Here is a 144,179-nt window from a genome sequence, read left to right as displayed (position 1 = left end):
TGACGGATGTTCAAGTTTTGCCATATTTCTCTTTTTTTATTTGTTTGTTGTGTTTTTTTTTCATTTCTGCGTTAATAATTGTAACAAGTAGGCCGGTAGGCCGGGTAACAGGAACCACACTATTTTTTACTAACCTTTGCCGAACCTATCGTTACGATCGCAAGCGCTCTTTACAGTTCTGAGACGGTTTTAACTTTATTTAATATAAGGTTACTTCTGATATTGACTCGTGCACATTTCGCTGGTGTTTAGAGACAGACGGCTACAGAGCTAACTATCGGCCGGGACGTAGTATGCGTATAATGCTGAGTGAAACCGGGTGGACGTTACTGTTGGTTGCGTGAATGCAGTCCTACACAAAGTGTTTTACTCTGAGTACTTACCGCAGGCGCTTATCATTTAAGTTTGAAACAAGTTGAGAACATTCACAACTAAAGTGCCTAATGTATACAACAGAGTTTATGCAACAAAATCTGGTATTAAGACGTTGAGTCGTAAAATTTGGGGTAATCTTCGCTGTAAATTCATGCAAATACGTATTGGGGTTATAAAATAGGAAATCTGTATTTCACTCGATTGTCGATCATAATAATGGCGACATTAAATCTGGAAATTACAGAAACCCTTCTTCAAAGTGTTATTTTTATGTCGTTAAATTTTGTACTTCTCAAAAACAATCTGGAACAGGGAGCTTTGAGAATAAAATATACCCTTGACTAGATGCCATAGGTATTCACGGATTGCAAGTCGGTTGCCAGGAATCACCAATTACCCAATGTAGCAACGGAGGAATTACTTTAGCCTGCAGCAAAGGTAAAAAATCGTTTTCGTAGACCGGCTATACACTTGTAAGTAATTTCAAGTACACTTTTCAACGATACGGCCTTTGAATCTCATTTGTTACTCACTGGGCACTAGGTGGAGGGTGAGGGTTCAAAGGTTAATTGCAGGAAAGAATTTTTCAAACGTCGGTTTGTGTGATTGTAGGGTCTCTTCCTGGACACAGAGTAACATAAACAGAGTGGCAACACTTGCATGCCTTTTGTTCCATGGTCGTCTCGGTAGACTATTGGCTTTTCATATTAAAATGAGCCTAAAAGGTGTTTAACTTTTTGGAGGCTTGGTTTGTGGTTGATAATTACACGAGATTGTGCGAAACATACGACGAGATGGCATCGTACTGCCAGTCGCGTAGCAACCATAGTTACTTGTGAGCTCTCAGGCCAGAAACACTGCCTCACGCCAATCAAAACATAACACGCCAGCAGTTTCATAAACATGTCCTTTCTTGGCGCACGTGTAAAAGACGGTATGACTGACCGTAAACCATTGAGTAAAACCAGACAGTATCGATAACAGACTTTCAAATTTGGTTCAAACACACTCATTATATATTCTTAAAATATGAGAGGAATTTTAAAACGGTAAAACCCACTTTCCTGAAGCTCAAAACACTCCCGTTTTCGCCAGCACATCAATTCCGATCAGCACCACACGACAACAACAACACAAGCTTTGTCGAACATACTTTCGCTTAACAATTGGTGAAAATCCGAAAATTACCGAAGGGTGCATGGTCGGCACTCTTCGGAAAAGAGAGCCAAGAGCTTCGTGAGGCGAGGCAAACATGGATTGCTTACGTAACCGCTTCACGCCTTAAACAATAGCTGTTGCCACTCTGTCTATGATATTACTCTGTGATTGTATTACAAAGAGAATGATCTGTATTTGTAGGTCGCTCAGAAATGCGTGTTGCACTGTAAAAGATTTTACATCCTTCAAACATATAGGGTTTACTCTAGACTAGTATATTGTTATGATGTTTTCTGCCCGCCGAAAATGCTTGCCTTGAGCTAAGGATGAATTTCACAACACCAAAAAAAGCATCTCAGAGTATACTTATATGTATACGTAGAATATACGTAGCGTAAAGTTGTGTTGTTAAGTTGTGATGTCCTCTCATCTGCCGTGACTCTTGTATCAAAAAGTAATAAATTGGACTAAGTTGTTTCTCGATGAAGGCCTAATATGAAAGACTCTCTGCAATATTCAAATTATTGTGTACTCACTCCTTCAGGAAAAGGGATTCGTACTTAGACACATACATACATACATACATACATACATACATACATACATACATACATACATACATACATACATACATACATACATATACATACATACATACATACATACATACATACATACATACATACATACATACATACATACATACATACATACATACATACATACATACATACATTACATACATTACATACATACATACATACATACATACATACATACATACATACATACATACATACATACATACATACATACATACATACATACATACATACATACATACATACATACATACATACATACATACATACATACATACATACATACATACATACATACATACATACATACATACATACATACATACATACATACATATATACATACATACATACATACATACATACATACATACATAGGAGACACCAAGTGAACATTGACATGGTGAATATTTGCAACCGCATGCCAATAGACAGTAACTACTGTGTCTAGACTAAAACATACCGTATCTCATGACATTTCCGAAAGCAAGACATTTGCCTAACTCAGATGAATTTTCTTTTTAACTCGGAATGAAAAATAGACTTTGGAGTCTTACTCCTGATTTCAGAAACCAGCGAAAAGCCGCTTCTCAGAAGCGGGATTGTGAGCCGTGAGTTTGTTGGGGGGGAGCATCTGAAAAAATTTGAGAACTTTTCTTGGATTCCCCCGGACCTCCCCCCTCCAGAGGTATTTGTGAATGCATTCTTATGTATATTATTAACATAACATACCAACAACATAGTAAAATCTTCGTGATTGCACCTTTGACATTGTATGTTACATGTAAGACGTCTTGTATAAACACCTAACCTAGCAAAATGTCTGTCCTTCTGGCTATGTGAAGTCTTAAAGAACTTTTAACCTGTCGACATCACTGCTTAGAAATGTATTTAAAGGTAAGATTGTAAGAAAATGTTAACACGTGTCACGAAGTACCAAGTTCATGGAAATGTTCTATTCGCAGGTAAAGTTAATGCCATTTTCCTGAAATTTCTCCGAGATTTCACGATCAAACATTTAACTTTGAGCAAATGTAAAGTGATTTTTCCAATCTCCGATGCAGTCTCTGCGGATAAAATTCTTCACTTCTTGGCTTTCCACAACTTTTCTGCCGGCTTTTCTCATACTGTCAACTGAAGTTTCTTCGACTACTTGTCTGATTCTTGATGCAGTCAACGGCCTACAAAGAAAGTCGGCAAGCTTTTCGATAACCTTCGTCAAATCGTGTTTCATTTCTTCGTAATCGATGTGAAGAACATTGTCGTTCTCTCCGAGTTTGCGCCAGGAAATCACGTGGTTGAAGAACGGACCCCCAGGTACGGTTCCCTTAATAAACCGTAGTATCATATCTTCCCATGTAGTATAATGCCATGACCCCGACGCGAGAACCTTCACATAGTGGTAGTATGATACGCATGTGTCTTTTGGATTTCGAGATATATAGATAGCCTTCACCTTTTTGTCCTTAAGTGCCTTCTGCGCGAATATTTCGTATGGCAGGTGGGTTTTGAACACGCGGGCGCTCGGCTCATTCAACGTAAAGCCTTGTGTTTGCTTTAATACCAGTAACGTAGAAGGTGTGAGAACTCGGCAGCCATGGAAGGTCGACAAAATATTTTGTATTCTTAAACCTCCTATAAGTACCTACAGTAGATCGATCGATGCTCTGATGAAACCACAGGCGAACTGGAGGTGAAAAGTCTAAAATTATGATATTATGTTCATAATTATTGGTTGAAGGGCGTCCAATATATAGAAGTGTAAATTTCTGTATATAGATAGATAGATAGATAGATAGATAGATAGATAGATAAGTTTATTTCAGTACTGATGGCCTCCGGCCAAAATGTACAAATCAAAAAGCAAAATTATAAACTGGTCGCTAGAAATGTACAGATGACAGCAAGGCAACGAATAAAAATATTATCTTAATTATTAATAGTGTCATCTCTGAGTTTTGTTGCATAGAAAATAAACCTACTGAGTTTCCTTATTGTAGTTGTATTATGAGATGAAAAGTATCTTAAACTTATGTACAAGAGGTGGATTAAAGTAATATTGTGGAATGTATTTCTGTCTCAGATTGTTATACATTGGACAGACAAGTAAAAAGTGAAACTCGTCTTCAATGTGGTCTCCTTCACATAATTCACATATCCTTAATGCCCTTGGAATATTGTTCTTGCGCCCGGATTCAATTTTCAAATTATGAGCAGTTCTAAATTTACATAGTGCAATTTTGAAAATAGCTTTATCAATACAGGTTAAAGATGGTTCTAAGGGAAGGTCTCTTTTAAAGGTGGCATATGTATCTAATTGTCTTGATGCTTTCATTTTGATTGACCAAAGCTGTGTATCTATGTCTATACATCACTGTTTAAATGTTTTCAAAAAACAATTTCATTCCCCACTCCTTGCTGCTCCCAAAGTTCTCCAAAGCCATAGCTCTGGAGCAAATATTTAACACCATTTGCCCAAAAATTATATTTTTGTACACCAATATTCTTAAGTTGAAAATCGTAACATTTGTAAATGAGTCTATTTTTATCCATATTTACAATTCTTATCCAATATTTGATAATCTTATAAAATCGTGGTACTCTCAACGACATTCGACCTAATTCCCCTCTAATGGCAGCAGCTGAAGTATTTGTGTACAAACTAAGTATATAGCGCAGCATATTATTGCGAACCTTTTAAGTATCTTTAGCAGGATGAAAGCCCCAGATTTCAGAGCCATTCTGTATATCGGATGCCAAGGCCGGCCGCCTATGTCACACAGAACTCGTACATCGGATCGATTACGATATAAACAATTAATAAACGATTCTTACTAGTTGGCAAAATACTTGACCAAGGTTACTGAACACGAGTCTCCGATGATTTAGACACAGATGCACTGCTTCATATGGTTTCAAGCAGATTTCCTCTCCCTGTTTGTTTTTGAATATGTGTACCTGTAGGCCTATGTGTATGGGTGATGTGTATGTTGACCTGGAGTACGACATTATACGGTAGCTCACTTTTTGGAAGTATGTTGTGGCCTAGCTCTGCGTACGATGCTGTGTGTTCCCGGCGTATAGGGCCTCCCACCACAGCCCTGCTGATTGCCATGGAGAAAACCGGCGACATTTGGTCCAAATTTGGACCGCGCAAGAAAAATTACTTTTCTAACTATACTGCTGGCCGAAATCAAGATCGCACCGTCCAGAAATGTCAAAGCCAGAAATTCTCATCCTGACCTATACCAAAGCAATCTTGCACACTAATGATCATTCCACTGTTTCTATTGGGGTTTGTTTGTTTGTTGATTTGCCCCGGTAAGATCTTTTCCATACGATACACATTTCGAAATTTTTCAAGGTAAATTTAGTATATTCCCAGTTTGTAAAAATTCTCATATAGTGTCATCGTTTTATGAGTATTTTATTGAGATTTTTTAATTAGATTCGTTCAATTTCAAGCAGTTTAGGTTTTACAATTTTTAAATTTTTAGTAGTTCAGCTTGACGTGTTATTTTTTATTGTTTTTTTTCACAATATTTTGATTTTTTTTCTTTTCTTGACACCAATTTCCCCAAATTTTGTTAGCTGTAGTTTAGTTTTAGTCTTTTTTCTGCAAATTTTGTGAGCAATTCGTTGTCAGTGGGTTCGTTAGAACAGTTTCATCACAAAGAGAAAATTTTGTTAGAGCTTCCGAAACACCCAAGGCAATCCATGAACGGAATCACCGCCTACCACGAGACGATATAGTAAACGTGGTTCCATTGACTACGCGGCACCAATGGCAGTGGCGAAGGCCGATCTCCAGACGGCATTTGCCAACGTACGAGAACTTCTGGGAAGACGGCACAAATTTTCAAACTATGACTTATTGGTCGAGGTAGCCAACTTCTTTGCGGTGATGAATGGCTCTATAAGTAGATGTGAAACGAAACAACTAACAACACAAGTGGGTGTGAATCACAAAGTGTATAAAAAGTTAGATCTTTCGTGGGTTAAATTTGTCCAGAAAGGTTGAGTTGACGCCGATAGAGTAGGCGTAGGACATTGTTGACTGAGATCGGCTCGGTTTGGGGTCGTTCAGTCCAAAGAAAAAACCTGGAAAGTTTTGAATGATCACCGTTACGCATTTTGCTGTTATAACTCAATTTTTTGGTCAAAGTAATTCAGTAAGAATATACGCCAGATTCCTTGTGTTGTTTTCGTCATCGCCATACGCGTATACGGACGGTTTTCGATTAAAAACGGTCTAAATATTCAGCGCTTGTAAATGCGTGCAAAGTTTCAGTGACTGTTTACGCAGCAGTCGTCAATACAACTAGGATTTGCCATCACGTAACGACTGTAACTCCGCATCAATAGTCCATACGAAAATTGTGTGCTGAATATAAGGAGGTTAAAATTACGGTAGGAAAGGTCGGTCCATTTTCCGTCAAAGTTGTTGATCTGAAAAATCTTCACTATGCACCAACTAGTACATGAGTGGCTGTTATAGTTCTACACGTCCCGCGGACTTTCCATTGTTCCTTGTTACGAACTATGTTCAAAGTGCGTCAAGCTACGACTACATGTAAGAGTTGAAGAGCTGAAACTTTAACGTTGAAAGAAATGAAGTACACCGGGCTCGATACGATGTCGACTTCGAGATCTCACATGAACCTTAAATGTCTATTGTCAACGTTAGAAACGAGTTCTTTATTTCATTCCTTTCAAGTTAAAGTTTCGTTACGTATTAACGTTTTATTTCGAGAGCAAGACCTTTCTGTTGAGAAAACCTACAGATCTTTCTAATAATGAACATCAAACCGGCCGTTTACATGGTCATTCGAGTTACTGTACTTGCAGTAATTAGTTATTCAGTAATGACACACTACAAACTTATTACGTGTAGATATCACGAGTGTTCAGGACGTCATGTTAAACAAGCTCTTGCAAATACCTGTTAAAATAATTTAATAGAATAAACACCTGTTATTAATCTAAATGAAACTGTGTATGTGACCTTCATCCTGCGTTTGTCGACATTGTCTACATTATCTCCTTATCAACTTGTGGAATTAGCTGATGACCATCCGAATGTTTTCTTTAAATAACATATCTCACCCACGATAACATTTTGACAATAAATCGTAATATGTGCTAAATTGTGGTGTTATTTTCTTTTTTTTCCTTTTGCGGGCTTGAGCTTGCGTATAGAAATGGGGCCGTGCCCTGGATGGGTTTGCTTCTGTACATAGTAATGCTGTTCTCGTTGGGCCGGCTACTTCTCAACACAGCAGTTCAGGTTGAGGCTGGCTCCTCTGCTGATAGTGATACAGTTGTCGGGGTTGGAGGCGCTGCGGGTACACACAGCCCTGTCTCGAGGGACGTTCACCGTGGAAGTACCACTGGCCCCACACTTGAAGGCACAATCATGTACCTTTCACCTTACAGGGCTACTTTACGCTTAGATCCTCACTTAACTTGGTCTGTACTGTCACAGACAAACATGCACAGATTCGCAACGGGTTTTGTTTAAGGCGTGAAGCGGTTACGTAACCCATCCATGTTCGCCTCGCCTCAGGTTGCTCTCGCCTCTCTTTTCCGAAGAGTGCCGACCATGCATCCTTCGGTAATTTTCGGACTTTCGCCAATTGTTAAGCGAAAGTATGTTCGGCAAAGTTTGTGTTTTTGTTGTCGTGTGGTGCTGAGCGGAATTGGCGTGCTGGCGAAAACAGGAGTGTTTTGAGCTTCAGGAAAGTGAGTCTTATCATTTTAAAAATTCCTCTCATATTTTTATGAATATATAATGAGTGTGTTTGAACCAAATTTGAAAGTTTTTTATCGATACTGTCTGGTTTTACTCAATGGTTTACGGTCAGTCATACCGTCTTTTACACGTGCGTCAAGGAAGGACATGTTTATGAAACTGCTGGCGTGTTAAGTTTTGATTGGCGTGAAGCAGTGTTTCTGGCCTGAGAGCTCACAAAGTAACTATGGTTGCTACGCGACTGGCATTACGATGCCATCTCGTCGTATTTTTCGCATAATCTCGTGTAATTATCAACCACAAACAAAGCCTCCAAAAAGTTTAACACCTTTGAAGCTCATTTTAATATGAAAAGCAAATAGTCTACCGAGACGACCATGGAACAAAAGGCATGCAGCGTTTCCAGTCTGTCTATACTATTTGTCTGTGGTACTGTATGTGTTGACTACGGCTTTCAATGGGGTCCGACAGGTGACGTCATGCCACATGATTAATACTCCGCGAATATGAACTCAGATTTTTCTGGGCATGGTGGATTTTTCAGCACTTTAAGAGTGAAATACAATAAACATACATAAATCGATGCCCCTACTGTATCATGGATTTTTGGAAATAATGAGTTACTACTGTTTTATTAAGTTCAGACATACAAAAATTACGTAGGATTACTCTTTAAGCTTTATCAAGATATAGAGCATTTTATCAATCTCACCAGTGACCCCTGCGATTTAATGGTTAATTTCTTATTGGTTTGTGATTTATAGGCGTTGGGTGACTGAATTTGTGTCACATGGGAGCTCGAAACCATGCCCCTCACAGGATTATTCTTTTCAGTTGGTAGGTTGACTGATGGAGTAATTCTTTCATTTTCCAATTTGTTGAGACCCATTTTATTGGTTTTGCCTTGTAATTGTTTCAACTCCAGTTCTTAAACAGTTAACTAAATAACTCTGCAGGTTTAGATATTTACCAGTAAATACCGAGTAACGTCAAGAGTTTATCACCGAAACTATTTACGTCATTTTAAAACTATGTAGTAACTTGACGTAAACATACAATCGAGTGGGGGCAAGCTTTTCCACATTAGGGACTGTCCCTCCAACACCAATCTTGCAGTCGCATACAGTCACTGCAAAACAGAAACCTTTTACTCGTCTGTGAATGAAGGAAACATCGTTAGATATGTGACCATGAACGAAAATGCGAATAGTTAACCGCCATGGGATTACGATTTCCGGTAGAGTGTAGGTAAGTTGGCCTCATCGATCAAACTATGAAGTTAAAAGCTCCATGATCAAACTCATGATAAACACGCAGGGCTCGAAGGACTGGAGAACCAATAAGAGTTGATCATCAGCAGCTTAACTGTCCAAAATATCTACCGAGATACGAAGTACGTGTCAGCAAACACTGCATGATAGTTATTCTGACGTAACTTGACGTATACACTAACAATTCAAACGGCATTAGGGTTATAATAAATATGCCAAATCTCCGAGGCTGTATGTTTCAATACAATCTACGCTGTTTACGTGCACATACCTGAGAATCGAGACAGTGGCGTAATCCTTATTAACAAGTGTTATATCTGCATAGCATGGGCTGATGCGAAAGACTAACCTGTCTTATCCTTATTAAAACACCTTTATCTAACGGACAAGTCAATGTGTGTACAGTATGTATGTATGTATGTATGTATGTATGTATGTATGTATGTATGTATGTATGTATGTATGTATGTATGTATGTATGTATGTATGTATGTATGTATGTATGTATGTATGTATGTATGTATACATGTATGTATCTCTATCTATCTATCTATCTATCTATCTATCTATCTATCTATCTATCTATCTTTCTATCTTTCTATCTTTCTGTGTTTGTATGTATATGCATGCATGAATGTATGCATGCATGTATGTGAGTACATATGTATGCATGTAATTACAATGTATGAATGTACATGTATGTGTATATGTATGTACGTATTTGTAAAGATAATTTCCTTTATGAAAAATGAAGAATGTCAGGACCTATAACTAAATCTTTCTATGCCTGACTTTCTTGCCAGCAGCTATTGAGTATAACCTCTCACTGTCTCAAAAATGCCTCCAAGAACGACCATGGATTCATTTTATACTTCCTTGTTGTTGCTGTTCCTATTATCGAATCAAATTTCGGCAGTATTGTGCATACGTCAAAACTACCCAACTTTCCTGGAGGAAAATAACCAAGGGAAAAGAGAATAGCATTACAAATAATATTTGTAGACAGTATTGGGTCTCTGTACGTTGCGCCCATAAACAGGTTGTACAAGCTTTCCGGTGAGTTAGATGTCGAACAGAAAGTGTCAACGGGACCAAAGGATGATAACTCAAAGCCTGCCTGTATCCCACCTGATTTCAATGATGCTGGCTGTGATGAATTGTTTGCAATGTACAATGTGAATAAAATGCTTGTTTTGGATAAAACACAAGATTGGTTGATCACATGTGGGAGTGTGTACAAAGGAACATGTCAAACTAGAAATAAGCAAACACTTGATCTTGAAAAGGAATACTTTGCAAGGCAGGTAGCGTCAGCAAGTCCTAGTGCTTCCACAATTGTTATTATTTCCCCTGGACCAGGTAATGATGATGATGATGATGATGATGATGATGATGATGATGATGATTGTTGTTGTTGTTGTGGTGGTAGTGGTGGTGGTGGCTTGACGATGTTATTGTTGTTGTTATCATCAGTATTACTAATACTTCGACTACCTTGCTTTTCAGATCAAACTTATTCAACACCACGTTATTTAAAAGATGACAGTATTTGTTGCCTTTCGCCAACTACTACCACTGATTTATCTTCTAGACTGTGTGCTCTATGGTATTTGTCAAAAGTACCATACGTTTAGGGAGATAAATGCTATAGGAAACAAAGAAATAACATTACAAAGAATGGTTGTGGACAGTTCTGGGTCTCTGTTCGTGGGATCTGTCAACTGGTTGTACAAGCTTTCCAGTGAGTTAGATGTCGAACAGAAAGTGTCAACGGGACCAAAGGATGATAACTCAAAGCCTGCCTGTATCCCACCTGATTTCAATGATGCTGGCTGTGATGAATTGTTTGCAATGAACAATGTGAATAAAATCCTTGTCTTGGATACAACACAAGATTGGTTAATCACATGTGGGAGTGTTTACAAAGGAACATGTCAAACTAGAAATAAGCAAACACTTGGTATTGAAAAGGAATACTTTGCAAGGCAGGTAGCGTCAGCAAGTCCTAGTGCTTCCACAGTTGGTGTCATTGCCCCTGGACCACACAGTGATGTCTTGTATGTTGCAAGGAGCGATGTTTCCGCTACCCGTACCCGATGGGAAGCTCTTACAAGTCGTGTTCTCCCCGTACGTGATGCAAATGATGACGAAGTCTTTGAAATTTTGTCATCAAAAATATTACAGAATACAGCAGTCATTAGAGCAAATGATGATTATTTGAACAAACACCCAGACTTTAACATAGAATATGTGTATGGATTTTCGAGCAATGGTTTCATGTATTATGTGGCAGTACAGCCAGTTGGGGACAGTGGGTCATTTGTCACAAGAATTGTCCAAATCTGTCAAACATGTGCACTGTACAAAGAAACCTACATTGACCTTCCACTAATGTGTAGAAGCAATAGTGGAACTGAATATAACTTGGCACAGTCAGCATACGTAACCCAGGCTGGTATTGATCTTGCCCATGACTTGGGAATGAGCAATCAAGATGATAAGACAATATTAATGGTGACATTTGCAAAGTCAGATGGGATTTCAAGCACCCCTACAGATGAATCTGCAGTTTGTATTTATCCTGTCACTACAATTCGTGAAAAGTATTTGGAATGGATCAATGACTGTTCTAACAATGCTGACAAACAACCCGGATGTGATTGGTCTGCTCAGCAGATTGGTATAGACTGTGGAACTGGCACTTTGGTAAGAGATAAAGCTATACACTGAATGACAATAACAATGAAGCATTTATCATGATATGCACACTGCTCATGCGTAATGCCGCATTATTACTGTGTAATGTAACAGCGCAACATCGTATTAACAGATATGCAGAACATCGGTACAGCCATCATCCCCTTACTAATTACTTATCCGAAATACCTGGATTCTGTCGTCGTCTTCTGTGTTTTGTCTCATGTTACAGTATTGATCGAATTATCTGAGTAAAGGACAATTGCCAGAATAAGGTGCTTACTTTAAGATGACACACTTTATCGTTTTAAAGAGAGATTGTTTGTCTTCCTTTTAGGATGACATTATTGGTGACAATATGTGTGATTGCCGTTCCTTTGGTAAGATGACTTGTGGTTCACTAGACATTGTCCGGACTGCGGCCTTCATAACCACTGGGTCGAGGTTGACAGCAGTTACAGGTACGACGCATCTAACACACACTGCTATGTTCACAGGGGATAGCAACGGACAATTGAAGAAGGTAAGTTTACATTGCATTATCATTTAACCAATTTTAGCTGTCGTGGGATATCAATTATTGGTTGAGCAAATAATTTCAGATTTGCCATGATGGTCACAAGTGTTGCTCATTTTACCTCGGGCAATTGAAGAAGGTGGGTCACACTTACCCTTTGTTACACATGGCCTAATGCAAATAAAAGAGAGTGGAATCAAATATGATGGCTTGTTAGATTTAGATGCTGAATAATCATGAGCTTTTAGTTGTGCTTGGACTGTCATTTATTTACAAAAGCTGTAAATAGCTGTATAAAATCGGGTTTATGGTTATACACACCAACGTGATTCCCCCCTCATCCACAGCTGAAAGTTACAAATGGTAAATCAGCTACAGAGTATGAAGCCATCGTTGTTGTCAAAGACAACCCTGAGATTGTACAGAATGGATTAGTGTTTGATACTCTGAAAAACTTTATTTACGTCATGAGTAAAAGACAGGTGAGCAAAAACGATTCGTTGTGAATTCCCTTTAAACGGGGTTTCTAAACAAATGTTAATGGATTTTTAAGTTTAAGATAGGAAGTTTTGCTGGTCGATGTCAATCCTTATAATGAAGCAAATGAGGTTTCTGCAACTCATGTAATTCCTTCTCCGACGACTCTAAGTGATAGCATGTATGGCTAAGACTGAGCAGGTATAAGAAGCAATCAAATAGTCGAATTACGAAATGTCGCAAACCCTGTTTCAATTTAGAGGCGAGAGTTTGGACAGTTGTTAAAAGTCACGGAAAACAATGTTGCTTGTGTTTCATTTTTAATTAGATCACAAGGATACCAGTTGAAAACTGTGGACAGTACACAGACTGTGAGGAATGTACATCTGCCAATGGTGTTGGAGACCCTTACTGTGGATGGTGTTCACTTGAAAACAAGTAAGCAATTTATCTGCAGAGGAGTCTCATGGGTATTCAACACTCTGTTTCTTTTGGGAATCTGGAAAGTATCTATTTCATGACATGATAGAGTACCTTAACAGTGGTCAGTGATGTCATTATATGCTCTGGAAATAGTAACAACCAAAGCAATATGCACAAATAACTGCAATATATGCCAAGTAAAGGGTATAGTATTGTGAGCATTTTGCTATGATTAGGGCAATAAATGTTCTCATCGAAGCTTTTGAGTGTCGTGGCGCCCTAACAGGTTGATTAATAAGTACAACTATGTATTTATAGGTGCAGCAGGAAAGCAAAATGTGCAGGTTCCCACGATGATAATTCCAATAGGTGGATTGGTAATTTAGGTACTTGCCCAAGTATGGTTGTGGAACCAACTAGTGCTGAAAGAGGACAGATAGAAACAGTAAGTAAACTTTCAAATGGGAAGTACTGAATCACAATTATTTGTTCTTTGAATTATTATTCAAGTAGTAAGATGAAGGGATTAAACAACACCTTGTATATATCTTATTGTTTCAGTTGACCCTCACCGTCACCAGTCTTCCAGAAACCAGTGGTAGATTCAGCTGTGTGTTTGCTAACCTTGGAAGCACAGAGGCCGCTAAAAAAGAACAAAACGGCGGTCAGCTGACATGTTCAACACCATTGCCGACAAATATACCAGCACCTGGAGATAGAGGTAAGACATTTGATAAACCTTCAAACCTTAAAACAATTTCTATGCGTTACCAGTCTTATTGACATACTCATTGAAGCGGCTACACTATGCAGTGATGAACGATAAAGTTCAGACTTTACAGTCTGTTGTGACTAGCAGACCTTTTCCCTCAGTTATGTTTGTAGTGGAACCTTTCCATTATCAGTTATTACATTCAACAGGCTAGTTACTTCCAATACAATAAAATTCAACATTGGTCACATGAGTCTAATGGCCTCTTTTGTAGAAAATTATTGTATTGGAACTGAGTGTTTGATAATAATACTACTTTAAATTGCGATACTTTCTGCTATCAACAGTTGCAAGCACTCCCTGTATGCCTTTTATATTGTTGTGGTTACATGGCACCCTCAGTTGGCAGCCTTGAGGTATCGGTGTCGTTTGTACCTCTTCAGTACTATTCCATTCACTATCTGTCAAAGCATCATCTATGACATAGAAATGTTGTTAACGTGATTTGATCTTAGCTACATTATTTTTTATATCTTCAAGGGTTTATTCGGGTGAAATTATCACTTCTGGCAGATGAAACCAATGTCCACTGTGTCAGTGTGTATTTTGATTTCTATGAATGCGAGTCCTTTAAGACCTGTATTGCTTGCACCGACAATAGCTATGGCTGTGATTGGTGCATTTTTGAAAATAAATGTTCCAAGGACACCACGACGTGTAGGAATGATGGCGCTGTGCAAGGAAATGCTGTAAGTATTTCTGCGAGATTAAGAGAACAGAACTTAAACATTAAAGGCCATTCTCCAAAAAATCATTAGATGATACTTGCGGCAGCCTTACCCAGTGATTATATATAAAAACAATTTGCAACAATTTGTTAACATGTTGGTCATATCAATCATTGACACCAATAGGGCTGAAGAGATGTCATTAGGTGTATAGATACTTTAGACAGGAATTTAGTAGAGTACCATTTTCAGATCGTGTGTCAGCATGTTTTGAAGAATGTGTGTAACTGAAAGAGTAAATTCATCTTGTCTGTATGAGAGAGTCGTTTATATTTCATTGGCTCGTATACACATCACGTTTCAATAATTTGTCTTTCCAGCGTGCTGAAGGCAGTTCAAACAGGTGTCCTCAGATCGTGGCTGGGGATGAAATTTTAATTCCTGTTGATGTGGACAAGGAATACCAAGTAAAGGTGAAGAACTTACCAACCGCAATGGTGAGTTGATAGATGCTATTAATGATTGTAATACGTGATTTAATGCGACAGCCGCACCTGACGTTTTTCTGCAAACGTTTCATCGATGTATGGAGCAGCGTTTGAAGTTTAATTAGTTTATTTCATGTAAAACCTCTGAGTTATGATGAGAATAGTGTAAACCGCACTAGAACACTATCATTTCCTGCAATTTATTGCCAACAGGCCATAACACAGTTCAAACAGAATAATTCACGGTTTACCTGCAGGGACACTGGTAAGCAGACCTTACCACGTTGCCAGACCAGATGGAGTTCTCAATGTTGATGTCCGATACACAGGAAGAGTGGGCGTTTCTCTTTTAGCCTTCTGAATTAGAAGCATATCAACGTTAAATACATTCAAAAATGTAATACCCAGGATAAGTGTGTTTCATGACCTAGTCTAACTATGTCTTGTGAAATCGGTGTTGCTTTGAACAGAGTGATCAGAGTGGTTATCAATGTGTGCTCATCATTGAAGGAGTTGAAATTGTTGTTGAAGGACAGAGAGTTGATCAACATACTGTAAATTGTCAAAGTTTGAGGGTAAGTGATATCATTTTCGTACTTCTTTCTAATTCACTTTCTTTAGCTACTCCCAAAAGTATGTTGAGGTGCCTGGTGTTCAATTTTGTACACATAGTTGGCATGTATGGTTATGTTTAATATTGTTGGTGGCAATTTTATTTTATGTCCAGCCAGAATTCAGTAATCAGTGATTAACAGGTTCGGCAAAATTTTGTGAATAACAGACATCGAATACGAAAATGGACATTTAAAGTAGTAAGTAATTTATTGTCACTGAGGAGAGCTGCAGAACAAAACCAAAGAGTTCAAATGATGCTGCGCACAGGAAGATATTACATGTTAGCATAAATTATAGATTTAACAAACACGGGGCATCCATAAAACTATCTAATTTACCAAAGTCTTGTTGTTCTCTGAATATGGTCACCTGACAAGCAGCGTTTACACAATCCCCATGAGTAACGGTACATACCATCGCTAATCAACTTTATAGTCAAAACGGACGGCTTAATAACACAACCTTATTTTTCAGTACGCGTATTCTGAAAAAGTCAGCAATAAGTTAGTGCCTCTAAAGCTGCGATGGAATAATGGTTTTTATGTAGACAATCCGGATCAAGTACAAGGTAAAGTATTAAAGCCTAACTATAAAGTTATGAAAACTGTGACGCGCCAAATCACCTTTATACTCTTCCTTTCTTACAAAGTTACAATCGATACAAAACTCCGTGAATTCCAGTCTAAAATTCTCCATAACATTCTACCTACCAATAGTGTTCTGTTTAAAATGACACCACCAAGGGTTCCATCAAATAAATGTACTTTTGTAAAATGAAAGTTGAAACATTATCACATACTTTCTATGACTATGAATTTACAATGGCGTTCTGGGATGATTTTCTCATATTATGGGGCAGTAAAGTTGGTCTTAATGTATTTCCTAGTGTAAGATAAACACTAATTGGAAATAAGAACCTCTCCACATTGGTGAATTTTCTAATTTTGATTGCCAAACGTCATATATATCAGGCAAAGCTTGAAAATTAGAAACCAAATCATCTGATTTTAAAAAGATTACTACAAAAGATACAGAAAGAAGAATATCGTACAGCAGTCAAAAAGAACAAATTGACTTTACACAACAAGAAAAGGGGTGGTATTCTAACAACTCTTATTCCTAGAACTGCAATACAGTGAACTTATTACATGTAGTTGGAAAATCTCATATGCACATAGTCTCTTAGACTTCTTGACTGACATTTATTGATATCATTGCATTGTAGTTTTGTAATAGACATGTATGTATATACCCTCCCACTATTGAGATTGTAAACTATTTTGATGACCTCAATAAAATATTTGTTTAAAAGTATGTAGGAAAAGCTTTGAATCTTAACAGTGCTGGCGTACGTGTATTAAATCCTTAAGTACAACGATTGCAATTTCATAAAACAGACTTTTAATTGTTCAATGAAATACATGAAATACATAATTGAAAACATAATTGATAAAGGCTTTAAAGCTTACTTCAAGATTGTACTGTTGTTGTAAAAGATTAAATTGCTGCCACAGGTCATATTTAAAATCTCTATTCATTTCTCTATCATTATTTTAGTAAATCTATACAAGTGTGGTGTCGAAGGATCCAATTGCGGAGTTTGTCATCAAAGAAATCTCAAGTATAAGTGTGGTTGGTGTGAAAGTGGTAATGAGGCACAGAAATGCACTGTTGTTGGTACATGTAGTCAAGTCACTCATTGGTTAACCAGGGACAAAATATGTCCAGACCCAACCATCACAGGGGTAAGTTGGTGTTGCTTTCTGCGAATAGATAGCTTAGAATGATTTTCTTTGAAAATTGACAAGCTGCACCCATGGAAATGAAATTGCAGAAGAATGACATACCTATAACTTTGAAGTGTACCACTGCCGCCAGATTCACCTTCTTGATAGTATGATCATCTTGTTGTAAAAGGTTTCAGTTTGAAGACATGTGACACGTGATGAATTTGCTTTAACCAAATCCAGCCAAGCAGCAGTAAGACATCAACAATCAATTGGTCACATTGAATGAATGAAGTCTGTTCAAGCAAGTAGATATTATAAGATTATTACGAAAATACCGCAAAGGATGCACGAGGATATTGGTGCAGCGTATCGCGGAGGGCAATGCGCGGCGCCAATGTCCGAGTGCATCCTTTGCGGTATTTTCGTGATAACCTTATTACTATACATCTTACATTCGTGACCTGGTCATCAAATTGTCAGAGTAGTGACCGTTTTCGTGCAATGTCAACAATCTTTCTTCTGATTTTTTCGCACCAGTGTGGAACGCCTATGTCGGACGCGCTTCTGCTAGTTTTGGAGTGTGTGCACTACACACGTACGTACAGAGCGCGCGAGAGACATGTTCTGGCACTCGTCCAACATGGGTCCCTTGAAACCGTTCTATAGTGAACGCGCAGATACAGCTGCAGAGGATGGCGTGCCTGGAAACCATTCGTGTTACGGAACGGGCGTTCCGTACGGCTTTTTAAGCGCACGCAAAATTCTATTGTTCTCGATGGTAGATGTATAATAATGTATGATACCGAGAGACAAAGACATGATATGCGTCGTATGTATTAAGTGAACATAAGTATACTGCCTCAAGATTAAATGTGACATAAGGGTTAGAACATCATGTCTTGTATACATATAGTTTATGAATGAATGAACGAGGAAATTAACTAAAATCTAAAACGGAATGTTTTCCAAGGATGGTCAGGAAACTGACTACCATTATGCATATTTTGGTCAAGGTGAAACCAGTAGCTGGACCAATAGAGGGGAGGTACAACTCTGACAATCAGGGGCTATAACCTCGGCAAGAATGCATCTAATGTGAAAGAAGTCACTGTTGCTGGTTTTCCATGTGTTCTAATACCTAGTGGATACGAAATAGCTGAGCAGTAAGTTATTTTGAATGAAATTTTTTCATAACATTATTATATGTCAAAGGTTTCAATTAGAACACTTCCAGAATATTAAAATCAAATCCACAGCATCTCACGGAATATTTGAACAGTTCGAGATTTTGTTGCCTATTTTTGTTTCAAGAATTCAGTGTGATACCAGTCCCAGTGGTTCGGTAAAGTCTGGGAATGTCCAGATTACAATTGGAGATACAGAAAACCAAGTTGCCTATACTGGTACATCATTGGAAGATTTCAGCTATGTAGTAAGTTATCACTAAAAATATATAAAGCGCCCTCTGAAGATGAATTTGTCAAAACATTAGTGAAACAAAGGAGTTCATGTGGTGAAAGTGCATGCATTTAAGTGTCTTGATTTTATGTCCTATATTATAATTTAATGAAATAATAACATGAAATAAGCTTATGTGCTGACAAAAAAATTTGTTTCCCATATTTTGTTGATCACGATCAAGTCACTTGACGCATCAGCCAAGAATTGAATTTGCCATATCCCAGTGATCATTTTGAGCAGGTAATTCTCGGTCAGTATCATGCAATATCTTTAGGCTTCACAGATATAACCTGAGATTAATGAATGAATTCTGCAATCGTGAGATTGAAATCAACTACAGAGGAAATCTTTTTCAATGACGGTAACTTACACTAGCACTAACATATGCTGACCTGTTTTTGCAGCAAGAATATTTCCAACTATGTTCATTCCTGCTGTTTTACAGGTGTCTAAAATTGATGGCCTCACTCCCCAGAAAGGTCCACAGTCTGGGGGGACCGTAGTGACGATATCTGGAGAAAATCTGAATGCTGGAAGTGTCATTACAGCAACTGTGGCAGGATTTAAATGCCATATAACAGAGTGAGTGGAAACATAGGCGGTAGATGCGTCTCGCTTCTGCTGTCAGTGTTGGAAGAAGTGTCAGCGAAGCTATCTGTAAAGTGCGGCAGTTTGTAAACATACTTGTTGGAAGAAATTTGACGAAAGTAATATACCCCAGTCTTGACCTATCTAAAATTTGAGACGTATGGAATTTCATATTGTTCTGTGCATTCTGTTTGAAGATACATGACATTCGACACGGGCACTATTTGATATCACCAGAGAGAGTTGTTACTTTGCATAGTAAGTGACAACCTGACATCAAACAATGGTTGACGAAAACAAACAGTTGACGTGAAACAACGTACAAAACGTAAAGTGTATCAAACAGTATCTTTGAAACAGGTACAATTGACTATAAGTAGTTGGCACAATGCTTCTCTATAACTATCCTTGTGGAAATCAAAAAAGCAATGATGTAAGATATACAAGGTGGGCAAATCGCTGTGCTCCTTTCTGCGATTTACACATCAGTATTACTTTTGACAGGTTGTCTTATGATGCAATTACATGTGTCACCTCGGCATCAGATTCAAGCTTTCCAAGCGGAGGAGTTACAGTAACTTTTGATGGCATTGCAAAAGATAACACTGGTGCCATCTATCGGTACATGGCAGACCCTGTAATAGAACAGTTGTCAAGATATGAAGCTTTTGTTAGGTAAAGAAGTTGAAAAGGCTTTATCAATAACACTTTTCATTGCTAATGACTCTCTTGCTAGTATTAAAATCTAGTATGCTCTCGATCGCATTGAAACTCACAACGTAAGGCACCAGTCACCTTGCGAAGACACTGCTGTCACAACCACTCGGCTAAATCCACACCTTTAAAATGACCGAAACTAGCTAATTATTTAAATGGGTAGATAATCCACACGTCATTTTCTCTATTACTGTATTTCAATTTGTATGCGATACTCTACAAAGTATGCCTTACACAGGTTTCAAGAATTCAAGAATACTGTACGTGTCCTAGCCTAAGGATCCTGTCACTCTGTGCCTGTATGTGAAGATTTGCTCCTTCTCAGAGTAATTCCCTGGTTTATTCCTGGTTTCTTCTGCCTTTTCCCGACCAACTGTCGGCTGGCAAAATAAGTCTAGAAGAATGGTGGACATATAGTGGTGATTGTCGGTAAAACTTCATCGTGATATTTGTTTTCATGTTCTTGTCATTTCAGTGGTGGTAGTAAGATTAACGTCACCGGAGGAAACCTTGACATCGTACATACAATAGTCCTGAGGGTGTTCATCAAAGACAAATATTATGATGGAGTTAGTATCTATGTAATGATTAATTTATTTAAGCAGTACTTTAAGTTATCTTTGAAGGCATGCCGACAGGCAAATACATCACCGAGTTGACATTCTTTCACAATTTTGACACACAAAACACTCTAAGACAGACTATGATTATGACAATACTCATCGCAACAAACGTAAAGAAGATTACTGTGTGATGCTGATGCTTTTGTTGATACTAGTGGTAAACTGGGCTATTGCGATTTCGTTGTGCAAAAGATCCAGTTTCAGAGGGTACCTTACCACTTTGCCATGCCCGTCACCGGGTCACGCCTAATGAGCCAACAGTTAGACCAAAAACTTCAAGAGTTTGTAAAAAAGTATTATTGAAACGTCTACAGCACATTTTGTTACCCTATTGGTTTGAGTTATAAAGCAAGACAATAATTGACGAGTTTGTAGTGACTTTCGCTATTTGAACCAAATATCTGTACCCCGATTCTCCACCATATATTACAGTTCACCTCTCTAATCGGGGAACAGCCTGCAAGAATTCATCAGCATGCAAAAGCACAGTAATGGCTCTAAATCTTCGAAAATAGCGCAAAATTTTTTCATAAAATAAGAAATAACATACTTCATCCCTTCTCTAGTTTTCCCTTCTATTCGTAAACGTACATCATTGTATGCAATAAATGCGAAATTATCATATCATCCCCAGTATATCTTATAATCATGCGTGATCAGACCGTCTCATTCTGTTACGTCAATGTCATCATCATTTTGAGGCCATATTTACAACTGGTGCTGAATAGGCAAAAAGGCGGGGCAACACGCAAATGACCTTTTACAATGCCCTATTCAACTTTAAACTAAAACTGAATAAAGAGTTGTTACTTAGAAAGAAGTCGTACTATTCTCAGTAGGTATGGTTGGCATAAATATTGTTAATTTTAATTATTACTGATTTGAGATATTGATAAACATGTTGATAATGACAGACCTGAATTTTAACTTATGCTGTTGAAAACATTAGGATAAATCACCAGTGGTTCAGGTTTACCCTATCGTTCTTGCTATTTTTTTATTTCTTGGGCCCGGAAAAGTATTGATTTACCTGAAATGTTACTGATTATTCGACCTGTTTTAATTTTATTTTACCATATAGTACAGCTTAACCAAACGTAAATGTGGCCAACAAAATGAAAAACAGCAAAAAACCCCCAAAATATAAGAGCCATTGAACTTACTTGTCAAAGCTGATTGACATTTTGTGAACATATTCAAAGTGATGTCTTAAGGTAGATTTCCTAACGAAAGTAAAATATTTGCTTAATAAATATGTAAATATTTAAAATTAGTTCTTCTAGCTTTAAAATTTTGTCAGCACCTTACAAGGCTAACCGTTTATTAGGGTATCTAAATAACCATTAATTTTCGTAATCCATTTTTTGCAGAAATAAATTTCAGGTCAGAAAGTCTTCTCTGAAATTGCTTATCCGGCAGCTTTGAATTCTTCGCGTAGTTGCATTCTGTGCAAATGGTAATGGTAATGTAATTTGCAGATGTAAACGTTTAGAGTAATTGTGTTTGTTTGTTTGTTTGTTTGTTTGTTTATTTGTTTAGTTATTTATTTGTTTGTTTGTTCGTTTGTTTGAGTTATTTTGGTATCCTGGCCCAGACATCTTCTTGCATGAAATAGGTGATGCTACTGCTTTTATATAAATTTCTGCTGTGGTCTGCCTTCCTGCTGGGGATTCATACTTTAGTTTTTGTCTGTACACTTGCAGTCTTTGACAAACCGTTGCACAAATTGCATAGATACATTCTGCCTGGTAAATGCAAGTTAAACTAGAAGCGTTTATCACCCTCTCCAAAGAGACTTTCAACTTTCAACTTCTTGTATCTGCGGATGTTTATCTTCTTATAATTTTTCCAATGATTGAATGTTCTGTTCAACGTTTCAGCTATGTACAGTGACCTCTCCTACATCAATGGAATGCCGTGCCCCGGATATATCTACCAGTGGCATCAAACCAACTGCTAAGGGACCGTACTACTGTGATTTTGGCTTCATCATGGACAATGTTAATAGTACCAATCACCTTGGGGATGATTTAGTACCTTTTACTTATTACCCGGATCCAGAATACAGAAAATTTGAAAATTGGGTTAAAATCTATAACCTTGTTGATGAAGAACATCTATTAGTTACGGTGAGTATAATTAGAGAAAAATATGGCACCGAAGTTTTAAATTTGACAGAGAAATTTTTTCACTGTGAAAATGGGTCCTCTTTTTCTCATTAATTAAATATGTCCTTTTAATTTCATTTCAGGGGGAGAACTTGAATCTCGCATCAGATAAGGATGATGTTATCGTAAAAATTGGAGACCACTTATGTGCGATGATGTCGTTGAACAGTGATCATTTGACATGCCTACCGCAAGGGAGTCTTCAACAAGGAAGTCAGATAGGGAACACACTTAAGGTTACAGTAAGTCTTTAAGTATCAATATATTACAATATTACCTCAAACATAGTTTTTGCAAACCCCCTCCCCCGAAACTCCGGTTCCTTTAAATACCCTCTCTACAGGACAGGCATTTTTTGTAAAATACTTATTATTACATAAAGTTACTCAACATTTGAGGTATGTGTCCCCATTTTGACAAGTTGTGGAGTAAGCGAGAGACAAAAAGTATGGGCATCTCACCATAATACAAATCAGTACAGACCAACCTTTGTTGGTGGGCCTCCTGTCATACATACATATCTTCCTAAAACAACCGTTATTCTTCGGCAAACTCGACGCTAAACGCTATCGTTGCAAAGCAGCGTATCTTTTTACCCTGTTCACCATTTCATCCATATAAAGAAAACTTTAATACTTCTGCAAGGTGCATGCTTCTCATTCTGTGTTAATACCATACCATGCCACTCATGAGTTTCTTACCCTCTCTACAAGTGATCGAGCTGTCCATCAAACAACACCTAATTGACCAAACTGTGACGCCTTAGCCGAATAAGCTGATAAAGTCAACACCTGCTGAGTAATTATTTTTATCACTCATTTGATTACGAAGCGTTGATTTTATCAATGATAAAAAAGCGACGCTGTCGTATCTAGGTGGCTGACTGATGGCAATGATAAATTTGATTTTTCAACATTCTTTATGAGATGACTCGCTCTCATCAGAGCAATCGGCGGTTAGGAATTCTACCATGATGCAATGTCGAACATACTATTATAAAAGTACACGATATGCAAAATATCATGGCAACGCACTTGGACACAACATTCGCAAAGTTGCAGTTTATTTGCCTCTTTGAGTAGAAACGTTGTATCAATTAGTAAAGTTGCCAAAAACTGACAGTAAAATGAAACTGTCCTACTGATTTGGAGAATAATATACAGACATTACATGTATTATAATTATCAAAACATTTCTCTCTCTTCACCTTCCAGTCACGTGAATATTTTTCTGTTCCCCAATTTCAATTGTTGTCGACTCTTGGCAGGTAATAATGACTAGACATAGTCTAAATCGAGTTGTTGCCAACACTGTCGGGTGCAATTAACAGCTAAGCGGTAACATGAGTCGATCATACACGAATGAACTCTTCAAAAGTTGAAACATTGTCTAGCAGACGGTCAGACGTAGTCTAAACAACACCCACACATATGTCCGAGCACTGTCCAAGTCTTATCACTTGCTTTCAGGTGTAGTTGTTTTGACTACATCTAACCTGCTGTAAGACAATGTTTCAACTTTGGCACAATTGATTTCTCAGTGGTTGACTGGGATTACTGCTCAGCTCATAATTACACCTGACAGTGTTGGCAACACCTTAATTTGACTTCTAGGGTCAATTGACTGGGCAATTCGTTTCATCCTCTGAATGATCAACCACGTATCTTTATGCGATAAATTGTAAAAAAAAACCGTGTCAGATAGAGTTTCAATAATTAATTTAATAATGCTGTGTATTGAGTGCGGAGTTGTGTTTTCGTTATCGAACTGTTACTTATATGTTTGTGTAGATTACCCATGGGAACATAAAAGTTTCAGTTGGCATGTTGAAGATTACTGCATCTCCACCTGTTCATGTGTACCTTGGCTTTCTTATTGGCATGGTGGTCTTAGGAGTCATTATAGTCATTGCTTTGTCGATAGCAATTGCAGCCTTGGTGAAGTCTAAGAGGAAAGCTGCAAGAAGTCAATACCAAATGGTAAAACTTGAAACACGAATTCAAACTCTGCAGAATGAACTTGAAAACGCCTATGCAGAGGGTAAGTAAATAATACACAACCTTGTGTGTGAATAGGACAACTTTTATCAAACGGAGAAGTTGGTAGATGTTGCCATGCGAGTTTCCGTCTCTTGAATGTATTCCGTGAGGTCAGACAGCTTAGGTGAAGTTCTTGCAGATATACTGGGAAAGAAACAATATTTAATATACATCCCTTTTCGTTTCTCATCTTGTGACATTTTAGCACAGACGTGGAGAGAGAATTCCTATGAAACCTTACCAGATGGTACTGATGGACAGTATGAACCACTTCGGGATTTCTGTCCTGGTAATTATAACAGTATTGAAGAAGATGAAGTCATCAACATGGAAGATCAAAGTGATAAGAATACAGAAAGCGACAATGGTAATAATGATTTTGAAATAAAAGACCTAGCCACAAATGGACCAGAGACAGGCATAAACGTTGCAAACGTCGCAATTCATGACGAACATCTACGTGATCAACACGATATTTCGTCACAAGATCAACATGGCTATGAAAACACGAAAAATAGCGATTTGGGGGGAAACGGAGAATCAGAAGAAAATGAGAATTGCGTGCCTATCACGAGTTGTGATAGATACAAAAATATAGAAAGGCGAGACCATCTGACTTCGGTTGAGTTACATGGATATGAAAACATAAAATCAAATGATGACGCACACAATACTTTCGATTCACTTGATTCCTTAGAAGGGGAAGCGTGCAGTGGAAGTTTCAGAGTATATAAAAATATCGGTATTGAGAATGGCATTAAGTCAATAGATCTACACTGGTTTGAAAACGCAAACCATGACATTGACTTTTACGCCGACGGCGACTCAGTCAGAGACGATATGAGCTTGTGTATACCTATTACAACATGTTTAGAACGCAGAAATAATCTAAAAGACGACAATGATGAGTCAGCAGATCCTCATGAACACGAAACCACAAAATGTGATGACAAAGCAGCCAATGATGAGTCAACAGAACCACACGAGTATGAAAACACAAAATGTGATGACAAAGCGGAAAATGATGTCGATTCAGAAGGAAAGGACGGGTGCAGGCAAACTGACAGTTCTCACGGGTACAAAAATATCGGAAATGAGAAAGGCGCCATGTTCTCTAATCTACATGGATTGGTAAACACAAGAAAAAGCAATGTTGTAAACAAGATTGCTAGTACTCTGGAGAACGATGCTTGCAAAGGCACCATCCAGACTGATGATGAAGTCAAGAGTGTGAGAAACGACGACGAAATTATGCAAACTGATCTTACTGAAAATGACAACACAATATGTATTAGTAATGTCGACATCGGAGCTGAGATAACGGAAAACGAAGCGTGCATGCATAGTAGCAGTTCGGTTCCAAACGAAAATATTGTAAGTGGGGGCGACATTGCATCATCAATTCCACGTGGATACGAGAACACCAAAGGTAATAATTATTCGGGAAATGACGTCAATGAAAAGAATGACCCAAGCAAATGCTTACATTTGGCAGCCTGTGATTGTCAAATAGATGTCACAATTGATGACGATACGATGTCGAGAGATGGGCATGTTAGTGAGAACACAAAGTAAGATAACTATGCGGACAATAATATCGATTCACGACAGAACACTTTTGCACGCTGAGCCAGAGTTCTGATGTTGACAAAGATACCAGAAATGATGACGACCGTTGGCCAACAGACGCAACCTGACTTGAAAACACGATGAGAAACAATGATGCGAACGTGAAAATTGCTTCGTTTAAAAAAGATGCGCACATACATATCAAAACCTTTGTGACGCCCAAAAACGCTAGAAATGACAACGATATGACGTCATCAGACTTATGTGAAATAGCTGTGCAGAGAGCGACAAAAATGCGGACTCTGTTGAGAATAAAGCGTCCATGCGCAGTTTGGATTCTGAAGGATACAGTCTTACTGAACATGTAGCCAATCTTTCATCTTCAGATCTTCATGACAACAGATAAAGCAATAAAACCGGCAGTATTTTGAATTCGGTCAACAACGAGGCGCGCGTCACCTATTGTGATCATAACACTCATTCTGGATATACGGATAATGTTCCATCGCAATACCAAAAGGAATGTGAAAAACGAAAAAACAATAATAGTGTCGACAATTCTACGAATCCAGTTGAGAATGGGAAGTGTCTGCACATAATCACATGTGATGATGACAAAAATGCTAAAGGCGGCCGTGATCTTAAAGCATCATATCTTCATGGATATAGAAACGCAAAAACTAGAAATAAGCCTACTACTGACTATAATGTTGATTCAGTTGAGAGCTATTCACGCATGTGCATCGAAAGGTGTGATAAAAATGAAAATTTGTGAAAAGAGAGATACAGCAGATGTCCATCTATCCGAAAATTTAAACATTTGTATTGTTAATGCGGAATAACATCGACTGAGAGGAGAGGCCTAAATTCATAACACGAGTCTGCATGTGCCTTTGTCCAGCATCCTGTTATACTCATAAATTTAAAATGTTCGGGACGAATACATATGAAACTTGTCTCTTGTATGTTCATGGATAGATGTAGGTCTGATTGGTTTCTGGCGGCTGTAACTTGCACATCTAAGACAAATTGACGAAATTCATGATTTGTTCCCATAGCGATTAATGAAGACTGAATAAGAGGATTAAATTTGATGTGATTTTGAAATCATATTAATATCGTCATAGTAATATCAGAGTTAGATTTTTGTGGGCGTGCCTTACTGATCATTATCTAATTTTGACAAATAATAATTTATAAACTTTTGTAATCAATTTGGCCACACATCAAAAGATGAAGGCATTGCATTTGATCGGACTTTCGACATATCACATTATATATAATTATCTGAAAACCTTATGACTATGATGTACTAATTATTCACTGATTTGCAGATTTAGTGAATTTCTCAGATTAGGCAATATCAAAAGATGAATCCATTGAAATGTATCTGACTTCTATTGTACAGTACATTGTCATAGCCATGCTGAAATGTCTTAGGGCGTAGCACAGTGAATGGTTATTTAGTGTATTTGCAGATTAATTCAGTATTTGTTTTTTTAATTAGGCTGTAAATCAGCATGGTATTTAAGAATGTATTGTATAGATTATAGTGGTGAGAAGTTACATCGCTCTCAAAAAGTGTAACAATACAGTTCTCGGTAATGAGTTTTCGTTTCGTGGAATGTTTAAACAAATCACCCTAGCGACGGGTATACCACAGATACCACTACGTATATATGCACGAGCGATAGCAAGTGCATATATGGGGTGAACAGGTCAAAATCTCGTGGAATACCCGTTGCTTTCTTCGTTTTTGGTTTTGTTGTTTTTGTTTTTGTTTTGCTATTATTATACCATAACATTATATTGAAATTCTGGCGCCAAACGTCTCGCACGCGTTCCAACTGCGCTATATCGCTAATATAGCACGGTCAATTTCACGTCTTGACCAATCGGATGGCTGTATTTGCGCCATCAATTCGCAAAAGTTAGTGTCTAGTTCAGTTGTAGTTTTATGTTACTATACAGCAATTCCGTGTTATATGAGATAGTTGTGTTTACTCGTAGCAAATGCAAAGAACATGACGGTTTAATATTTGCTTCTTTTAAATTCCATTATACTAAACAAATCGTTTTGTCATAGGTATAAGATGGCTATAAACAACTGGAGCACTAGTGTCTCCAAAAATACATAATAAAACCTGGATCTCAGCCTTCAAGTAAGCGTCACATCCCGTTTCAATGAGTATGAACCTTTCGCACTTATACGTAAAAGGGGGAAAATGTACAAAGAAAAAGTTAATCAAATCAAAGATTATTTACTGGAACATTATAAATGTGTTTTCGCAAATACCGTGTACCATATATTTCATTGTTTTTTGCTCTTTATATTTCTTTATCGTCGTCTGATCCGAATTTTATGAGAGGGCGTGCATCGACATGATGCACGACAATTTATCTGCTAAAATCACAATGCTGTCGGTATGACATCATATACTGCAGACCTGCAAATTTGTAAATAGCCTTTCAATGCCATAACGTAATAATGAAATTCCGTCATCTTAATGAGAGGCATAGATAACTCATATCTATGCTTGATGTAACCGTGAACAGTTCTTTCTCCTGAGTGTTTTCATTTAATTAAATTTTGACTTTGAGGACTCGTTTAAAGCTGGATGAGTTAAACCTAAAACAGCTGACGAGTTTTAACATAACATCTATGAAGAATCATTTAAGCCGTATTTTCTCCTTTACGGATCTTTAGAGCGTGATATGTGACAAATCCGTGACGTTTTTCTACTGATGTAGTTCCTGTTTAACTTTGAAAATAATAGGTTTGTCGAGTCATTTCCTGTCGTTAATCATGGTGACAAAAAGTGACAAACAATGAGCAGAGATCAACAGCAGAGGATAAAGTGGTGTTATATATATATATATATATATATATATTATATATATATATATATATATATATATATATATATATATATATATATATATATATATATATATATATATATATATATATATATATAAGTCTTGTCCTTCTAGTCCTGACGTCGTAGCTGGCTTAGAGTATCCGCGGGGATACCTTATGTGATTTAGTGCGTGCTTTATGTTAGGCCAAAGTAATTAAATTCTTTGCTTTGGGTCCCCACCCGCTTAGGTTTTTAAGGTTTCTCATGAAAAACACACACAGTGTATTTGAATAGGAAATTTGAGGACATAACCGCTTAGCGTTTCTGAACTAAAAATTTTGTTACAATTTTTTATTTGCTGCAATCAAATTACATTGTGTTAATTTTCTTGTGTGTTTTTCAGCCGCTTAATTATTTTGGTCTTATGTAGTCTTTCCATTTAGCAGTCTTGTCGTTATGTTGTGTCATCTTTCTATCATGTGGTGTCGTCTTTTCATTATCAGCATTATGTTTTGTAGTCTTTCCTTACGTGATTTAGTCTTATCATTATGTGTACAAACGATTACAGCATTTTGATCTTAACTGACCTATAGTGCACCAGCCAGAATTTTTCATGCCAACTGAAAAATTTCAAATTGTATTCTGATTATTTGATATGTTGATTCTGCCACTGTTAATAAATGTCCTAGGGTTTACTCAACACCAGTGTTAGATCGATGCTTGTTGACAACTTGACAACAAGACAAGACAAATTCTCTCTCTCTCTCTCTCTCTCTCTCTCTCTCTCTCTCTCTCTCTCTCTCTCTCTCTCTCTCTCTCTCTCACACACACACACACACACATCACACACATACATACATAAAACAATATTACTTCTTTCGGCAATCGTTTTATGTGAAACAAGTTTTGCAATAATTTAATAATTCGCATATGAGTGTACTGACTGAATACACGCAAAGTGGAAGCGAAACATGAGTAATTTGCGGGGTTTTTTAAAAACTTTTGTTGACTTTGTCAGAGCCCATGCAGTTAAAACTGATTAGTGTACGCAATTGTCGCTCCTAACAGTAGCTTCACTGTCCAATTGTAAGGATAGTTGCAACTCATTTGGGTTACCTTCGGCCTACTGATACATGCAATGAAATATCTTTACTCAACTGAAACGGAAAGAGATGACATATTTTACGCCCGGCTCTGAAGTCAGCTTCTTCGTGTTCAGAGTGTCAGAAGAGCGCATGCTCGATTTATATTCATTAACAGTGATTTACATCCCTCAAAGCACCCGGATTTCCAATGACGAAATAATGGGGACAACCAAACCAACGAACTGTTTCGGACAAGACATTGAACCTCGATGCTGCTGGGATGACGAAAACTCGTGAGCGAGAACAAGAATGCATATCACCCCAAGCGGGATGATTGATGTCCGATAGTTTTGGCCAACTATTAACCAGGTATGACACATCCATCCGTAACTCTACAATTGCATTTTCTCTAACAGGTAGCAATGCAACGAAGCAATTTGAACTTTTTCTCTATCATGTTGCAAATAACGTCAACAAATAGCATTAACAGAAGGCAAATAGGAAAATATTTGCCAGCGCAAAGACCAGAGAATAACTAGGTCAGCTTAGAATACGCTAGCATACATCGTAGAAGCACTACTAAATGAAGGAAGACCTAAAAGTCTTCTCCATACATTATTATACATAACGTTTAACTTATTTATAACTTTAACTCTATAAGTTACCCAAAGATGGCAACAGTATTATTTCCACAGTAAGCTGCAAATAAAGTCTTTTTCACTTCTGGACTACAACATTTAAATTGCCTCAATAACATGTTCGCTCTAATACAAAATGCCCGTCTCTGTCTTTCAATATCGTCATCGTCATACATACCTCTACAAATGACATGACCAAGGTAGGTATGCGTGGATACAAAAACTCAGTGTTTTATCATGAGTGTCAGTCTAGGAATTCTTGGGACTTTTACTTTTGTCCATTAAAAATCATGCACACAGTTTTACATGGATTGAAAGTGATGTCAAACTCTTTGGCGTAAATTTCACATATTCTAAGGAGATACTGTAAGCCTTTGTCACTAGGGCTGAGTAAAGTCATGTCATCAGCATAAGCTAAATTATTTGCACAGACGCCACTAATGTGACAACCTACATTACAATCAGAAAGCTGATTTATCAAATCATCAACGTACACATTAAAGAGATATGGGGAAAGAACACCCCCTTGTCTCACACCATTAGAAACATGAAACCAGTCTGACAAAGAATCCAGCCATTTTACACAGAATAACTGATTTCTATACCAATAATAAAGTAATCTGACAATGTACACAGGCCATGGACCTTCGTTTAAGCAAAGTCACTTCCTTAAAAAAATATTTCAAACCTTTTTACTACTGAATCCCGACCGAAACTCTACTTTGCAGTGGGTACTCTTGTGATTTCTTTGTTTACAGCTCCGAGTACAGAATACTGCATAGTAGACGAACAGTTGGCCATTTCATTGTTAAAATGGAATGACCTCTGTAACCCGAAGTGAAACAATTTAATTTCTATGTGACTAAACGTCACCATTTTGTATTGAAACTACATTTTCGTTTAATTATACTCGTCAAATGGACGCCTTACATTACTCTGTCATTTATTGTCGTGTTTTCGTGCGTTGGTTGTGATGGTGCTTCCCTTTACCTTGCGAATGCTGCACTCTTGTTGGAAATTTTTTAATGGAAATTAGTTTATCGCTGGAAGGATAAGTATTTGATTGCTATAGGGGAACTGTAGGCTTTTTTGAGAAAAAAAACTATTACTAAACCAAAACAAATATTATCCAACCTACCCGTGTTACCTTACATGTCTTAACCCTTAGGGAAATGCACCTTACCCAAATTTTAAATACAAATTGAATTCGACTCTCCAGAGCGACAATTACTAATCTTGATGTGTGTTCCCTTTGCACGCTACGAAAACAGTGAAGTCGATGAAGCACTATGTTTAAGGTACTCTTGTTGTCTAATACAAGTTTGATCGACAGTAAACAACTTTCAGATACCCCGTCTCCCAGATCCTTTCGCTTTATGGTTGATTGCATTCAATTCGATAAAACAAAAACGGTAAATGTTCGAGACATAGTAGTCCTGAACCTCAGTATGAGGGTACAAAAAAGTAATCATGGTGAAGGTATTCATTGAATCCCTCTGGACCTAGCACAAACTGACATCGTGTATTTTAAAATACATTCAACGGCAACTCTGGTCCAATTCCGATAATCTTACATTTTATTCCTGTTACAAGAAATTAACATTTTCATAATTTGATGGAGGGCAATATTCTGCCCTCTGTGATAGCTGTTATTTTTCTCGGAAAGTATGTCAGAACGTTTGATAGAGACAAAGATTAATATCTCCTCGAATTTGCCACCGTACCCTCTTATGATCACTGGATGCTTCATTTTGCCGTACCCCTCTGTTCATTTCTCCTTTACATCTTTTACGTCTTCGGAGCTCTCATGCAGGTCCCCCTCTCAAAACGATTCATTGTATAGTTGAGGTTATGCTTGAAATTGACGTAGTTTACAAACCAACGCTTCGACAAACCGGAAATGTTTTTAGCAACTCGTTCAGGGATAACGAAGACGTTGTTACCGAGATGAGAAAAGTCCAGCCATGAAGACATGTTTTGTAGTTCAGTGCAATTTTCTTGAAGCTGTAACGGGCAAATGGGTAGACAATAAGTAGTACAGTGCAGGAAATAAGATTACAGTTATTTAAACTACTAACAATGCCAAATGGCTTTTAGATTATCATGAATAAACCAACAGTCAAGGGTTTTACAGCATGGTCCAAAGTACGTTATATTGAGCCATATTTTTAAGTATATTTTATTAGGATTGAGTCGAAACTAATACACTTTGTGCTGTTTACCTGAACATAATGGAGTATCAAAGTAATATTTCTACAAAGCTAAAAAACATTCAATTTAAGCATAAAGAATGTAATATCGCAATAACACTGCTGATACGATAAAATGACATGCCCTTTCCAATTTACAAAAAACTACTTCATCGGATGAACAAGTCTATTTATGTATGTATGTAGGTAGGTAGTTAGGTAGGTAGGTAGGTAGGCATACATGCATGCATGCATCTATCTATCTATCTATCTATCTATCTATCTATCTATCTATCTATCTATCTATCTATCTATCTATCTATCTATCTATCTATGTGTGTATGTATCTATGTACGTATCTATGAAGTATATCAGCGTCTATACTCTTGGGCGTAATCTGTCACGGACCACTTCCTACCTCTCCAATCTAACTTTAGATAAACTTGATATTTGATGGATAATGCGCAAAAAAAACACGAAATTGTACTTTAAAATCGAATTTATACCACATTTTGCTGAAAAGTTGGTTTTATCAGGACGTGCACGGCATGAGTGGCCGCAACAGAACATCGCAACGATAGAAACGTTGCTGTTAAATTTCCTTACGGTTTAATCTAATACTATCGTTTCACTTTTCAGTGACACGTGATAAGAGGACTACGTATATTTATTTTTCAGCTGTAAGGCATTGCTGAACACTATTGGTTAGAAATTAAAAAGATAAATTCCATGTTTGAAGTGAGTTGATGCTATATTTTCACACACGAATATGGCGTCCAATGAAACAGTTCTACAATATCTATTGCCAAAAATCCCTTGCTCATTTCATCCACGGTGAATGGTTGTATTTGGTTATTAACTAACATCTTGACTTCTTTGACACACACTTACTGTTCCATTGCTGTATTTTATTTTTTTTGCTTTTTCGATTCATATAAAATTTATTTTCAGAATTTGTTTTGATATTTTTTATTTTCAGAATTTACTTTGGAATAGGTTTCAAGAAATTTGCTTTTAAACGTCTTCATCTTTTGTAGAACATTCTTTAATTTATCTTACATATTTTTAATTCCTCAATAAGCCGTGGACCAAAAAATGTATTACGCATTGCGAAAGTTTAGAGTCCGCATATCCGTCCCTGAGCGCATCACATTCTGCCTTAAAGGTAACTTTCCGCCGATATTTACTGACTGTAGTCAATGGAAGGATTTTTTCCAACAGACAGCGATGTGGAGAACTAATTATGTGTTGTTCTTCTTGACTATTGCTACTGAGGGATGCTATTTCACTCTACACATTATCTATTTAATTTTCGATGTCACATGATAAATTAGCGAGGTGTATTTTGTTTTCGGGTGTGAATCGAGACAAGGAAATGCAAGGAGGGAGTGGGGTATGTGTTTATAACATCTGTCACACGAGTCAGGCGTTGATATAAACATCATTCTAATAATAGCTGGGGTTTTTTCATCCTCATTCAATGGTTATATTGCGGTACATGCTTTCGGCCAGCACACCCTGACCATGTGTCACGAACAAGGAACGAAACCTGATGGTGTGGAAAGGAAGCAAAAGAAAGAACTCCCGTCCGTGAAAGATGAGGAATACGTCTCTCATGTACGCTAAATTCGACGTAACAAGATATCTCTACTTCCTTGAGACGTTTACATCAAACTCTTAATTGCAAAGCAATTTCAAACTACGGGTGAGAGACTGGTTTTTCAAACTCGACGACGACTGCCTACACATAAGTCTAGGTATCCTTCGTTTGGGAAGCACCAGGGTTGGCTTGAAAGGTCTCTTTGAGAATTGAAATCAGAAGCGAGGAAGCATATATACAAACAGAGGTCTGGTAAGTTTACTCCAAGTAAACGCCTTTTTTATCGATGGCTGCGGGTAGAGATAATTAAATTTGTCACTACATACATGTGCTGTCCTTACAGGCGCCAAATGCAAAATGCGAAATTGAATATTGGCACATGTAAGTATCCAAAATGGGACCACTTCACATATTTTCACATTGGTAATGATTAGAGGCCAATTTGTGCTTGCTGAGAAAACTTGATTCCTGTACAGGGTTGTAAAGAAGGTCACTTTAGAAGTGTAACAAGTAGCAAACCCACGTCTGTTTTTGATCATTGATCATTTTTGCATTATTGGCATATGCATCGCATATCTGGGTTCACTGCCTTTCAGATAATAAAAGTGATACCCAACCGACAATATGCCCATGTCTTGCATTGTCATGGAGATAAAGAAAGGATGTGTGTTGGTATCCCTATGTGTCCGTCAGTCAGGTGAGCGTAGTGCGAACCATAACCCATCACATTCTGTTTGAATGTCAGATTTAATTATGCCATGTCTTACTTTCATGCGGTAACTGAGTATAAAGTATAGTCGACCGGCATGGGAGCCGTGTATACGTAGTTGAGTAGCAGCGTATCATTCAAAGCACGTTTGAAGCTTCGTCGAAGAATACTGAGTCTATTGGACATGCTTCATCTAGACATGCTTACTCTGCATGTTTACTGACATGTTAACAGTTTACACATTTCGTTGTCAGTTACAGATATGAAAAGTATTAAGTATGATGGGTGCGCATGCCCGTGTCGTTACTGCAGCTGTACGCCAACCGACTAATATATTCAGAAAGTGTTGACTCATTCAAAAATGCAGCTAGTAAACCCTCCGTTAAATGAACAAGGATACCGTCAGTGCTGTACAGTCGATCAATCTCCATGGCCCTCAGCTTTTGTGATATGTTGCTCTGGACTGTGAAGGCCACAAAATGGGCGATTTTTGCGTAATAAACTTATCTAAACGAGCAATCCAACACGTGTCGCCCGTTAAGATTCAAACTGAATCATTTAATTTCATATGCAACATCATCTTCTTTATTACCGGAAAGAAGTTTTTTGTAAAGATGTTCCTTGATGGCATTCAGTTCCATCCAAGTTCCCATTGGCTCCTCCGATTTGATAGACCGTTTTATTTACACTTTTACTTAAGCAGTCGTCCGTTCTAGCCATCAGTGTTAATTCATAAAGTAAAGAATACTCCAAGGGCACAGGGTCAATTTTTTACAATATTCTTTCAACCTACCACCTGTCGGCGCTCATATTTTGAAGCTTATAGAGTAAATAAAGTTTTCACAGGCTTAATATTGTGAAAATCGAGAACTTTATTTTCCTCGTATACATAACAGTAAAAATATAAAAATATAAAAATATCGGTAAATATTATGTACGTTGTTTCTCTTGTACGAAAATTTGTGCAAAGACTCCCTCCCCAAGATATTTTTCGATTTGTATTCATAATTTTGAAATAGAATGGTTGAAAGTTTGCTTGAGGAAAGTTTGAGCGAAAGTTTAAAATCATTTTTGCGGCATAAACAACCTTGAAAGGGGTCTCTTTGTGCTCAGTTCATGCAAAATATTACTTTTCGGCAGTGAGAGCAAAACACATGATAATTTATCACATATTACCATTAATATCCTTGAAAGGCATAGCCAGTTTGTCTCCAAGAAAGTTGAAGATTGCACACCGTTTAGGCCAGATAACCAGAAAAAAACATCAAACTTTGGATTTTCTTTGCAAATCAACACAGGTGGCGAACAAATTTTTTTTTTTTCATATCATACCCAATAATTTGATGGCAATGAAAACTGAGTGAATGTATATCGTCTGAAAGAGACAAGCGATAAAGATTGTTTTCAACAGAATTGTTCTGTTTGTAAAAAAACGGAATACAATAAATTCTATTTGGCAAAGATAGAAGCAAAGATTCAGAGGAACAATTTATTTTGTCTGACTTTAGTGTCAATCTGAGTGCAATGTAGGGTGCAATTACCGAGAGTGGATTTTCTTCCTGCGTAATTTATCAAGCAGAAAAGAATGGGTCTTTTTGTAGTCAACAAATTTTAATTTTATAGAATTCAATTAAAGAAAAATTATTTCAGCGAAATTTGAAAAAATTGCATTAAAAAGGTCTGTGGACAAAATGGCCGGATTTGTTATTTTATTAATATGTGACACTTTTGTGTCTGCAGTGTTTTCGGAACAAAAGAGAGAGATGCATTTTTTATCTACAGTTTTCGCTCAAATTGAAGTTGAATGCATAAATATTTACTTTTATTTCTCACAAGTATATTCATGGAGTAAATTAGTTTATTAACCATATATCTCTATAGTCGTTTTTTTATTATTACATGGTAATTTTATAGTCAAACCAATGCATTTGTCTGGTGATGGTGACGATGATGATGATGATGGTAATGATGATGGTAATGATGATGATGATGATGATGATGATGATGATGATGGTGGTGGTGGTGTGGTGGTGGTGATGTGATGATTACTGTTGTTGTTGTTCTTGTTGTTGTAGTTGTTGTTGTTGTGGTTTGATGATGTTGTGTGTTGTTATCATCAGTAGTACTAATACTTCTACTACCTTGCTTTTCAGATCAAACTTATTGAACACCAGGTTATTTAAAAGATGACACCGTTTGTTGCCTTTCGCCGATTACTGCCACTGATTTATCTTCTAAACTGTGTGCTCCATGGTAATTGTCAAAAGTATCATACGTTTAGGGAGATAAATGACATAGGAAACAAAGAAATAACATTACAAAGAATGATCGTAGAGAGCACTGGATCTCTGTACGTTGCGTCCATAAACAGGTTGTACAAGCTCTCCAGTGAGTTAGATGTTGAAGAAGAAGTGTCAACGGGACCAAAGGATGATAACTCAAAGCCTGCCTGTATCCCACCTGAGTTTAATGATCCTGCCTGTGATGGGTTGTTTCCCACAAACAATGTGAATAAAATCCTTGTCTTGGATACAACAAAAGATTGGTTGATCACATGTGGGAGTGTGTACAAAGGAACATGTCAAACTAGAACTAAGCACACACTTAAAATTGAAAAGGGATTCTATACAAAGCAGGTAGCGTCAGCAAGTCCTAGTGCTTCCACAGTTGGTGTTATTGCCCCTGGCCCAGACAGTGATGTCTTGTATGTTGCAAGGAGCGATGTTTCTGATACACTTATCCGCCACCGATGGGAAGCTCTTGCAAGTCGTGCCCTCCCCGTACGTGATGCAAATGATGATGAAGCCTTTGAAATTTTGTCATCAGGAATCCTACAGAGAACAGCAGTCATCAGAGGAGATAATGATTATTTAAATGACCACAAAGACTTTAACATAGATTATGTGTATGGATTTTCGAGCAATGGTTTCATGTATTATGTGGCAGTACAGCCAGTTGGGGAGAGTGGACCATTTGTCACAAGAATTGTCCAAATCTGTCAAGGTTGTTCCATCTACAAAGAAACCTACATTGACCTTCCACTGGTGTGTAGAAGCAATAGTGGAACTGAATATAACTTGGCACAGTCAGCATATGCAATTCAGGCTGGTATTGATCTTGCCCAGGACTTGGGATTGAACAATCAAAATGATACGACATTGTTAATGGTGACATTTGCAAAGTCAGAAGGAACTTCAAGTACCCCAACAGATGAATCTGCAGTTTGTATTTATCCTGTCACGACAATTCGTAAAAAGTATTTGGAATGGATCAATAACTGTTCTGACGATGGTGATAAACTAACTGGATGTTATTGGTCTGCACAACAGAGCGGTGTACTCTGTGGGACTGGAACTCTGGTAAGGGAAAAATTCCATGCAAATTAACGTGTTTGATTAATGAAGATTCAACTGCAAATAATGTATATATCGGGCAAATAAATCGAAATTCTATGCTTATCAAAATGAAAAAGAATGGATCAATGACTATTATGACAATGTGATTGGTCTGTAAAGCAGAGTAATTACTGCAACTTTTGTAAGGGGTTGTTGGTTTGTGTCTTTGAACATAAAAAACAATGATTTCGTTCAGAAATTCAATCGTGTAGATCGCATCATCAATACTGTAATACATTTGGCGCATACTTACTAAAGTTGTGAATACATTTACTGTCGTATCATTTACGCAACACAATGAATAGGGGATAAGGTCACTGTGTTTTCAGTGTCTTTCTGCTGTTTGAAATGTATAAAGAAATCAACAATTAACTCATGAAAAATTGATCAGGATATGCCTGATTTCCAAGCACGATATGAATATTACATGGAGCATCCCTGTACCGTATATAAAACGCTCAGTATCAGTATAGAGTTAGCCCGTCAGCATTCATTTTTATCACGAACTTTGTCGTCTTGTCTTCCAGTATTTGTTAAAGTCGCAATCAATATACTATACAGCAAAAAAACAGGATTGCTGGACGCATACAAGTTTTGTAGATAACATCGTAGATAAAAAGAACCGACTCATTTAAGTGTCCGAATAGAACACACAAGGGAAGTGCTAAATTACTTATCGAGTTGACTGTAGAGACCGAAGTTAATCAGGACAGCGCTTTGGTTAAACAAATCATAATACAAGTATACGTACTGATGCCAATTTGTTTTTTATAGATACACAAGGAAAAGCAGTGGAGTGACGTGTCACTTGATAAGTATTTCGGCACCTCCGTTGTGTGATCTATCCAAACACTCTAATGAGTCGGTTCTTTTTATCTACAATGTTATCTACAGAACTTGTGTGTGACGTACAAAAAAGTAAACGTAATATATATGAAACTGTCCAGCCATCCTGTTTTATGTTTTATGTTGTATCGACCTTTCTAAATTATAGATTGTTGACAGAAAAGGTGCTTGCTTTAAAATATCGCGCTATATCGTCTGTCCTTGATTGACTGGTACCTATCTAAGAAATGTTGTTTTGCCTTCCTTTTAGGATGATATCACTGGTGAAAATATGTGTGATTGTCGGGTGTATGGTAAAATGACTTGTGGTACATTAGACATAGTCCAGACTGCCGCCTTTACAAGCACAGGGTCAAGGGTGACAGCTATTGCAGCTACAACACATCTAACACACACAGTTATGTTCACTGGGGATAGCAACGGACAATTAAAGAAGGTGGGGCAAAGGTGTTCTGTTATATACCGCTTTGAGTTGTGTCATACATGTGTACACAAATAATGCATTCCAATGTGGTGGTACAGACATTTATAAATAGTATCGAAATTATAAAGAACTGATACTTTTGTTGGAACAAAAAATTTTCTTATCTCAAATTTAAATGGTTGTATAAATACCCATAAAGTAGGAAGACTGCATTTAGTCTGGCTCTGAAGGTCATGTTAATCACACGTGTCGCTTATTTTCCCTCATCCGTAGCTGAAAGTCATAAATGGTACATCAGCTACAGAGTATGAAGCCATCGTTGTTGTCAGAGACAACCCTGAGATTGTACAGAATGGATTAGTGTTTGATAATCAGAAGAAGTTTATCTACGTCATGAGTAAGAGACAGGTGAGAAAGCAGTTTGTTGCGAAGTGCTTCCCATGGGATGTTTCGTAACAATGATGTCACGGGGATTACAGTATCAATATGAACTTTTGTCCGTCTACATCTTATCTTGTTTACCTAGCAAATGAGTTTTAAACACCATACGAAAACTTTTTTCCATCTCGGACAATACTAATTGACAGTATGCATGGCGAAACTTAGCATGTGACCGAAACAGTGATATCAGGGAAATGAATACATGGAGACAAAGAGTTAAAAAAGTGCTAAAGAGTTGAATGACGAAAACGTGGCAGAGACTGAATTAAGAGAGACCGAGCATTTTCGAACTTTCGTATCTCAATTCAACTTTACCATGCAATCCCATCATGTTCTCATCCACCCCTCACAAGCGAGATTGGCTCGTACCGGTAACACCATCTGTTGCTCTACTAAATGTATATCTACTTCCTCAATTAAAATAAAAACAGAAAACTTCGAACACTTAATACTGGAGTGCAGCAACTACATTGACTCTGTCAATGTAGTTAATACAGTCGTTTCAAATGCCCTTCGAGGGGAGTTCTTTTTTATTATCCGTCGCATCAAAACTGGCGAATTGAACAAATTCAAAGAAAACAGGTCGCATGTGTTATTTTAATTAGATCACAAAGATACCAGTTGAAAACTGTAAACAGTATGCAAACTGTAAGGAATGTACATCTGCCAATGGTGTTGGAGACCCGTACTGTGGATGGTGTTCACTGGAAAACAGGTAAGCAAAGCAATTTGTCAACGAAAGATAACATCATAGGTCAGCTTGCATTTTCTTGCAGTGTCTTGGAGGACTAGTCCAGAAAGTCTTTTAGGAGCACGTGACATCATTAAGCACTATTACAGGTTTCATTGATGCCCCTGTCCGCCTTGTCGATGGTATAAACCTGTACAGTGTGCATACGCAACTGGAATGAACCTTTGAAGTTTACAGACCTTGATAATCTCCTTATGCCATTGCCAAATAATATTCCTTTTAACATTGGGTGTCCTGGCCTCTTGTTGATGGATTACTTTACTTTATTTTTACAGGTGCAGCGAGAAAGCAGAGTGCGCAGGTTCCAATGATGATAATTCCAATAGGTGGATTGGTAATCTAGGTGTTTGCCCAAGTATGGTTGTGTCACCAGGTAGTGTTGAAAGAGGACAGCTAGAAACAGTAAGAAAACTTTCAAATGGGAAGTACTGAATCAGAAGTATTTGTTCTTTGAATTACCATTTAAGTAGTTCGATAAAAGGATTAAACAACATCTTGTCTCAATTTTATTGTTACAGTTGACCCTCGCTGTCACCAGTCTTCCAGAAACCAGTGGTGGATTCAGCTGTATATTTGCTAACCTTGGAAGCACAGAGGCCGCTAAAAAAGAACAAAACGACAGTCAGCTGACATGTTCAACACCAAAGCCGACAAATGTACCTGCACCTGGAGACAAAGGTTACAATTAACAAAATTGTTAAATAAATTCTTTCTTACACACTGTGTTTGTATTAGAAAGTGATTTCTCCCTAACCAAAACCCACTATCAGTTATCATGTTCAACAACTACCACCGACAGATGTACCAGAACCTGGAGATATGGGGGAATGTCCTTAATATTTGAATAGATTACGTATGTAGCAGCTTCATCGTAAACCATCTGTTCAAAAGAACTGTCAGCAAACGTTGCAAGTGATGAGAAGATTGGGGTCCTTTTATGTCAATTTAGATGTGTTACTCTAGCTATATTGCAGCATGGTTGAACCACTCGTGGCTTACTGTAACATGTGTTATCATTCATTGCTTTCTGTCACAAATTGTAATAAACAGTTGAAAATCTGCTGCACTGGCGCCACAGTTGTAAATAAACCAACTCCATCTCTTCCATACCTTACTGCGCAAAGCACTGAAAGCACGAACAATGACCTCTCATGCAAGTCATCCTCTGTACTCCTATTTAAAAATGTTACCGTCTGGGCGTAGATATCGCCGTCTCAGATGCCCTAAGGTACGACACACCAAGGGCTTCGTACCACTAGCCATCAAGAGATTAAATCTCTGAAATTGCACTCTATTCATATTGATTTGTACTGGTACACCGTTTTATCAGGTTTTGAAATTTCATAGCTGTGTTGGTGGGTTCTCTGTTGTATCATTGGTTAGCACAAGCTGTACGGTGATAATCCTTCAGAACAATAAACTTTCACTAACTTTATATGTACTTTTAAATCTTCGTCAATGTATTGCTGTAATGGCAAAAAAGCATTTTTCCAAACCAGATGACGAACCATGTGTTCAAAGCTCTCAAAGCCTGTCGTTAATTTATCGACTTCCCCTTTTTATTGAATTCTATTCTGAATCAACAGCTTTTCGGATATCAGCTACGTAATTTTCTGAATTTTTTCAAATACTTTGAGGTACAAAATTGCACTCCTTGTCAGACACTTAGATAGGAGTACGAATGGTCGATATATTATCTTTTTTTACGGAGAGACTACCAAATATCAATCTTTGGAAGATGGCGTCGCATATCCTATAAAATCTCTCGACTTTATTTCATCTGACTCTTACTTTCGATGGTTATGGAGTACCCTCAGTTGACAACCCCCTGGTATTCATCAGTAAGCAATTGGCATAAATAATAAGATTCATAACTTTTGGCTTCTGTTGTCACCATGACACTAACGGCCTGGAAAATGGTGAATAGCATAGCACGCATTCTGCATATCTTACTGTAGGCTTTGAAAGGACAGGATATGAGTACAACCGCGGCAGTTCAATCACTTATTGATGCAATGTCATGATTAAAACTTTCCAAATGCACATAGGTGCAGTGATTCACAATCTATGTCAATGCAGCTATAGCAGTTCACGACCTTTCTGTTCATAAAACTACAACAGTTTTGAAACGAATAGGAAGAACACAATCGTACTGTATATATATATATTTCGTTATGACACTTTGCCGTCGATTAATCAGTCAATTCGAACGTGTCATTTTCAATGTCAATTTTTTGTGATGTCAGCTTTCCATAGTGGCTCTCTCTGTGAAAGTGGGTGTCCATGCCTGCTCCAAAATCATGGTAAGGCATGGTTTTTGTTCATCATCACTGTCCATAAACAAAGTGGGAAACTTTTACTAAAAATTTGTCTCGTAAAATACATTTGGATACAAACTAACCAAAAAAAACACTTTTGAATCTTCTATTTGCAGAACGGTTTCACATCGTGGGGAGGAGGGTGTTTGAACTTCGAAAATGTAGCCTCGTGTCTCACACTTGAATATTTCCCCATCTGATCACACAGTCGCCTTTGTGTATTGGAAAGTCAAAACGCACCAGAAATGTTGTAATAAATGACTGTTAAAATGCAAAGACCTCTTTGAAACCTAATAAAACAATATTTAAGATTCATAACCATGCCATTACTAAGATCATTTCAAATAATGACATCATCACGAACCCCTTGTTTTCAAACGTTATCAACTTGCACCACACTGTCATTGAGGGATGCTCGTAAAGATATCAATTATACAACACTGATCAGGTCATATTGAAACCACCTCATTACTCTATTCAGCATTGACAAAGCTGTTATTGTAATGCAATATTATCTCGCCCCCTCCTTTTTGTAAATCAGCGGCTTGTTGTCTATTTTCCAAAATGGGTGTCCTTTATGTTAAAAAGTCCCACTAAGCATATCTTCAGTTTGCAGAGTATGCATGAATGGCGGGCCATCCTGGAAGTGCCATTGCCAGATGTCAACTGAAACTTTTCTACTGATTAGTAAGCTGTTCACAACCTGTATGAACGCCTGCTGGTCAATTAACTTCCACCGATACAAAGATGCAACTTATTCAGTCTCAGATGAAGTGAAAGCATTGACATTGTTTTAACAAAACTACAGCGGTACAGGGTATAGTATACTACTATCTGTAGAATGGCATTTAACCATTAAAGGTTTGATAAATGGTCTCTAAAAATTTACTTTACAGTAATCTGGTGTAAAATACACTATTCAATTTATCTTCTAGGGTTCGTTAGGGTGAAATTGTCACTTCTGGCAGATGAAACCGATGTCAACTTTGTCAGTAAGGATTTTGATTTCTATAAATGCGAGTCCTTCAAGACCTGTATGGCTTGCACCAACAATAGCTATGGCTGTGATTGGTGCATTTTTGAAAATAAATGTTCCAAGGACACAACGACTTGTAGAGAGGAAGGTGTTGTCCAAGGAGATGCTGTAAGTACCGCTACAAGAGTAGGGTGATTCTCGATGCATTATCACAGAACTACAACGGTTAGGGAGTTTTATTACACCTTTGTCCACTGATTTAATCAGTATACAAGTGTATTTACGATTTTATGGCCCCATTTCAGAAAACATTTGCTTGTGAAAGGTTGTTAGGACCTTTGTGAATGTTAAAGATGGACACCATTGGATGGTGCGGAGTATTGAATAAGATGCCAAGGCAGAGTTTAAATATGGTAACCTTTGTCAGATTCTGTATGGTACGAAATGCTTGGAAAAGGATTATTAATCTAGCTTATGTGTGTTAGATTTGTCTGTACCTTTATTCATTTTTATCTTTCCAGAATGCTGAAGGCAGTTCAGATAAATGTCCCCAGATCATTGCAGGAGATGAAATTCTGATTCCCGTAGATGTGGACAAGGCATACCAAATAAAGGGGAAGAATTTTCCAATAGCCGCGGTAAGATTATGACTAATGTATGGTTTGCATGGTCTTAATAACATCCATACTTGACGTTTTGCTGCAAATTTTCTGCTTTCAAAGTGCACATTACCATTTACAATGTAAATGTAAAAGTTTTAATTTATTATAAGAATAGAGTAAATCCCCTATAGTTCACTGTCATTTAACGGACTAACAGGATATAAACTCAGTTCAAACACGCTAAATTATTCAACGTTTGTACGGTCGCTGTAAATGGACCTGACCACACTGCCAGCCAAGACGTAGTTGTTGGCTTCCTCACAAGATATTGAGTTTTCAGTTGGCCTTGTGACTTACAGGCGTATCAATATGATCAAAGTAAAAACGTTATATGGATGATTAGTACCGTTTATGATTGAGTCTAAACTATAGCTTGTGCATGTATTGATATAAACAGAGTGGTCAGAACTTCTATCAGTGTGTGCTCATCGTTGAAGGAGTTGAGGTTGTTGTGGATGGGCAGAGAGTTGATCAATGGACTGTCAAATGTCAAAGTTCCAGGGTAAGCAACAATTATCTTTTTGTATTTCTTTTTATGAGATTTCGGAATGACTTGATTGGGAATAAATAACCTCACGGGTAAGGTTGGGGATACAAAGGTTGAAGAACAAAATAAATCGCAAACCGAAAAAATTATTAAAAGACACAAACACAATTACAGTTGAACCATGTTGCCAATTTAATTTAACCGAGCCTGCTGTCTTCGATGGTAAGGCTTTACCTCTATTGAGGATATTAGGGTAAAGAGTTAAAGCGGTATTAGCTGTAACATTTGGTTTACTTTCAAGTATATTTTTATCTGTTTGCAAAACAACAAGTTCTTGCTCTATTCCCAACAGTGTGTCGAAATGCCAGGGGTTGAACTTGTTAAAATACCCTGTATGTGTCTATCTGGCTAACTTCACCGAGAAAATTTAATAATCTGTGCCTGTTAGCAGTAGGGATAAACTTGGCAAGGAACGTTAACTACAATTACACTATCTCCACGAGTAATCGTCATACCATTGCTGACAAGCCTAAAAGTCAACACGGTTTAGTAACATCACCTTATCTTTCAGTATGTATATTCCCAGGAGGTCGGTAATAAGTTAGTGCCTCTCAAGCTGAGATGGAATCGTGGTTTTGATATAGACAACCCAGATAATGTTCGAGGTAAGGTCCTGATGCCTCTTTTAAGCTATATGAAATCTGTGACTCGGTTAAACTCGTACTATGCAGAATGCATCGCGTAAAGAATTTGGAAGTACCTACATGTAAATTTTCAGAAATCTTGGTTGCAAATGACTGTACGCACTTACACGATAAAATGCTACTTTCAGTACGCCTCCTTATAGGAGAGACTGTTGTATGCAAAGCATTTAATCTCAAACAAGAGTGGCGTATATGTAATAAGTGTGAGTTTACAAAATTGCAATTTCATAGAACAGAATGTCAAAAACTTCATCTGTAGCTTTTCACATTTAAATATATCATATCAAACTTGCTTCCAGACTGCAGTACACAATACTAGTGTGGTGTAAGATTTGATTGCTGCTTATTGTAAAATCCCTGTTCATCCATCTTTGTGCTGTTTTAGTGAATCTATACAAGTGCGATGGCGGGAGATCTAACTGTGGATTTTGCCATCAAGCAAATCCCAAGTACCATTGTGGTTGGTGCGAAAGTGGAGATGAAGAACACAAATGTACAATTGTCAGTAAATGTAGTCAAGTCACTCATTGGTTAACCAGGGACAAGATATGTCCGGATCCAACAATCACACAGGTAAGATGATGTTGCTTTCTGCAGATAAATAGTCAAGATTAGAATGATGTTCTTTGCGAAATCATCAGTTGCACATAAAGAAGTAATATTTCATAAAGATAACTGTTATGTGTATCAGGTATACAATCACCACGTATACGTTCTTGAGTGTCTGAACGTAATTTTTTAATGTTATAGTTTTAGAAATGTGGCATCATGTGATGACTTTGCTATAATTAAGTCCAGTCAAGGAACAGCCAGACATAGAAAAGTGTATCGAAGTATGCCAATATTATACACTAAGAAGGACAACTTTGTATGTGTCGTACAGATAAGTGGACATAACTATCAATAACGTGTTACGATTAAATGCAAAGTAAGGTTTGGACATCATCTTTCTTGTACATATAATATTTGAATAAGGAGTTCATGAGCTTCAATCGAAAATGTAATGTTTTGCAAAATAATCGCAATCATACAAATCAATCCAATAACACTAGGTAATAATCAGGTAACTGACTACCGATATGCTTACTATGGTCAAGGTGAAACCAGTGGCTGGACCAATAGAGGGAGGTACCACTCTGACAATCAGGGGCTATAGCCTTGGCAAGAACGAATCGAATGTGAAACAAGTCTCTGTTGCTGGTATTCCATGTGTTCCAATATCTAGTGGATACAAAGAAGCTGAGCAGTAAGTTGAAATTCGGAGGTCATACTATTACCGAAATTTATAAGATTCAAGTTCTGGAACCCTTTTAATGCTTTGGAAAATTATAAAACATGCGCTTTCATGCATCTCACACATGACGTTATTCCTTTGTAAACGTGTTTCGTGTTTAACGTTGTTTGGCATTTCATATCATTTTGAATGTAATCCTCCTGTATTGCACAATTATATTTGTCAATAGATTTCCATTTGAACACTTTCAGAACATTGCAAATAAATCTGTGTCATTTCAAAGAAGATAAGAAACGGTTTGCTAACTCTGCTAACTATTTTTCTTTTTCCAGGATTCAGTGTGTGACAAGTCCTAGTGGTTCGATAGTTTCTGGTAAAGTCCAGATTACAATTGGAGACTCAGGAGATCAAGTTAGTTACACTGGAATATCCATAGAAGACTTCAGCTATGTGGTAGGTTTTCACTAGAAAAGATACAAGTTGTCCTATGTAGTTGTCAAACATTACATCCTTGTCAATGTTAGAGACACCAATATATGCTGACCTGATTAACGACTGTGTCCACACCTGCTGGTTTACAGGTGTCCAAAATTGATGGTCTTACTCCCCAGAAAGGCCCCCAGTCTGGGGGAACCACAGTGACAATATCTGGAGAAAATCTGTATGCTGGAAGTGTTATTACAGCAACTGTGGCAGGATATCCATGCCGTATAACAGAGTAAGTGGAAGAAGAGGCAGCTAAGCTATCTGTAGAGTGCACCTGCATGTATATTTCCGTGTGAGATGTAATTTGCTACCAGCCACAAACTTCAATTCGTCTCCCAATGCAACTAAAATCTGAGGTGTACGATTTCACTCTGCGGGTGGTGCATTCAATTTCAATGTGACTTTTGATCGCTTTGCGTCATGTTCGGTTCATTAAAACAAAGGGGTGTTATCTTATGTAGGCCTATATGTAATACGTGAAAAAAGTCACAGTTGACATGAAAAAAGCTTAAATGCATGAAGCTTGAAGAGACAGTCTTCAATCCCAGGTTCTCGCAATTTTTTGACCTTGACTCCTTACATCGTGTTAGTCCTTTGATCTACCTCATCGAAAATTGTGGGCTTATGTGCAGCGTCTCAGAAGCTGATATCCAATTGGATGGCTGAACCTTACCGTTATAATAAAACAATACATAAACACTCCCTAAGTTGATGTTAATAGTGACAATCGACCAATGAGATATAACCTTCTGAGCACGCTGCACATCAGCAGAAAATTGTGTCCTGTAAATCAGTTTGTTAGAGATGAATCTGATATACAACGTGTCCCTTAAATATGTCCAAAATCGATGGACTATAGGCAGGCACAGAATACTTGAACAATAACATTTTGTTTTCTAGGTCTTCCTACGATGCCATAACATGCCTTACATCAGCATCAGATTCAAGTTTCGCAAGTGGTGGAGTTACATTGACTTTCGACGATGTGACCAAAACTAACACTGATGCAATCTATCGGTATATGGAAGACCCAGTGATACAACAATTGTCAAGATATAAAGCTTTTGTCAGGTAAAATAGTCGTCTGCAAAGCACATTTAAATGGGTTTCAAAATGGATGAAACTCTTTGTACACCTCAGGAATAGTACAACTATATAAAGTACTGGCTGGTACAATACCAAAGTAGCTTTCATGTTTATGAATAACTGTTTTGACTGCTGATGAGGCACTTTGCTAGAAAATACGTTTATACTAATGTCTCTAGAGAAGTTCCCTGGTTACCTCCATCGTAGCTTTCATCGAATCTGCACCTGAAGTTGTCCATTCTTAATCCTTTCACCACCATGGTTTGTCCCAAATCCATCGTTTTTATGGTAAAGTTGGACCTGTATACAGGGAACTGGGGGTGAAAGGGTTAAAGTGCTGCTCACTTTGCACCTGTATATGAAGATCTACTCCTAAATGCAATACCCTCTGTGCGAATGATGTTTAACTATTCTAATTTCAATTGCACTTTTACTGACAGAAAAATCAAGTGACAAAACAACAATTAGAATGGTAGACATAAACCTTGTATTTTAATTCTCATTTCCTTGTCATTGCAGTGGTGGTAACAAGATTGAGGTCACCGGAAGAAGCCTTGACATTGTACACACAAGAATTATGAGAGTGTACATTGCAGGCAAACATTACGATGAAGTAAGTATATCAAACAGTTAATGGAGTTTTTCAATCGATATTACATGAAAATGTACCTAAAAGTATGACCATGCCCAAATAGATCACAGAGTTTACAAACTTTGACAAATTGAATCTGTGGAAAACTTTTAAACAGACTATGCTATGGTAGTCTCTAAGTATTATTGCCGGTATAGCCTTGGTGATGATAAGTTTATCATCTGGGTACTCGTAGCAATATATCTTACAGATATTTGCAATATTATTAGCAGCTTTGTAAACAAGGACTTAAACATTTGTTATGAAAGTTATGCAGATTGAACTCTTTGCAGTAGATACACTGGTATGAACTTGCAAGACAGCCTCAATAGTATTTTCTTAACCAATGGAGCATATTCAATTCACACCTGCTTCATACTGGTAGTGCTTCATATACCGTGCACATCTCAGCGAGAGGCGGAGTTCAGGCACCGATATCTGCATTTAAAGCTTGACGCGCTTAAATTGGAATAACCAGAAAAAAAACCTCTCCCTGACACAATTGACCATGAAATTTTTGGTGAACGTAATTTTCTTGAAAAAAAATTTGATTTTTTTTCAATCTGTTTCCTACTTGCGTATTTTATCATTTCTACTTCTGACAATAGTCATTTCATCGTCTGAGCGGGGGTGAATGAGTGGAAAATTCATGTTTGTTTAGATATAGTATCGCTGTCATTTTAAAAGTTGACCCGTTTAACATTCATACCCCTTTATAGCATATACACCAGCACACTTCGAACCTACCACTTTACGTAATCGCATAGCTCCTTTGTGTGTTAGTGGCCAACAGAAGAGATACATTTCGGCAACCGTAAGTTAAACTTGCAGCACTGATCGTCTTTTCCAAGGAGACAGTTTGTGTTCTCTGCTTCCTGATTTAGCTATGAAAGAGATTTATATCATTTTATGCCTCTTTTCAATGATAGAATATTCTGTTCAACGTTTCAGGGATGTACATTAAACTCTCCTACATCAATGGTATGTCGCGCCCCAGATGTGTCTGCCAGTGGCATCCAGCCAACCGCAGAATGGCCGTACGAGAGTGATTTTGGTTTCATCATGGACAATGTTGCTAATACCACTCACCTCAGGCACGATTTAGCACCGTTTACTTATTACCCGGATCCAACATATAGAAAGTTTGAAGATGGGATCGAAAGTTATAACCCTGCTGATAAGGAACGTCTGATCGTTGCCGTAAGTATATTTACAAAGCTATTGCACAGAAATAATAAAATGGACGGGAGAAAATTTTCCGTCGTGCAAATAGTCGTGTTTTTCTCATTCATCAAATATGTTCAATGATTTTCATTTTAGGGTGAGAACTTGGATCTAGCATCGGACGAGGAGGATATCGTTGTCAAAATTGGAGACTCTGTTTGTGCGATGATGTCGTTGGACAGTGATCATTTGACATGCCTTCCACAAGAAGATCTTCAACATGAAAGTCTGATAGGGACTGAACTTGAAGTTACAGTAAGTATTATAAACACCTACCAACAGTATTACCTACAGACTGCTCCGCAAAGCTCAAAAAGTACAAATGTATGGGACCCAAATCTATTTCCCAGTACATAAGAGATTTGAAAACAGCCAGAGCATTGCAAATCGCAAACTTGTAACGGTATTAAAGTAATAGACAGGGATGGGTAACAAGATTTTGACAAAGGGTATTCCTAGTGTTATGTCTTTTTTATGTTCAACACGATTAGAACTAATTTGGGATAATTGGATTTTGAAGTAATGTCTATTTGATCTGCAAATGTAAGCTCATCTGCTTTTCTTTTTAAGTTACACATTTGTTTTTATGAGTAATTTGTAATATTGCAACATTCAGCTATAGGGCACCTAACATTTTTGAGAAATTTGAAAAATATGAAAATCCAATTATCCCAAATTAGTTCCAATCGTATTGTTCTTAGATTGTTGTTAGTAAGCAGAGCATGCTTATGTTGTACAACATGTGTAATTACACAAAGTTTAGTCGATGGTATGAAACCATTTTGTGTGATGTGCCATCATTTTGACAAGTTCGGACGCAGAGCGTCAAAGTGCGGACACCCCTCTGTAATTTGATGAATTGTCAAGAATTGTCGTGGTGTAATTTTTTGTCAACATCTTGGAGATGTAATGCTTCACACCCACATCATAAATTTGTTTGACCGTCATTCATATCAATTTTGCGAAAAGGTTGCGCGATATTAACTGCTAGGGTCCACTGACTGGCCAATTTTCTTCATCCTCTCACCGTTCAACCGCTTAAAAGACCGACTGTAAAATAACTAGAAGTGGATCATCATATCTTTCAACAATACATGCCGTTCCTGTGTTCATGCGCCAAATTTTTGAGAAGACTCTGCTCTATTCTCAACAATTAACTTAATAATGTTGTGTATTACCAAAACTGTGAGATTTGTTTCCATCATCGAGATCATATTTTGCTTCGTTTTTTGTAGATTCTTCATGGGAACATCCATGTTTCGATTGGTATGTTGAGGATCACTGCATCTCCACCTGTTCATGTGTATCTTGGCTTCCTTATCGGTATGGTGGTTTTAGGAGTCATTATATCCGTTGCTTTTGCAATCGCGATTGCAGCCTTGGTGAAGTCCAAGAAGAAGGCTGCAAAAAGTCAATACCAAATGGTAAAACTTGAAACGCGGGTGCAAATCTTGCAGTGTGAACTTGAAAACGTCTATGATGAAGGTGAGAAAATTAAAATGAATATACGGCATTGCGTATACATTCCGAGCAAGTGGCCATGAATACTTTAGGATGTACGATTGGCAAACGAAACTTATGGTGTAAAGGGAAAAGGGTTTATTTCTGTTTGCCATGCTCACTTTCGCACTAACACTTTGAGGCTAATGTGCAGCGTCTCGCAGCAGAAACGTTTGACCTCATGCGCACTCGGGTCAGCCAGTAGTCAGAAACCTCTAAACAGATACAGTGTAGAATTCCGGCATATAGGCAATAATTTATGGTGTTCCGGGGTAGGGAGATTCAGGTCATGATTTCGTCCAATCGGATTTTGGTACTTCCAAATTTTCCGAAAGAGGAAGAAAGAGGAAGTTTGAGATCGAATGCTGTGAGCTCAGTTTGCTTTGCGCTTGTTGGAAGAGGAAAGTAGGCAGATATCGATGTGAGCGTGCAACGGTGCTTTTCTTGAATGTATTTCTTAAGCTCAGACAACAAAGCTGAAGTTCTTGCCAGTTAGACCAAAACATACAACCTTTTTTCGTTTCTTCCCTTGTGATATTTTAGCAGAGACAGGGAGCGGGAATTCATATGAAACCTTAGATTTCTGCCCTGGTAATGACGACAGTATTGGAAAAACTGGAGTCATCGATATGGAAGATCATAGTGGCAAGAATGCGGCGGAAAGCGTTGACGATGACAACGATGCGTCTTCGACAAAGGCTCTAGCTCAAGATGGCCAAGAGATGTGCACAAACGTCGCATGCCAAAACGAATATCTGCGTCATCGACATGATATTTCATCACCAGGTCGACTTGGATATGCAGACACGAAAAATAACGGTGGTGGGGACGTTGCGGAATCAGAAGTAAACGGAGAGTGCATAAATATAGAAAGGCGAGACCATCTGACGTCAGTCCAGTTAAATGAATATGAAAACACAAAGTCGGATGACAACACGCTCGATACTTTCGTTTCACATGATTCACTAGCGGGGGAGGCGTGCAATGTAAGTCTCGACGGATATAAAAGTATGGGAATTAAGAGGCACGAGTTCGAAAACGCAAACCATAACACCGACATTGTCAATGGCACTGGATCATCCGAAGAATACTACACGTACATGCGCAGCATGACAACATTTGTTGGACACAAAAATGATTCACAGTGCGACGATACTCAGTCATTGGAACCACACGAATATGAAAACACAAAATGTAATGACAAAGCGGACAATAATATCGAATCAGGATGTAAGGAAGAGTGCGTGCGAAATCACACTTCTTATTGGTACAAAGGTATCGGAAGTGAGAAAGACACCACGTCTTCTGAGCTGCATGGAGTTGAGAACACAAGAAATAACAGTCCTGAAAACAATAATGTCAATGCCTTTGCTAACGCTGTCAACAGACGTACTATGGCGATTGATGACGAACTCAAAGCTGCGAGAAACGAGGACGAAATTACCCCGATTGCTTTACATGAAATTGAAAACAAAAAATGTACGGACAATGCCGACATTGATGTCAAGTCAGAGGAAGACGAAGCGTGCATGCACAATGGAAGTTCTTGTGCTCCTAAAAATATTGGCGATGGGGTCATCGGGGTCATCAACATTACGTCATCAAATCTGCATGGGAGTGAAAACGCTAACAGTAACGATGAAGGTAATGCTCTTCAGAACGATCCGAGTAAACTTATGTAGATGACAACTTTCGCCAAACAGATAAATGTTACTAATGATGACGATGCGACGTCGATAGAGTACATGTAACATGTCCGTAAAAACATATGAAGCTTGGTGATATTGTGGACAGTGGTATCGATACCGGTGAGAACACATCGAGCATGCGCAATCAGAGTTCCAGTGGTCAGAAAGGTGCAAGAAATGAAAAAGACTTTATACCGACAGATGCAGCCGGACTTGAAAACACGATGAGAAACAATTGTGCAGAGAAGATGTCCTTTCGCTGGAAAACGATGCGCGCAATAGCAACCTCACTTACACCCACAATTGCCTACCACAACATATTAAATGCCTACGAAAACATATTGAAAGCCTAGCACATAACAAGCTTTATCTGTACATTTATATATTTAAATAATGTATTTAAATGTACTTTGCTTGAAGTGGGAAGTAAAATGTGCATGTGTGTACAAGAAATTGGATTATTCGATTTCATTGAAAATGTTGATTTACTATACATGGTAGTCTGTGAGGAAACTATGAATAATTTTTCCGATACAAAACTCAGTAAATCTGTGTATTTTTGTATGCTTAATTATGGATAATACTGTATTTGATTGGACTAGGGAAATGGGTGCAAGAAATTGGGTTTTTAATTTCAAAGAAATGTTGAATTCACTGTACATGGTAGTCTATGAGGAAACTGTGAATAATTTTGTTTCTAATACAAAACTCGGTTAATCTGTGTAGTTATGTACGCTTGATTATTGATATTAATGAATTCGATTGGACTAGGGTGGTTGCAAGTGGATGTGTGTGCAATAAACTGGATTTTTGTAATTTCAACGAAATGTTGAATTCACTATACATAGTAGTCTATGAGGAAACTATGAATATTTTTTTCTAGTACAAAGCCCGGTAAATCTGTGTATTTTTGTATGTTTGATTACTGATAATAATGTATTTGATTGGACTAGGGCGGTAACAAGTGGATATGTGTCTAGAAATTGTATTTTGGAATTTCAACGAAATGTTGAATTCACTATACATGGTAGTCTATGATTTTTTTCCGATACAAAACTCGGTTAATCTGTGGATTTATGGACTCTTGATTATTGATAATAATGTACTTGTTTAGACTAGGATGGTTACAAATGGATGTGTGTGCAATAAATTGGATTTTTGAATTTCAACGAAATGTTGAATTCACTATACATGGTACTCTATGAGAGAATTATGATCAATTTTTTGTCAATGTAAAACACAAAACTAATGTCTGTGCATTTCTAGACATTTGATGATTGATATACACTTTGCCATCTGTCTCACATGTTTTTGTATCACATGCTTTCATCTGTTTTAACTGTTCAAGGTGTTTAATGTTGGGTACCACTGCATATTCTTTGCTTGTCAAGCTTGTCGATAATATGTATGTATTTAAAAAAATTAATGTATTTCGTCGGTGTACATGTAACGGAGAGTTTTAACCTCTTGAGTTTTTTGCCTTCGCCACACACCATTTAGAGACTAAAACAATGTAAACCATAAAGGTCCTCTATACCAAGCCGTGACAATTGCAAAACTGTATTGAGTTTATCGCTTGGTACTTGCATGTTCAAAACTTAGTATCATTTTTATCATGATATGGTTATCATGAGTTAGAGGATGTCTGACTCTGTGGAAATTCCCCTTAGAAGTAAAACGGCGATTGCATGGCGCTTCAGTGAAACACCTGCATTCGTCCCCGGGCCCCACAAGACTACAGCGCACCGGCTAGCGGCTAGACATCGTTTTGTTGGGACAGAGCTCCATGCTTGGGGAGAGGCGACCCTATACTCTACAGCGAGGGGGTCGCTGGCCGCCTGCGCACCAACACGAGTGTGCATCGAGGCACGCCATGAGTGAGGGGGCCGCCGACGAACCACCACGAGTGTTTTGTCCACTTGATTTTACATGTTGATTTGGGCTTTTTCTGGGGGTGTTCCACTCTGTTTTCTTTTCTCGCACGACACGGGCCTCTCCTTTTTCCATACACATTTTCTTCTTCTTTTTTAGTTTTTTTTTGTGAGTCACGGTCACATGTTTCATAGATGATGCCCAGTGGAACTTTTATCTAGCACCATCACGGTCGACTTTTCAATTCCGACTTTCTCTCTTTTTCACAGCGAACCCGGCCGTGGTTTTACATTTGAATTGTTTTCGACATATTTTTCGAGTGGTAATAGTGTCTTTTAATGATGTTTTATAGTGTTTTTGCGTACGTCGTGTTGTTTTTTAAAGATTATTTACCCTTTTATAAAATCAGCAGTCATTGAATTTTTGTGCAAATTATTACGTATTTTAAAATCAATATGTGTATGATTTTTCCAAGTCGTTGCAAACTTAGGCTTAATTCTGTTATGTCTTTCTATTTATTTCCTTAGTCGCCTTAAAGAATGACTTACATTGCACTACCATTTTCTGTATTTTAATTAGATATTTATTTTTTGCACGCAATCTTTGTCTGTACCAATATATAATTAAACTTCCCGTATATTTCAAGATAAATTCTATTTTTATGAAAAGTTACATAAATAAAATGCGATCTTATGGACAATATATATTTCTTGTAATATTCATACGCAGTTAAAAATTTATTTTGAAAGAAAATTGCCAGTTTATATTTATACTGTCAATGCTATCAGCACATACCTAATGAATGCAAATGGTCAGTCCACCCCTCACTGTGGACATGGAAGTTCGCAAAACGTGCGTAAAACCCGCATCAGGGCCGTAAAGGTTTTATCATATACCTTATGGAATGGTAGTATGTTGTTAAAAATATTTTGCAAAGATTTGAAGATAGAACTACATGCGATATCAAACATTTATCGCCATTTTTGTATTTTTTTCCGAAAAGCGATGGCCGCATCCCGTTTTTTTTTTTGTATTTATAAAACTTTTTATTCGAGTCACAACATGAAAAAATTACCAATGTGTTACATATTACTGTCAGCTGCTTTTAAAAATACAATATGGTCAATGAATCAGTGAAAATAAGTCATGGATATGGACCAGTCAGTTGTAAATACTTTCCCCATTTCTTTATGTGGTTATCAACTTTGTTTTTTCTGTTGGCAATGTAGTATTCTGTCCTCTGTATCTGCTGAACATAGTTCATAAAGTTGGTAAAGTTAAGCTCCCCCTTATTACATCTTACAATGTAAATATATCTCTTTGCGACTAATAGAAGGAAATTGACAATCATTGGAATCTCTGAATCTCCAAGCAAAACTCTCTCTGGATTAAGCGGGGTCCGGAGACCGAGCCTCTTCCAAATGTATCTGTAAAAGACCTCCAAAATCGGTTGACATGATTGCAGTGAAAAAACAGATGAAGAAGCGTTTCCTCATTTTCTGAACAAAAAGTGCATGCACTTGAGGGAACTCTTGGGGGCGTCATTTTATAAAGCATAACATTTGTTACCAGAATATTATGTGTCAGTTTCCACTGGAATTCACGCAGTTTAGTATCTAAAGTTAACTGAAGAGGGGACAGATAAATATATTCCCACTCATGAATAAGACTGTTAAGAGTATTTATGAAAAATATTTCTGACCGAGGAGATATAAGTATTGCTTGACGATGCCAGCTACAAAGGCCGCATCCCGTTGCGTATTGATATACATATGACGTCATTTTTTTACCTGTAGAGCTTTGTCCCTTAAAGCAACGTACGTATGAGGGGTCTATCCTATATCGAGATGTAAGAAGAACAGTGTGATGTAAATTATCGTATTACCGGAATTCGAATGGACCACGGTACGAACAAACCCATGTGTGCAAACGCGCAAAGAAATACGTGTCTTTCTGTACGCACTTGTACACATGTGTTTGTTTATCAGTCATATGATATTTTGGGCGTACAGAGTAAAATACATCGCGTCCTTTTTATTCCAGAGTAGAACTATTAGGGGTTATTACACGAAGTTTGGGCGATACCGCGTCGTATTCGAGTGATGTGTCCGTATTTTAACGAGTTGCGCAGCAACGACTCAAAATACGGACACATCACGAGAATACGACGTGGTATCGCCCTAACTTCGTGTAATAACCCCTTTATCATACATGCATGCTTTGGTTATGACTGTTTTCCTACAGACGCTCCGAAATTAGCAACGAAATCAACTTGAAATCGACCTTGCTTCCTCCAGGCTGTACTTATAAAAAGTTGGTTGCTAAGGAGTGATGACAACCGTATCACTTCTTGATATTATTCCGCTATTGGGCCATTCCACTGCAAAGGAGGATTTATGGAGCACTTTTACAGCAAACAATTTAAATATTACGATGTCGACACAGGTTTTCACAATTTGAAGAAGATTTATTTTTAGTTTAAAATGACGGTGGATGTAAAACATAGGCGGGAGTCCACAAAATGGGTGTGTTTTTGTGTTTTAATACATAACCTCATCCCTGCGTGAAAGTTATGAAGCCGCCAAAATCGGGTCAAAATACTCGCGCCACGCTCAAACTCTTATCGTGTATGAACAGCTGAGAGCACAGAGCAAGCAGCTCTGCGACATCTATGAATGCATATACAGTGGATATAAAACCCGTACCAGTCAGTTTATCTCGAAGAATTATACATGTTCCCAGACGTCAAATATGCCGAATTTACCATCTCAGTAAGCGGATTAGTGAAAACATGAAGTGAGTACACTGTAAGCTGTAGTGTCGTAACTCGTTCGTGATTTTGTTGCTGTACGAATAAAAGTACATTTCAAAGGTATTTCCGTCGTCTGCTCGTATATTTTCCTTCCTGGCTTGCCTAAATAGAACTAAACTTCCTTTGACAACCGAAGCGAAAGTTTGACTTCTCCTAAATGGCACATTGTATCTGAAACCCGCACCGCATCGGTGCCACCAGACACGATCATGACCTGTGAACTGACAGGTACAAATCGGAAATATCATGTGCACCTTCAACTTTGTCTGTCGCGAGTATTTTCAGTGCGGTTGGATTTTCGTGGTTCATTTACGACTGTAAACGATGTAATTCACCGCCCAGATACATCAACAGGAAACTTGTCTTAAACCGATTCTATCATGATGCTCTGTCAACCGATATCTTTACGTGTAATGATACTTCCATGGTGTAAATATTCAGCAGCGTAGACGACACGAAAACACTGCACCGTGCACCGCCACGGGACCGGCCGTGAATTGACAGGTGTCGGCAAATTATACAAATTTTCAATACGTTGTTTGTATGTTTTTGGTACAACTGTACTTGTGCCTAAGGGCATGCCCATGAAGTGACTGCAAACAACAGAATTTTGACCATAATCATAATGACGTTTCGGATTGTCATTTGTCCTATTCGCTCAGCTGTTTATATGTACATATACCAACGAAGGTCATGCATACAGCGAAGGTCACGCGTCCGCGTCACTGTAAGTAGTTCGGTTACAGTGAAAATATAATTCGTATTTTCACTAGTTAAAATATGGGCTCATATCCGTACCGTCTGAACAATAGAAGAATGGCAATACAGGCATAGCATGTATGATAATTACAAGTACTAAATGCGTTAAGAACACAGTAATACTAGTCGCGTTATTTATTCTCGAGATATTTGATATCTGTTTGGAAAAATTAATTCAAACCCTGAAAACTGCGTTTGTCTTGTGTGAAAACGTAGGAGCATAGGTCAATGCCATTTATAGGGTTCACTTGCAAACAAGATCGTGGGTCTGCTGCATACCAGAAACGATGTGTGAAGTGAAATATCGGAATTTCAATCAGTAGAAAGGAATCTGTTTTTCAACTAAGGCTTAGCTGTCTATCTCTGCATATCATGTAAAGTGGCTGCCACTGATGACGTCAGTGAAGTGTTTACATATTTAAGATGGTAGTGCACGCCTCGAAAATGAAAGTTTTAAACTTTTGCTCAAACTTTCGTCAACGAAACTTTACAACATTCTCTCTGATGATCGAGACTAAAACCCAGCAGTCACCTCGCAAAAATTGGGATTAGCAAAACTAAATAGTACACAGAGTTAAACGATATTTTATTTCATGTAGAACGTGCCTCGGGGACAGATAGTTTGACTCAAATTTTTAGATCTACCACTTGTGGGGCGCTGATTTTAAAGCTCTTGGTGTAAAAATTTTCACTGTCTTAGTTTTTCAAAATTAGAAAATTTTCTTTTTTCTCCATAGAGTTAACACAGGGATGGCGGCCACTTTGAATTTCAAATATCGGTAAATCGTGGATAATTTGTTTCTTCAGTATCAAAATTTGCCCGGTTACCCCGAATTTTCATTCCTGATTTTGAAAGAGAATGGTTGAAAGATTCCCCGAAGAAAGTTTGAGCAAAAGTATAAGTCTTTTAATTTCGAGGCGCATAATACCTTAAGAATGACCGTCGTGCTGATGAAATTTTCGATTTTCCAAAACAAGGCGGTGAAAACTTCAGTTACGCCTAAGCCTTCAAAACGAGTCCGTATAAGCTGCAGACAATAGGCCTACATGCAAGTAGTGTAAACATTTGAGCGCCCCTATGTCAGTATGTGCAATATATCCTAAACCAAAACTGTCATATTAAAATTTCCTCACAAGGTAAATGGTACAATGAAATGGCATCCTGCGAGAACGGCATACCGTTAAGGACTGGGGAGATACGTGACCTAACCACCGTGCCCATCGCTTAGCAACAATTCTTTACTGACAATCACTGTGGCAATGTAACTATGGTGGAAGCATTTACCAGAACAGAAATCAATGCTCCAGTAGTCACAGCACTTGTTGACAGCTAACACTGCATACAGGTCTTCATGTTTCTGGTTGTATAGCGGTATACAATTTGCTGGAAATCCTTCGCTTCCAACCTCTCGCATGCAAATGCCCTGCCCTAGGAAATTACATTAATTTCTCGCGGTATCTTTTTTTCCCCTTCGCTTTCAGCGAGCAGATGACCATGTCATAATGAGTTTCATTGAAGCAACAGAAAACGGTACTGTGCATGACTGGTAATGATAGAGCCACATACACACAGCAATCACATATATGTCAGAAACGTCACTTCATAACACTGGCTGTTAGTGTAACAGAAAAATTACAATACTCACACTTTACCACCAGGGTAACAACTTCTACACATTAGGTTGACTGACCATTGACAGAAGGCAGAAGGACGAGATTTGACGAGATTATTGTCTTTTGCACTTTGTTTAACGAAAGATCATCCGCTGATCATGACAGAATCACAATTCTGTGAGGGACATATCATCAACGAGTTTTCTTTGCCCAGAAAAGGGGGTGGGTGGGTCAGGTTTTACAACATGCCAAAGTTTCCCGGCCCACCCACTCCTGACTGAAGCCTTCCATTTTGCTCCTGACATCGTTACACTGAATATATACTGAGCACCTTTTGCAGCCCTCCGCACCATGTGCTCCGTAAAATAGCAGTGACAGAGAAGGTCAATCAACCAGCAGAAATATTCCAAACGAAGTTTTAGTCATGCTTTTAAACGGAAAAGACGGTGAAGACAGGACATTTTTATTCAACTCCAAACGCATTACATTACAAAACTGCACTGATGAGCAATATCTTAAATTGTTTCTCCTATTTTAATTGTACTGTAGCAAATTTTAAAATTCAACGTGAAGTGCGTGCATCACCGAGTTCTGTACTATTGCAGCATACTAGTGAGTACTGTAGCCGATTTATCATTTTTGCGACCTGCAACTTTTTTTGCATATCCTCATATTAACGTATCTCTCATTCGAATCCAGTACAATTGTTACGAAGCCATCAAAATTCATCCTAGCGAAATGTTTGCATACGCCAGGTTAGGAATAGTTTTTCTTCTAAAATCTTTTGCGTATCCCTAAATTATCGTTATAATTACAGTAAAAAAAGGGTGTAAACATTGATAAAAATGTTACCAAAATCAATCGTTTGAGGTCACAGCAGAAAGCCAAATACATGACAGTTGAGAACATCGAGTAGCTACTGTCAGCAGGAGTGCAAATAATGCCTGGATTATATAAAAAAGTAAAGTTCGCTGTTATTTCTCAGTGTTTATTCCACTATCACTCATTATTAAGGCGGTGAAAATCTGTGAGACTAATCATCAGAATTATTCGTTCTTGAAAATTCAATTGTTGCATTATATGAAAAGTACTTGAGACGAGAAAAGGGTGAATATATCAAGTAAAATGAAGTGCAATTAAAGTTTACATTAAAATCTGGATTAGGGAATACTTTTAAACCGCCGACAACATGAGGGCGCTAAAACTTAGTAGGGCGTAGGATATTTCCAATGCTACAGCAGCCGACTCGTCTTTGACATCAGACCCATCGTCGGTACCGTCGGCTGTCTGTTCATCGCCTTTGCTTGTAGCGCTGTCTTCGTTCCGAGTCGTATCGTTGCCGCTTCTTTCCGTCGTGACGGCCGGTCCACCTTCAGCATTGCCTCCGGTGCTCGTTTCAGTCTCGTCCAAGCCTCCACAGAAGAAATTCATCTTCCTCCGTATGAAAATGTCGTCATCCAGGTAACTCTCTTCCAAATTACTGCAAAATTCTTGAGCCTTTTCAGTTTGGCAGTCGACAACTTCATCGAATTCGCTGCAAGGAACACAAGAATCACCATAGCAATAGCACATGTAACAACATTTTACACCGCAGACGCAATTCTCATTATCTTTGTGCAATATATCCGTATATATTAAAATTGAATTGAGTCAGTATTGTATTTTGCAAATTCTCAAAACACATTCGAAGAAATAACTTCGGTAGTGTATGACACATCAATCAGACTCCATCTTCAACTAGCAAAAGTTCAAAGACCGTATAATTCCAAGTCACACCCCCAAAGGTGAAGTGTTTTCGACAAGGTGAATTATTCAGTGTTTACTGTCCTATGATGTGGAACCAATGGCACTGACTGCTCGGCGAAAATGTACACTGCCTGCATGCCTTACTCGCACATTACTCTGAACTCAAAGCTGCTGATCATCGTGCACTTGGCGACTTAGTCTCTTCAGTTAATGATAGCTACCGATATTAATCCACATAAAGACATTGGCTGTCTCAATTGCCGACAAAAGTTGACGTAAGCGCGAGCAACGTAAATTCTGAAAGATCTTGTGTTCCCTCTCCGCGGTGTCATTACAGTTGGAATATGCCATTTATCATGTGATACACAGATGTTTAGGATGTTGGCGGTTCTGAAGCATTCTTGACGGCGTTAAGAAACCTCGCAACCACATGTAATGGTAAGGAGCCCCGACTTTGAAGCCCGGTGGTGTCACTGTCGGGGGAAATGGGTATCGATGCGTGTTCCTAAAATCAAGGGGAAGGGAGTGTTTTTTATTCCCTATCACGGGTCCGTGAAATCGAGGAAAAGGGATACTTTTCCAAAATCCTGGCCTAAGAAAGGTTTGAAATATCCCAGGAAATACCTATATCAGACACTCAAACTTCACCAATCATTGTGCGTTTCCCATGCTTTGATCGGGTTTAAAACTGTGATTCGAAATCTAATGAATTTTATGAGTTTGACACTCCTGTTCCAAAGTTAACAGTTTCTTTCAGATTCTGATATGTTAATGTATGTGAAAACAATATCATAATTCAGCATTGACCTGACTCTAATATTACGTCTCCCTCTCCTGGATTTTGTAAGTAAGGGGTTATTTTTTGTCGTATTTTCTCGTATATTTCTAAAAAGAAGGGGATCTTTTTTGTTGAAAAATCCCAGATTAGGGGTATCTTGAAATTTTGTTGAAAGAGCATGGATGCCAGTGCTCTCTGAGAGTGTCACCACCGGGTTTTGAAGCGGAGCCGTAGATTGTGCGCAATGCTTCATTCCGATACTTGTCTCTATCTTTCTTTTACCCGTCATTCATGAAACGAAACTTTTGGGTAGGTATAGTCCACACAGGAAGCGTACGGTGACACTAACTGAAAATACTCGTTTTGAATTCCATCGATTGTCTTGCCTGAAGGTCATATCAAATATCGGAGAACGGATGAACCAATGCTAGTGGAGCTGAACAAGAATATCCAACTGAAAGATCACATATAATTATGGGTTTTGATTGACAGGCAGATTAAATGTGACATATTTGGCTCACTGTAAAATGTGTTTTGTTATTATGACACTGGCTTGTATCCCTCTTGCGATTATTGACGAAAGTTTCGGCCGTCAGTGTCTGTTTGTCGGCCTAACAGACACATCAATTGCTTGCTTCTAAAAAGGTTTGATCAACTTTATTTCTTAGTGAGCGATTTACCCACCATTCGCTGATTGATCGACATGGCGCATGAAGTATAGGAAGATGGCACACTGAGATATTGCACTCACCCGCAAAGCTGTGGATTGAACGGGTTCTCGCGGAAGTGTTCATCGAACGTGGTGGAACAGGTTTGGCTTGAAGGAAGCAGTTCCGCACTGCACTGCTGTTCTTCACCGTATTGGAGCGTTGGTGCTATTTCTGGTGTGCTGGAGAAGTCCTCATCGCAGAATATCAGTTTCATCTGAGGAAGGGTGGCACTGAAAGGAACCATTGACTGCTGTAGCATCTGCTCGAGAATGTCGTCCGTGTTCGTCGCTAAACATTTCTCCGTTTCAGTGTTCAAACACTCGCTAACACTGTTCACTTTATCGCTGTGTGAGTCAGAGAGAGAGAGAGAGAGAGAGAGAGAGAGAGAGAGAGAGAGAGAGAGAGAGAGATCTTCTTCATTGGAGTGAAGTTATTAATGAAAACTAACACTTTTCTGGCATTTGACATGATATCTCGATTCCCTGCTTTCACTTTGTTTCTTTAAAGGGCCAGTAGCTGTAAACTAGTTTTGATGATTTTCCCCATTTTTGTTTTGTTTTGAAGCACAATTTCTTGTTCTACTCTCCAAAGCATGTAAAAAGCTTAGAGCATGTTGAGATACACAGAATATCTGTTGTCAACTTTGAAGCCTGTACATGTGTAAAATGCATCGTTATTGTTGACAAGTGAGTAATAGTCTGGACTCGAATTCGAAAGTAGACAATAACTGTGCATTTTAAACACTTTGTTGACAGGCTAAATAGTATGTGTTTCAAAATGCTTATGGGAGTAGAACAAGAACTCGCAATTGACACACAAAGCAAAAACAGTAAGGCAGTCATCAACGGTTACAGCCACTGGTCGTTTAAGGAAGGACGCGCCTCAGGGACAGACATTCGGACTCTCAAACTTTTACAATTCTTTTCTAATATACCTCTTGTGGGGGTTCATTTTAAAGCTCTTGGTGTAAGAAGAGTTTTCACTGTCTTAGTTTTTCGAAAATCGAAAATTTATTTATTTTTTTCTCTGCAAAGTTAATACAGGGGTGACGGCCATTTTGAATTTTAAATATCGGTAAATCTCGGGTTATTTGTTTCTCCAGTACCAAAATTTGCACCGTAACCCCTCACTTTTATTCTTGATTTTGAAAGAGAATGTTTGAACAATTCCTTAAAAAAAGTTTGAGCAAAAGTTTAAATCTTTCACTTTCGAGGCGCATACTATAATCACCTGCAGTCTGTCTTGTCTTGACGTATTGAGGTCAACATTTGCGTGTAACATAGTCCGACAGAAGACGCTATCCAGCGACGAAGTTTACTGAACTCGGTTACAGATTGAGGGCATTCTGAAGCATTGCAGTAAGTCAACACCAGCGCTGGAAAATAGAAACAGATTAATGTCCTACTATTCTCAAAACATCGTATACTCGACGACCATTCAAGGGAGCTACAGGACGTACATCACATGGCGTGGACATACACATTAAAGTAAACCTCCTTTCTATTGAAGCAATGCGTGGTAGCATTATAACGGTACCTTTAAGAAGTCATAGTACGCGCCACTCACATTAAAAGTAAAAGTAGCATTATATTCCAATAAATACCTGCTAAAACGGCGAAAGTGAGGAAACCTTTGAAATCCATGGTGCTGTTTTTCCCAGGGTTTGTGTAGTACTGGATTCTGCAAAAGAGTTATTTGAAAATTGTGAGCGTAGAGATACAGTTTCATCATGTAAATATATGTACCCACTGACCTTGTATTAGTCAATGAACCACATCAAGTGAGTGAAACATTCATGTCATAGATTAGGCAAATATTCAAAATAGCGCTATTTTTCAATCCGTAAACGATAAAATTAATTTCCATCACATTCCAATGGATGACATTTAATCTTTATTTGTTCCAGACTTTTCCTTCCATCGATTCTTGCCGAAATACAGAACTTTCCGCAACGAACTTTCTTATAGATTGAGAATGAAATTATTGCGAGTAATTCACGAGAATTTCATTAATAATGTACCAATAAAACATCTTGCAGAGCAGTTTACAAGGGTAGACGATTTTAAGTAAAAAGACATATATTTTGTCTATCTCAGCTGTTGTTTTAATCATGAATTGCAGTATCATTGGAGATATGTCTGTCTGTTGAAAATGTTGTTTCAGCGAATTGCAGTGAATCGCTGGACTGTTTGTTAAAGGACTAGTAGCTGTAAACTTTGATAATTTTCATTACTTTTTTTAGAAAGAAACATTTTCTCCTTTTCCCTGAAGTTTTTTGAAATATACATTTGAAATGTGCTTGTCGACTCGTTGCAAACTGTGTAAATTATGTTCAAATTGTAAATATTGTGTTATTGTTAATGTTATTGCAGACAAATCAATTCATGTCAGGAGCAAAATTCCATTGTCAATAATAACATCGAAACAACTTTTACAAATACTATGTTGACAAGTAACACTCAAGGGATTCCGTCATAATCTTGGGATTGAGACCAAAACAAATTCTCTGCAAAATAACGTATTAATGTATATCTAGGTAAATGGAGCTCTAACACAGTATTTCAAAAATCCTTAGCAAAGCTACTCATAAACTTAAGTTGCTCTGACATTTGTGCGATGACGTTTCTAATGTGCAATATCTCTTTTGATCTGACATGAGTACTTTGGCCTTCGTTCGCTGGCCGGCCTGACAGCGGGAGTCATGCCGTAGTTTCTCACCAGCCTGACAGCGGGTGCCATTCCGCGGTTTCAAATTTACGAAATAAGGCCGTGGAATGAGAAAGGGAGATACTCACTATTAACAAGTGCTCTATAAAAACAAAATTGTCTAAACACAAAGCTAAAATAACAAATGAAAATGTTCCGCTGGCGTGCCGGGTTGGTCGCATTCGGGACGCAATAAGAGATATGCACAATTACAACTTAGGGCGAGGACTACACTTTTCAGAATATCAATATGAATTAGAACATGAAGTTTTGCGTTTTTCAATTTATTTGAAAAATTTGTTTTTTTCGCATTGTTCATGGTATGCATATTCTTACCGAAATTTTACACACGTCGGCTGAATATTTTTTTGCGAAATTTGCAAGACTGCGAGCAACTTTAGAAACTTTTGCTTGGCACATTTCTTGTTTTTAATTCTTGGTCACCGTGACCCCTTCCCAATGCCTGATGGTCGATCCCGAAGAAGCATTTTTTTCGAAAGTAAGGTCGTTTTTTAACTAGTTTCGCATTAATGTGTTGCCATGTCAATTTTACTGCAGTTACAAACCCATGTTATCATGGTAATTTGCATATTGGACAATTTTTATTTCTGACCTCCAACATTTGCATTTACCGTAAAATGTCGGCCACCCTGTCCCGTATACGGAGCTCAAACTAACAAGAAACTCGACGTCAGATATTTTCCGTAAGGTCAGGCTTTCTAAAATTGTATGACCCACACTGTTTACAAAGCGATCAGACCTCCTTCTCTTCTGCAATGGAGAAGTGACGATGCGACCTTCTATGTCTCAAATTTCTATACGATGCTCTGCTGGTGGGAACATTTCACTTTTGCCAACTCCAGAACTCTTCTGAAAATGGCTCATAAGGTTAAACCAGTTAAACACAGTTTCTCCGTCGTATCTTATCAATATTTTTTTCTGGTTGTGAAATAACGTTTCTACTTCAAAAATCATCCCCAATTGTGCTTGTTGCTCAGCCTATCGGATCTAGCCCTTCGTATAAGTCTCCCATGTCCATATTTTGTCTAAAATTTAATTCTAGTCCTTGCTAGAATTCATCAGTCAAAAGTAATGTTAACACCCGCTCATCATGTATTTCGAGGTTCGCTCATTTAGTTTTTGCTGAGTCATTTAACTTTAAAAGTTGATTAAAAATAGAAAAATAATGTAAAATAACGTTTCAACGGCATATTTGCCTGACTTATTGGTAGGTGTACCGGCGCTGCAATATATCTTTATTCCTTTCCACTAATAATCGAATTTTGAATGTGATGATTCAGCAAAACCTAAAAGAGCGAAACCCACAATACTAGAGCGAGTGTTTATTGCATGTTGCACGATTTTGTTTACGTTTTAGATGTACTGTAAGGAAAAAAAGATCGTGCATGTGTTTGATATAATAAAAAAATGAAAGCGTTGCCATAAGTTACAATAATCTCAATGATCTGATCTGTTTATATCCATAATATTCCGGGGGCGTTTTCGATGCGATGAGAGATGATGACATTCACAGACTCATTTCAGCTACCTTTGGGAAATCAGAATACAAACTGATGACGTCGGCAGCGTTTTGTCAGTATCTTACGGAGTGAGCACAATTAACGGCGGGGGGGGGGGGCGGAAGAGAAAATGGGGGGGCCACGAAAAAAAATGAGTGTTCTTGGGGTGGGCCATGAAAATTCCAGGAAGGTAAGGGGTGGGCCACCAAAATTTTTTACACCATGACAGACAGAGAATATTTTTCAGCATTTTTGTTCCTTGTTGAGGTTGGAGTTCCTTGTTAAACTTCTTGTAGCGTGATGAAATACCAAGTCTTGAACCTCACAATGCAGTTGTTCTGTGTAAAATCAGCAATATTATGATTAAATAGCACAACACAATACTGACAAGTATATTCCCTTACAAAACTGAACTGCCTATTAGCCAGTCCACATAACTGTGTGGAACAGGTGGCATGGCTATTTGAGGGAAAATAGGCAGTCCATAGCAGCCCAACCTGCCACATGCCAGTATTGGAAATACGACATGTTAAAATTTGAACATTCATCACAAGCTATGCATGTGAAATCAGGCTCAGCCATGTGAAGTAACCATTCATTAGCAGTCCTATTGAATTCATGACAGAAGGGAAGATTGTCAATGGATTGAATGGTAGCTTACACATGTGGCAGTAAAAATTTAGACATGCATTAATAAACTCCAAGGACTGACTTGTTTGTCAATTCTCATGTTTTCATATCCCTATTGTCTATTTAATTTAAAATAAATTAGGCAGCACTCATGTGTAGAGTTGTTTTTACTTGAGTTAAGTTTTTCAGGTGAAATTACTCATGTTTGCACAATAGAAATGTCACATGGGTCACATGCACTGGTTACCAGTTAAATTGTTCTCAGACTTAAATATTTAGTGGATACAGAAGCAACGGTTTGCCATTTTAAAGTGACAGTGTAAAGCTGTAAGTTTTGATTTTGTTAATATTTTTGTTATGTATTACTTTATTGGTTCACAAATTTAAGTTGAATTAGCTCGTTGATATTATCAATACAACCAACATACACTTTGTGTGCATGTATATTATAAAAGTCCACGTGTTATTGTGTTCAATTAAAGTTTAGTCCAGACCAAAATGTGTTTACCAACAATAACAATGCTGACTTTACATAATACAGGTTGTGAACACTGGACATTTGAACGTGTTTTAGAAAATAGAATAACATTTGCAATACTGGCTAACATGATTTTGAAAAGAGAGAAAAACCTGTAGTCGATGTACGAAGAACAAAATTTCTGCCAAAATTATGAAGTTACAGACTATCCCTTAAATATAGTTAGAATTAATTTAATTCATCTCCATTCAAAAAAAAAGAGACCAGGATTTTCAGCATAAACCAATGAATATGACAAGAGGGAAGTAATGCAGATGGCTGCGAACGTCTGTGAGTAGTAAATTAAATCAGATAAATCAGCACAGATCAAATTTTAAACATCGTTTATTTTTATTTTCAAAATGTGAAATAATTAACACATGTTCACCGCTAAATATTCAATATGATCGGAACCTGCATTCTATTGAAAGGTACTCACATGGTTGGATCTGTCAATAAATTTTGTCAGATCATCACACAACGACGAACACACTTGCGACGGTTCTGCATCTGCCATTGTAAAACTTTCGCGATCACAACTTACATAAAAACTTAATGGAAACGCAGTACAGGTACTGTTCATCCCCAAACCGTTCAAAAATCGAGCCGGATCGACTAACGGTTCTGACGATGTATGATGTCGTGACTTTGGAAAGAGTTGCGTTTCCGAGAGTGGACGGCACGCAACAGGGTATGAACGTAAGGGTCCCGTAAATGAGTATACTGGAATTTACAAGGCTGATCAGTATTGCAACGGGGTTCACTTAGTGTGCTGGCTTAGTGTGCTGGACTTCCGTATTTTAACTGATCTCTTCATATAAAGTCATTTTTTGCTTATTAGAAAAATCTAAAAGAACAGTTTACGCGTACTTGAAATGTCAAAATTTTGCGACGGTCACGACCCTTGACCTTTCGAATTTGACCAATGCTTTGTGTTCCCACGCGATCGTTATCGGACACATTATGCGTTGCATCTCTCAAATGAGATAACGCATAGTTTTTTCAAGTATTAACGGCTGTTCAAATCTCCAGCTGAATCTTACGAATTATGGCTGATTTCTCAGTCATTTCTTCCCCCAGTGACGACACATTTTTAGTCAAAACAGCAAGTGAGTTAGGTCTATGTATGTTTCGGTGGACATTTCCCCGCGACATTGTTGGATGCAGTGACCGAGATAGCAAGTCGCCGTGGACGATAATTTTCCATTGATCCGGTAAGTATTTGAAATGCATATTTATAAAGGGCAATTACGAAATTAGTATGCCTTATAGAGAGGCTTTTCTCTGCACATCGATGTTTCCCTGGGAAGCTTGGCTTTGTATATGGCCCGACATTTTTAACCTAAGCTTGAGGGCCAGTGGCAACAACTAGTCAAGTCAATACAACTTACACAAGCCCAATACATTTCTAGATATGTTACACTTTTAATGTGTTAATTTTGCACTCGCAAAGATGCATGTAAAAAATTCCTCTATGTGTATGTAACAAATCACACACATGTTCTGAAACTGTATTGTAAATTTGTTGTCTTAATAAATGTTGCTAAGTTCATTCTCTTCTTTCTGTTTCATTTCAGTGTGCATATCAGCCAAGGCCCAAGAAAAATTCGGCAAGAATAATCATGACCTACCTAAAGAAGTCTTCAATATCAAATTTCAAAACAAAATAGGACATGAAAGACGAGACTTGGCCAGAGCTAAATGAACTCTTTTAAAAACTAATCTTTGACTAAATCACTTTTCACTGTGTCTATGAAATTTGTTGAAGCCAAAAATTTATTAAATTGGTCATCAGACTTACAGATATAGGCCTATTTTGTGCTTTTTATTTTGAACGTTTGGAAAGGTGAGTCTGCTTGTGTTTGCTGTGATCAGGTGAGTCTGAGTTGCTTTTAACTCTGTTTGGCCTGTCTTAGTTTTAGGCCAAATATGGTTAAATTACATCTCTAACCAATTGTATCATATAATACATGTACACTAAAAGAGCCTGTGTAAAAAGTACTTGATTTCACTGGAATTTGATTTCACTTATTTGATATTTGCTTACACCTTGCAAACATGCAAATGTAACAATGTTTACCAAATTCGTAACAGCAACATCAATAAAAGTAAAATCTGGTGTCAAATCAGTACTTTTCATGGTGCTCTTTTTCTGCCAGGATGACCCTGTCATTCATATGTGCATTCAAAATAACCGTTCGTTCACATACATGTGAACAGTTCAAAATAACCATTCGTTATTCAAAATAACCATTCGTTCACATTTATGTGAATGGCTAGCTGAAATGAATGTGTACTGCCTAACTGCCTATTCCCTATGCACATACAGTTAGCCATGCCAACTAGCCATGTGAATGCTAATTTCACATGGTACTGACAGGCATTCCTGTTCTATAAGCTAGCTGTAGGTGTTACAAGTAGTAAAGCTTGAACATATGTTATTTGTTTATTATTTATATATTTATTTGTTTATTATTTATTTCAAGAATGCAAGAATGTTGTTTTCACTAAAGCATATATTAAAAGTTATAAGGATTATATATATGTGTACAACTTTGTACCCATGTAATCTTTCTTTTTTTTCGGGGGGGGGCCACAAAAATTTTGTTGCCGGTGATGGGGGGGCCACTAAAATTTTTGCTGGTGTTAGGGGGGGGGCCTGTAAAAAATTTTTGCACCACATATTTTCTCTTCCAGCCCCCCCCCCCGCCGTTAATTGTGCTCGTTCCCTTACGTAGAGTGTGTAAAAAATGAACTCAACGCTACTTTTTTCAAGTGAGACGACACTCCCAAAGACAGCTGTCGTGTTGTGTTATTCCACCCGGAGGGTTTTCCCAATCTTGGTCAACCGTTTATAATGAAAAGGTGAAATTTCATTTTATGGGATGAGGATAGTTCATTGTACAAAGGATTCATTTTTCAATTGTAACTCATGTTGACCAGTGATCTCGATGTTTTGCGATTCATCCGAAAACATGAAAATTTACAAATATGCGAATGAAAGCTTTCTCGTTGTGAGGTTTGCCTCCTGTGAGCCCGCCTTCCCTTCGTTGTCGAAAGTATACGCTGATATTTAGACAAGGATTAACTTTCTTCAAGTGAAATAGGTTTCATCTCTGCGCTAATACCGGGTCATGGTCATCTTTCTGCATAACCTACAAGAGCTATAATCTCCACAGTGCATCTTTCAATTCTTTTCATGTCATTTTGATCCACCAGGGCAGGAATGACGGAAACGATTTGGTAGACGGAATTCTATTAAATAGGGTGCGGCTTTGCAAATCTTCAATTCGCTACCTATGTGTACTTCAGTGATGTGTTCTTCAAATGTAACATCGTAGGAGACTAGTTGCATGATGATTTGAAGAATAGACAAAAAATTGGTGAACTCAATCGATCTCGCGAACTCGTGATAGTCTCTCCGGAATGGCTGTTATTCCCTCGCCTGTCACATCGAAGCATGTTTTGGGGCCCTCTTTCGATGTGAAGCCTTCTTGTGGACGTGGGCCTCCCTTTTTCAAAAGTAGGCCTATATGTGCCTTTCCTCTATATAGGTCAGATTATTTCTGAGTCAGTCAGTCAGTACGCCTGGCATCGACGATTGGACTATATTTTTAGCGCATTCTATACAAGCATCTCATCCCTCACGTTGAAAATTCCTGAAGATAAACACGAAATGCGTATGTTCACACGATTTATTCTCAGTTGTCGCACATGGCAATGATTGCCCGACCTCGCCTTGGGTACTCTTACAACATCAATCAAACCATGGGTACATTTCTTTTTGTGGACCAATTTAACGCATGGATGTCGGAGGCTGTAATTATTGCTAGAGAACACCTATCGGCAGATGCACAGAAACGTAAGCTGGAAACACATTACTCATGACTGTAGTATTTAAATTGAAAGAACCAGCGATTTATACACCGTGCTCAGTGACACCATGTTAAATCATAGTCATACTCTGAAACGTGTGAAATTTGAAGGATTCAAAACAAAAACGGGGTCTCTACTCGGAGTCCCCTGAAATACGGATCAATGGAAACACTTCTTTTTATAGTTATGCTGTAAATGCATACATACACCATCCTTTGGTTATTACATATAACTGTAACCACTGTAAAACACATGGGTGTGAATATCTGGATAAACGATACCATTTGAACGAGACACTGAGAAAATTAGGTCACGCGTGACATGTTGTTTGAACAGCTTACATTTGCTCTTACTTATTCTGAACGACGAATGCATCTGATTCATCTTGGCAGCTATGGTGATGAGTTACTGAAAGGGTCATGGCTCGTTGGACTTGGAAGTCCGCTCTCTCAAAAGAATATGAGACGGCTTTACATGTCGACATCGTTGTATCAATACATTCAAAATGAAATTCATCATTATACATCCAGTCCTTAATTTAGCTAAATTAAATGTAAATGAACGGCGACATGTCCCTGCGAAGGGGCAACCATACACTGTGTGAACTTTGCCCACGTTGAACACACTTTCATTAAAAACAGAACATGACTGTGCTCTTAACTTTCCGCGGTATCCTAAACCGCGCGCTCTTCAGTTATCGCAGCCCGGCTTTATAATTTGCGGCAATAAATTCGATAAACGATGAAATTCTCTCGACAGCTTGTACTGGAACATGTATACGATTATGCATGCAAACCATATCTTACTCTGGAGTAATTAGGACGAGCAGAACTCTAAGATGTAATTGAATTTTTCCTTTAAAAATTTACCTCCTTAAATCTGTCTTGCGTTGTTCTTACTTTGTTTCATCGGAAAAAATAGTTCGAATGATATCTTTTCCTTGACTTACCCTTTTCACAGATGTCATGTAAGGCCGATTGAGTTGACGGAACAACGTCGTTACAACCTCAGACAACTAATGAGCTCCAACAACCGGGGCTTTCAGGGTTTTATTGCGATTCATTCTCACTCGGTTAGCAATGAGCGCATGCGCATCGAGCGACTTGTATGGAAGCTATCACTCAATCGATGCGTCATTCATAAAGGCTGGAAAAGAAGAGGTGATTCAGCGGATTGTGTTATTCATTAATAATTTGAACAAACTATAGGCAGGCGCAGATGAATGGCTTTTTTGGGGCTTTGATGGTTTTGTGGGTTCACGCATTTTGCACGACATCGAAACGTTTTGTAAAACATTAAATATGATTAAGGTTCGTGCAAGGCAGTCAGATGTTCGCAAAACGTATCGTAAACCGACCGTGCGCCTGTACACATCACGATGCGCACGCTTATGCGCATTGAAAAAGAAAGACGCAATGTATGGGCGTTTGTGCCTATAATGTACTATATATCGTAGCCCAAATAAGGGACTGTGTGCTTGAGAGACCGTTTACCAAACGTCCGGGTGGTGGGGTGGGGTGGCATCGGTCTCCTGCCTCGAGGGTATATTGTTTATTAGGCTACAATGTTTTATTATGTAGTTCTCTAACAAAAGTCTGATGAAAAAATAGAACAATTTACATCATCGGACGGCGCATTGATATATTAAAATCATCTTTATGCCATTTATCGATTTTTATACATAATTTTGTCAAACAGAATTTTCTATGTAAAACGTCATTTGATCATTTTTAAATCCCTAAGTCGTGAAGCTGAAAATAGTTCCGGTCCACTTTTAGTCAAATTATGACTATGCGGCCCGCTAATGTCATCAACAAGCTATTCGATATACGAGGCATGAAATAAATGTTTATTTCTAAGGCTAAGACCGATCATCCCATCACATAATAGAATTTTATACATTTACTCAGAGATAGAATTGTCGGTGGGAAAAGGGCAAATAGCTAAAACTCGATGCATTTCGTTCATGGAATTGTCTCATTTATTAAAAGATCTTTGTATGATACAAAGATAATTAATATTCGTGAATGTGTACATATCTTGAGACCCTAAAACAAATTATACACTTTTATTTCTTGCGTTGGAAATTTACGATATTTTTGTGCTATCAATTATTTTCTCTCTGCATCTAATAAATTCGATAATTACATTCATCCTCCACGATTGAAAGAACTGGAGTTTTACAGTGAATCCATTACCTAAGGCGTAGGGGCGCTGTTATTGTACACAGCATGTAGAGTATGTTAATTCAGGCAAACGAAGTCGGGCAGAAAAAATTCCCCTGTCCAGAGGGAACGGTGCTATTATGTGTCATGAAGCTGACGACAATCTATAGCGAGTGTTGCTAGGAAGTTAAAAAAGCAATTCGTAGGTTCAAAAGATTCATGTTTAAGCCTATACAGAACGTAATTCTTGTGTATCTCCGTATGCAGGCTGCTTTCTATTCAAACAGGGATTCACGTACAAAAAAAGCACGAAGCACATTATAACAAAACATACTTTTGCCAGTATGGACCTTTGCCGCACACGACTGATTTAGACATTTTTACGTCAATGTTACGAAAGAACCGCCAGGGTCTTGTTAAGGGTAAAAAGGTTGAAAAAATGTACGTCATTAGTATTGTTACTTTGCCTGGGGTTACTATTTATAAAGCTGATTACAAAGCATGTGAAAATGCGAAGTCACGAAGCTGGGAATCACAATGAAAGCAAAAGTCCTAAATGATAAAAAAAGATCTTTTTTGACAACAAAGAGCCACTTGCTAGCAATGAACAACAAAACAAAACATTTTGATTATTAAGTCGATTGCTGGTTATACGAGCATTCTGAAGTTTCAAATCAGAAAACCATTTGAAGAGCAGGGAGACATTTGTTTCCGTTTACTAAAGAAACCTAAAAATCACTACTGTTTATACAAAGAATGTATGAGCCTGTGTGCCTATAATGTACATGTATTTACGCAATAATGTACCCCATCCCGAACCTTAATGGACGAAAGTTTGCATGAATGAGTCCGTTTTGGACGAGGAGGGGTACGTTATTGCTATCATTTTATAGTTTTGGCAATGCCAGGAAATTTGAAGATGTAGAAAACATTGTGGGCCATAATATTGGACAATCGGATACATAGTCAGTAACAATCTTGGGGATGACGTCACAAAATTCACTGGTTCTGACAAAGCTATAATATAATTTGTTATAATCCAAGCAAGGGACTAATTGCTCGGAGGTAGGTGACCTTTTACCTCGACGTCAGGGGAGGGGGTAGGATGGTCTCCTACCTCTAGGGTGCACAATCCCTTGTTTGGGCTAAAATGTTTTATTATATAGTCTCTTACAAAAATCTGTTGAAAAAACAGAACAATTTTCATTATCGGACGGCGCATTGATATCGATAAATCATTGTTATGCCGTTTATCGATTTGTATGCATAATTAAAAAACTTCCGAATCGCCAGATCCCCGGGCAGGCCATCTCAAGTTACATCTATTGTTCTTCGATGGGAGTAAAAATCGGTTCATATCATCAAAATTATTTTTTGACGACGATTAACAGATGTTCTCTTTAGATTTATAGACATACATCATACTCTCCGTTGTTCACGTGTTTATTCAACACAACTCTCGCAGGTTTACAAGATCATGTTTTTTTCGATCAAAGGGAAAGATTTGTTTTCGAACGGGATTACAGTCGAAACTGAACTCTGGCGCATACATTTGCTCAGACACAATTATGATAACAGGCACATAGCTAACATTGTGCATTAACATTACAACTTTACATAGGACACAAGCAAGGCGCTATGACAATTTATCATCGTGAACCTCTCTAGCCTCTCTTCGACAACACCTTGAAACGTCACCACAAGAGGCTGGACTTTTTGTAGCAGCGGGGCGTCAGTAAAGCTCAATATGATAGTTGAGTATGTGTATGTTTCACAGACCCTGGAACAGAAACAAGCATACTTATTCTTCCCTTCGCTACCAGGATTAGACGAAAAACGTAAGTCATCATCTGCCACTGAAATTAATTTGGCATATCGACATGCTGGGTCTGTGAATAAGGAATGTTAAAGTGATAAACATTTCAATAAAACTGACATAATTATAAATAAAATGTGTTCGACCTTTTGATGTAGTGAAATCTGCTATCCATATTCGCTATTTGCTCTCGGGGTTTATATGAAGAAACTTGCGATTAAAACGCCGTTCACATCCTGAGCAGGTGTCAGGTGAGTCTGCCTCCAAATTCTCTTACCTTGGGAAGTCATATTGATTTCTGTTCCCGGGAGTTGCTAACATTCTTTTGACCGATGGAGGGGATCTTTGATTGTGGCAGAAAAACGATAAGAGCCCGCTTTATCTTTAGCCTTGAATTACAAACTGCCATGTCACTGTTCCATCGAGGGAATATATAATGACATCATTTATGTCATGACAAAATTACTGAATGGAAATTCAGTTATTTCTGGTACAGTCTGACCTCGTATGAAGCTTCAAGTTGTTGTACCTGAAGTTTAAAACACGTTGAATTACAGTATGATTTCCTAGACCGATTCTACATGTAAACTAACATCTTCATAGACGGTGGGCAATACAACCACTGTCGATCCTTTTTTTAGGGTGTGTTAAATCACAGGATGTCAGAGCTATAAGCTTATATAGAGGATTTTATGTGTCAGGAGTGAACATGACCTGGATATTGGCGTTTCGCGGGTAAAAGAAAACCGCTCCTAAACTACCATAGTGAGATTGCTGGTAGTTGGCTTCTGTCGTATGATTTCATATGGTTCCTCATAACTTCTTGCGGAAATTGAAAACCAATGTCCAATAAATAGGTTATGACCCGAGGGAGGGCATTCAGCTCTGAATCGATGTGAGTATACGATGTCGACACTTCAGACTGTCTATAAATTTCTTTAATGCTATAGGAGTCAATAGCCTACATATTTGGCCTAATACTGATGCAAAAACTCTACATTATATTCAAAATGAGGGGGTCATAAGTCGCACAAAAGTCTAAAACGGGAGTCAAAAATCTACGTCGTAAAGTTCCTCATTCTTCCCGACTAGATGGAGTGGAAAAAAATCGACAAGTTAAAAACCGCGGTAAATAATGTATTGCCCTATATCCAATGCGAGTGCTCCAAGAGGTTATGATATACAGTATACGGGTGCCGCAAACTGGCAAATTTCATCATTTTTGCAAAATCATCACAAGACATGTTTTGAAGGCTGATATACCGATTTCAATTATTTTTGACCTTGAACTAAAATTTGGAGGGAAAAGTAGAGCTGTTCGTAACTGCCCTCCGTCTGGCAAATACGGAAATATGCCCCAAATGAATTTTGATGCCCACTGCCCTCTAGTATCTATGGTCTGCCCGCTCCCCACTACCAACAACAATTCAAGCTCCCCACTGCCCCGTCCCCACTACTGAAATTCCCCATTACCCACTAGATGCCCACTAGGCTTGCAACCCAGATCAACGCAAAACCGTGCGAGCAGCATACCTTGGAACGTTTAAGTTAGGTCCTGAAGTTCTATAAACCACGGCATTCCCCTCCCTCTATACGTACTTTCCGGTACCAACTGTCAAAATTCTCTCCCCGCCAACTGAATAAAATGAAATTTGTTCCCCGTCTACAGTAAATATTGATTTTTCTCCCGCCCACTGAAAAACTGAGCACGAACACCTTTTTGCACGAACAGCCTAGTTGATAATACCTGAGTATATTGCTATACAGCAAATCCTTGCGGAAGATGTATCATCGCAACAGGGGCTTCTTATACACAGTTTCTAATCTCAGCCCAGTATGGAGGAAGCTGCCTTTTATGTTAATAACGATCTACAACAAGAACATCATTTAAGGATGTACGAGCGGTACGCGCGCGTGGAATTTGTCACTTCCCATAGGATTACATTGAAATTTGCTGGAAAATCAATTTCTACTATTGTCATTTTCATGAAAATTTGCACAAAGCTCAGTCTAGAGAAATAAATAATAGTGATCAAATAAAATGATATGGTCACCACGCTAACTTTTGAGATAAACAGCATTGAATTATTTCCTCCATATAAAATGCATTGGTGAAAAAATGCCGACTCGGCATTTTTTCTCATAAATGGCAAAATTCATGGTCATGTATCTCAAAAACGAGCGCGGTGACCCCTATATTTTATCACACATTTTGATAATACTTACAAAGGAGAATCCAAAAATCGACAATTTAGAGAAATGACATTACGTTTAATTTTACCGATCGTACATCCTTAAAGATCTTTAGTTATACCTTGTACAAGTCTCTGAATAAAACGCCTTTTGTAAATGCGATGCAGTACAGTTATCGCATCGCAACTGTTTTTTGTGAAAGCGATGTGGCAGAGTTTTAATTGCTGGATTCAAAGATGAAACATATATCACCTTCATCCAACAAAAATGGGCAGATGCCAGGCGTTCACGCAAAGAAGCTTGCCGAAATGACTTTGTTTCTTTAAACACATACTTTTCGTTCACTTTACAAAAACGCACGCATCGCTTCAGGCGACAACTAGATAGGATCCTAAGTATGTCATAGACACTGTACTACCATCTCCAATAAAACGAACTCTAAAATCGGCCTTGACAGAAAAAAGTTGCCATATGAAGATTGTTTCAATTTTTTCTGTAAATTCTCATTGATCATTCAAAAATTATCAAACCTGTGGCCATATACTAGTATTACATCCATGAATTACTACTTGGACTACTTTGAACGGCGCCATCTAGTGGCCAAACTTATATTTCGTTTGATCAATGTGCTGAACCAATTTTCTTGTCCATGAATGGAGGAAACACTTCTTTGGACACCTAAATTCAGTGCCGACGGAATTTTTTCTGCACAAAAAGCAAGTCAATCATTGTAGGTTTACCAAGGATTACGTGGCAGAACAACAAGTTAATCCACTTTCGTTAATTAACCATCACATTTTGAGGCACAGATTAACATTAGCATTTAGGGACCGAGCACAATTAACGGCGGGGGGGGGGGGGGGCGGAAGAGAAAATGGGGGGGCCACGAAAAAAAATGAGTGTTCTTGGGGTGGGCCATGAAAATTCCAAGGAAGGTAAGGGGTGGGCCACCAAAATTTTTTACACCATGACAGACAGAGAATATTTTTCAGCATTTTTGTTCCTTGTTGAGGTTGGAGTTCCTTGTTAAACTTCTTGTAGCGTGATGAAATACCAAGTCTTGAACCTCACAATGCAGTTGTTCTGTGTAAAATCAGCAATATTATGATTAAAATAGCACAACACAATACTGACAAGTATATTCCCTTACAAAAACTGAACTGCCTATTAGCCAGTCCACATAACTGTGTGGAACAGGTGGCATGGCTATTTGAGGGAAAATAGGCAGTCCATAGCAGCCCAACCTGCCACATGCCAGTATTGGAAATACGACATGTTAAAATTTGAACATTCATCACAAGCTATGCATGTGAAATCAGGCTCAGCCATGTGAAGTAACCATTCATTAGCAGTCCTATTGAATTCATGACAGAAGGGAAGATTGTCAATGGATTGAATGGTAGCTTACACATGTGGCAGTAAAAATTTAGACATGCATTAATAAACTCCAAGGACTGACTTGTTTGTCAATTCTCATGTTTTCATATCCCTATTGTCTATTTAATTTAAAATAAATTAGGCAGCACTCATGTGTAGAGTTGTTTTTACTTGAGTTAAGTTTTTCAGGTGAAATTACTCATGTTTGCACAATAGAAATGTCACATGGGTCACATGCACTGGTTACCAGTTAAATTGTTCTCAGACTTAAATATTTAGTGGATACAGAAGCAACGGTTTGCCATTTTAAAGTGACAGTGTAAAGCTGTAAGTTTTTGATTTTGTTAATATTTTTGTTATGTATTACTTTATTGGTTCACAAATTTAAGTTGAATTAGCTCGTTGATATTATCAATACAACCAACATACACTTTGTGTGCATGTATATTATAAAAGTCCACGTGTTATTGTGTTCAATTAAAGTTTAGTCCAGACCAAAATGTGTTTACCAACAATAACAATGCTGACTTTACATAATACAGGTTGTGAACACTGGACATTTGAACGTGTTTTAGAAAATAGAATAACATTTGCAATACTGGCTAACATGATTTTGAAAAGAGAGAAAAACCTGTAGTCGATGTACGAAGAACAAAATTTCTGCCAAAATTATGAAGTTACAGACTATCCCTTAAATATAGTTAGAATTAATTTAATTCATCTCCATTCAAAAAAAAGAGACCAGGATTTTCAGCATAAACCAATGAATATGACAAGAGGGGAGTAATGCAGATGGCTGCGAACGTCTGTGAGTAGTAAATTAAATCAGATAAATCAGCACAGATCAAATTTTAAACATCGTTTATTTTTATTTTCAAAATGTGAAATAATTAACACATGTTCACCGCTAAATATTCAATATGATCGGAACCTGCATTCTATTGAAAGGTACTCACATGGTTGGATCTGTCAATAAATTTTGTCAGATCATCACACAACGACGAACACACTTGCGACGGTTCTGCATCTGCCATTGTAAAACTTTCGCGATCACAACTTACATAAAACTTAATGGAAACGCAGTACAGGTACTGTTCATCCCCAAACCGTTCAAAAATCGAGCCGGATCGACTAACGGTTCTGACGATGTATGATGTCGTGACTTTGGAAAGAGTTGCGTTTCCGAGAGTGGACGGCACGCAACAGGGTATGAACGTAAGGGTCCCGTAAATGAGTATACTGGAATTTAACAAGGCTGATCAGTATTGCAACGGGGTTCACTTAGTGTGCTGGCTTAGTGTGCTGGACTTCCGTATTTTAACTGATCTCTTCATATAAAGTCATTTTTTGCTTATTAGAAAAATCTAAAAGAACAGTTTACGCGTACTTGAAATGTCAAAATTTTGCGACGGTCACGACCCTTGACCTTTCGAATTTGACCAATGCTTTGTGTTCCCACGCGATCGTTATCGGACACATTATGCGTTGCATCTCTCAAATGAGATAACGCATAGTTTTTTCAAGTATTAACGGCTGTTCAAATCTCCAGCTGAATCTTACGAATTATGGCTGATTTCTCAGTCATTTCTTCCCCCAGTGACGACACATTTTTAGTCAAAACAGCAAGTGAGTTAGGTCTATGTATGTTTCGGTGGACATTTCCCCGCGACATTGTTGGATGCAGTGACCGAGATAGCAAGTCGCCGTGGACGATAATTTTCCATTGATCCGGTAAGTATTTGAAATGCATATTTATAAAGGGCAATTACGAAATTAGTATGCCTTATAGAGAGGCTTTTCTCTGCACATCGATGTTTCCCTGGGAAGCTTGGCTTTGTATATGGCCCGACATTTTTAACCTAAGCTTGAGGGCCAGTGGCAACAACTAGTCAAGTCAATACAACTTACACAAGCCCAATACATTTCTAGATATGTTACACTTTTAATGTGTTAATTTTGCACTCGCAAAGATGCATGTAAAAATTCCTCTATGTGTATGTAACAAATCACACACATGTTCTGAAACTGTATTGTAAATTTGTTGTCTTAATAAATGTTGCTAAGTTCATTCTCTTCTTTCTGTTTCATTTCAGTGTGCATATCAGCCAAGGCCCAAGAAAAATTCGGCAAGAATAATCATGACCTACCTAAAGAAGTCTTCAATATCAAATTTCAAAACAAAATAGGACATGAAAGACGAGACTTGGCCAGAGCTAAATGAACTCTTTTAAAAACTAATCTTTGACTAAATCACTTTTCACTGTGTCTATGAAATTTGTTGAAGCCAAAAATTTATTAAATTGGTCATCAGACTTACAGATATAGGCCTATTTTGTGCTTTTATTTTGAACGTTTGGAAAGGTGAGTCTGCTTGTGTTTGCTGTGATCAGGTGAGTCTGAGTTGCTTTTAACTCTGTTTGGCCTGTCTTAGTTTTAGGCCAAATATGGTTAAATTACATCTCTAACCAATTGTATCATATAATACATGTACACTAAAAGAGCCTGTGTAAAAGTACTTGATTTCACTGGAATTTGATTTCACTTATTTGATATTTGCTTACACCTTGCAAACATGCAAATGTAACAATGTTTACCAAATTCGTAACAGCAACATCAATAAAAGTAAAATCTGGTGTCAAATCAGTACTTTTCATGGTGCTCTTTTTCTGCCAGGATGACCCTGTCATTCATATGTGCATTCAAAATAACCGTTCGTTCACATACATGTGAACAGTTCAAAATAACCATTCGTTATTCAAAATAACCATTCGTTCACATTTATGTGAATGGCTAGCTGAAATGAATGTGTACTGCCTAACTGCCTATTCCCTATGCACATACAGTTAGCCATGCCAACTAGCCATGTGAATGCTAATTTCACATGGTACTGACAGGCATTCCTGTTCTATAAGCTAGCTGTAGGTGTTACAAGTAGTAAAGCTTGAACATATGTTATTTTGTTTATTATTTATATATTTATTTGTTTATTATTTATTTCAAGAATGCAAGAATGTTGTTTTCACTAAAGCATATATTAAAAGTTATAAGGATTATATATATGTGTACAACTTTGTACCCATGTAATCTTTCTTTTTTTTCGGGGGGGGGCCACAAAAATTTTGTTGCCGGTGATGGGGGGGCCACTAAAATTTTTGCTGGTGTTAGGGGGGGGGCCCTGTAAAATTTTTGCACACATATTTTCTCTCCAGCCCCCCCCCCCCCCCCCCTCCCCCCCCCACCCCCCCCCCCCCCCCCCCCCCCCCCCCCCCCCCCCCCGCCGTTAATTGTGCTCGTTCCCTTACTGTTGATTCATCTATTGTAGGCAATCCATTCTTTCATGAAAAGGTGATTGTTTTAACGCCAGGCACAAACATCGGAGAGAATGAAGTACTTTTCTCTTAATTCCCCTTCAACTTTTGGATTTTTTGGTGGAAAAAAAGCAAAGTGAGCAGCACATATTTCTATATTGCAAATTTTCTTACTTTCCTCCTTGACTGTGTACTATTTATTACATGCTGAATTCACTTGCCTGAAAAGAAGAAACGTCATGTGGCCCTACATTCAGTGACCAACTGGGTTTTTCAACATTGAATTCTTGGAATTTACTGGTTTAAAAACATAACATGTCACTGACTGCCTCTGTGTGCCTTGCCGCAAACAATTGGAAGAATGGTCACTTTTCACAGTGGCTTTATTGTTGCACATTAAAAAAGTTCATGAGGAACAAATGACGCCCTGTCTGAATTAAAAGGCGGGCAACTCGAGAAAGTGACTTAAGAAACTCGGCTCTCTTTTCAAAGCATGTTTTCTTTTGTCGAGGACTAAATTTCAAATCAATGTAATAGTCCATACGTCATTCAGGAATCAAATTACAATTCAATTTGACACTTTCAATCATGATGGGAACTATTAACCCTTTCACCACCATGGTTTCTCCCAAACCCATTGTTATCGATGGTTAGTGTGGACCTGTTTACAGGGAATTGGGGGTGAACAGGTTAAATGTGGACATTGGCGTATAGCTTCCTTGACAGCATTTCAGTGAAAAAGCAGGGTGTGCAAAAATTGTTTTAAACAGGTGAAACATTGTCTGTGACAGGTGGACGATGAATTTAATGAGTCAAAAGAAGTGTTTCCTCCATTCATGGACAGGAAAATTGATTCAGCAATAACGTACCCCCTCCTTGCCCATAATGGATGAAAGCAAGTGTTGGACGACATAATGTATGACGCAAAGCCAACTACATTATGGAGTGCAAAGTTTGCTAGAGTCCTTTACGTGTGGAAAGTGGGTTCATTGTTGCTGTTATTCTATAGTTTTGATGACGCCAGTGTATTTGTAGATTAATAAGACATCTGGTACCAAAATACTGGAATATCGAAGACATTATCAGTAATAATCTGCGGGGATGACATCACAAAATTCATTGATATTGACAAAACTGTAGTACGATTATTGATAAATTTCAGACCAATATCAGTGAACAACCAGTCAGTTCATTCTGTATGAATGTAAAAGGACACAACGGAGGGGGGCTTAATCTGTATATTTCCATAGGAAGTACAAAGTGAAAACTTGGCAAGATCAGATTAAACAAGAAAATTTTATTTTTTATTCATAAATTGTGTCAATTTTTTCTTTAAAAAAATAGTTCTACTGAAAGAAAGAAATGATTCACATAAGAATAAAGCCTACAGCAATAGCAAGGTTTTGAAATAAGATAGTATACAACCCTTTTCCAAGAAGATAGCATGAAGACACTGATCAGAACAGCTATGGAATCAACAGCTATGCAGCAGAACAGCTATGGAGGTCAACTTGTCTAGATGGATACAATGAATCATAAACATCTGTATTTTTACACTTTGAAAGATCACCATGGCAATACCGATACATATACACTCCAAGTACTCACTGTGTACTGGTACATTTTGTGTAGTTGGTCTTGTGACACACTCTGCCTAAAATAATTCCTGATGAACATCAATTCTATGGCTGTGATGATCAGTGCTTTTGTTCTTTTTGGGTGAAAAAGGTTGTATTTCTCAGTACCCACTAGACATCAGTTACATTTCAGGACTCCTCATGAAAGAAAAACAATTTGTTGAATCTCTTCAGTGTCAGTGTATTTGACAGAGTTTCAAAGTGAACTTATAACAACAAAAGATGCAGATTACAATTATAAGCGAGACTTTGAAAACCCTTAACAGAATATTGCAGAAAATTACAATCTACAAATAAAATAGCAACAAGCAAAGAATATATTTGTGTACTCTGACATACAGCAGATTATTGGTATCCCCCAAAAAGTCTTACAGTAGTTTGTGCTGAACTGTTGGCAATACAGGAACTAGAGTACTGGTCTAAATTCAGGAGTTGCAAACACTACCAGTTGTAATTTTTGTCAAGGCGGTAATATAAGTCAATAACAAAAAATCAACTCTGTGAAAATTGAAACACTGTCTGGAAGGTCATGCATAGTCAAAACAAAACAATAACACACATCTACGCCGCTAAATGTCCAGAGCGTATCATTTAAAAGAGTGGTTCGTGCAGATTTGGTGGTGGTGTTTTCACTATGTCTGACGTCCTTCCAGACAATGTTTCCATTTTCGCAATGTTTATTTCATTTTCAACATGTGAAGTGTCAGTTTAGCAACCATACTGCCCTGACCTAAGAGCCACACACATACAGGGTACCTCACAGCATGTAGAGACGAGTCATTTTGGTATTCAAGTGACCTTTGTACATGTTTTAAATGTATAAAACAAGCAACTTTTCCCTCAGTTGCACATTCATGAAAAACTTGCGACAGTGGAAAAAAAGTAACTTTCAAATAGCCTTGCCTAGTCATTTCAGTGGCGTGTTTACCCGCAGTTTGATGTGCAGGATATAGACTCAACAATGTTCAGTGTGGTGCCATGAAAATGCAGATTGTTTCTGATGCTCATTTGTGGTTAAATGGAAAAATGCAAACATAGATTGCTGCACAATTATTGTACATGAAAATTTGTCACAAAAAATGTCCAGGTTTACATTGCTCTACATATACCATTAGCATTTACACCGTTTGGTGTCTTTTATGGTGACTGACCTGAAGACAGCTCCATGCTACCATTCATTGGAAATGAATCAAATTGCAAAACAAAAATTGCTGCTATAATATCTTAGGGGTATCAAGATAAATCAATACGTTACAATTGCTGAAATAGAGTGGAGCTAGCATTACAAATATGTATGTGAGAGAGAGAGAGAGAGAGAGAGAGAGAGAGAGAGAGATACTGTAGACAGAGAGACAAAGACAGAGAGACAGAGAGAGCCACAGTTGCTAGTTGAAAATGCAATAATTGTGCAGGATGAAGAGAACTTTGTTTTATAATCCTTTTGCAACCAGATTATGGTAAATTCGCTATTGTTTTCAATGATAAGGATGGACCTAAACCCAGGGATGTGGGCTGAAGGGATTACAAAGCAGAATAGGGTGGCACAGCATAAAATGAAATATGTATCATAAAACCACCTATTTCCATGTATTCTTCTGGAGAACAAAAATTTTCTCATCTCTGTTGATTAAGACTCCTTTCTTCTTTTTGTTAAATTTCAGACCAGTGAAGCCCTTGGTGTAAAATAAAATTTTGTGCGTTGAGCTGTACGGCATTAGCTCTGTAGCATTGTCTGCTTTTGCACCGATCATGAGATGTGAGAACTCCATGGTGCTGTCGCTCCCTGGAATGAGGTCTTCGGTCTTGTTGTATCTGTTGGTAGATTCAAAAACTTGCAAATGAGAACTGTTCTATCCCAATCACTGAATCATACAGCCACATCAGGTATTGTTGTATACTGCTCATTCTTTATCTCGTTTTGTTACCGACATTTGTAGGACAGTTTTTCAGAGTGCTGTTGTAGGGACAGCCAGTCCAACCAAAACAGTTGAAGTCAGAGAAGAGCGCAGGAAAATTTCAGATGTATGACAGGAAAGTTGAAATGAAAGTTAGGCAGTTATTCAGAATTGAATTCATCCTCTGTGATAAAAATGTAAATCTGAATCTATGGCAGTTTGACTCACACTGCCCTTTCTTATAAAAGAAACTGTTCTTTTTATAGACTAGGTTCAAATCTAAAAGGTCAGCTTTTGCTGTCACCGAGGAGTTTGTTATAACATTACCATCTCGAAAGATTTTACACTTTGAATAAAAAATCCTGAAAATCCACATTTTGTTATAGTCAAGTAAAAAAAAATCTGGTCGCTAACATTTACTTCATTCTAGTAATGCCCTTGACAACATTCACACCATCATAAAAGTTATTCCTGTGAACTACACTGGGGGACACTGACAATGCATCTTTGAAAGTATTTCAAATGTCTGTGAATAATCTTTGCTTACATCCAGTCTGGGTTGACTTGCATAAATCTTGATATTCCAGTCTGTGCAGACGCCACGTCAATGTGGACATGGACTGGACCTGTTGTAAACAAAATATTGAATCATTAAGGTTAAAAGCACCTCAAAACTTAAAGTGTTAGATTTTGGTCATACTTTGTCAAAGGCAACTTTAGACCATTTTCTTTCACAGGACAAAGTATAAAAATCTGGGGTCACTCTGCAAAGTTTAAGATTACAGAAACAAATTACATGGAATTTCAATGCTGATGTCGGAAATTCCACCATACCCTGTGTTTACTCTACAGGAAAGAAGGATATTTTTGATGTTCACAAGAAAGACCATAAAAACAGCATTTACTCCGGACTTCAAAATGAGTTGACAAACAGTAATCTGGAAAACTATTCTAAAACTTTGACAGTCTGAAAAACTGTCCCCGAGGGACAATCAACCACAATACTTCAGTAACACTGTTAGATGTTCACACTGTAGGAGTATTGGCCTTCATACAATATCTTCAAATCCAGGTTATCTGTCATAAAAATATGTATTGAGAAATTATCGGGATCAGAATTTTAACTTTTTCGTAACATCTGAGCACCTGAAGTTTCTGGAATTGTTTGATGTAGTCTCCACAAGGCATCACCTCCGGGGTAGTTGATGCTGGAAATGTACAGAAATCCTGACGTCATCAGAATGTTCATGGCAAAATGTCCGGCGATACCCACGGCAAGTGCTTTGTAGAAATAGGACTTGGGAAAGTTGTTGAAACTGTAAGAAAGTAAAGGTGACACTCCACTATTATGATTTGCGATACCAGACTCTGTGGTTCACAAGCAGGGCTGGATCATGTCATGTAAGTTTTGTGGAGTGACCGTGGTATGTTGTACACATGAGATGAATCACTGACTCTTTATTGGGTTTTCCCTTTCGAAAAAGGCAATTCACATAAAAAAGCCTTTACTGTGCTTTTGAGTCTTTCTAATGAAATACCTGAAAATTTGGGATCATGCTGGATTCAGTTTGATAGGTAAAATCACCTAGATTTCGACTTTAGCCAGAGTCTACAAGTGCATGCTATGCTATGAGTTTCCGTTTTATGGAAAGATGATAGTATTACAAACGTTACAGCTTGGACAGCACAAAGAAATGCTGCTTTTGTTGTGTTTGGTGACTTTTTTTATCACTATTGATAAATAGGGATCGCTATCAAAGTGTTTTCTTTTATTTACTATAAGATATCAGTATCATTCACTTTGATACATTAATAGAGATCAATGTGAGGATCAATGGACCGCCGTCAATACAATTCTCGCCCACACTGACGAAATATATTTAAACAGATTCATTTCCTGATATCTCATGATTCAGAGGAAAAATAATGAGCATGTCACTTAAGATGACACATACAAAGTTGTCACAGCCCTCGCCGCTGCAGTGTTCAGTATCGGGAAGACGTAGATGATGAACCGCAGCTCCTTGTGTGGCAGGAACGAGTACAGGAATACAAATCCGAGGGCTGGAAAGAGGAGACTTCTCACGCGGACGTCAACAAATGCACCCACTGGAATGAGAAAGATGCTAATACCCAAGGCTTTGGGAATAGCTGAATAGAAGTACCACAGGAAAGGTGATGTCTGGTTGTAGTGGAGTCAAAGAAATACTGTACATCCACAGTAATTCATGTTTCAATCCACGTATAACTTGTGATTCCTGTGTTGAAGTGTACCCGTCTCTGAATTTTTATAGATTAACATATATATTGTAATAGCATTATATTAAGCTTTCTCTCTGCAGTTACCAGGGTTACTTTTTCTGTGGGCAAATCTTCAAAAGTCATTTGAATGTAAAATATTCTTAATACTTTATCTTTGTACATGTTCCAGAAATATATCATAAACATACCTGTGCATTGTATATGCCCTGATAATTGAACACGCTTTGTCCAGTTTTGATGTTGTTACAGTACACGCAGAAGTGCAAATCACGGTGCATTCACATGGGTTCATTGCAAAGACACACAAGACATACATAATGATTACTTTATCATGCTCACAGCAAGTCTATGGTTTGTTGCAGCAATACATAAGACATGCATAATGATGTGACCTTACCATGTCGACAAGCCAGGGGACTGAAAAGCTCTAGTGAAAAGAAAATCCCCTTGTCAGTGACAGACAGAATGACAGCAGTCTTGAAACATTATTATTCTATCATGCGTCATGAATACGCTGATACAAAGCACTCGCAGACAGAACTTTTAAGCCACAGACACATACTACATTAGCAAATACAGAAAGGCATGTGAAATAGAAAAAAAAAGAAAACTGACACACCATGAATGATGGGGATACATAAAATTTTGCTTTACACCATAAGAGCAAAGGATACTCCCCAGTTGGAGCTTTTGTTCAGTATTGTGTTGTACCAGAGAACTTCACCCTCTGGCCACAGCAATCTCTGCCAGAATAGACTGTCCACAGCTATGGTCATACCTGTGAAATATACCAGAAAGCACTGATTCAGGGTAAGAATAGATCAAAGTTGCTCTAGACTGTTGGGTGATTATAAGGAGACAAGTATGATAGCAACATTAACCCTTTGAGTGCCTAAGTCGATTTTTGTTGCCTTTATACAATAAATGCCAACAATTTCTTTCAGATCTAGACAATTTTTTCTGATTTTTACCAAATTTTGATCAAAAAGTCTAGCCCATGAAAATTTACGTCCCTTTTGGTCCAAAATGTTGGAAAAATTACAGAAAAATTCATGGAAATAGGTAAAATGTTGTCCTGATATTTTTTTGGGAAAAATTACAGCGCTCAAAGGGTTAAGGTACCGTGCATCTAAAATCAGATACTTTTGCTCAAACTTTCCAAAACGGAATTTTAACCATTCCCTTGCACAATTAAAAATTAAAATACAGGGTCACTGTGCAAAGTTTTGGATTAGAGAAAAACTTGCGTAAAATTTACCAACATTTGAAATTCAAAATTGTCATATACTCGGAGTCAACTAGCTCACAGGAAAATAAATCAAACTTTTGATTTCCACAAAAACAAGAAGATGAATACTTATTTCCTCTACAGGCTTCAAAATGAGTTGACACAATCAGTAGACAAGAATTGTACTGTAAAAATTTCAGAGTCCAAAAACTGTCCTCAAAACCCTATCTTCAACAAATTTTGGGATTTTGTTTTCTCGGCATGTCTTGCCTTACTATAAGTCAGAGAACCATCAATCTTTGAATGGTATACAACAAACTATAGAATTTGTTTGAAGTTATTTCGGTAAATTTGGTACAAGTTGCTCCTAATACTCCTGTGGAGTTTTACTCACTCACAGAAAGTATCATACATGCTTGTTGATATATTCCAAGGAATTTAAATGTTTGCAGGGCAGGGAAAGGGTAGTGCTCAGGTGGCTGGGATCACAATTCCATTACTGTTGAATCTGTTCATGCTAGCTGGGCTGTATGACTTGGAAGAAAGGTGGGACCACCAGACTTACTCCAGTACTTGCCTTAAAACACAAAACACTAATATATTTGGTCAACCATAATGTGTACAAGTACTGTATCTCAAGGGGGGAGACATTGTCTACCTAGCAATATTAGTATAAGGATTGTTGCCATCAGATATTTACCAAAGGGACATGGTTAGGCATTGGGTATTCAATCCAGGAGGTGATTATCATAGAGCACTACAGAAAACCCTTTCACATTCCTATTATGAATTAACCCTGCAGTTTTCAATAATGGGGATTGAACACTGACAACGGGGTTGAACAAGGTCAATGTTCCTACTAGTACTAGCAAAGGTGCGACATTTTTTTCAACATTTTGCTTGGGCACAGCGTGCCCTAATTCACTCACCTAAACTGACTAATCCAGCGGGAATTCCGTACTTGAACAAGTTGAAGAAACTCAGTCTGCCGGACACCAGCTCCATCAGCAGTGAGAGTCCCATCAGTATGGCCAACTCAGCCCTGAATACAATGATGGCAAACGCTGAGAGCCATACAAAAGAACCATGATCCTGCAATAACCATGCCCTCATAGCCAACAACACTGAAAGGTAATTATATGCTATCAAGTTAGTTGGTATTGACTAATATGTGACTTATGACAGAAAGATAAAGGAAGCACCCGTAACATTTACATATAGTGTATCATTTTTTTTTACAGAATTGCTGTTAAAGGTATACAACACAGAACACCATATGCAGTACAGTAGGTAAAAGCCATATCTCTTGAAGAACAGGCAACCAAGAATTCATGATATTACCTTTAGAAGACAGAATCAAAATGAATTGAAAAACGAATTACCAACTATGGTCTCTAAGTATCAAACTTGTAAACACCTACATGGCAACAGTGTTATTTGGCTGCTTGTGGAATAAATCAGACACTTTCAATGCAACATAATTTCTATCAAATAAACATGTGCCAGGTTTGTCAATGTTACAGAGAAACACAGCCATTGTGTTCTCTTTGTTGTCTCTGTTCTTAATTTTTGTAATAAATTTAAGTATGTTGTTCTTAATTTTTGTAATAAATTTAAGTATGTTAACTCTATGGGGAAAAATAAAGTTTTCGATTTTCAGGAAAAATAATACAATAAAATCTTTCTTACTCCCAGAGCTTTAAAATGAGCTGCCACAAATGGTAGATCAGAAAATTATTGTACAAATTTGAGAGTTTACATATTTGTCCCAGGACGCATTCTACATTAATTAATATGCGCAATAGTTTCATAGACATGGTATTACTCACCTACTCCGAGAGCAAAAATGTTTGGCAGCGGTCGACTCAGATAAAACATGAAATGGAACTGAGTCACTGTCAGCAGAATCAGATACCTGGCAACACTATCCCCTAGAGTCTTTTTCACAGCTTGTTGGAATCTGAGATACGAATAGATGACACAGAGTCCAAGAACTCCACGTACTGGAAAACAAATCAGAGGATGTTGTTCAAACAGTAGAGCAACACACAGCAAAGAGACAGATAATTTGACAGTCATGGGGCTCTATATCAGAATGTCTATGTAGACTTCCATTGTCAAGGGTATGAGTAAAAGACATAGGCTGTAATATTCCAGTACAAAATATGTATGTGCATCTTCAATGTTACTTTGTTTTCTGAAGACATTTAAATTAAAATTGTGCATAAACTTTCAAATTCACTGACCGAGTAAGAGTCCAAAGTGAAATTTTCCCTTTCTCCCATTACATTGTTCTCCTATTGTTTTCACTTCATACATCTGATTTTCTCAGGTCTCTCTATTCATGGGTGTTTTTACCGACTGTGCAATAGATAATATCAAGCTTACCAATACACTGAGAGTAGGCTTTGGAATATCCCAACACAGATGCCAGGGCCACCATGGGGGCTGACAGCACAGATATGAACAAGGGACCGATGAATGTTCTTGGAACCACTCCAGGGAACTCCAGGTGGTCATACTGCAAAAGAGGGTATTGGCAAATAAGTGTATCTTCTTCAAAATTTGATAAAAATTACATTGTTCTGTGGGTGATGCAGAATCCAAGTATCTTCAAAGCACACCTAATACCGTGTGTGTTTATGGTCTCTCTCTCTCTCTCTCTCTCTCTCTCTCTCTCTCTCTCTCTCTCTCTCTCTCTCTCTCTCTCTCTCTCTCTCTCTCTCTATGTATATATCTATCTATATCTATCTATCTATATATATATATATATATATATATATATATATATATAATATATATATATATATATTCAGTTTATTCATGTTTTAGATAAAGAACATTAGGATATCTAAGGCACAGAGGGAAGATCTTATTTACATCCGAATACATCTGAAGTAATAGGCATTTGACTTTAAAGACGATTACTTTCTGTAGTTCAATTGGTTCAGAATTTAATTTTTTCAGCATAATCTTTGTACAACATGGAAAGTAACTATGTCCTACCACGTCTATGTTAATATCAACATGAAATGTATTCACAGACATATTATTATGACACCATACATGAAACCATGGACAGTACACATGGGGCACTTCTACTGTCTATGGCATAAAATACTATAAGCAGCCTCAAGTGACAATCACATAAAATGCTGAGTTGCAAAAAAGTGATCCTTCCTACCTGAGTAATATTGCTCCGGAAGTACAGAATGTCGTGCATTGCTTGAAGGTTGAAGCTTTCCTCTACCTTCGTGTATGGACAGATCAACAAGTGAACTGCGCCAACTACCACAACCAATCCTTCTAAAATCATGGTGAATGTTGATTGTAATAAAAGACTGAAAAATACGAAGAGTCGTGATAGTTAATTTTAATAGTGCATCGAGGGTCTATGGTTTTCCTAACAAGAGTGAATACTATTCTATGGTAAGGTCTTTGATAAACTCAATGATGCATGATGGGCGATAGACAGATGTTGGGGAACTTGACACTGGTAAGCGTGAGGCTTCATCCATTCATTATTCATTCATTCATTCATTATTTCACTTGTTTAAGAACCAGTAAAGCAGGCCGGTGAGGGCCCACCAAAGTTGGCGGTACAGGAAAGTCGGCGAGATGAAGCATTCGTCGATGTGCGATCAAATCTCACTTACGCACATCGTGATATCACAGGTGACCAAATGTGTACTGATTCACAGTCCAGTGGAGGGACTATGCTCAGAGTACTACTACTAGTACGTAAAATAGGAAGTGAGAGGCCCCACGATACCCATCTCCCTTCAAAAGATGAGCCTTGATAGTCACGTGGTGAATATTTTGCGATCGTGATGGCTACACAGTTAGATCAGACTTACCTTAAACAACGATGCTATCCCTTTTGATTAAAATAGCCTCTGAATTAATTAATGCGCAGAAGTTCTTGAAAACCCCATATTCACAAGTTAACTCAAGGGCGCAGCCATCTTACTTGTTGACGAAAGTGAGCATGTGCAGTAGACTGTGCAATGATAGCGTTCCACTGATTGGAGTAAAAGAGCAGCAGGAGGTAGGTTTATCCAATCGAAAAAGAAGTTACAATTTACGTAGATATTCCATTGGCCATGCTGGAGCAGACAGGGTACACATCGGGGTGACACAACTACGGACAGTCACGCAAATCAGCCTTCAAAATAATTGTATTTTCAACTGTGCCGATGAGAATAGTAAAAGTCACACCCGTTCACAGAGGTCTGTCAAGGAATATGGGATCCCTGATCCGAAGGTTTGATATGAAAAAGCTGGCGTACGTGCCAGTCAATAAGGTGCCCACTATCACAGGTAACAGCGATATTGACGCGAAACTGTTGAAATTAACCGGTGGCAGGATAGAGCAGTGGGTCGAGAACTATGAACACTTTCTTGGCATAACTGAAATCCGAGAAGCACAGTTAAAAGTTACCGAGGTGAGTACAAGTTTTAGCTGTCTGTAGAAACAGTACAGTCCCCACAGCATCACCCTGCCGAACTCATATCATGCCATCACCGTCATCTTACGCATCATGGTTGAACGTGAACTATGACAAAACGAGGCCATCGACCTCTTCAATCCAACATGGCCTTGGTAGGCTTGTATACTTTTTAAATATATCTAAGGGACATTTATCTGTGATCTATTTTGGCAATTTTTTTGCATGCTAAATGTCAGTGTTGCAGACGCGTAGAATTATATTTCTGTCATTTATTGGTACCCTTTTTAAAGTTTTAGTGCATACATTTGTTGTTGTTGTTGTTGTTTACAGTTTACCAAACTCAGAATGGGTAAACGGCTGTTTGAAATACTTCCTGATATTGTGACTTAATGTAGGAATCCAACAGATATATTAGCATAAACATTTTTTTCTTGCCTTTCATGCAGTTAAAATAGGTGATACCGACCAGTCTGTTTGACCATACAGCCAAGGTCAACTCTAAATTTCACATATGCTTTTCCTCAGGGTCAACATAATTCAATGCAAATACTACAATGTGAATGTCATGGTTTGAAAAGCAGTTTCAACATGAATACTTTCCAAGGATGTACAGTTTTTCCATCCACATATTACAAGCTATTGTGCCTCTGAAGAAGAGACTTGTCATTGATTTGATGGCACATATTATGTGCATCAGTGTTTTTGCTAAGATTTGGGAATATTGATTAATTATTTGGGAACTCCTGTAATATTGCTGCTGTCCCCTATTTAATTCTATTGATATACCATGGGGAACCCCGGTAAAATGACTGTGGAATCCTGGTAACACTTACCTGCTTACCGTCCTTTAATAGCCAAAACACTGTGTATATAATACACTTAAAGAATTGTTAAACTTTCATTAGACCGAGACTTTAACATTTACTTTAAATATACATTCAGGCAAAGAAAACCTTCGATGACATCCGGAAAATGGTTCGAACTTCTGCAGAAGAGCTTGAGAACCTCCAGACAGAACTTAGAACATTGCGAGGTAAAATAGAACGGATACCAAGAGAAGACAGAAGGTACCTTGAACTTGCCACCGAGGAACATAGGCTCCTTCAGATGGAGAAGCAAGTCAAAGACTGGCAGAAGAAAGTAGTGGAAGACGAGAGGAATGCATTTGAACAGCTCACAGTGTCAGTTAGAGAAAGCCATGAAAAGGAGAGAGCCAGAGCTGAACGTACAAAGTATTGGTCCATAATTGGATCGGTGACAGGAACGGTGTTGGGGGTGTTTGGATCTACACTCATCACCAGGTACAGGATGAAAGAGATTCGCAACTTGCTTGAAGAAGCCAAGGAGGACAGCAGGGCAGCAGTTGCTGCCGCTGATGCCGCCGCCGCAGCAGCAGCAGCAGCCACTGATACTACCCCTGTGACCACTGCTGCAGCAGTGGTTACTGCCGACAGTCTTTCAAAGGAGGACTTGGAACAGCTCCAGAGTAAAGTGGAAGAAATGCAAGGGTTTGTTAAAGACCTACAGACTTCCATATCACAGAATGATGTGAACAAAATCTCTGGAGCCATCAGTGGAGTCACGCAGAGACAAGGCGAAAGTTTCAGCAAGTTAGAAAAGAACTTGGCAGAGAGGTTTGCAAGTCAGGAGAAGACTCTGACCCAGGAGCTCAAAGGCGTGAAAAAGCTCCTGGCTGCTCAAGCTATTGAAACCAATGGATCTGGTGTATCCAGACCTCGAATCTTGGAAGATTTATTGGACAATACTGAAGAGAAACTGGAATGGCAAATGAAAATGAGCACCCTGTCAACTGTAGTATTCATATATGGAGCGTTTGCACTCACTCTGCCTATTCTGTACAGTATTTTCAAATAGAGTGAATTATTTTGGGGCAAATCACCCAGTTTATGTATAGAATATGTGGGTTCCTAACAGTCTTTCAACCATTTCTGAGCATTCATGCCAACCTGTAGTGACTGACAGTGTAATTTGCCTTTTTTCCCCCAAGGCATCCCAATCATAGGTCCATCATAAGAGGAGATATTTTAAGTACTTCTTCCACATATTATGGGAACCGAATATTTACCATCATTTATTTATGTCATTCGCTTTTGTTGAGCCACTGTAGGGTTTTATCATGAAACAGGGACCTGCTAATCACAGGTATAGACACTGTAACAAGACAAGCAACCTTGGTAGAGTGCAGAGTATCCATATATACCTGTAGTGTTTGAAAATGTGAGTTGCAGAAATGGAGCAATATTTGCTGCGGGATATTGGGTACATGTATGTCCTCAATTTTGATGAAAAACCCCAACTGTGTTGCTTTCAATGCATTGTGATTTTAATACAGTGACCAAGTGACAATTTTGATTCAGCTCAGGTTACTTCATGATAGAATAAGGTCCCACTTGTAAACAGTAAGTTAGCTGAAAAGGCAAATTCTGATTTACGAACCAAAAAAGTGGTTTCAGTGTAATTCATATAACTTGCAATACTACGTTTTATGAAATTTTTTTCCCTGATGCTCTAGCTTTTGTTGAGTAGCACTTCATGGGTACGAAGACCTAGTAAAATAAAAATACCGTTTGTCGCTACAATGAAGAGCAAGATATTGAAAATTCATGCCAGTTGATGGATATTATGTGTACTGTAGAGTAGAAAACTTGTGTTACTGCCTCTAATTTGTGTAAGTCTAGAAGCCAGTGTCTCAGAAATATAATTAGAATCGTAGTAGCTATGAAAAGGAGGATTCCAATCTGGTTAATGACAAAGCTGAGCAAATAAGTCATCAGTACATTAGGTTTCATTTACACTTTGAATGGCCACAACTCATCATGTGTCGTCTGCAATGTTTCAACAAGTGATACACATGACAGAGAAATGACTGACATGAGAATTTTAGAGTTAGATCAGTGAAAGGCAACTGTCATCTTATTGTTATTTGGACTGTAGTTTTTACAATACTTTTCTGATATACTGCCTATGCACGCTTATTTTGAAACTCTTGGACGAAGTAAACTTTTCACTGTCTTATTTTTGTGAAAATCAAAAAAATTTATCCTTTCTCATACATGGCCATTTTGAATTTCAAGTATCAGAAAATTCAAAGTAACTTGTTACCATCGTACCTAGATTGGCACGGTAACCCAAGATTTTTATTCTGAATTTTGAAAGCGACTGGTTTTAAGTCTCCATAGGGAAAGTTTGAGCTAAATTATAAGTGTTTCAATGTCCTTAGAACATACTTGAAAAATTGAACATCCTCACCATGGTCCTCTTTTGTGAAAGAGAAATTTTCTCGTGACGAGACAGCGAAGAGAATATGCACTGCATGTTGAAAACAAAATATGATAGGAATGTGAAAAATGAAACTTTTCTTGTCATCATTCTTGCTATCCCTCCACAGACTCTAATAGTCTGTCCCTTTGTGAGTACCAATGCAACAGTGATATACAAGCAAGAAAGATGTCAGAGTAAGGTTTTCCACAGGCCTCTCTTGCTTTTCATGAGAAGCAAGATGCCGAAAAGGTTACTGCATAGAATGAAGACTATCAAATCCTAAATGGATGTGTTCTGCCCAGAATTATTGCAATGCAAATTGTAAAAGAAAAGTTTCAACCGCTGCAGTGTAAGTGTCTAAGCAGTGGGATTGTTTTTTAAATTCTCTAAATTCTTCCACTAGTATTCTATATAATAACAAAGGTGATGGTTTTCAAACCGCTGTAAAGTGTGGTCAAAGCATTTTTATCTGCTATGCTGTATGGCATTGTACCGCCCGGTGTGTAAACTTGTTGTATGGGATCATTCATAGTTTTTTCAGTTGAGTACATGGACAAAAACCCATAGCAGCCACTTTTCTATGCCATCAAGTGAAGTGTCAATGTCACAGTGTCCCCATGATAGTGCATAATGGCTTGAAATCAGCATTGAGGTCAGATTGCTATAAAATAATAAGAAAAACTGAAAATATAGAAGTGATGCATATTAAGGATAAAAACAGGACATACTAATGCATCGGGCCATATATGACAACAGTGTGTGACACGCAACACAAAATTTCAATTTGCATACATGGTATTATGTTTCAATTTTGCCATAGTTTCAATTATTTGAAAAGGATGTTCAAAATTTACAATTTAAGGACTTTCTCTGATAAAGTTATTTTGCACAAGTTTTATTTATTTTTCTTTTCAGTTTACTTGCTATTTATCCTTGTGTGACTGCATTTTGAGAAAATGAAAAATTAAATTTTAATCCCGATCATAAAATGATCAAGTAAATCAACAGCTTCTTTAGCCGCAATCGTAAATTTCTAGGAAGTACAGCTTGATATCACATTCTTAACCACAGTATTTGATTTTACCGATGTATGTGAATTTTAGAATTACTTATTTATTGACTGTAATTTTAATCAAGCTTGTCTGCAGGTAGAAATTTGATTTTATCTCGGTCTTAAATAGTCAGTGGTAAGTTTACAGGCTCAACATGATCTCAGAAAAACGCTGTATCAGAAATGTTTGGTCTTATAACAGAAAACTTATGCACGACCCAACCAAGAAATTTACTACATCAATTCATCTTGTATGTTCCCTTTTTACATTTGCGTACAGATGTAAATTTCCTTTTAATTAATGAAGCTTGAGATGATGTTGAACAAAGTGTTCACATGTTCTGTATTGAATCTCACAGAACTGTCAGAGTTCTTCGCATTTTCTTCTCTGTACCAATTTGCAGTACCAGTGTAAGGCTTGTCCCTTTCCTAGAAAATCAGTTTTAAAGGTATTCTGTAGAGTACGGTACGTCTGAGATGAGTAGTTTTCATTCGTAAACATTTAAGAAACTGTGATAAAACTTTGAAACTGGCTATCTTTATTGACATTCTAGTACCTGGTTTGTTTGCATCAATATAACACTATACAAGGGCTTGTTTTACATGTCTCAGATTACATGTCTAAGATAATGTTGAAATATTGGAGGTTGTGTTGTTCTTTGTAAAAAGATGACTCTGAAGAGAACATGAACAGTAATCTCAAATTTAATACAGCGCCTGATTGCTCCTTTGAAACATTCTGTTGTTGTATATTTTCTTGGTTCTAGAACTTTTTCCTAATTTCTTTACGAAAGTTTTAATGAAAACGTCCTTTCTCTGACTAGACCGTTGTAGGTCCATAGTTACCCTTACATGTATTCTGTAATTCTATAGTTTTTTGTAGGCCAATGTCTTTTTGATTACATTACATGGGTATAATATCACACAATGTATCAACTACATAGCTATCCCATGTGCTATATATCAATGCTAGTCAATATACTGGGCGGCCATGTGACATAAGATTTGTAGTGTTTAATAATGACTGGTAATCCTAGCCCTTGGAAGTTCTATGTTAGTAAATATACGTGAGAAATTTTTATCAGCTTAATATCTCCATCCCCTTGAACCCAGCCCTAATTGTCATATGCATGTATGCAACACATTTTGAGTCACCGATGACACCATGACCAGGGAATTTTTTCCAAAAAATAATCAAAGGAAGAAACAATGCTAAGGTGACAACAATTGCCATTTACTTTGTGCAATACTTTGATGCAAACCCCATTTCTATAAATATTAATAGTAATAGCATAGCAGTTAATTTTGCCTTCCTGGTCTTCGCCAATGTATGGATGAAGATATTTGCAATTGGTTTGGGGTCACATTTTATTGCACTGAAAATGTTGCATGGTCAAAGCTATTTCCAGTAGTGCATCTTTTTAAAGAGCATTGAATGAAATATCAGTTTTGAGAATAAAATACAATTAAGACTTTCCATTGTGTGTATTTGTTGTGATATTTTTGTATGCAAAGGCTTTTTCCAAGTTCCTTCCAAACCAGAGGGAAAACATGAAGGCAGTGTTGAATGATTCAATGCATTTGAACGCTGCCACTGTCATAGATTATTCCAAGCATTAGTCGATGTGCCGTAAAGCTGATTTCTGTATAGATTGTCATACTTCTGTCAACTCATGTCATTTCAAATCAAGTGAAACTGACAAGTGAAAGTTGTTAGCATGTTCTTTTTGTGAAAAATAGTCTGAAATATGCAATTATTTGAAGATAGGTTATGAAGGTGCTCACATAAAACTTTTTCAATCCTAGAAATATTCTATTGATAAGATTTATTGTTTGAAGAAAAGTCTTTTCAGTGATGTCCCAACTGTCATCTTCAAAAGGATTTCCAATCGCAGATCCTGTGTTCCTCTAAAAAACTTTTAACAGCGCCCTCACAGTTTGCTTATAGTGTACCTGAATCTAGAGCATGACAACAGAATTTAAATATCAAATGACCTCACCCGGTCATTGGTTCAGATAGTTCATAATAATGAATATTAAGTACACCATTATTTTGAAAACACATCATATAAAATGTCAGTATATTGTACAGGAGACAGTGTTAACCCTGAACTATGAAGAACTTTTCTAAATAAGTTTGATTTTCCCATAAATAAGACTCAGATCCCACTACAGTTGAGTTCGGTTGATAATTTCACAAATATTTCCCATTCCAGAAATTAAAATCAACTTTACCTCGATCATTAATAATGTTCAATTCATGATGATAGATTAACTAGCCTCATAACTTCTAAGCAAAGGATGTACATTACACAGTACTATTTTTATAAAGCCCATTTTTCACGTTCTACTCGTATCATGAAAGTTTTGTTGCTTTTCAAGGCAGACTTCAAGTTCAATTAATATCAAAAGCAGATTTAACTTGCATACCTCGCCAAGATCAATAATTGTATCCAGAAAAAAGAACATAACCATAGATAGCATTTTTACTTCTAAAAGCGCAGCTTGAGCAATGGGTGTTTTGTTCAAGCCTTATAAGCATGACCATGGTACTGCTATAGAGCCTTGAGTACAGCACTTAAGTGTGCTTCTCGCCTCCTTGAAATTATAACTGCATGATCCTCTCTTCTTGAAGTGTGTTTTTTTTATCCTTATGATTACAATAATTTCAGTATTTTAATGGGATTTGAATCAACTAAATGTGCTGGAAGAACTGAGTCTATTTCTTGAAACGTGAGTACAGAAGTCACTGAACAACTTAAATAATAGTATTTTCAATAAATGTTATCCTTTTGGCTGATGTAATTGCCTTTAATACATACTTTGCAGTGGTTTAATGTATCATTCAGTTAAGGATAATGAGAGGCCTTTATGTGTTATTTTCTAGTCTATTAAACTCTAAAATAATCACTTGACTGCAAGTTAGTACATGTTGTGAACACCTTTTCCCATAGCATTGGGGTTTTTTTGCCTGAATATCCTCAGGTGACAAAAACATTTTACAAGGTTGAACTAAACTCTTGCAGGTCACATGCACTATATATTCTATGTCATATCAATCCTATTATCACGTATAAACCCTTGGACAATTTTAGCAACATTAAAAAAAGACGGCGAAGTTTTATCTTAAAAGGCGACAACCTGTAAACATGAGTCGATGTGAGACAAGTGAACAGCCTGTGACAAGTTTCATCCATGGGATAAAAATAAACCAAAAGAGCACATATGTCAATCTGCGCACACATGTCCATGCCATCCAAGATCTCACCTATGATACCTGAGCAAATAAAGACAACTTCGCTGCAAAGAAAGACGATGCTTCTTCCCTGTTGCCATGGCAATAGGGTGATAACGTGCACATGACTTCTACAAGTGGCCATGCTAGCCCATGTGATCCGACTTGAGAAATTCAATCAAGGAGATCTTCCTACCGAACTATTTTTAAAACATAGTCTAAAAATAACATACTTGGGCAAATGATTTGTTTTTGGATCGCATGTGCTGACAGGTGGCATGTTTTAGATGGTCAAAATTTCAGTGTTATTACCCTCTATGTTTGAATGTCCAAGTGTTTGCTATTGTTATGCCAAGGTCAACCGAACAAATACTTTTACAATATGAAATGGTTACGATGAATATAAATTGAGCCAATGCATATATGAATTTGACATCAAAATAAGAAACTTTTAAATTTTTAGGAAATATTTGCCAGCCTTTATTTGGTAATCGTGAATGAATAAAGCCTAGCTGTTAGTCGTTTCTGATCATTTCATATACTCAGGCTCTTTCACAATATTACCTGTAGTCTTTATGTTTAGCTTTATACATATTGACAGTAAATCATAAAGAAAATTTCACTTGTGTAGATTGTAGTTCTTGATCATTTATCACAGGAACTGATGAAAGACATGAATTATTAATGAGAATTAAATTACCATTATTTTTTTCAAGAGATGCACAGCATCCAAACTTAAACGGGAAATTACAGGACTGTTGGCGCACAATAGGGGAATCACTGATGACGCAGGCATTTGCATACACTGGGCGGGAGTTGTTGAATTCTCATAGCATCACTTTGACCGTATGAGAAATTTGAATAATCATGATCGACAGGTACGTCTCTTATGCAAAGAAGTGTCAAATGGTTGAACAGGGAACACGTTTTGAAACATATGCGTTCTACAACAAAAAGCAGAACATTTTTTCAGCAGTTTATTTTCGACTCAAGTTTAGTCGCTATATATTCACAGACATCATATGCAAGATTCAATGACAATGAACACCTGAAACACGGCAAAATTATGGGATTCTGGGACCAAACACGGCACGTCCGATCAGTAGCGTGGCTTTTTGACATTTGCATAAATTTACGATAATCTGGCTTTTATAGGGGAAGTTCCTGTTTAATACTTTAAATTGCTATAATCAAGATTTCTTTCGGTGTACAGTCATGAATTTGAGTAAAACAGATTGACATGTATGAGAGCTGTGAAATAGATCATCAGCTACATTTAGTCTTTAGGCTGTATATGCATAACAAGGTAAACGAGAGCTTCAATGATTTTAGGGCATAAGTATCCTTTTAGATGAATTTGCAGAAATTGTACTGGCCTTGCAAATTCAGACAAAAAGTACATCAAATATTGCAACAGAGAAATTTAGGATAGTGCACCTTAATGGTTGATGCCGTGAAGAAAAAAAGATAGTATCTCAATTTATGGCAAAGCACACTTGACAATTGTAGAAAAATGTGTCAGGGATGTTCAGGTCATGATGTTTTATTGTATTGTTTCAGTGTTCCATTTTGTTCAGAGACTCAACTGGGAGCTGCATGGACGGATCATGTAAAACGTGTTGCTTGAGTTCAATCATATCTTTAATTTACACACTTCCCTTTATGTTAACAATAACCATTGAGCAGGCACATTATTGTCACAATCATAACTTGACCTATGTACATCCTTTATCTTAAATAAGTTTAAATTTATAAATTTATCTCCATTGTGCCGTGCATATGGTTTTCAATGACATGAAATATTAACTCCCCGGTACAACCGATGGAAATGGCATTTCCAAGTGAAACTGCACATAACACATTAAACCTGGGTCAGCTTGTATTAGCTGACCTAAAAACTTTAATATCTATAACATTGACCTATGACTGCAGTTATAGTTCAACAGTTGTCAGAGCATTTTATGTGGAATTGTGTCATATTTTTTGACTGAGCTAACTCTTTATCTGCACCAGAAGCAAAGCTGTTATTATCATATTAATTATTGGCATAGGGACAGTAGCAAACATCCATAAGTTGTCTTTTAATTGCTATTGTCATGTATCATAAAATATCAACCCATTCTCAAAATGAAATATTTACTGTAGGTAGACAAACACAGCTTTTCAAAATAAATATATGATGCCCCTGGTGATAAGTAGTACTTTGGTGGTTATATTTATCATTTTGGAGGGAAGGGAGTCTATCATTTGATGAATTCTATGTCATATCCTTTTTCGCAATCTCCCTTGGATATACCGACTGCAACTCACTCATTTTTTTTTCCTAAGCCACGTGATTGCTGTATTATTATCAGCATATGATTATTTTCAAATACCACAACATTATACACGCAGTGTTGTAAATGTGAAAAAAAAATTGGTTTTTAATAGTCTTCTACTGTGGTCAGGGCCTGTGTGTATATTTTAAGAAAAAATACTGTATGCAGTTTAATCCATACTTTTTAAGTGTCTGATGTAGGTTTACCACCATGATTGCAGAGAAATTGTGGGAATTTTAGAGTCAGTAAGTAAAACCCTTTTGAGTTCTTGCTTTTGTGCAGTGTGTTTGACGGCACAGACCACGGCAATCAAAGGATTATTTAATACTTTAAGGTAGAATATGTACCTCTGGGACAGATATTCAGACTCTCAAAATTTTCCAATACTTTTCTGGTGTATCACTTGTGGGGGCTCATTTTAAAGCCCTTTGAGTAAGAAATATTTTCAATGTCTTAGTTTTCAAAAATTGAAAATTTTATTTATCCCGCATAGAGTTAACATAGGGATGGCAGCCATTTTGAATTTCAACTGTTGGTAAATTTTAGGTGATTCGATACTTTAATTCCAAGGTTCGCATGGTGACCCATAAATTTTATTCTTGATTAGATAAGAGGATAGTTGAATGTTTCCTTGAGGAAAGTGTGAGCAAAAATTTCAGTCTTTCACTTTTGAGGCCATGCTATCATAATACTACTTTTACTGTGAATAATGCTAGTAAAAAGATAACTTTCACAGCAATGAAGATGAATTTGAGTAAAATCATCAACATATTTATGATATTGTTTAAGTATTTGTCAGACACTAGCAACAGTAAGTTGATCACTTTAAAGCATTCATCTCACATTTATACGATCCAAATGTCAGCGGCATTCATGTGGCAATATTTGAGTTTTCCTTGATTTTGTTACCAATGAACACAGTTACTATGATGTAAGCATAAGACGGACGTACACTGTTATCTTGGCAGTACAAATCATACACAAGCTGTGACACAAGTAGATTTCAATAGTTTGAATGCAATAAATCCTTCAAGATGAGGCTGTATAAAATCCTTGGAAGAGACACCCTTACTGATATAGTATCACCTTCTGAATCAAACAATGCTTTTGAGAGTTACCAGGATTTTTGTATGCATTGAAGGGAACTCAGCAAAAGTATTGCTTTTGAAGCAGTGTAAAAAATAGCATTTTCTGGACAATTCTTACATGAAAAATAGACCTAAGAGCTGTTGGGCAGTATACACCAGCACTCACACAGTTGTACTGGGATAGCCAAAGCCATTCCATTCTCTAGGGCAGCTGTTGTGCACACTTGAGATCACCAATGCTGCACCAGTTTACTTTTATCTCTGTTTAACATTACACAATCAAACCATGGCAAAACACACAGATGCTTTAATTTCCTGCTTACCATTTTGATTCCTATTGTTCTCACATAATATCTAGGCTCCCGACCTCACTTGTACAAAAAATCTGCTTATCAGATTTGAATCAATCATTAGTTTGACTGTAGCATGTCACAGCTTGGGATTATCAAGGTTGCAGCAAGTCAAGCAGGGCAAGTTGCCACTGGTGTAAGATCTTGCGCTGAAATTTTAAGCAATTGTGTATGACGTGTTTAGCCATGTGGAAATGAAATTGCTCAGTCTGGTACAGGTGCATCGCTGAAGGTGTAATTTCTAATGTTAACTACATCATCAAAAGATATTCATGACACTTACAACAGTCACTTCCATTTTTCTATTTTTTATTTTTCACTCCATTTCCTTCATTTACAGTTGTCTAACAACTTCTCCATTTCAGGAGAAGTTTCTTCCCACAGTGCATTGCAATTAAAACGTAGTGATATTCTATACACTTCTTGACACTAGCATCACAGCAAACGGTTGACAAGCTGTTAAAAACAACAACTTCTCTGTACAGAAAAACGTAAATTTTACTTTTTGAGTTGGCATACTTGAGACATTACATTATTGGTCAACCACTGCAGCAGAAGCGTCAACTTTCTGGACGATGGTTTTCCAAAGTGTGAAGTCTAATAATAGCAATGCATTGTGCTTTTAAAAACTTTTCATTCTTTACAACAATGATCACAGGGGCAAAGAAGCATTTTGGGACAATAATATAAGAGTCATTTCTGTTACAAATCCTGACAATTGCATTCAACAATTTTGTGGTTTCCCGCAGCTGTATGTACCTGAAACACATATTTTGCATCCATGAACAGGTTAAGGTAGAATGCGCCTTGGGGATGGAACTCTTAAACTTTTCAAATTTTTTCCTGGTCTACAACTCATCGGGCTCATTCTAAAGCCCTTGAAGAAAGGAAAATTTTTACTGTCTTAGTTTTTCCAAACATCCAAAATTTAATTTTCCCCCAGAGTTATCTCATGGATGGTGGCCGTTTTGAATTTCAAATATCCGTAAATGTTGGGTAACCTGTTTCTTTTGTACCAATCTTTGCATGGTGACCCTCTGATGTTTATTCTTGATTTGATAAGATAAAGGTTTAAAGTTTCACTGAGGAAAGTTCGGGCAAAAGTTGAAGTCTTTCACCTCCCAGGCTCACACTACCTTAAAGATGATATTTTTAACAATAGAGGGGTGAGCAAATTCATCTAGCTTTTGGTGATCTTGGGACCTATATCATGACACATTCTGTGGCATCTATTCAAATAAAGATAGTTCTGTGTTTATCATAACTCTCAATTGTCATGAACAAGACCAGCGGAAATATGAATTCACACTGCTCTAAGTATGATTATTTGGTGTTCATGGGTCTCCGACTCAATGGATTTGCTTGCCCCTGATCTTATGTTGGATAGCTTTACAATGTTACATGTGGCTTCTCTGTAAAGAGACAACATAACACAAATACTATCTCAAAGTCAATAAACTTTGCCTCCTGTAATCACTGTGTTCTTGGTGGATGAAAACTTACACTGCTTTCCAGTTACACCTTCACTACATCATTTGCATGAGAGTTTCACCTCTGACCTCATGATCTTGTAACAAGTGAGAACAATGCAACTTGAGTTCAAAGGTGACAGTCATATGCATTTCATAGACAGTGTGTACTTGACGATTCCCTCCGATTGTGGTTGGGGGAGTCAGTCTGAGAACTGACTGATAGCATCAGAGTGACATTTTTAAAAGGTCTGAAGACCTCACTCATCTTTCTGTAAATATCATTTGATTGTTTTGCCCTGGGACTTTAGGAACACTGCAAGACTACGGAGTATTTTACGCCTTCTTTTTTCATTAAATCTCCAGAGAGATGTACAATTAGCTTTTGATGAGACTGAAACATTTTCGCTGGTAACCCTTGATCTAAGCCTGTACAGCAGGACAATAAATGCTGTGCCATACATTAGTGCAACACACAGGTAGTCCAAAACATTTTCATTCATCAAATTGAATGCTACATCTCATTTAAAACATTTGTTTGTACAATCAATAAACAAGACAATCTCTGACAATCCTCAATCTTCTGAAAAAAAACATCAAAAGCTGCCAAAATTTTTAAAAAGATTTCCAAAGTCCCAGGCAATCTGCATGTCACTTTGTACATTCACATAGTAAATCAAACTAGTACACACTGTCTCCTAACATCAGTATATGCTCAGCTGAGTTTGGGAATACAGTATGGATTGAAACTACCCTACTGGCAGACCAGCTGCCTGCCTCCATTAACCCATCTTACATGTGTACCCTTTGAAGAACACAAATTACTGCCGAGTCACTTCTGAAGAAGTACCATCTGTATCTGAATCATCTCACAACTGACGTGTGCCCTCACATGGACTCCATGGAAATTCATTAAAAATTCATTTCTTGTTGCTTCAAAAAAATTTTGGAGTTTCTCCTCACCTTTGCATTTTATTTGAACAGTTGAACAGTTTCAGACAGCTGAATTCCCACAATAGATTTAATTTTTGCACAGAGCCACATTAATTGACCAAGGAGTTCATTTATTTAATTGAATTGTCCATATGTGTACAGATGCAGTAATTTGTGTTTGGCAGGAAACTATTAGGTAATACTTTGTGTTAGGCGGTATGAAAAAAAAAAAAATGGATGGCATTATTACAGTGACAATGAACACTTACAAGAGGATCAAACCCTAAATACACAGACTTAAAGGTCTGGTGAAATGGTCCCGTTCGTATGACTGAATATCTTCCAGGGGGTCAATACTATTACACTCGCAACAGAATTGCAACTTAAAAGTACGCGCAAGTGTTAATTTTTGATATTTCTATGCGCGGCTTTCATGGGGTCATTTTGCGACACTCAGGTCACGCCCATAGCGGGGATAATAGTTGGCCGTCTGTGACGTCACAGGTGTGTTCATTTACATCGATAGCGGTCCAACGCCGCTGTCTCTGCCCGGTATCCGCTAACAAAACAGGCTCCAGGTTCGCGCTGCCAATTTGCCACGTTCGCCAATGCGAATCGAAATCCGAAGTGGCGAAAAAAAATCGATCCTAATTCGCCACAGCGGCGAAACTGATTTTGTTTAAAAAATATGGTAAAATAAAGAAAAAACGTTGGTTTTTTAGTATTTTGTTTAATCTGCGCTTCTCTCTCGGCGATTCGCAAAAACTGTGTCTACTTCCGTATTATTGCGTTCTTTCCGTCGTACGTATTTGCAATCGAGCCAAGTCTCGCGAGAGATTTGACGTCATCTAGTGTAGTGTACAGCATGCATAAATGGCTCTCGCGAGAATTGAAACTTTAGACACACGCAATCGAGCCCTCGCGATAAATTTGACGTCATTTTGTCTGATGTACAGCGGGCATAGGAACGCTCGCTCGCGAGAATTGAAACTTTTGCTATACATAGCAACATACGCATTTTAATCGAGGCAACAAGGATCGGTGTTGCAGTTGATTTACATTGCGGTCTCGATGTTCTGTGTTGTGCATTTTAATCACAGTCTTCAACATTCCATGTTGCGGCCGATTTGCATCGCGGTCCTCGTGGCCGGTATTCCCCGTTGTTCTTCAATTGCCGTCCCAACGACGCGTTCCGTGTTGCTGTCGATTTGTATCATGAAGGACTCTACCTCCATGATTTGTATCACGATCTCTACGTTCCGTATTGTTGTTCGTTTTAATGGTAGTCTATTCAGTGTTGCTGTTCATGCAGCTGATTTGTAGTTATAGTGCATTTTAATCACGGTCCCATTTACGTTTTAAGTTACTGTCGATTTGCATTGCGTTCCCGACGTTCCGTGTTGTAGACAAGTGCATTTTAATGGCAGTCACAACGTTCAGTGTTGGTGTTCATGCTGTTGATTTGCATTGCGGTCCCAACCTTCTGTGTAGCGAGTAGCGAGGCAGGCTCAGCCGAGGGACCGTGGCCGATCGTACGAACCAGCAGAGACAAGCACATTATGGTTCAAACACTCAACACTTGACGGGAACTTGAAAAGTTTACAGTTGAGCCGTTCATGTTCTTGCCGCTGTCACAGGCACCAAAAGAACAACGTTCTCCCATAGTGAAGGAGGACACTGTCCTGATCATGTAAGCGGAAACCCTAGAAGTTACCCCCCGTAGGGAGCTTACGGAGGTGTGAAATACTTTAATTCCCGTTATGAGATACGGCGTCGGGCAAACTTCGGAAAGCCGAAAAAAGTCGACTGGAGAGGCTCGGGGGACACGCCCACATTGCATTTTTCTTTTGCCATATTTCATAATCGCGCGCGCTAAACGAAAAAAGAAATGAATGTAACTGTTTTATAGACCATCAACTGTTTTCTGTGATTTTGCAACATGGGCTTTCACCAGAACCTTTAATTACTCACAAAGTGTCCAGTAATTTCATCACACCAGCTCTTCACAATGACTGACAGGGGAACTAATGGAGTGGGGTCATTTTAGATTATTCAAGGCTCTCAACCATCAAGCAAGACATATCAATGTCGCATAAATTCAGTTTTCAGTTTCTCCCAGTTGTGTAAGATTCAGTTCTGACACTACAGAGCACTGACAATTGAGTTTTCCATGTTTAATAAAAACATAAATTCAGAGCAGCTAAAATAAAAAGTATGCTGTATTGGAATGACATCACTCTGAACAGACTGGTGTCTGAAAATACTGGTGATCACTTTTTTATCACGTTGTCAATTCTCCACTAAAAACCTTGAATGCATTCTGTATTTTCCTGGAAGATAAAAACGGTACCAGGGAATCAAAACGGTACCGGAGGATAGGTGAAAACCATCTGTTTTACTCTGGACACAATGTACATAACATCAGTCTGGTATGAAGAATTCAGTGCCATAAGGTTGCATCTTTTACAGATTAGATTTTGAGATATAACAAATGAGGAATGATAAATGGAATGTCATCTTCTGATGAAGATTTTATGCAAGAACTTGAGGGGATTAATCTTAACAGCAATGGGCAAGCGCTTTGGTACACATGTAAGTAAGTTGCAAGAGACTGCTGTCTGTGACAGCACTACACTACAGTTGATGTGTCAAGGCCTCAACCTCACCTCACTGATAACCCCTACCTCCCCTGCCTGACCGATGGTATGTGCCATTTATCAATGATGACCTCATAGTCATGCTAAATGCAGGGAAGATAGGGGTGGCCAATTGATTAAGCTTTGGCAAAATTCAAACTGAGAAGGAGTTCCTTCTCACTGGAGGAGAGGCGTTCGAAATTGTCTGGCTCGATGCACAGACACTCAGCCGAGCATCCACGATGCTTGATCTCCATTCCGTTTTCAAGCCACACGTCCACCAAGGAGTTGACAAACCCATCCATCATCTCGGTGGCATGGAAAGGCGTCGGAGCAATGCGCAGTTTTTCCTCACCACGTGCAACAGTTGGGTAGTTGATGGCTTGCACGTAGATGTGGTGTTTCTTCATCATGTCGTTGGCGATCTTGGTGCACTTTTCCGGATTTCCGACCTGTGAGTGTCCAACAGATGGGAAACAGTCACGACACGATGAGCAAACAAATAACATACTGTGCTTTTTCAGCATTTGTTGAAGCCTTATGGGTAGAAAGTGCCTGGGGGACAGACATTTTAACTCTGAACTTTTTACTTTTTACTGGCCTGCTACTAGTATGGACTCTTTTTGAAGCCTGTTGAGCAAGTGACCTCCCACCATTTTGCATAACTGAAAATGTAAAGTTTTCCGACAGAGTTCAACATAAGGAATAGCAGTCACTATAATTTGCTACATCAGTAAATCCTAGGTTATTTTTTTTCTCTCAAACCCAAATTTGCACTGAGACCTATTATTTTCATTTACTACAGTATGACAGAAAATTAAAGGTTGCTAGGATTTTAAAATTGTAAAATTTCAACTTTCAGGGGTCACACTAAGTCTACTTATTTATAAAAATCTGTCCAGATTACGCACATGAATAAATAGGGTACAATGGCTGGTTATTAGCCCATAAAAGCATTAAAACATTTATTTATGATTTCAGAAAAGCAGTGGCCACGGAATATTTTTATCAGATGTTATTATCCCAAGCCCCACTTTCACAAACAACAGTTGTTTTCAGCATCTGCCCTACAGTGCTATTTCAGTACATGAAGTGAATATTTCAATACCAGAAGGACAACATATCAAAATAAACAAAATTTTATCATGGACTGGGAGTGGTCTGATACTCGTTGGTGCTTGTTGATTCTTCTGTGATACGCACAGGTCAATTCCTATTGCACGCTCTAACATCCTCCTTGTTGGCAGAATACAACAAGGAACTTATTTTTTTGCTTCTTGTGGAAAACTCCATAAGCAAAACACCTGCGACTTTTATCAGCACAGCAGCAACACTGTGACAGGTATTTGAAAGCAAGCAGAACAAATGCACACTATGTTTTATTTAATATTTATGGCAATAAAAGAGTATGAGAGTAGCCTCCTGTGAACTTTGGGGTAAATTTATGTGGATGTACATAAGTACTGAGATACGTACATGAACAGGAATAATATGACTTGGGGCATCGATCACAGGCAACCCAGCAGTCATTAATTTTCCTTTCAGTTCTGCAACCCTTGCCTGGTGTCTGGCACGTAGGTCACGTCCCTCAGGGCCACTTAATACCTGAAATAGAGATAACAATGTGTTTCTTCATGTTGGTATTGCACTGTAGGACATGGCATGGCAAAATCAACAGAGATATATCGATTCTTTCATTCAGCTGTGAGTGGTATGTAAAATTTCATGCGATGTTTCAGTCAAAAATTTTAATTTAATTTCAGAACCCTTAATTACACTATGTAAATGACCAAACATGATGGGATATCAGACTGTCTTATATCTCATCACAGCAATAACACAGAGTTCTTGAACACAATTCATGGTTTTGCATTGATTGCCTTGGTGCAGATGAACCAAAATGAGATAATTGTACAAGACTGACAAATTCTCAGCTGGCTTGAAGGCAACACCTAACTGTGAATGCATATGACATATTTACATTAACATGATAGAAGTAATCCCCAATATTCTGGTGTGACTGTTCATTGATTTCACAGCTTAGAAAGACGTATAAGGTACTCTTTGAGAGTTAACCTTACCTTGATAGCTGCCGTGGCCCCTGCAAGAACCATTGGTGGTAGGGCAGTGGTAAAGATAAAACCTGCAGCATAGCTACGGACCATGTCGATAGTTCTTGCCGAGCCCACAATGTATCCACCAATGTTACCAAATGCTTTGCCTGAAAAGGACCACAGGACAGAATAATTATCCTACAGTTTGAGTACAAGGGAAAAGAATGGCTTAGAGAATTTGATTCTCAAAGAATTACTGTAACTTTGGGCAGCAAGTATCCTTTTTTGTTATTCTTTTTCATGGCAAATCAAGTCATGTCTTGTCTGGTAGAACTCTCTCAAGTTCATCTGGCAAACTTTGTCCTCCTGACTTTTTTTTAAGAATTTCACTCAACAAAAACAAAATCGTTAAATTATTATTCGCACAAAAAATACACAGAAAAAGAACAGTCATGAAAGTGGTGTAAAATTTTTAACAGAATTGTTCGAGATTGATTCTAGTAGTCCTGCACAATAAGAAAGTTATGTGAATTTATGAACTTACCAAGGGTACCGGAAATGATATCGATCTCATCCAGAAGTCCGTCTCTTTCAGCAACACCTGCTCCATGTTCACCATACAAACCAACTGCATGCACTTCATCCACAAACGTCAAGGCACCATAGCGGTGAGCAACTTCACACAACTCTTTCAGTGGGCATATATCTCCTGGGAGTTGTACAGAATTACAGTGTGATTAAAGAAATTGGCTGAAGAAAACCAATTTCTTGTGTGTGAAAAATTATTGGAAAAAAAAATTATTCTGATATAACATTTATTAAACTTAAAACTATAGCACACATTTCAGTCAAATGATTTTTTATTATTTTTGATATGTCCAATCTGTAAAAATTCATGGAAAACTGGCAGTTGCTGTGCTCTCTTCTCAAATGTGGTGGAGTTCTTTGCTTATGTAGTTGTTGATATTATGAGGACTCACCAGTCATGGAGTGCACAGTCTCAAAGGCAACTATCTTAGGTTTCGACTTGTCAGACTTCCGCAGCAGTTCTTCCAGGTGTTCGGGGTCATTATGCCGGAATACAAACTTTGGAACTCCGCTGTTGCGGATACCTTGTATCATGGAGGCATGGTTGCCGGCATCAGAGTAAAACTCACAGCCTGTTCCAGATAGAGTGATAACATACATGATTCGGAGAAGATTCAATTGCAATGTATCATAACTGCAATGACCTTTGTTTAGTCTTTTCCTTTATAAGCTGAACATTTCAAGATATGAATCTGATGGACTTCAATATGCCAAAGACATTGTAAAACTGGAGTGTGTTGCATGTGTTATGTGGTTTATTTGTGTAGTTTTAGTAATTGTTAATTCCGAGGTGTTTGGATAAATCTAAAGTATTCCTTCAATCTGTTCACCCTAATTCCCATCTAACGGGCCCACAATCACGTTACAACACAATGGGTTTCAACCAAAACCATGCTGTTGAAAAGGTTGTGGGAGTGGGGTACTATGCAGGATCCTCTAACTTACAAGATTAGTGTACTCCTGTGAGTCAATCTAGAAATTTCTGGAAACTTCAGCATACAGAAATACATGCAGTACATAAACAGACTCGTTAAAGTAAGTCAAACTGAAATTATGAAGTTTGTGGTATAGCCAGTTGGTTGAGGTGGACAAACATGTTCTGTACCAAAGTTTTCAAATACTGACCTGGTAAGGACTTGGCCAAGGTGAAGAGGGTGGAATCGTTGGCTACAAAACAGGAGGTGAAGACCAACCCAGCCTCTTTCTGGTGAAGCTTAGCAAGCTGCTTTTCCAATGCTTCATGGTAGGTGGTATTACCAGAGATGTTGCGTGTCCCACCAGCTCCGGCGCCACGCTTTTCCAACGTGTCTCTGTCAAAGAGGATTCAATATACAATGGTTCATCAATCATTTATATTTACAGTATGCTATGACTATATGCATTTACATTTAGACAGTTTGTTATTGATATTTATAAATAATACGGCAACATTCACCATATAAAATATTTACATTGTCTTCTACAACAAACATAGGTGATTTAGTGTGTGGGAAATGTTTTTTGTGAAGTTCATTTGGCCAAAAAATATTTGCAGCAAATTAAACCATGATCGCTGAGGCCGTCTCCAATACACTTTTTATCATGCATCACTACAAAATTTGATTGAGTGTTTGAAAAATTAATGGGCAAATTCAGGGAATGGCAGATAACTATGGTTAATCAACGAACTGAACATGTTGGCCTTTCATAAGACAACATAGATATCAGTAGTTCAAATCTCAGAATGACTCATCAGGACTTGCAAAACAGCTCTGTATAGAATGGTATATAAGACACTGTCTTCAGAGTAGGATAATTTTTCATTACTGCCTGCTGATTACAAAAGATAAATCACAAATATCACAGCATGTGGACCATAACAAGTACGGGCAATCTCTGAAGCTATCTCATTGACAAGGCGGATTTAATTTATCAGTGTATGCCATTTCACAAGCCATTCTGTTCGGTACTTGTGTTCTTATTGCCTTCAAATACAGAATCTGCTCCTTATTGATGTCAACGGCAGGCTTAAATCTAACCACTCTTATCATAAATTATAGAAAACCTTAATTTGTCAGTCTCTCTCCCTTTAAATGTAATAATTTGGAGTTCCCTCACACTGTCATCTAGCTTTTTCCTATGCTGGATCCAGTTCTCAGTTTACCTGATATTTTTCATGCGACTGTTTCCTCTAAATTACTAGATTTGGACAAAATTTAGCAGCTTAAAGGGGAAGTTCACCAAGGATGATTTTTACATATCTGCTAGCTTTGTGGTCACTTACCCCGGAATAACTATTTTCGCCATTTATAACTCGCAAGATTTTTTACAAAAAGTGATAGAAATAGTACAGGAAGTTGCCCATGTAATTTGAATCATGGGAAAAAGCGCCAAGCTTGGAGCTTGCATAATGTGATATGGAAGGGACCATTTTCCCATGGGTATGGCATTGTCCACTCACCCATGCTTAAATCAGACTGTGCTTATTTACATAACTTTTGTTTATACTGAGTATCCTTGCATAAACGATGATTCACTTATAATAAACTGTCCACTGTCAGATTTTGTGTTGCTGTTTACTACTGTGTTACTGTGAGTGGACAATGTGGGAGCCATACCCGTCCGGAGATGGTCCCTTCCATATCACATTATGCAAGCTCAAAGCTTGGAGCTTTTTTCCCATGATTCAAATTACATGGGCAAATTCCTATACTATTTTTATCGTTTTTGTAAAAATCTTGCGAGTTGTAAATGGTGAAAATACTTTTTCCTGGGTAAATGACCACTGAGCAACCACATATGTAAAAATCATCCTTGGTGAACTTCCCCTTTAAAAATCCATGTGGAATAGTTCATTACATATAACTGTGCTGTTGATCTTCATTAATTTGATGAGGAAGTAAGAAATGTACATTTCTTATTCGTCAACCTCATCCTAATTTGCAAAGTCCACTATTTTGCAATACCTTTTTAAGTTATACTGGTTTGTGTGTTTAAGAAACATATTATTTTGACAAAAAATTCACAAACATCAAAAATACTGTTACTTTGCTAACATTTCCTGAGTAATTCACAAGTTTGAAATGTCTTTTTTTCTGCATTTTGGCATATTGAGAGCTAGATCATCTTCAGAATGGATGGGCAGTCAATCCTTAATAATTCCCTCTTTGGAAAGCAACAATTTTTCCCCTTATCCTGTTCTGTTAATCTCTGTGAGCAATTACTACAAGCAGAACAGAAGGTGTGGTCAACTGTGCTAAATTCCCTTCAGGAGAGAAACCATTTTACCACCGCTCCTCTATGGTGTATGGGCAATTAAGCCATGTATTGCATCTTTTCAAGCAAGCATACAGAATGACTTGCATTTCCTATTGTTGACGATCAATTTAATCTCTTTTACACTCAATACATTCCCCAAGGGCACTCTAAATTTAATCACCATTCACAAGAAATGTAATATCCTGGTTTCTCAAGGGTCTTGTACCATTGTATTTCATCAAGTCCTACTTATCATTACACGCACCATTGAGTACCATGGAGATATCACTCTATTACATACAACTTCGTCATTTCTCTTTTTAAGATATTTATGTCACCTTGGTGTTACAATGATCGATAGAACTTTCATGTCCACTTTTTCAGAATAAAAAGGTTTGATGAATGCTACCCAACACACAATCCTCTGCTCAGGGATTTTTCATAAGCCTGATATTAAATTTAGGCAAAATGAACACGGCCAACCACAGTGTCCCTTCCCTATTTACCCTGGGATTACTGGTAAATAGATGTCTTCCTTGAACTTACATCACAGCCTCCTTGACAGCTGGGTGTCGACTCATAGCAAGATAGTCATTGCTACACCACACAGTGATAGGTGCCCCTGGCTGCCCCTCCATCACATTGGAAAATTCCCTAGCATGGGGGAACTGGGTGGCATCTCGTTCCAGCTTTTTGAAGACACGGTAGGAGTGGTCCTTTTTCTTTTCATCAATTTTCTCCTCAAAGAATTTCTCGTAGTTAAAGGAACCATCACCTTTTAGGTAAACGAGAAGAACACAAATGAAGTTAAAACACTGGTAATATAATCCTGGTGTATAAATCATGGATTTTTTTGTATCAAATATTGTGTAAGCCTTTCACGCTATGCCAGTGAATTCATGCAACGCTTTTAGTATTTATTTCACCAACCTTTCAAAGGAACAGGTTTGGGATCTTGAAGCTTGACCTTTGCCTTCTCAGCAGCCACAGTCTTGTTGGCTAGTGGAGGCTGCTGCGCCTTGGGAACAAAGGCTTCCTTGATGGAATCAAACACCTTCTTGGTGATGGTACCTTCGCTCCCATCACTTGATGTTTTACCTTCGATGGGGAACAAGAGAAATGATGGGTCAGCAACTTTACATGCAGGAATTACATATCAAGGAATAGGAACTGAATCCCCTTTCCATACGTATTTTGCAAAGAAAAAATTGTAATGACTTTGTCATTTTGGTAGAATAAGGCAATTTCATAGGTCCAGTGAGAATGGGTGATCAAACATTTACCTGAAGGGCTTTTCATGATTAACTTCGCAGAGCAAAAACAAATATATGCATGATGAAGTTAATTTTAATCTTTAAATAATTAAAGACTTGAGAGAGGAGGGATATTACTTTGCAGTTACTACCTCTTAAAGCTCATGTGATGGAAATGCATCTCAGAGCTTGGCAAAGTGCTTTCAATTACAGCATAAATGGGATACAGGGAGTATGGTCAGATTGTTCTAGCTTTATTTCTATCTGTATACAACCCTCCCCTTGCTAAAGCCTGGTGCCATTTATTTTGATGGTGATACACACACACACACACACACACACACACATGCACAAAACCCTTTACAATGCTTCATCCTAGTCAAACAAGCTGTTCACATTCAAGGTATCACACTACAATGGCCACTGCTGGCAATGTTCCAGAAACACAGAAACAAGGATGTTTAATCAATCACTCTCTCTACACCTTTTAGAATGGCCTTATTCTTCACTCAGGTTTTAACAATGTACAGGACTGAGCTGAGAGGCCATGACCGGAGGGTACAGACTGTTTGAAAGCACTGCATAAAGCTTATATTGATTGTTCATGTTCTTAGTGACATTGCAATCTCTGAAGTACCGGTGCCCTTACTTGTTGACACAATAGGTCAAAGGTCAGATCTCTGTACAACACAATCACGCCTCTATGGTGTGTACACACGATGGCGTACTTTGTTCCAACCATGTAATTATTTAGCTTCATAAAATGTGAACCCAGCAACATGACAAATGATTTTCTAGAATGTATGTTCCTCAGGGCAAAAGATCCCAAGAAAGATGTCTGCCGTAAAAGCAAATGAATTTAAAAAGGCTATACCTGGCATGATTGTCGCCTTGTTGACGTCAGCCAGCACACTGGGTGCCTTGGTTTCCATGGCAATGGGCTGCTTTATCTTGCTGACATGATGGATGGCTCTCATCTGCTCGGCAGCTTTGCCGATGACCTGAGATCCTGTAAGACGCAAAGCACAACCATAAGAAAAGTTTTATCAGGAAGAGTTTATGTGGAGAGTTTGTCATGCTTTCTTATTGTGTTCAAATCTTTTTTATTTAGATAATCATCTGATAGCAAAATGTGACTTAACAGTGCTAAAAAGGAAATACATGCAGGTTTTCTACTAATACTGCAGTGACCCAGTCTCTTTCTCTAAAAATAGCTTACCCCCTTCTAAACTTACACTTCGCATTTGTCAAACACAGTCATAACATGTTTTCCGTTCTGGTACACTGACTCAATACACTTCTCTAGGTATATACTGAGACAGTTTCAACTCTGCGGTTACATAGATGACAGAGAAAGGGTTTAAAAAACTCTATGAACTTACCACTTGTTCCATCTTTGCCAGCCTGGATCACATCACCTTCGATGGCATCACTGCACTGTTTCACATAGTCATTGTTGGCCAAGAATGGACACTTTCCATAGACAGGGCATTTCCCACCTTCCACTGAAACCAAGGAAAAGAAAGAATTATTAATGCTGCAGTGTGAGAAATCTTACTGTTACCTCTACATGTTGGGCAAATTACAATATCTATAAACATTACAACGTGACATCACATTACAATATGAGGCAAAGCTATTGACGCACATGAAATACTTCAGGGAAAACCATGAGATTTTGCAAGGCTTCCTCAAGGACATGAACAATTTTTGTTTAAAAAGATTTTGTTTTTTTTATTATCAGTACAGTATGCATTTTGTTTTTTCTCTTTTCAACTTTTTCATATTTCAGGAATATTTTTTAAATGCAGCATATCTAAAAAAATATTTACTATGCACATAATTTCCAAATTTTTTACTATGCATATCATTTCCCATTTTGACTACTGAGTAGTCTTCTCAAAATATAAATGTCCCAACTCCCATTGCAATATTTCCCCTGCATTTTCTCTGTCTAATCTTTCAACAAAAAGCAAATTCCCTTAAAATAAAATATTATTTGGTGTTACGCTCTAGGGCTTCATTTCAGGTGAAATATGCTGCAGTTAGGAGGTCTTCTTGGGTTTTTTTAAAGTAATTTGATACCAGCTGTAGGGTCTGCATGATAAACTATCCCAAGTGAAAACATAGTTATTGCATATACATGTACCCTAGTGCCGAAATTTATTGACGTAGACTGCCTGATCCCGATGCCTAGATTTATTTATGACTATGTTTCTAGAAATAGGGTTATGATTATTGCATGTGACAGATGTTACAACATGTGGCCACATACCCTTAATCCTAGTCTAGAATTTAGAAAGTATTGAGAAACTGAAATCTCCACACAGGAACATGTGGTCATTGTGATATTTTGCTTACATTTCATTATAAGTTAATTGGAAAAATTCAAAAGTCTGATAAATCCTGGCTTTCCTCTATGTGCTTTGGGTCTTTCCATGTGAAAAGTTATTTTGCTCAGATGTTTGCTGTATACAATTAATCTTTTCAAATGCCCTGGTTGAGAAGATAGTTTGTCACGCAGCGATAGGAACAGGAAATGATCTGCCGTCCTCAATCTGCAAGACCGTAATGCATTTCAGCCTCACTCTGGTTCACTGCATTTGCTCTCTTTTCATAAATTATGTGCACAGGGACTGCCAACAAAGTGGAAGTCACAGAGCTAAACACTATAGCTGTGGAAACGCAGCTATCTGTTGGCGGGGTTGCATGCGTCTTTATGTGGGTCAAAGGTCAACCCCGCCACGGATAGCTGCGGGCCAACTGCGAGCGAAAATGGGTCTATTACGACGACACAACATGTATCGGAACTTTGAACGGCAAAATAAACCAAAGTGAGCGTAATTCCATAAAATGACCTATACCTGCCTGAACTCTGATTATTGCTCATTCCATAACTCCTTTTGTGAACAAAATTTCTGGTTCGTTTACGTAATTTCAGCTGATTTTCCAAGGAGTACTCAAGATTTTCACTCCAGCAGCGAACTTTGACTTCCATTGATATGCTAATACAGACGGAGCTCGTTCGGTCAGATCCTATTAGCATATCAATAGAAGTCAAAGTTCCGAGCTGGAGTGAAATCTTGATAAGTACTCCTTGAAAATCAGACGAAATTACGTAAACGAACCAGAAATTTTGTTCACAAAAGGAGTTATGGAATGAGCAATAATCAGAGTTCAGGCAGGTATAGGTCATTTTATGGAATTACGCTCACTTTGGTTTATTTTGCCGTTCAAAGTTGCGATACATGTTGTGTCGTCGTAATGGACCCACTTTCGCTCGCAGTTGGCCCGCAGCTATCCGTGGCGGGGTTGACCTTTGACCCACATAAAGATGCATGCAACCCCGCCAACAGATAGCTGCGTTTCCACAGCTATAAACACTACATCTGGATTTACAATACGTAAATACAGACTTCCTGTGTACATTTTATTCCTGGGTACCAATGAGTGTGAACAGCACATCTGAAGCACACTCACACAGTTCAATCTCACTTCTAGACAAAGATGTAATATCTTTAACCCTTCAAGTGCTCAATTTTTTCCCACCAAAATTAAAGTGCAACTTTTTACCAATTTTGTGAATTTTTCTGTGATTTTTTTTGACAATTTTCAACCAAATGAACATAACATTTCATTGGCTTCATATTATTATCAAAATTTTGGCAAAAATTAGAAAAAAATTGACTGGTGTATATTTTATACAGGCAACAAAAATTGACTTTGGTGCTCAAAGGGTTAAAGTCAAGTGACCATACCAGTTTTGATATTCAAAACACATAATACTTGGCATAGAAAATGTTTGACTGAGGAGGACATGTAGGTTCAAAATAAAATGCATTTCCGATCTATGATAATGCTAAGCTGGAACTGAAACCAATATCAAATCATTATGCTTAGCTCACTCCACATAGTGAATACGCAATCTACCAGCGGAAGTTTTTTTAAGTACCTGCATGTTGAACACCAGTTCATCATTCTTCTAGAAGGTTCTGCTACAATGTACGACCATTGTAACATCATGAATATAATGGTACAGCATTTTTAATAATGACCTGATCTACTAATCCTGAATAGTCATCTTTTCACTCTTCCACTCTTTTTATTATCTAAAAGAAATGCCATTATCATGTTTTTTTTTAGTTTTACCGCAAATCATAAGGTGTATACGTATCAGCCTCTAATTCACTGATTGTTTGTATGTAAATGATTGCCCTCAGGGCACAATCTGTGATTAGTATCATAACAACTGCCCATATCACATTTGGCAAACAGTTAAGTAAAGGCAAAGGGATACCGAGATTTAGTGATTACTACAATGGGTTGGGAACGCCACTTTTCTCAGTATTTTCATTGAAATTTTGAAGTTTGTTACTGATTTCAATAGGTCTTGTGTATTTCAATTGTCCTAAAAAAAGATAAAAGATTCATCTTTTGATTTTTCTTTCAATTTGTCGTATCAGTTCCGGAGAGATATGCCAAAAGTCAATGGTATATTTGCATAACAAGCGGCCTAAAATAGTCAGGCAATCATCGCTGTACATGTGTTACAGATATTAACCAAGATGATTATATAAATACTGTATTGGAAGAAAACAGGCAGCATCATTCTTAGTCAACATACAAATGCACTATTTACAATACAGCAAATTCTCTTTCTTTCAGTGTTGGACTATCAGTCAGAACAATTGGCAATATGTTGCAGGTCTATGTTAACAAACCAGATGGATTCCATTCATACTTAAATCATTAAAAGTGACATGTTCAGACGAAACTCTCTTTGAAATGGTGTCTTTCATTAATTGGCATTATTTTTCCAAAAGAGGGTATACTTGAACATTGGTGAAAATAATCAGAATTTATTTAGACAGAACTCTGCTTCATGCAGGGAAGGTTACTGGTAAAATATTGCAGCAGAAACTTTCAGAGAATCAATGGCATTGCCAATGTATAGAGAATGAGCAGGTGTTTACAGATACTCTGGTATACACTTTTGCACACACTCTTTCAAAAACAACAAATTTCAAATTGAATCCAGGAGTACAATGTAACATTTTACAGCACTGTTTGGATTTTTAAAAAAAATTGAGAGCACATCTGTTTCCAAAAAAGAACCACAGACCAAGAATAGAATGAGTTCAAGATGGTTGTGCACGTTCAAAATGTGGTGTGTTGTTGGCTTACCGTTTTCTTTGCCCTTGTCAGCATTATGCTGCATGGTGGATGCATGTCGATTGATCATGTGGGACATGACTGGGCAGTTTTCCGCATAGTTGAACAGAGCAGCGCCTGCCTTCTTGATACAGTGCGTCGGTACCTTTGCTAGGAAAGGACACTTCAGGCGTGTCAGGTGTTCCATCGTCCTGACTGGTCTTCCTATCCACTGCCTGCAATTTAAGTTGGAATTATTACGATAAACAAATCTCACATCAGACAGGTCAACACTCTGAAGAGATTTTTTTCCTTTGTTTTAGTTTTTGCCCCTCTCATTTCCTTTTTTTAAAAAAAGTGTGGTAAACAAGCTGGTACGTGAAAGGTGGTCATCTGCATTTTAAAAATATGTTGTTGTTTTTTTGTTTGTAAACACACTTTTCAGTGGCTATGGGCAAACCCCTATAAAAAATAGTCTCCAGAAAAGCAACAGAAGTTTACAGATTTCTATGAATTTCTGTAGGAAACTCGTACAGATTTTTTGGGGAGCCAAGGTGATTGCATACAAAAGTGATTTGGAGTCAGTCAACACTGAAAAAAAGCATATAACTTTGTCAACTACAGTACAACCATTGAGGTTGGAGTAGCTCCACTGCTACCTTCATGCACAGCCTCACTCCTGACCAATGTAGTAACTATATATTGCTCCATGGGGTAAATTGTGACATATTTATAGAGAAGCTTGCATAATTGTATCACATTAACTGTACCCCTGTTCTATATAATGCGCCCTGTTCTTCCCCTTCATTATGCAGGCCATGAATGGACTCTCTCATGGCCTGAATAGGAAGCAGGGTGGGGCATATGAGCGGTATGCGTACCCGTAACTTTCATACGAGACCTATTCCACTTGGAAACATATGAAATGGTTATTTAAAACGTATACAGTTCACATGAAAACTGAAAAATATTAACAGTGTGACGAATTTACGTATATAATGCATGACATCTCCACAACTTTTAAGTTTCAGACATTAAAGTCAACCCTATGCAAATTGGTGTCACTGTCACCTTCAAATAATATTTACGAACAATTATTTCCTGTGCAGTTTCTTGGAAGGGCTTCACATGCGTCCTGTACCTTCTCACGATTTCGCATTTCTACTTCCTCGTACATCATAATTAGATTTTAAGACAAACCATTTTGTATTGGAGTTATAGGCAGAGCTGTTACTTTCATCATTCGTGATCGCGGTTACCTGTGTTGTAGCGGTCTACTAACTACTACAAGTTTTGAACGTGAATGGTTGCTTTACGTTACAAAACGCTTACGCTCGTGCTCTTATTCAAAACTCTCCATGTAAATTAGTCACACTCCTACCACCTTGTATAATTTAATCGTAGGATGTCAAAGAGGATCCTATTTACATCTCGCAGTTAACATGTTGTCAGTCGGCATCATATGGCTACGGTAAATTGCCATTAACGTCAAAATTTTGTGTACGTGAGCGATACGGCTACGTGTGAACTCACTGCTTTGAGGGCCAGGCAGAACGTACATAAACCTCAATGGCCATGGCCGGCCACGCTGAAGACCGGCCACCGGCCGACAGGTACAAAATTTGAAACATTACTGAAAAATCATCACGAAACTGAACTTGATGATTAAAATATAGACGTACTTATCTTAACTGGAGAATGAGTAGTTGTTCAGTCCTCGTGTTCTGCACTGAGAACGACGTGAGTATTCGTTCGTCACCAGCGAGTCTGTGCTGCAACGGAGCGAGTTGAGGTTATGTAGCTTCCTTACACTGACCTTTCTACGTAAACCGTGACCTCGAAGTGCCGGCGTTTATGAAATACGTGCATGCTCCGTTGAGGGCGTCCTCCGATAATCCAGTGGAGGCTCCCCACAGTGCGGTCTGAGAGTACAAGCACAAGATAAAAGCTGTCAAAATCAGTATCACTTGCGCCTCGATGTAATTGAACCCCTTGGCCAATAAGGGGAAGGGAGTAAATTTTTGCTGTTGCCAACATATTGATAAAAATTAAAAACATGACAATTTAAGATAGCACATAACAAATTTAACAAAGCTATCAATTTTGTTAAGTCAATCATTTTGTCCAATTTTTCCCCTGGAACTGCTGGATCTGTTCATCTGCAAAATTGCAAAGGCTTCAGACTGTTCGATATATTGTTCATTTGAACCATATCCAGGGCTTTCTTTCTTACTGTACAGTAAAGGTGCAAATGAAATCGACTAAATGTCTACACGGAACGTAACTGTTTCAAATTCCTTCATTTTGATGGCAATGATATGGAAAACATTTGACATCGTAGTGAAGAGCAAAACCGGGACTATTCAAATTGTTAAACTTTCATTGTATCATTATCGACCTGTTTCCATTTTTTTCTTTTTCTTTTTTTTTTTTTTTTTTTTTTTTTTTTTGCTTTTGAGCTCCTTGATTTGAAGAAGGAGGCTACACATCTGCATATATTGTTGCCAAAAGTATCCTCAAAATAAAGACAATTTGAAGATTGCTCGATCTCCTCGAGAGAAGGCTCCACTTTTGGGATGGACTACAAACAGGTGGGTAATAAAAGTTAGACAAGTGTAAAGTTGATTTTAAGGGGTGCACAATTTCAAAATGTATGAAGAACAACAAGTAGATGACAGCCTGGAATATTTCCAATTTTGCTCTTTACTATAATGAAAAGTGGTAGATCTTTGGAGCAAATTGTGTATTTTATATCGATAAAATATAGAATGTGATAAAGGAAATAGTAATACCTGATTGTTGTCGATAGATTCCTGCTATCACTAATTACATGAATTATATCATTGAGTGTTTGACACAACTCATTACCATTTGTAGGTTTCCACAATTTTTTGTGCATTTTTTAGAAGAAAAGAAACAATGTCGAGACATTCATCTTGACCACAACTACATAATGGCAATTTCCATCTCTCGACTTTAAATATTCTATACTTCCCATCACCAAACCTTCATGAAATAGCTTCCCGTTTAAATCATTATCTCGGTTACATACACCTGTTTTTGAATTATAACAACTGAATAGAGACATGTGTTGTCTTTTTCCATGTTGATAAGATTCTCAATCTTCTTCGGCCAATTTTTCTGACCTTACTCCTTTTCAACATGTTTCTAGGACAACTTAGTATTCATTTCCCAGAAGGTTTGTTAGCGCCCTCAACGTAAGTCAGTGTTCATCATCTTAACGGCGGAGTTCATACGCAGTCTGTTCCTTCACTACTACGTGGAGGATTCCACATGGAGTCCTTACCTGGTCCCGAATTGACAATCATAAGCACATATGATCATCAAAAACTGGTTTTTGGGAGGTTTTTATCAAAAACTGTTGTTAAAAAGCAGTAAAATTTGGCTGGTGAAAAAATGTAGCTTTTAAAAACTCTTTTACATTTCAGAACTTCAAATTACATCGATTATTGTGACTTTGTTTGTCATAACTCAGGCTCGGGTGCATTCGAAAAAGCTGTTAGCAATTACAAGACGACATTTAGCAGTGAGAAATGCAGACAAGAGAAAGGACAAATTTGTGATGATTTTTCCACGAGATGAGAGGATATCTATATTTTGTCACATCTCCCATCATGCAGTGGCTTTGATGGTAAATAGCTTGCATACATGTTTCATTCCATTGGTAATAGTATTATGCAAAATAGATATTCACTAGCTAGCCAGTCATAACAGAGATAGATTTTCGTTTGCTATTTATGTGTCATATTTGAAAGATTTTCTCTGTTTTCCTTATGTTATTGAGGTTTAAAATTGAGACTGGCATTACGGATGGTAAGATATTTTATTTATTCTTGCCCTTTCCCACCTATGTAGAATATATATATATATATATATATATATATATATATATATATATATATATATATATATATATATATATATATATATATATACTAAGAATCTAGGAAACTTGTAGTTGTCACTCTACAGGCTGTTGCATGCGCTAAGCAATCATATATATATATATATATATATTGATTTAGTTTTCTTTGTAACTGTTCTAGTTTGATGTATTGTAGAATTTCAGTTGTTACATAAGTGTCCTTGGATGTACGCTATTGTCCACGGTTCATAATTTCACCTGTTTGAGCTGTATTTTTTAGAGTCGGATATTTTTAGTACGTCATTTCTGTGTGGTTTGCACTGCCACCTTTCCTACACTTTAATATGCAAATGTCTTTCAAGTATAAATAAGCCTTGACGTTGTTTTGAAACAATACCCACACTTTGACCATTCGACTCCTGGGTTTGAAGGAAAGCGAGGCAGTTTTCTGCTCGGCTTTTTTGTAAGTGGCGCCAATTTTTATTTTTAACTTTACACGTTTCCAGTCTCTGTATGATTCAATCTTTTTTAGCATGTGTATTTATATTTAAGTTTGTCGTTGTTATTTTATTTCAGATTGTTTTAACCTTGATAAAGTGGGATTACTCCCACGAAACGTCGGTGTAATAAATTTTATAAATGAAGAGCTTGGTGTCCTGAGTTGGTGCGTCTTGACCTGCTTTGTTCTATATATATATATATATATATATTATATATATATATATATTATATAATATATATATATATATGACACATATATATTATCATTTTTACAATATAAACGAGTTCCAATTATTTCAAATGTTGGGAAGAGTGTTAGATGATTTTTTCCTTTACCCACAGTGACCCCTAATGTTTACTCTTAAAACTAGTATATGATATTTGTCTATTCTTGCTGTCACTAATTTTATTACATTGATGATATCATTGCGTTTCCATCACAACTCAGTACCATTTGCAGGTTTTCCCACAATTTGTTTTGTACAGGTTTTTAAAAGAAATGAAACAAAAATCAAGGGATTCATCTTGACCACAATTATGACAATTCCCATCTCTTGACTATATACTCTCCATCACGAAACCTTCATGAAATATCTTCCTGTTTAAATCATTCTCTGTAACTTACACCTTTTCTTGAATTTTAACAACTGCATAGAGACATGGTGTCCCTTTCCATGCTGATTAGCTCATCAATCTTCTTCTTGCCAATTTGTCTGACCCAATTCTTTTCCGATATGTTTCTGGGACAACTTTAGTACTTTTTTTCCAGGAAGGTAAGTTAGCGCCCTCAACGTGAGCCAGTGTTCTTCATCCCAACGGCGGCCGCGGGCTTCATACCGTTAGGTGGAGGATCTTTTATTCACGTGATGTAAATATTTCGAGTCTCTACTGATCTCAAATTATATGCACATAATTATCATCAAAAACTGTTGGAAAGCATTTAAATTTGGCAGATTACAAAATGTCGCTTGTAAATACCCATTTAAATTTCTAGATATTTTAGCCTTATCACTTCGCTCAAGGATATTGCCTATTGTTGTAAGTTTGGGCGGAGGATTTGGGAGGCTTCCCGAGATGCAAAGCCTCCTCTCCAGGCTTAGTGATCTGCTTCATAAGTTGTTCTTTCCCCAAATCCTGAAAATTAGTGACACAAATAAACACATTAAAACCAACACCTTTATTACCATTATTAAGTTATTCTTGTCGTTTATTACTCAAAAGGATGAAAAAATGGCAAACGTTCAACTTACATCACTAAACCCCTAAACTCTTATTATTATTCTATACATATCCACATATTCTGCAATTGTTAGGACGATGTTCATTGTGCAATGATAGCATTTAGTATTGGATACCACACCCATACAATTTATTGAAATGCCTTCGATAATCAAACTATCTCATTTAAAGGTAGGGGAATCGATCCCAGGGATCATCGAGTTTGTTCTAGTCTGTAATAGGATTATGAAGGTGTCCTAGCCTTTTGTTTTCCATTGAAAATGTAGTCTAGTAAGTCACGGTAAAATTCCTGGCAAGACAATCTGACGCCTGAACCATGCCTTAAAGTCTTGGAATATTGTGTGTCTTGTCTATTTCCCCCAGATAAAGCTGACAGTGATTTTGCTGGGGCCCCACATCGTATTACTTTTCCCAGCTTAATATACAGGTAATAAGCTGTCTCTTTTTCTTTCAAACCCACACGAGACATGAGTGACTTGATATCAGTTTCCATCATGGCTAGGGAGACGCATGCCCAGCCCTGCGGGGTTACACAATTGGGTTTCACCGGCATCAATACCTATTTCCAGTAGATACGTTTTCAATCTCTGTTAGGCTGCCTGTGATGAAAAGAGTTTTTGTTCTGTTATCCTATGCGGGTTGATTGGCCGAACACAATAGCCAGTTTTAAGGTCAAGGTTTTGATGCAAGTTTAAAGTATCCTTCCAAGTACATGAGCACTTACCACATCTCTTAACAGCGAAAAGATTCGTACCAGACCCTTTGAGACTTTTCCCGAAAGTATGATTAAAGATAGCTGTGGGTCCATAGCTGTGGTGTTTTCAGACGGGATTCATGCCTTTTACGGGCTGGTTTTGACTTTTACGATTTTAACCGCGGGGTTACCGTCTGAAAACACCACAGCTATGGACCCACAGCTAGATTAAAGATAAATCCAGTTGTCGGGAAGACGTATTATTTCCTGCATCTTAACTTGGCCTAGGTCGTGTGCTCTGTCGCCTGAAAAGCCAAAAGCTTCAAAAACGCCAGGCCTCTGGCAAAAACGTAAAGGTGTAGGGCGGATGGCGGTGTATCAATGTTTTATATGTTCGACTCAGAAAATATGCCTCATTTTATCGAGAAAAAGGGGTTTAGCCTGTTTGGTAGTAATAACGCTTTAGCTTGTTCCTCAGACACCTTTTTACATGAAAGGAGACTCAAATGGGTTTGGCGCAGGCCTTATTGATAGGACTACCTGTAAGTGATAAAATGTTTCCAACTTTGACACCATGTTCTTGACCCAGGAACGTTTTGGACATGTAACAGCTGCGGTTCTGGGGATCCCATATATTTTGCAAGTAATGTCGCACACCTGGGTTTTGGCGTCTTTTGTTAGGAAAATTACATGTTTGATTTTCCCAAAACAAGACCATGAAAGTTTCCAAAGACACTATCACCTTTACATGTAAAGGCAATATCTGATCTGTGAAAGAATTTCAACATTTGAGGGATTTAATTGTTGTTCCTACTAGAAGGACTAGTATAGAATTATGATTGCCAATGATTACAGGTAAGTATTTTTGTAAGCAGAATAAGATAAATCACCTTTTTTACAACTGCACTTCTGTCTTTTATATGCATATTGATCAAATATGTTGTGATTGTAGATACATTATTACTACAAATCTATCAGGAAAAGTAATGTTCATTCACGAATCTGGTTAATTTCATGTTTCACAAAATGAAAAAACCGAGTCCAAAGACAGCATCGTTCCCTGGCTGTTGTGACACCGGCCCTTGTCGCCGGGACATGTAAAAACAAAAGCATATACAAAGTACTCGGGAGTGGCGCAATTAGTAGGTCGATCAACAACCTTTGACCCAAGTATAATAGGACAAGGATGGCGGACAGAAGGCTGCAGGTTCTTCGTGACCACCTGAAAAACCGAGCTACGGGCCAGCAATATGATATTGTATCCTTAACTACTAGAATCAGTGCTTCAGAGGTTGGTAGCTGCTCGAATCCAGGTGTTTCTATCGATATGATCAGTCTCAATTGCTATAAGCAAGGAACGAAGGTGCCAAACACTCACTGAAACTTCACTTGATCCACATAATAATATTGTACATTGTACTGTAACCGTGTTTGATCAAAGTTCGAGAGTTCTCTTTTTCGGTTAAGACGTAACTGATGGTCCGTGCACGTCCGTGTGTGATAAACTGTATAGGGTATACCACGGAGCTATAAACGGAGCTCCATGGATATACGTGACGTAACTGTCAGATGACACGAACACCCTTATGACTTCAAATGTAGGGCCCACCGTCTCATGGTATATATGGTATATGAAACCATTACAGTAAACAACCACAGGCTTTCGACTCATTGCAGGTTTGGCGGTATTCCTGCATTGAGTCGAAAGCCTGTGGTAACAACTACAAGTAAGTGAATAAGACAACACTCAACTTGGAACTTGGGTCTTTTTCTGCATGTTTCACTTTCAAAATGTAATTTTCTTGTTTACTGACAGACCCTTTGTTATTTGTACGTTCGATTAGGAGCGGTTTCGGACTGTAAGTCCTACCATGTTGCAAAACTTACTGGCACACTCATTCCCGTTGTATCTATGCACACGTGCAGCATAGTAGAGCAGAATACAAGAAGTCTATGTGCAAAGACTTGGACTGAAACACCCCAGTCAATCATATCATATGCAGACAACTATAAAAAATAATACTGCAATTTATAGTTTATCCACCAAACCAAACATTACTTTCAGCTTTTAAATTTAACACTCTGGTTGAACTAACTCACTTGATGCATCGTCCTTTATTCACTGCAGTTAGCCCAGTATAAGCCCTGTGTACGATGCTGTGTGTTCCCGGCGTTGTACGGCTTCCCATCATGAGGCTATATAATGCCGGGAACACACAGCATTCATTGTTCGCAGGGCTAGGCCAGTACATAAATTTCAAAACCTATATCTAATTTTGCTTTGAAATAACATGATGAGCCTACTGTCACTAAGTCTTGTCACATATAGTCAGTAGCTACGTTCGTTCACCATTATAGAGATCGTCATAATCATACATTGGCTTCACATCAACACACCTTAACCTTATGATACAGACAACTAGCAGTACCGCTGCAGCCGTAGCAGCAAACGTAGGTGAACCGTATGTGCTTGGAAATTCAGTTCTCTCCCCTGAACAGCGGAAATTCTATGAAGAGAATGGATTCTTGGTCATCAAGAAATTGGTTTCTGAAGACAAACTCCGCCAATTCAAGTAAGTCAATTGCCTACGCAGTGTCAAGGTTTTCGTGCCAAAAAAAATCATAGATGAATGGGTAACTTACAATTGTCAGATCTAATAATTTGCCAAAGTGGTTTTATTTATGACTTCGTATTCAAATGATTCAATCAAAGACTTTTTTATAGTATTTATAGCGAATTGCAGCCTGAATTTTTAAAATGAAATCCCTGAGTAGGTTCTGTTGTTAACAAACAAACTAAGTCATTCACAGTGTTTGCCAATGTATTGAAATTGCTTTGAGTGTTGCCTGCCAGCAGCAAGTCCTGGAAGACAAAAATAACAAATAAACTGTGGTGTTCAGGCCATCTATCTGTCGCCATAACAATAATCTTATATCAGATTTGAGAAGTTACATAGGCAGCTAATAAGATAGCCATGAAGGTACATGACAAGAGCAAATTGTTATATAGTTGTTAACAACTTTTATAGTGTTACACTCTAACAATTCTTGATGCAGTTTACTTCTATGTCATGGCATCCAAAACATGACCTGATCAGTGTTTTTTGTTAAAGGCCTGTATCAGGCACCAGATTGTCTTGCCAGGAAATTTGCTTTCTAGATTACAATGTCAATGGAAAACAAAAGGCTATGACATCTCCATAATCCTCTTATAGAGTAGAACAAACTTGATCTCTGGGATTGAGTACCCGGACTTTAAGGCCAGTACCACAGTAAATTTTACTAGGGTCCCCCCTGTTTTATGAATGTATATCCCATTAGAGCACAACATAAATGGTGCCGAGGTTCCCAGATCATTTCCATCTCTTCCAAAACCCTTGCAAAAACACTGCTCATGTCTTTGATTTGAAGGGAGCGTTTTCGAGAAATTTGTGACAAAACTGTTCAAGTGCCAGGGATTACCATCATGAGAGACGTTGCCATAGCAAAGTCAGAGTTTGTACCAGGAGAACAAGCCATCACCAAGATCCAAGATTGGGCGTCAGACCCTGTCATGTTTGAATACTGCTGTCTTCCAGAGGTATGGTTGCTTTTAGACATTCTGTGAGTGGGTTGGCACATTTGACTTACTGTGTAGTTTGCCCTACTCATCAGAAAGATGTAATGACAAACATCTGTGGTGAATCTCTGACAGGAAAAGTTTGAATTCTCTAAAAACCATTTCTGAGTGAGCTGGGGCAGGTCCCCCCTTGATTTTTTGTCAGAAAAGTCTGTACAGCATTTGTCATCTGCCAAAGTACCAGCCATAATTTAAGTAGCTGTAATTAGAGCATGCTCCCTCAGTTTTGTAAATATCAAAACTTTTGATTTAAGCAGCCTACTTTTTTCATGGGGATTAAATCTTTCTCCTCAGATCTTACAATACGTGGAGTGTTTTACTGGTCCTAATATCAGAGCCATGCACACAATGCTTATCAACAAACCACCAGATCCGGGTGAGTAATCTCTGCAAAACCTGAAGACAAAAGGTTTGAAGTTTTCTGTAGTTGCAGATTTGAAAGCAAGTATGCAGCATTTCTCTCAGCAGGTTCTCACTTCAACATTTCATTCCTGCAGTGTAGTGATGAAATGTTCAATTCTATTTATCGTACAAACTGTGTGGAAAGTTGACATGGTTCTTTTATTGCCATGATGTACATTTTTAATTTTAATGCTTCAAATTTCAACTCCGACTCGCGCTACAGGTACCATGTCCTCACGGCACCCGATGCATCAGGACCTGCACTACTTCCCATTCCGACCTGCGGACAGAATAGTGTGTTCATGGACAGCCATGGAGAGGGTTCACCGTGACAACGGCTGTCTGGTAGTTCTACCAGGCACACACAAAGGAACTCTCAAACAACACGATTACCCAGAGTGGGAGGTTGGTATTCAATAGAAACTCCAGATATTACCGTCTTTCTGTAGGAGTGTTGGGAATCATGCTTTTCTAGTTTAAATTTGAACATAATTGTAAAACAATTAGAATACATTTTCAGATAGCACAAAGCACATTGATTACATGCAACATGTAGTCATAAAATTATATTGTGGCGCTCAGAGAGTTATCATATTCTGGTATTTTCTGAAAATAGTTTAGAGCCATCATCCCCATTTGAGGCTTCCCTTTGGGCTGAGAGAGGGGTTCAGTTGTTTGCAACCACCCAGGGGGCTCAAACTGTTCTTTTGAGAACCATGATATCAGGATCTTTTATAGGGGGAGGCAGATGTTGAGGGAGGGAGGGCAGTCAGGGAGGCTAATGTTTTTGGCAGGAAGGGGCCTTCTCTTAGGGGCTGCAACTTGTTGTGGATCTACAGTGCAGCAATTGTGAAGATCCATTTAGGGTTCAGCTGAACTCTGACCTGTAAAGATTCATCTCCACAAGTCAACAAACTTTTGCCACTAGTATTAATGTCCAGTGGTCCAGATTTATAATTTCCACTGTATTGCACTTCAGATCAGGGAAATTAAACGTACATCATTACGGAGATTAAAGGAACCTTATTCAACTTTGTGCTGTTTACAGGGAGGAGTCAACAAAATGTATCATGGAGTAAGGGACTACTCTCCGGATCATCCCAGGGTCCATCTGGAAATGGAAGCTGGAGACACTGTCTTCTTTCATCCCATATTGATACATGGATCTGGGACAAACAGAACTACTGGATTCCGAAAGGTAGTGTGCTGCTACAAATTGGGATGAGTCCCATACCAACCCAATGACGGGTGCTTCATTTATCACCTGAAGAACACTCAGCCATATCCTCCCCATGGTAGTAATCAATGCCTGTCTAAGGGTGCCTTTCATGGAAAATAAATACAAACATACCCCCTAACACAATGTTTAATTGTACTAGACCATAGTATGGGCAGATTGGCCTTCACTCTTGCAAGTACGTATTGCTAATAATTATAGCACCAAAGTAGACGCACCCAGCCATTCCAAGTTCAATGCTGTCCAGACTTCAATGGTATGTTTTTGCTGTGTCTTTTAGGCTATTTCATGTCACTATGCCAGCAGTGACTGCTACTACATCGATGTCAGAGGTACTACCCAAGAGAACATTGCAAAAGAAGTTGATGATCTTGTGCACAAACGATATGGGCAAGGTGTTGAAGTCTCCTACCAGGTATTGTCATTTCTTTGTCATTGAACAACAGAATCAGTGTGTAGATGCTTCCATATTCTCTAAGACTTTTGGGTCGGGATTCTGGTTCAGCATATGATATGTTAAATTGTCATTTCTTTGTCATTGAACAACAGAATCAGTGTGTAGACGCTTCCATATTCTCCAAGACTTTTGGGTTTGGATTCTGGTTCAGCATATGATATGTTAAATTGAAGTGAGCAAGCCAATAGAAAACCTGTATTATTGCATTGTATGTTTAGTTAGGGCTGAACTGTATCTCAAGACAATTTTTCATCAATTTTTTGTTTTCTTACATCTCGCTCTGTTTCAGGATTTATGGAAGGTCAAGTCCCGACATGTCAAGGGTGATGAGGGAAGCATGGATTGAGTGAGTCTTGACATCAGGAGAAAAATTGACTGAATCAAAGCCTCAATTGACATAGGCATGAATGATGTGAAAATTCAAGCCAAAGATTGACTGTTTTCATCATTCATTCTTTATGCTCGATAATTTTATGCTTGATATCTTTATGCTTGATAGTTTCTGCCTACCAAGTTATACTGGCTTTGTCAGGATGCTTACGTTTGCCACTTTATCACAGAACACATATGACTCGACATTCTGCATTGCAAAACGTCTTGGTTGATTTAGGAAAGACATTTTGAAAGAGGTGATTTTGAATCTTGGGTAATGTGCTCATGGTTTACAAATTGTACTAGGTCAGCCTAGGTGAATGTTTGATTATGAACAAAAGCTTAAATTTCCATGGTTGTGATGCTAGTGTGTACAGTACCTTGACATGTGAGCTGGATTCTAACTGACTAGAAATTACCTTATCTTTATAATATTTCAATGGTGAAAAGGAATGGCGCAATCCCTAACAATTCCAATAAAATGTATTGCTACATCTAAAATTAGAAGAACATGAATGCTTGCATAAGTCAGCTACAGCTGTTAAATCACACATACTTCAAGGACAATTTCCTTGACTGTGGACTAAATTTGAAATCTGTAGAGCACGGTTGTGCACAGAGTCAGAAAAGAGAACGCTCACAATCCTAGACCTCTAGTTTCAAGTACTGTGTTAGTTAATTTGAGGCAGTTTGTTACTGTAATCCACGGATGTGCATGGCAACACTTAATTTTCATTCTTGATTGTAAAGAGAATGCATGCACTTTGAAGTGTCAATGAGCAAAGACTAAGCAAATGTTTGAACATTTTAATCTTTGAGTTTCATATTACGGACATTTACAATACTGAGCATGATTCAAGATGACTTTTGGAGTAATCCGTATATCTTCTGCCCATTGCCAAACTCTTCTGCCTTGGAAGCAGTCCTATATGGTATAATATGCATAAACATTGAGAAAGCTTATTCATGAAGATCATAATTAGCTTATGCTACCATAAAATAGCCGCCATGGTAGTCACGCTTTTAATGTCTCAACTTTATTGTTATATTTACAAAATTGTTTCTTTTGTGTGTTTGCGCTGTCAATGAGACAATAGAATTCTGATTCACTAAGGGTAGCTTGGTGGTTTATTATTTCCAAAACATTTTCAAATAATATATAAAATATATTTTATGAAAAGGATATGAAGTTGATTCTTCAATTTAAAAGGGTGATTTGATACTTTTGAAAAGTAAGTTTTTTATCGTTTTAAATGACAAAAAAAACCCTGTTGACCTGGATTTTAATATTTTCTAAAATTATTGGAATATTTTCGTCATTAAAAATAAAATGTTGCATGAAAATAAACTTCTGTGCAGAATGTGTTTGATGTTTCAGTTGACACAATAACTTACCAATCACAGCTAGATTTGCTTGTTTACATATTATATGCCACAAAAAGAATAAAGTTAACCCAGAATTTCCGTCCTCCTAAACATTTTCTGCTATACTCAAGTTTTCATTTTATCAATTGTATACATAATATCCGTCTCTCCAACACAAAATCTTCCAGTCTGATTCATAGTAATTACTAGTAACTTTCATTTTTGAAACTGCTGAGTGATTGTTATGTTAAAATCTGAACCTCAGGGCTTTGGGTTTGATCAATTTAGTGTAATCATTGAAATTGTCGGAAATCAGCATATGATGATTTTCATGCTGAAACCTATAGAAATAAGAGTTTCTTGAGAATGCATCATTTGCATGCATGCTTCCAGTTTATAAGACTAAAGATCCCTTGTCAGAGCAAATTTTAATTATTTGAATAACCCTTTGAATAACCCTTTGAGCACCAAAATCAATTATTGTCACTTTTACAATTTATACACCTGTCAGTTTTTTTCGAACTTTTGCAAAAATTTCGATAAAAAACTGTAGCCAACGAAATGTGAAGTCCAATTGGTCCAAAATTATCAAAATAAATTGCAAAAATCACTAAAATTGTTAAAATGTCGCACTAAAATTTCTGGAGGGAAAAATAAGACTCAAAGAGTTAAGCAAATTTTACCGTTGTACTGTCAGTGTGAATGATTTCAGTTTACAGTAAATTTGAGATGCTCATCTCATTCAGCAAATACCATGAGAGACTTTAGTAATACAACAGATTTCCATAAATGTGTGTGCACAGCACTGCTAGATCTGCACTACTGTATATGTTACAAAATTCATTCGTACAATGCAAACTCAAGAAGCTTGAGGAATTTCCCTCACAGCAAAGACAGCAGAGTTGTACATGTCTGCATACAAACCTTTGGAATGAGCCATTCAGGGGTGAAAGCTCATTATACATGAACCAACTTTTTGCCAAGAAGCAAAGGTCTTGGCTGCTAGAATGAGGATGGTGACCTGATTAATCTTCAGTATCTGTGTGAGAAAACATATTTATATTACTAGTCTATTAATATTTGAAGTGAAAATTACTGCTCACTTTAATAACAATCCAACATACTCAGTGGGAAATGAACCATTGAAACCCCTCCTATTGGTTACCGACCTCACCTTTTACCAAAATAGTACAGCCCATGTTTTGGCGAGCTTAGGCTGCGTTAACAAAACACAATTTGGGGGGGGGGGGGGGGGCTGGAGGGATCTCGATTGAAATCTTATTTTATTTCAGATCCCCCCCCCAAGTACCCTAAAAAATTTTCAAATGCCCCCTCTATATGGTCAAAATTTTTCAAGTCCCCCCCCCCAACTATCACAGGCCCGCATATTTGTAAGGGATGTGAGCGCAGAAAAAATAAACATGTATTGGGCCGTTCTGCTCACAGGTGTTCAACACTACCTGTATTAGCACTTTGTATTCCCAAGGCAAGTTCTTTAAATGCATCAGTGAATTTTTTAGATTTATTGGTCTAAAAGCCAACTTGAGTTAATCCAACTCTGGCCAGGTCAATTGCTCCTGTTGAAGAGTACACAAAATGCAATCATGAGAGAGTAGGAAAATTGTGAATTCTGGCTAATTGCCGTATTCCACAGTGACCTACCAAAAATTGTTTCAAAACTACAAGACCTATATGAATTAGATGCTACTCAAAATTGACAATACCGGAAGGTTAAAATATTCCATCAAATAAATGTTTTAATCTCTGAAATTTTGGGTGTGATAATTGCAAATTTGGTTAAAAAATAATTCCATTTGGTCACATATTTTTTGTTTTAGTCTTTACTATTCAAAGTTTTACTTCTGTATCATTTTAATGTAGTGCACTCCTATCTGTAATCTTAGCCACCCTTTGGTATGCATTTACTGGTGGTTGGTATGAAATGCTTCACAAGTCCACTATCTTCAATCATGCCATTGTCAAATGATGAGATAAAGGTGTGTTTAACAGGAACAAAGTTTTGCAAAGTTTATTTTGAGAAAGGAATGCAGGGACACAATCATGTACAATAATGTATGACAAATTGTATCAATCAATTTGAACAAACTGTACAATGAATTGAACAACTTTAAGTTTTATGTTTTATCATTCTTTTTGATAATGTCCTGGAACAAATTACAAGTGACCAAAATGTGTACATAGATACATCCATATATGCCTCAATTTGTGTACTTGTTGTTTTGCCTTGCAAAGTTAAGTCATCGCCCAAAGTCCAGCTCAAAATTATGATTTCAGAGATATTTAAGAGCACAATTATCACAATATTTATAGACAAGCATTGTACTGAACATCAGCTGACAGGTTCATGACACTTAACGCTCCATAGTCAAAAGTCCTTCTAGATCATCATGTCAATAAACTTTGTCGTCAGTTGAACCTCACACAAAAATAGTTGGCTGAGAGCTTTCTAAGCGTTTTTCTCCTGGTAGTTCATATTTCATTTGGTTATTGTCTTTGGCATCCCAATGCCTCGAAGATGTGCAATATTTTAGCATGGGGGAGCGGGTTGCTTAGGGTAAATTGAAACCAACATACAAATGAAAGAGAATGAAATAAAAGGAGGCATGCAAGATAATAAACCATTAACCTAACTAACAGATAATAAACACAGACGCAGACACTGGGAACACATCTGGCAAATATGTACAATTTTTAGAGCAGACTTCTGTAATCACTCAGCTGAGGAATGATGCTTTCTGTAATTTTAGTCTCAATTAGAGAGAGGTCCAATCTTACAATATTGCTGTACTGTAAATAGTTGTTGTATGTTTTTTGCAGTCAGTCTGTATATGGGCTTGTGTTCGTCTTTGTTTCATTGTTTGTTTATGGGGCGTTTGTTTGTTTTTTATTGTTCCTACTTATTTATTAGTCAGCCTGAGGTCCCTGTGATCAAAGAGGCAGTTCCCACTTTACCCTTACATAGCATATGTGGGAGAGCTACTAAGACATCAAGCAGGATCAAGTATGAAATTCTCTCGCTGTTTATGGTAAATAAATATCTCTTTCATCATAATTTGTCATTTGAAATTGTTTGAAAGGTGAGTGAATGTTTATTCGCTGTTTTTTACAGGAATATTGGCTGATGAAGACTCGCCTCGTACATGGTAAAGCTGGAACCATGGGAAACAGTTCGCTGGCATTGGACACTGTGATATGATAACAAAGCGCAACACAATTCCATGAAATTTTCCGCAGTGGGGGAACACATTTTCCAAAGTTGGAGAATAGCAGAAATTTACTTTATGTTACCCAGTATTGTATTTGTCTACATTTGGTGCTAACGAATGGTTTTCGGCTAGGTCAGTTAATCATTAATACTGTTGCAAAAATGTAGATGTATCACTGTTTAGACTCCAAAAGTTTGTGGCACCAATTTCAAAGCATGCAAAATTCTACCAAGGAATGTTTTCCATTTATCATCTGCATCATGAAAAGGACTTAAAACTCAAAGTGACATTCTTAAAGTGGCACTCCCATTTGGTAACATTTTTAAAACACATTTTTTTAGTGCCAACGGTCGATATTTAACGTGGCGACTGCGCGCGGATCGCGAGATATCGATAAAGATATGTCTTCAAAAAAATAAAAGTTTGAATTCCGATGGCCCACCTAAATTCAGCTTCCGAACATCGAATGTTCGGCACTTGGGCCATTGTCAACTAAGCTATGGAGTACGAGTCTACACTTACACTGCTGTACGCCACAGTACCACTTGCCTCGGTGATCGGTCATGCCCCGTGGGAGAAAGCTGAGTCTTACTGACTTGGTGATAAAACGAAAAACAATTTTTGCTGACACCACCAGAATTCGCATAGGTGACTAGCCCAGTTACGTACGGTTGATACATAGCGGCCACCGCGTGGTATGCATAGACGCATACTACGCGCGTGGCGAACCACTGTCAAGTACTGCGTGGCAGACGACAAAATGTAGTCATCGGAGGCGGCTAATGTTTAACACGTAAAAACTTATGTTTATGTGGTATTGCTTAAAAATATAATACAACTGATTTAGAATAATGACAACGACAAAGCTAAGAAGAAGTTTTCAAAAACTGACCTGTGGTAAAGGCATAATGCTGTATATAAGTCTTCGCAGTGAGAGGTAAAATTGCGTCGTTCGAACTTATTATGGACTCCCTAGAATATCGTCAATCAGCACAACAACAAACCTTTGGTGGATTTCGCGTCATAATCAGAAACGATCGTAAAACTTCGGGATGTGAAAAATACGCTCGGGAAATGACATGTTTTTATCGATATCTCGCGATCCGCGCAGTTGCCACGTCAAATATCGACCGTTGGCATTAAAAAAATGTGTTTTAAAAATGTTACCAAATGGGAGTGCCTCTTTAATAGTAAAACTGCCTTATGTTTAGGAAATGCACAAAGTTTTTTGTAAAAATAGAAATTATTTTCAGTCCATTTATCAATTGAAGTTGCAATCCATAACATGAGAAACATAGGGCCTAGCGGACTTATACTACTTTGAATAGCTCTTCAAAGTATTGTCATTATTTTTATGAAATACTAGCTTTGTAATTTGTAAATATATCATCTCTGTAAAGATAATCGAGGATAATATCTGTTTCTTCATGGATAGCAGAATTGAATTGGTTGGCTGTTCCTGGATTTATTCAGGTGTACAGAACTGAATGTTACAGAATATTGAAACCTTTTTTTAACAAACAATGTCGTCTACTTTGTGTAAATACCATCTGGAAACCCCGTTGTTGTGATACTTATGATCATTAATAAATTATGATTATGTCTGGAAACCCCCATTGTTGTGATAATTATGACGAAATTATGATTATGAATAATAAAGTCATATTTTTAGTCCCACGGACACCGTCCGGGGGGACTTATAGGTTTGGTCATGTCCGTGCGTGTGTGCGTGCGTGCGTGCGTCCGTCCGTCCGTCCGTCGTTCACGCAGATATCTCAGAGATGCCCAAGCGATTTCATTCAAACTTGGTACAAGGATTACTTCATATGTCATACAGATGCACGTCGATTTGTTTTGTGATACGATCCAATATGGCCGCCATGCGGCCATTTTGTTACGATTTTTTCATGTACAGAGCCATAACTCACGCATATCTCAACCGATTATATTCAAACTTGGTACAAGGACATTGACCTATGTCATACATATGCACATCAATTTGTTTTGTGATACGATCC

The 144,179-nt window shown here is 37.8% G+C and overlaps 10 protein-coding genes and 3 long non-coding RNA genes across 16 annotated transcripts; 10 read left to right on the top strand and 3 right to left on the bottom strand.

Moving 5' to 3' along the window:
• The first annotated feature begins 11,360 nt into the window (after nt 1-11,360).
• Nucleotides 11,361-13,747, top strand: LOC139134401 (plexin-A2-like). The gene is made up of 5 exons (XM_070701263.1): nt 11,361-11,864; nt 12,193-12,378; nt 12,720-12,854; nt 13,178-13,287; nt 13,591-13,747. The coding sequence occupies exons 1-5, from the start codon at nt 11,436-11,438 to the stop codon at nt 13,745-13,747; spliced, it is 1,017 nt and encodes a 338-aa protein (XP_070557364.1). The 5' UTR covers nt 11,361-11,435.
• Nucleotides 13,748-14,866: 1,119 nt separating this feature from the next.
• LOC139134400 (plexin-A4-like) lies at nt 14,867-18,467 on the top strand. The gene is made up of 6 exons (XM_070701261.1): nt 14,867-14,920; nt 15,093-15,209; nt 15,671-15,775; nt 16,290-16,383; nt 17,373-17,560; nt 18,083-18,467. The coding sequence occupies exons 1-6, from the start codon at nt 14,867-14,869 to the stop codon at nt 18,209-18,211; spliced, it is 687 nt and encodes a 228-aa protein (XP_070557362.1). The 3' UTR covers nt 18,212-18,467.
• A 4-nt stretch (nt 18,468-18,471) lies between these two features.
• Nucleotides 18,472-21,162, top strand: LOC139134301 (plexin-A3-like). The gene is made up of 4 exons (XM_070701191.1): nt 18,472-18,977; nt 19,452-19,588; nt 20,099-20,269; nt 20,787-21,162. Exons 1-4 carry the CDS (start codon nt 18,723-18,725, stop codon nt 20,968-20,970), a joined length of 747 nt encoding a protein of 248 aa, XP_070557292.1. The 5' UTR covers nt 18,472-18,722; the 3' UTR covers nt 20,971-21,162.
• A 1,656-nt stretch (nt 21,163-22,818) lies between these two features.
• Nucleotides 22,819-28,364, top strand: LOC139135289 (plexin-A3-like). 3 transcript variants are annotated; one of them, XR_011552964.1, is made up of 3 exons: nt 22,819-23,063; nt 23,186-23,344; nt 24,893-25,025. XR_011552964.1 is itself a non-coding variant. In XM_070702608.1 (3 exons), exons 1-3 carry the CDS (start codon nt 22,842-22,844, stop codon nt 25,527-25,529), a joined length of 564 nt encoding a protein of 187 aa, XP_070558709.1. In that variant the 5' UTR covers nt 22,819-22,841; the 3' UTR covers nt 25,530-28,364. The 3 variants fall into 3 exon arrangements, 2 of the variants coding, with proteins under 2 accessions (XP_070558709.1, XP_070558708.1); XM_070702608.1 differs by lacking the exon at nt 24,893-25,025 and adding an exon at nt 25,347-28,364; XM_070702607.1 differs by lacking the exons at nt 22,819-23,063; nt 23,186-23,344; nt 24,893-25,025 and adding exons at nt 25,030-25,142; nt 25,347-28,364.
• A 13,834-nt stretch (nt 28,365-42,198) lies between these two features.
• Nucleotides 42,199-45,575, top strand: LOC139134300 (uncharacterized). The gene is made up of 3 exons (XR_011552775.1): nt 42,199-42,327; nt 44,903-45,111; nt 45,465-45,575. It is a non-coding gene; the product is annotated as an uncharacterized lncRNA (long non-coding RNA).
• Nucleotides 45,576-45,589: 14 nt separating this feature from the next.
• On the top strand, nt 45,590-54,639 carry LOC139134399 (plexin-A4-like). The gene is made up of 13 exons (XM_070701260.1): nt 45,590-45,598; nt 46,003-46,107; nt 46,664-46,757; nt 47,182-47,369; nt 47,894-48,042; nt 48,363-48,483; nt 48,612-48,748; nt 49,417-49,587; nt 50,122-50,215; nt 51,185-51,433; nt 51,554-51,712; nt 52,693-52,942; nt 53,501-54,639. Exons 1-13 carry the CDS (start codon nt 45,590-45,592, stop codon nt 54,637-54,639), a joined length of 2,865 nt encoding a protein of 954 aa, XP_070557361.1.
• Nucleotides 54,640-62,144: 7,505 nt separating this feature from the next.
• LOC139135288 (uncharacterized) lies at nt 62,145-75,262 on the bottom strand. Its single transcript, XM_070702606.1, has 5 exons — nt 75,135-75,262; nt 66,540-66,616; nt 66,167-66,311; nt 64,978-65,280; nt 62,145-63,236 (listed from the first exon to the last, which is right to left on the bottom strand). Exons 2-5 carry the CDS (start codon nt 66,577-66,579, stop codon nt 62,876-62,878), a joined length of 849 nt encoding a protein of 282 aa, XP_070558707.1. The 5' UTR covers nt 66,580-66,616; nt 75,135-75,262; the 3' UTR covers nt 62,145-62,875.
• On the top strand, nt 71,230-72,113 carry LOC139135287 (uncharacterized). The gene is made up of 2 exons (XR_011552963.1): nt 71,230-71,523; nt 71,887-72,113. It is a non-coding gene; the product is annotated as an uncharacterized lncRNA (long non-coding RNA).
• A 7,911-nt stretch (nt 75,263-83,173) lies between the features above and the next one.
• LOC139135285 (uncharacterized) lies at nt 83,174-84,056 on the top strand. Its single transcript, XR_011552962.1, has 2 exons — nt 83,174-83,467; nt 83,830-84,056. It is a non-coding gene; the product is annotated as an uncharacterized lncRNA (long non-coding RNA).
• A 2,265-nt stretch (nt 84,057-86,321) lies between these two features.
• Nucleotides 86,322-96,093, bottom strand: LOC139135283 (dol-P-Man:Man(7)GlcNAc(2)-PP-Dol alpha-1,6-mannosyltransferase-like). The gene is made up of 10 exons (XM_070702604.1): nt 95,924-96,093; nt 95,251-95,407; nt 94,455-94,587; nt 93,896-94,069; nt 92,996-93,190; nt 91,513-91,616; nt 90,532-90,758; nt 89,723-89,892; nt 89,124-89,202; nt 86,322-88,493 (listed from the first exon to the last, which is right to left on the bottom strand). The coding sequence occupies exons 2-10, from the start codon at nt 95,380-95,382 to the stop codon at nt 88,259-88,261; spliced, it is 1,449 nt and encodes a 482-aa protein (XP_070558705.1). The 5' UTR covers nt 95,383-95,407; nt 95,924-96,093; the 3' UTR covers nt 86,322-88,258.
• Nucleotides 96,094-96,141: 48 nt separating this feature from the next.
• LOC139135284 (mitochondrial potassium channel-like) lies at nt 96,142-102,327 on the top strand. Its single transcript, XM_070702605.1, has 2 exons — nt 96,142-96,511; nt 97,460-102,327. Exons 1-2 carry the CDS (start codon nt 96,263-96,265, stop codon nt 98,390-98,392), a joined length of 1,182 nt encoding a protein of 393 aa, XP_070558706.1. The 5' UTR covers nt 96,142-96,262; the 3' UTR covers nt 98,393-102,327.
• Nucleotides 102,328-108,133: 5,806 nt separating this feature from the next.
• Nucleotides 108,134-127,006, bottom strand: LOC139135294 (5-aminolevulinate synthase, erythroid-specific, mitochondrial-like). Its single transcript, XM_070702614.1, has 13 exons — nt 126,845-127,006; nt 125,196-125,398; nt 121,394-121,516; nt 120,886-121,020; nt 119,689-119,856; nt 119,305-119,533; nt 116,647-116,831; nt 115,914-116,093; nt 115,478-115,642; nt 114,961-115,100; nt 114,356-114,484; nt 112,201-113,331; nt 108,134-110,539 (listed from the first exon to the last, which is right to left on the bottom strand). Exons 2-12 carry the CDS (start codon nt 125,368-125,370, stop codon nt 113,017-113,019), a joined length of 1,944 nt encoding a protein of 647 aa, XP_070558715.1. The 5' UTR covers nt 125,371-125,398; nt 126,845-127,006; the 3' UTR covers nt 108,134-110,539; nt 112,201-113,016.
• Nucleotides 127,007-132,629: 5,623 nt separating this feature from the next.
• On the top strand, nt 132,630-143,768 carry LOC139135282 (phytanoyl-CoA dioxygenase, peroxisomal-like). Of its 2 annotated transcripts, XM_070702603.1 has the most exons (9): nt 132,630-132,740; nt 133,898-134,055; nt 134,894-135,062; nt 135,396-135,477; nt 135,727-135,908; nt 136,552-136,701; nt 137,021-137,155; nt 137,487-137,543; nt 142,065-143,768. In XM_070702603.1, exons 1-8 carry the CDS (start codon nt 132,669-132,671, stop codon nt 137,541-137,543), a joined length of 1,005 nt encoding a protein of 334 aa, XP_070558704.1. In that variant the 5' UTR covers nt 132,630-132,668; the 3' UTR covers nt 142,065-143,768. The 2 variants fall into 2 exon arrangements, with proteins under 2 accessions (XP_070558704.1, XP_070558703.1); XM_070702602.1 differs by lacking the exon at nt 142,065-143,768 and having other exon boundaries at nt 137,487-138,532.
• The last annotated feature ends 411 nt before the right edge of the window (nt 143,769-144,179 follow it).

Source organism: Ptychodera flava, chromosome 6, assembly GCF_041260155.1.
Source record: "Ptychodera flava strain L36383 chromosome 6, AS_Pfla_20210202, whole genome shotgun sequence".
Classification (NCBI taxonomy): Eukaryota; Metazoa; Hemichordata; class Enteropneusta; family Ptychoderidae; genus Ptychodera; species Ptychodera flava.
This window is presented reverse-complemented; position numbering and strand designations above follow the sequence as displayed.

Coding starts and splice junctions, on each gene's coding strand:
- LOC139134401 (XM_070701263.1), top strand. CDS start 11,436: ATGTATTATGTGGCAGTACAGCCAGTTGGGGACAGTGGGTCATTTGTC. Junction 12,379..12,719: donor GCAACGGACAATTGAAGAAG/GTAAGTTTACAT, acceptor CCTCATCCACAG/CTGAAAGTTACAAATGGTAA. Junction 12,855..13,177: donor ACGTCATGAGTAAAAGACAG/GTGAGCAAAAAC, acceptor ATTTTTAATTAG/ATCACAAGGATACCAGTTGA.
- LOC139134400 (XM_070701261.1), top strand. CDS start 14,867: ATGTTGGTCATATCAATCATTGACACCAATAGGGCTGAAGAGATGTCA. Junction 15,776..16,289: donor TAAATTGTCAAAGTTTGAGG/GTAAGTGATATC, acceptor CTTATTTTTCAG/TACGCGTATTCTGAAAAAGT. Junction 16,384..17,372: donor CAATCCGGATCAAGTACAAG/GTAAAGTATTAA, acceptor TCATTATTTTAG/TAAATCTATACAAGTGTGGT.
- LOC139134301 (XM_070701191.1), top strand. CDS start 18,723: ATGAAATTTTTTCATAACATTATTATATGTCAAAGGTTTCAATTAGAA. Junction 19,589..20,098: donor TTTAAATGCCATATAACAGA/GTGAGTGGAAAC, acceptor TACTTTTGACAG/GTTGTCTTATGATGCAATTA. Junction 20,270..20,786: donor AGATATGAAGCTTTTGTTAG/GTAAAGAAGTTG, acceptor TTGTCATTTCAG/TGGTGGTAGTAAGATTAACG.
- LOC139135289 (XM_070702607.1), top strand. CDS start 25,079: ATGGTAAAACTTGAAACACGAATTCAAACTCTGCAGAATGAACTTGAA. Junction 25,143..25,346: donor TGAAAACGCCTATGCAGAGG/GTAAGTAAATAA, acceptor GTGACATTTTAG/CACAGACGTGGAGAGAGAAT.
- LOC139134399 (XM_070701260.1), top strand. Junction 48,484..48,611: donor TAGAAGACTTCAGCTATGTG/GTAGGTTTTCAC, acceptor GCTGGTTTACAG/GTGTCCAAAATTGATGGTCT. Junction 52,943..53,500: donor TGAAAACGTCTATGATGAAG/GTGAGAAAATTA, acceptor GTGATATTTTAG/CAGAGACAGGGAGCGGGAAT.
- LOC139135288 (XM_070702606.1), bottom strand. CDS start 66,579: ATGGATTTCAAAGGTTTCCTCACTTTCGCCGTTTTAGCAG. Junction 65,281..66,166: donor CAAGACAAGACAGACTGCAG/GTGATTATAGTA, acceptor TGACTCACACAG/CGATAAAGTGAACAGTGTTA. Junction 63,237..64,977: donor TTCAATCCACAGCTTTGCGG/GTGAGTGCAATA, acceptor TGTTCCTTGCAG/CGAATTCGATGAAGTTGTCG.
- LOC139135283 (XM_070702604.1), bottom strand. CDS start 95,382: ATGATTTTAGAAGGATTGGTTGTGGTAGTTGGCGCAGTTCACTTGTTG. Junction 94,588..95,250: donor TCCGGAGCAATATTACTCAG/GTAGGAAGGATC, acceptor CCTCTTTTGCAG/TATGACCACCTGGAGTTCCC. Junction 91,617..92,995: donor CGCTGGATTAGTCAGTTTAG/GTGAGTGAATTA, acceptor TATATTTCACAG/GTATGACCATAGCTGTGGAC.
- LOC139135284 (XM_070702605.1), top strand. CDS start 96,263: ATGAGAATAGTAAAAGTCACACCCGTTCACAGAGGTCTGTCAAGGAAT. Junction 96,512..97,459: donor CACAGTTAAAAGTTACCGAG/GTGAGTACAAGT, acceptor ATATACATTCAG/GCAAAGAAAACCTTCGATGA.
- LOC139135294 (XM_070702614.1), bottom strand. CDS start 125,370: ATGGAACACCTGACACGCCTGAAGTGTCCTTTCCTAGCAAAGGTACCG. Junction 121,517..125,195: donor TGACAAGGGCAAAGAAAACG/GTAAGCCAACAA, acceptor CCTTGGTTTCAG/TGGAAGGTGGGAAATGCCCT. Junction 113,332..114,355: donor GTCATATTATTCCTGTTCAT/GTACGTATCTCA, acceptor GGACACTCACAG/GTCGGAAATCCGGAAAAGTG.
- LOC139135282 (XM_070702603.1), top strand. CDS start 132,669: ATGGCGGACAGAAGGCTGCAGGTTCTTCGTGACCACCTGAAAAACCGA. Junction 132,741..133,897: donor CGGGCCAGCAATATGATATT/GTATCCTTAACT, acceptor CTTATGATACAG/ACAACTAGCAGTACCGCTGC. Junction 137,156..137,486: donor GTGTTGAAGTCTCCTACCAG/GTATTGTCATTT, acceptor GCTCTGTTTCAG/GATTTATGGAAGGTCAAGTC.